The sequence below is a fragment of the Molothrus ater genome, chromosome 16 (assembly GCF_012460135.2).
Source record: "Molothrus ater isolate BHLD 08-10-18 breed brown headed cowbird chromosome 16, BPBGC_Mater_1.1, whole genome shotgun sequence".
Classification (NCBI taxonomy): Eukaryota; Metazoa; Chordata; class Aves; order Passeriformes; family Icteridae; genus Molothrus; species Molothrus ater.
The window spans coordinates 11,072,446-11,194,341 of NC_050493.2; the positions used below are offsets into that span (position 1 = coordinate 11,072,446).

The window sequence follows — 121,896 nt, forward strand, 5'->3', positions numbered from 1 at the left end:
CAGGAGAAGAAATCCTGGTGAAGGGACTTTTCATAAAATATCACAGTGACAAGAAGCTCCAAGGGGGAAGATCTCTGTCTGTGGGCAGCTCCCTCCCACCCCTAAAGCCTATCTGTGGAAGGTGCTGCTCCCCAGGAAGGCAGAAGTGTTGGGAAAGGACATCTAGGGGGGAGAAGGGAGTGGAAGGCAGAGAGGCTGCTCCTGCAGAGCCTCAGGCAGTGACAGGAGGCTCAGCCCTGGCTGTGATGGGGCCTCACCTCTGCTCTGTGCTGCTGTGTCCTTGCTTCACATGGTGCAAGTCACACGGCTGACAGTAAATGGCTCCTCCCTGTCACTGACAGCAGGGGTTGTTTCTGCACAGCTTCTGAACCAGCTTTGAGCTCATTTTCTCTTTCTCAAATAGATTTGAGAACTGAGATTTGAGCTCTGTGCAAGGCTGACAGCTGCAGAGCAGTTGGATCTCCAGGTGTTCCCTCCAGATGTTCTCTCCCACCTTCCCTGATCCTCCCATCACCTCGGTGTGCACACCCTTCAGCCCTACCCACCAGACAGAAGCGGGCTGGAATTCCCTGGCACACACAGGGGGCAGCAGCTGGGCACTGAGCCTGGCACTCCTGGGTGCCCCAGCCCCTGGGGCTGCCCTGCCCTGTGCAGCCACAGCTCCCCTTGGAGAGGCTGCTCCTGCAGTCAGGGGAGGTGCAAACTGCCAGGCTCTCATCAGGAGTACAAGAGAAACAAAATAAAGGGATTAAAGAAATTCATGGATTCATTACCAGCATCACAGTGGTCTGGATGCTTCTGACTTAGGGATTCCCCAGGTTCCCACTACAAAGCCTGCAGGAATCTGGCAACTATCTTCAGCAGAGAGGCAGGTACAGAGCAGCCCTTCCCTGGCGCACACTCCCACAGCAATGGTTTGTGGACTTCCTGAGTCCATGGCTCCATCCACTTCCAATAATAATAATAATAATGCTCATCTGCCCCTTTATAAACAAAAACAGAACTGTTGGGAAGTTATATAGTGTGGGACCATCTTCAGCAAACCAGACTGTAAGCAGCCTTTTTTCCTTCTGTTTGACCCAGGAGTGAGTGCAATTTGATGATGCAGAAGGATGCTGTGGTACCAAGGTATGAGTATGTGGACCCCACCCTTCAGCACACGTGACACTCCCCTGGTCTGAAACTTTGTGGTTGAGATCCTCTACTCTGTCACATGCAGAAAATCAGACTTTCATAATAGAGTTTCTGGTAAGCAGGGAAAATAAATTGGAATTCTAGATCAAGCTTTTTGTTGAAGCACTACCTTATTTCTGGATTTAAATCCCTCCTTATTTTCAGACCTATCCTTGGATGTGGTTCTTCATTTTCTAAAAACTGGGTATTGCTGTGTGCTATTAAGGGAATGTTATGTTCCACTTGAGAGGTGGTAAAGTGAAAATCACATAAATACTCAGGAAGAGCTCCTTGAGATGCTTCAGGACTAAAAGAGCTATGAATTTGCAAGCTCTACTAGCATGATCTCCTTTTATGGCATATGTTTGTATCAAAATATGGTATTTTTACACTCAGATTCCTTCCAGCAGGAATAGAAAGAAGGCATCAGTCCTGTGTATTTAAAATCCAAATGGAGGATGTTACATATAAGAACTGGCATTGGGTAATGAGAGGGAAGTCACCAGTGACTTCTATTGATCCTCAAAGTGTGACCCTGAGCAAGTCCTTGAATCCTCTGTGCCTCAGCCCGTGATGCTCAGGCATGATTAGCATGTGTACTTTATCAGCAAGGTTGTTGTGCAAGTTATTTAATAAGTGCTTGCAAAATGATTTGCGGCATTAGAATGGCAGAGGCTGTGTAATTGCACAGCTCTGCTCTGGTGGATAATTGCAGAGGCTGCAGGGAGCCCATGGCTGCCTCCCTGCTGAATAACCCACGGGCAAATGAGCATTTTAGTGCTGGGAGGAAAATCCAGTTACCCTGGAGCATAAGTGGGGATCCTCTGCCTTTCTGGGCAGTTCATGCTGCCTTGTGTAAAACTTGGGGGTAGAAGTTTGCTGCTGAGTGCTAAGCAGCTTTTCCTAGTGCTGTCTTCTGACTTAAGATATTATTTAAACAGAGAAAAATCTGTCCAAGTCAGCAACAATCTCAAGAGCAGGGAGAAAACACCATACTTTGAGTGTGTCTCCATCAGGATGAAGAGCTTGCCACTGGAGTGTCTCTGTCCCAGAGAAGGAGTGCAGTCCTTGCATGCATTTTGTCAGCCCTGCACTCCTCCCATGTCCAGCTGGAAGGCCAGCCCCTGGATGACTCTCAGCTGTCACATCATACCAAACCCTGCCAAACAACCTGTCCAGCAGTGAGGAAACTGGGCACTGGGTCTCACACAAGAGCCAGGATCCTGCTGTGCTTGCCCCTGCCTTCAGGGCTGGTGCCCTCCCTGCTGTCCTGCCCGTGAGGACACCAGACACAGCCCAGCCAGGGCTTTGGCCTTCTGTCTGTGTCAATAGAACAGCTTTTTTCCAATGTTTGCACTAGAATTCCTGAGCTGCAGCAGTGCAGAGAGGGGCTGGTTCAGCTGTCGCTTTTGCCACTGTTTTTTCTCCTGAGCAGGTGCCTTTACAGAGAGTTCTGGTTTAAACTTCCCAGCTGTGTCAGGAGGCTTTGAAATGCACCAAAAGATATAAAACATTTACTGCTAAAGAACATCTGTAGGACCTGCTCCAAGCACCAGCCTGTGCTGAGATGAATTCCTACTGATTTGGCCTTCTGCCCCACACCATACCAATTTTATCAAAACTTCCACCTCACCTTTAGAATTGTGCTGCTCCTCTGCAGAGCCAGGGCTGTGTGTGTGTCTCACCCCATGTATGCAAACCCTCAACTCAGGGTTAAAAATTAGGATGGGTTCATTTTGTCCCATGTAAAGGTACATGTCCATTAATTTGAAAGTGAGTATAAAATCCATGGATTCAATATAATCTGCTTCATTCCTCAGTAGGGATTTCACTGGGATGGGAGGAATAAAGCTGCTGCCCACCCTTGAACACAAGCTGACTTTGGAGGGGATCTGCTAGTGTTTAAGCTTTAAAATAGCAGAAAGACAAGAAGTTTGGATTGCTATAGCTATCTTACCTGGATTTAGTTTCAGTCCATTTCCTTAAGGAACTACTTGTGAGCATAATTTGAATAAGCAGGCTTTAGTAATAAGCCCAGATGTGCTTATGATAGTAGGTGATGTGTTTCTTTAGTGGGTGTTGATTTATTCTTTGTGTTTTGGGAAAAAAACCTCCTGAAAGAGATTTTTAAACAAATAAGCCCATTTCTTAGGCAGATGCCAATTTAGGTGATAATCTAGAAATAATTGTTCTTTCTACCACTGCAATTTAAAAGAGTTATGGCATGACATTGTGATCTGTGCTTTGGACAATGTTGGCAATTTAAAACAGATATGGCATGACATTGTGAGCTGTGCTTTGGACATACCCAAAATCACTAAAGGCCAGAGGGTTTGTTAAATGGAAAAATCATGGGCAAAACTCTTAATATCTTCCAGAAGGAAAGAAATCTGTGTGAGCACCTCAGATTTCTTCATTCTGAACACAGATCTAATTTTTTAGGCCAACTTAACAAAATGTCTGTCTAGAGAGCTCCAGAAAGAGCAACAAAAGTAAACTATAAATATTCAGCTCTTGATTTCAGATTTTAATAAATTATGAGCCCTGGGAGAAGCATTTTTTCTTTCAAATAACAACTGGCTTGATTCATTTGATAATTTGGTTGTATAGTGCTTGTCACCTTCTATCTGGATACAATCCATAAATCTCTGACAATGCTTAAAGATGAGACATCCTGGAGGAAATTGGGTCCAAGGGTCTAAGGAGGAGCAGCCACTCCTGGTGGAGGCACAGTCTGCATCTCTGTACCTGTGTCTGTGGCTGTAAATAAATCTGCCTGGGAAGGTCTGATGTGACACACGGTGCTGAGGATTACCTGGCCTGTTTAACAATCAGGGAGCGCTCAGGTGCCAGCCCCAGCTGGGGGACGGCAGAGGCTCCCGGGTGTGTCCCTGCAGCTGCCAGCCCGGACAGCGCGCCGAGCTCCGGGGGCACACCTGGGGTGGCACACCTGGGACACCTGGGGCTGGCACACCTGGGGCTGGCACACCTGGGACACCTGGGACACCTGGGGCTGGCACACCTGGGGCTGGCACACCTGGCACACCTGGGGCTGGCACACCTGGGACACCTGGGGCGGGCACACCTGGGACTGGCATGCCTGGGGTGGCACACCTGGGACACCTGGGACTGGCATGCCTGAGGTGGCACACCTGGGACACCTGCAGCTGGCTCACCTGGGGCTGGCACACCTGGGGCTGGGCATACCTGGGGGTGGCACACCTGGGGTGGCACACCTGGGGTGGCACACCTGGGACACCTGGGGCTGGCACACCTGGGACAGCTGGGGCGGGCACACCTGGCACTCTGCCCGCTGTGCCGCTGCCTTGGGTTGCCAGGCTGGATGCGGGGACGCTCTCGGCTCTCAGGGAGGTGAAGCCAGAGCAATTTAAGTTAAGTTGGGAATTTAATTCAAGTTGCACCTCGTTGGTGTCCCCCAGGACACAGCCGTGACCGCGGCCAGTGTGGCACCCCCGGGCCCTCCTGTCCTGCTCCCTCCGGGCCCACAGCGCTCCGGGGGAACCGGCAATAGATCATTATTGCCCCAGTTTAGAAATTGCCTATTGATGTTCGGTGTCAGGGGCGATTCCTGGGTGGGTAAAACACGAGCGAGCGGAGCTGCCCCAGGAACCGGAGCGCCCAGCGGGGAGGAGGGCAGGGAAGGCTGGCAATGCCAGCTGTGCTCACACAACCCACGGGAAGAGATCTGGGAAGGTGAATGGCAGGGCACTGACTGTCCTCTGCTGTCCCCTGCTGCCCGCCGCTGTCCCCTGCCCGTCACTGCTGTCCCCTGCTGTCCCTGCTGTCCCCTGCAGCCCGCTGCTGTCCCCTGCTGTCCCCTGCCCATCACTGCTGTCCCTACTGCCCCTGTGTCCCCTTCCCGCTGCTGCCAGCTCCTGTCTGTCGCTGCTGTCCCCTGCCCGTCGCTCCAGTCCCTCGCTATTGTCCCCTCTGTCCCCTGCCCGAGCCAGCCCCGTGTCCCAGCCCGGTCCCAGCTTCCCCAGCTCCCAGGGATGGCTCCTGTCCCCGAAGGCACACGCTGCCTGTGCCAAGAGTGTTTCTCTGGTGACTTCGAAATTATTTAATGTAACTTCAGTCTAAGCAACATTTCCTCCTTTCTTTAGCTTAGCGCCCACCCACGGGGCAGGGGAAGGGTGGCCGCGCTTCCCCGCAGGCTTCACCGCCTGACCTTCCAGGGAGGGTCAATTATTTTAAGATCTACCCCAAATATATTTAGAAATTCCAACAAATAACTTCTCGTCCAAAATAAACGCTTCCCAGCGCTGCGGGGTTTACCACACCATCACCCCACACTTCAAAGTGAAAACACGAATAACTAACCACAAATGTGACTCTCGCACTCCACTGAACGCATCGGCAAAATTTCACAGGGAACCTTTTCCTTGAATAGAAACCATCAGATTAAATTCTCCCTGCTGCTTTAAGAGGGGGAATTCAATTTACCCGCAAAGATTATTAAACACTAACGCAGCTCTAACTTCGGGAACCTGTTTAAGAGTGTTTGTTTCCAGGAAAGAAAAGCCTTTTGGAGTTAAAATAACGAGTTGTGTAAGGAGTGACTTAGAGAAATACTACAGAGAGAAATCCCGGAGCATCCATCACTGCTCCAGGTTACTGGGGGAGCCATCCAGCCCCTCTCAGCTGTTAATGAGGGAAGGTCAGCGGCTTTTGTGTGGGGCACAGAAGGGATGGGGCTGCACTTCAACACTCGATTGGCATCCTTAGTGCTTGTGAGGGTGGGCAGAGGGAGAGTCCCGCAGGCATCTCCAGCAGCCCCTCGTTCCCTGGCATTTGCAGTTGGGAGCAATCTTAGCACAGGTTCTGGCCCACGCTTATTTTGCATCTTATTTCAAGCTGTTGCTGTCACCCCTCTCGTTCCAGCCGGTGCCGCGGCGCCTTTGGCTCCTCACGCTGGAAATGCGCGGGCAGCGCCTTTTCTATGGGACGATGCCAAATCAGTTTTTCCAAATACCAAATTCCTCTGGGTGTAAGGAGGGTTGCACTCCTACCAGCACACTCCCTCCGGACATGACAGAATAATGGGCTGCTGCCCTTTGGGGGCACACGGGAGGGCTCTGCCCAGCCCAGGGCAGCCCGCACAGCCCGGCTCGGCTCCATCCTCCACCCCGCAGGATGCAGGGGAAGCTGCGGGGCTTTCCCTTCCTATCTCTGTCAGACACCGTGCTCTGTGTGCCCACCTCATCAGACTCCCGGCTCTTGGGGAATTTGCTCTTCGGGCTGATGGGCTGATCCCGAGCTCAGCCCGTGATTAGGAGCACTTTGGTCGGGCACTGCCTCTAAAAGCACAAAGGTTCCCAAATCACCTCGCCTACCTCTGAAAGAGCAAGATGCGGGTTACGAAAAAAATTATCTAAAACTTGGGCTGAAATTCTCACGTTGACACAATTCCAGTGTGTGAAGCTTAAAAAAAAAAAATAAGGCAAACAATTACACAAATATTGCTAAATGCCCCATATAATAATTGAGAATGAGCAACGCCGCAGGAATCCGTGTACCTGAAAGGCCTTTTCTGTCCCCTGCCAGCCCACTTTAGGGACAAATAGTTGGTTGTTGTTCAAATGGGGAGATTAGGGGGAGCTGGCAGAGGCAGGAATGTGGGCTGTTAAGCAGACATCTCCCATCCATCCTGGCTGGAGGCTGGGCCAGCAGCTGCCCTCCCCCCGGCGCCCTTCCCACACAAAATTCACCTTTCCAGCCCCAAAGCTCCCCTCGGACCCGCGGCCTTTACAGAGCTTTAGCTCTGCATTGTTTTCAGCTTCCACCGAGATGGATCGTGCTTTACTCGCTCCTGAGACTGCGTCCCTGTGCCCGCGCTGGGCCTCGTCCTTCTGCTCGCACTGGCAGCATCCCCTCGCTTGATATAAAGGGACTTTTTTTTTTTTTTTTTTTTTTTTGCTAAAATCCTCCTGCAGCAAGGGGGACTCGCACACAACACCTGGCAGGAGCTCCTTGCAGGCTGACTCTGACTGTCAGAAATTCTTGTCAAGGCAAGGCTGCAAAGTGTTAAGCACAGTGTTCTGTCCTTCCCATTCCTGCTGAGCGCTCAGATGTGCTTAAATCCCTCTTGGTGACTCTTGAAGTATGCATGTGCTCAGATACAGAGTATTTGTCATTGTGCACACTAACTGTTTGTGTCAGTGCCATCGCCTGTGGGCAAAACAATGAAATTTCCTTTTCTCCAGAAGCGGGAGCAGAGATGCCCCTCTGTGAGCTCCGGGAGCAGAGATGCCCCTCTGTGAGCTCCTGTCTGTCTGACATCAGAGAAGGATCCGCAGATTTAAGGTGCAACATCCCGAATTCGAATGGAGCACCTTATGGTCCTAACTGGGCTTGGTTTGTTTTTTTTCATTGTGCAGCTTTACAGCTGTGTCTTTCTAATGAAACAAGAAAACCAAATCAGACCCTGAATGACCGATGTCGTGGTAAATGCTTCAGGAGCAGACGTTCCTGGGATAACCAGTGAATGTGTTTCTTCCTGGGAAGAAATAATTTTCAGGGACCTTCATGCTGCAATTTCACATAAAACCTCTGTCTAACACCTGTTCAGGGGAGCAGAATCTGCCCTGAGGTGGGGAGGAGGTCAGGGTGCAGGGAGAGCAGAGGGAGGGGATGGATGAGCTGGCCTGGCTCGACTCAGCTCCTTCTCCTTCTCTCCTTCTCCTTCTCCTTCTCCTTCTCCTTCTCCTTCTCCTTCTCCTTCTCCTTCTCCTTCTCCTTCTCCTTCTCCTTCTCCTTCTCCTTCTCCTTCTCCTTCTCCTTCTCCTTCTCCTTCTCTTCTCCGCTCCTGTTCCTGCTCTGGCTCCTTCTCCTTGTGCAGCCTCCTGGGGCCGGCGGGATTAGCTGGGAGCCGATGCAAACCGCAGCCTGTGGCTTGAGCGCAGGGGAGGAGATTGAAAAGGTGTTCACAATAACGCTGAGTGCTTTGGAAATTGCGGCCATCAGCTCAAATTAGCATTAAATCGCCGCCCTGAGCAGCGCCCGGAGCTCAGAGCGGGGCGGAGAGGTATCTGCATCCAGCTCCCTGCTCCCTGCTCCCTGCATCCAGCATCCAGCTCCTGCCCCAGCATCCAGCTCCCAGAGCCCAGCATCCAGCTCCTTGTCCCCAGCGCCCTGCTCCCTGCTCCCAGCATCCAGCTCCTGCCCCAGCTCCCTGTGCCCAGCTCCAGCTCCCCCCGGAGCCTTCAGCAGCCACAGAGGTCCTGGCTCTGTGCGTGGAACACTCACACCTGCCCCCACTTTCCCACCAAGGTACTAAACGTTCACTTTTTAAATAAATAAATATTGGCCAGCGGGCACTGAGACATGAAGCATCAAGTTCCACAATTCGTAATGTCCATTTATCTTTTAGCATTTTTCAATAGTTACAGCCCCTAAAGCAGAGTGATCTCAGAAATTCCCTAACCCCCAGGGTCAGTGCCCTGCTGAAGTGCAGCCTTGACGAGGAGAGAAGGGTCTGACAGAGGAGTTACATCAGCCCCTCTGTAATCTCTGCACCACTCCCTCTGTCACCCCTACACAGCCCCTCTGTCACCCCTACATCACCCCCTCTGCCATCCTTATATCACTCCCTCTGTCACCCCTACACAGCCCCTCTGTAATCTCTACACCACTCCCTCTGTCACCCCTACATCATCCCTATGTCACCCCTACATCAGCCTCTCTGTCACCCCTATATCACCCCCTCTGTCACCCCTACATTGCCCCCTCTCTCATCCCTACATCAGCCTCTCTGTCACCCCTACATCAGCCTCAAGGTGTGGCTGAACCAAAGCCAGCCCAAGGCCTAGACCTGCATGGGGTCCTGCACTCTCAGTTCTCAGGGATTCCAGCAGTGTGTGTAATTGATTGCAGAATGCTGCTGGATGGGCAGTGAGAGCACACTGTGCCCTCCCCTCGGGGGCTGCAGGGCACCCCAGGCTCCTCTGGAGCCCCCCAAAAAGGGGGTGAGCTCTGCCTGAGCCCAGGGAGGGGCTGTGAGCAGGAGAGGCTGAGCACCCCGGGGGCTGCAGCTCACCTCAGCCCTCCCAGAGATGCTGGGGGAGCTCACCTGGAGGGGACACAGCAATTTCCTGGTGCCCCAGGCCTGCCTGGGAGCAGCAGCACTCAGACCGTGCACTCCAATCTTTTTAGGAGTCAGATCTCCACAGTGGAGGAATGGCTGCTCTCTACAGGGGGAAACAGCCAAAGAGATTAATCTTCTCCGAGGCAAGGAAGCATTCAAATAAAACTCATCACTTAGTGAAATGGCTGCCATTAAAGCAATACCCTCTGAACCTCATGAGAGTGGTTTTGCTTTAAGCACAGCCTGAACTGACAATTAGGAGACCTGTGGCTGATGTAACTGGGACCCCAAGGGGTAACAGAGACCACAGGGAACTCAGTCAAACACAAGAACAGGAATTCCAGGACTGGAATCCCCATGAAACCAAGACAATCCTATTAGACTTCCCTACTTATTTCCCAGTGAATCCATGGCAGTCCTACCACATCATTTTTGGAAGTGGGAATCACTCAGGAGCCTCAGCAAAAGTGCACAGGATTTTTTGCTGTTGGACAAGGAGAAAGCAGAAATCAGCAGTGCTGCCCTGCTGTTCCTTAGTGCCAGGATTGTGCTGACCTGCAGTGCTGACCAGCGGGGCTCTGCACATCCCTCTTCTCCTGGGAGCTACACAGGAAAGGCAGGGAGGGCAAGGATGGAGAGGATCCCTCTGCCTCATAGCACAGCTCCATATGCTGGGACAGGTTGCAGAAAAACATTGAACTTTATTTTACAGCTATAGCTGGAACAAGGTTTAGGAAACAAAAGTAGCTCCACTTTAGAAAATTGGAAAAGTGCCTCCTTGGGAATAGGGCTGCATTAGCAGGGTGTTTTGGCTGATTAAGTGAATTTACATGCAGATTTTGCTGTTTCAACAAAGTAAAAAGAAAAGATTTTTCATCCTTCTTGGCTGTTAATTTTTCCAGAATTTGCCTGCCAGGGTAATTGTTTAGGGTGGTGAGTGATTAAGATCTGTTTTGCAAACAGAACTATAATGAGGTTTTAATATCTGGCATTTCCACAGCAATACCCTCAAATCCCCATAAGATAAAATACAGTCAGGAAGAACAACAGACATCTCCTAGGTTGTCACCAAGAAGTTTCTGGCTTCAGTGCTTTTGTGTGGTTTTCCAAAAAAAAAACCAAAAAATGAAAGGAGATGTAAGATTATAATTATCCATGATGGCAACACAATGCTCATAATGAGAAAACAATGCTCTTGGACTTCTTCCACCCAGGGCAGCACCCGCCTCTTCCTCTCTGCATCCCTCTGAGTAGCTGAATTAAAAGTGAAACATGAGCTGGAGGAGGAGCCACGGTGCCCATGGGCAGGAGGAGCAGCCCCAGCCCAGCTCTGGGCCCGGGCCAGCCCAGGATTTTGGAGGATATTGGGTCATTCTTTGCTCTGACAACAGGAAGCCCCAGACAAGGCATTTCCCATTCTTGTTCCAGATTAAAGGAATGGCCTTTAAAAGAAGGAATGTCCCCCAAAGAAGTGGTTTTAACAAGTGCTCTGTGGCACTCAGCTGAGCACTCCTCCTGAGTCAGAGCAGTGCTGCCCATCAGGGCTTCCTCCTGTTCATGGCACTGACCATGGGAACACCTGCACGGCAAAGCCCCTTTGTCTGGGGCTCCAGCACTGATGGTCCTTACCTGGCACCTTTCCAACAGGACAGTGGAGTTTAGACCCAGCTGCTGCCCAGACCAAGCATTTATATCTCACTGCAGTCACAGAGGAGGGAGAGGAGGGACCATCCCAGCCCTGCTGGGGTCTCACTTCTGAGCTCCCACCACCTCCAGCATGGCTGAAGAGATTTCTGCAATCCTTGATGCCCAGGGAGAGCCTCTACCAACTCTGCCCCTGCTGTCTCTTACTGTCTCCTTTCCCCTTTCTCCCACCTCATCCTCCTCTGCAAACCCCTTTTCTTCCCAAATCCCTCTCCCTGCCTTAACTCTTCTGACACTATGTCTCTAGAATAAGGTCTCATGTTCAATACCACAATTTACAGAGCAGCTGAGACTTCTCCCAGCCATTGTGTCACAGCCTGACCTATGAGAAGATAACTGATGCTTTCACTGCTGCCCATTCCCTCTTCCCCTGTAGACATGGATCCTGGCTGCCTCCAGACTCACTGTCCATTAATCAATGCTTAGCTAAGTCATAAATAATCCCTTTAAACTCTTTTTGCAAGTCTTAGAACTACTCTGTAAACTTTGCTCCAGTGTATCTTGGAAAGAACCTTTAAATGATTCAATTATTGCCTGAATTTTTCATGGCTGCTCTGCAGAGAGGGGACATCCATTGGAACAATCAGCTTTCATTGGCACCAGGTGGGAAATGGGACAAGGAAAAGTTAGATGTTGCCCTCAGGTTCATCAACAGCCTAGAGAGAGGTGCAGTTCCTTGACCCTGGTCCCATGCTGCCCCCAAAACACGTGGCAAGTAGATATCCATCTCTTTAGGAGGATTGCCATGCTGATCTCATCACTGGCATCTCACCCCCTGCTTTTTTATCTCTAATTATGTACTGACACAATTATCCTTCATTACAGAGAGTGCCCTGCTGTGCACACACAGACAGGGAAACAAGCTCTGCACTGCAGCTGGGCCATGCTGGATTCTGTCTGCAGCCAGATTTGCCACCAGCATCCTCTTTAACCATTGAGTGAGACAGAAACCAGTGAGGGAGGTGGGGTTTGTTCTCTGGATAGAGCTGCCCTGGTGTTGTAGTTTACAGTTCATCCACAAAGATACAAATTGTTTTCATTTCTTCTCCCTTTTAGCATTTGCTGCAATATTATCATTAGACATGACAAAAATGCCATCACTAAAGCTTTCTGCTCGGTTCAGGGCACTTTCCCATGTCATCTACCTGTATTTATTTCTCCTTTGCAAGGATATAAATAACAAAATGTGTGACCTGAGGCAATCTGGGTATGGCAACCACTTCTGAAATCACCAGATGGAAATCAATCAGATTCTAACTGCACAGGAGTGAGTAAGGATCCCTGGCCTGACGGCTGCCATGCACTGGGTCACCCATGGGTGAGATTTTGGAGAGGAGAGGGGACTGGAAGGAGGCTGAGGTGAATCCCCACCCTCCCAGTCTGCCCAGACAGCCCAGCCTGGCTGGCCCCAGTGGTGCAGAGCCCCCGGGGCACAGTGAGTGCCTGGCCAGGCTGTCCTGCCAGGCTGCACTCAGCCAGGGGAACTCAGGCAGCTCCCTCCTGCCCACTGTGTCCCCTGGCACCGGCAGCAGGGGGCCAAGGGCTCTGCTTTAGGGGTGCCCAGGGTCTCTTGGGTACCTTCTTGTGCCTCTGGTTACAAACAGCCCAGCCCAAGGCCTTTCACTGGCACCTGGCACCTTCACACACCAGGACATCTGGTGACAGCAGTTTATTTGTCCAAATCAGTCATAGGCCAGTGCTTAAATAACAATATTTGTATTTTGGTTCCTATTTTCTTTCATCTTCACTTTTGGAGCCAACCTGAGAAAGAAAGAAAGTTCCTGGTGTAGTATAAACCTGTTTCAGCAGCTGAGGATGTGAGCTTTATGTCTCATACCAGAAGGGAACTTCTCTGCTGTCAGGAGCTGCCTTTCCCATTTAATTCAGTCCTCCATCCTGCTGCCAAGGGAATGGGTTTCAAATTCCTGAATTTTCTTGGATGAATGGCTAGACCATGCTGGTTTGCAAACTTACTAAAAAAAGGAGGCAGTGCTGTGTTTTCATTTGCTTGTATTGTTTTAAGCAATTTGATATGTTCCACAAATAAAGATATTCTTTGTTTTATTCTTTGCATAACAGTAAAAGAAGTTTGAAGTTCCAGATGAAGCTCCAGAAAATCCATCAGGAATTCCCCAGCCTGGTTTTTTATCTGTGTCACCTCATTGTGAGTGAGGTGCTTTGTGACTGATTCATATTTTGATAGTGCTGCATTTTATGTGCCATTTATCAGGTTTTGGCAGCATCAGAAAAGTTCTAGTGAAACATTTTTGTGGAGGACAGAATGGGAGGAGGACTGAATGGGAGGTGGACAGGAAGATGATTCTCCCCTGACTTGGTGGAGGAAATGAAAGATATCTCCCATAAAATAGAAGTGAATCTGAGTTCACAGGGATGCAATGCAGTCTGCCTGTGGCTCTGCCATGTGCTCTGCTCAGAAACCCCATAAAATCTCTTTTTCTTTCTTTTAGACTGGAGAGAAGCTGTATAATATTTACACCCTTCTTGAGCAGAGCAGAGGAGTGAGTCATCCCACTTATCTCACCAGTGCCTGACAGCAGCCTCTGAGGCCCTGGGCAGCATCCCTGATCCAGAGCAGAGCTCCAAAGGAGCCCAGGGGCAGCCTCTGGAGGAGCAGACCCAATCTGGCTGCTGGGCAGCAGTGACACACACAAGCAATCCTGCTACTGCACAGTCTGTATCACTCTGCACACTTGCTGAATTTGGGGCACACTGGTAGAGATTTGAGGACTCTTCAAGCAGTTTTTGTTTTTAAAGGAACTTTTGGGCGAAGCCCAAACAGCTTTGGCTTGGTGAGTCAATGTTTCTTTCAAGCTTTTCACCCCATTTGCCACTTGATTGGTAGCAAACTGTACTTCAAGGACTTAATATTTTCGTATGATCCTCGATGTTATTCCACCAGATCAGTGTAACATTAGTCACCAGGCAGAGCAGAACCAGCTGGAAAACAGCACAGAAGCCATGTGTTTCTCTTGTTCAGAGTTCAGAGAAACACTCAGACACAGCTCAGCATCCAGCTCTGTCAGTGCACCTTGAATTGATCTTTTGTTCCTAATCCTGCCTTCTCTGGAGATAACGTCCAGTGAAATTGCTCTAACTTTATTTGTGTAGGTCTAATGCTGATCAAAGATCAGGATACCTTCACATACAGAACATTATGAGATAAAGACCAAACTTAGAACCAGAGAGGGTACAGAGCATGCCATGTCTTCTCATAATGAGCTGTGACAGGGAAATGAAATTACTTGTCTAATACTTCTGAATCTGGGGGGACTGAAGAGAGGTTCCAAATAGGTCCCTGTGTTACTTTGCTCAATGAAAGTTACATTATTTTATCATGTTTTCATATTAAGAGATTGGTTTATATCCTTTTGCACACCAAGAGCAACATTTCTAGTTCAGCATTCAGGACCTTTTATCTCCCCTGCCATTCCCTCCACAAATCCATTTCCCACCACTGAGCTGTGTTACCACTGTCCAGCAACCACCTCGATATCTGAGTGTTGTTTCACAGCTGCCTGTGACACAGACTGAGCTGCTCAGGACAGTCCTGCAGCACACATTTAGAGAGTGATTTGCCTAAAACAAGGGAGCAGAGATGGGCTCTGCTCTCTGCTATTGAGCCTTCCCACAAACTCCTGCCAGCCCTTTCACCCTCCTCCACTGCTGAGCTTTGCCTCTCATTTTTTCCCTGGAGCACTGTGGATCCCTACAGCCTCCTCATAAAGCAGCACATTTTGTTCTTCCCCCTGCAAGATGCCTCACAGTTTGGAATCTAGGAGCCCAGGCAAGAGGTAAGGTTGGTTTGGAATGGCCTCACAGTTTGCCACAATGCCAGAGCTAATGGAAGGTTAAACCAAACTGAGAATTAACCAGCACTAAGCAAACTGGAGGTGATGATGGGAGGGGAAGATGAACACTTTGGGGGCTGCCAGATATTTTTTGAGCCACCATCAACCTACAGGCTTTGCTTTCCATTGATTTATCACTTTATTGCTCTTGGTATCAGGATGACAAAGACTCTCTCAAGCCTCTGATAACAAGGGAGACTCTTCCATGGTCTCCCATGCCCTGCACAGCTCACATTGGTGGCTCTGCAGGCTGTGACAGTGTCCTCCTGCATGTGTCCAGAGAGAAATGACAACTGAACATTGCACAGAAACCTTGGTGACATCTCTGAGCATTGTGAGAGGTGTGTGACATCTGGAATGTTAGGGGCTTGCCACTGCAATACTCTGGGCTTTAATTCTGGGTCTATCCAAGCTCCTTGTGCTCCAGGTTTGCCTTTCTATCCCCCCCGGCTGTGCTTGGGCTGCAGTGCAGGACAGAAGCCTTTCTCCTAAGGAGCAGGGTAACCACGCACTGGGGACTGGTTCTCAGGTTCAGGCTGTACCCAGCATCTGCATTTGCTCTGCTGTACCAGTTCTGAGTGTGCCCCTCTCATGGGAAGGGTCACACGTTAAGAAACAGGCTTCCTCTAATTAGCCAAATTCAAACCTTGGAATTGAGTGGCTTTTCCACAATGCATCATTTACATTTAGCCAGGAGCAGAACCCCGGGTCCTTGGAAGCTGCCAAGAAGGTTCTCACCTTCACTCTGGGAAGAGATCAAGTAGACAGTTAATATAAAACTTCCTTTCATCCTTTTATATTTGCTTATTGCCTCTCTCTTTTCAGCCCATTAGGAAATAAGGTCAGCACGACCTCAGAGAGTACCTGTCATGCTGTTTTGCTGTCCCCTACTTCTTTTTGTTCACCAAAAGCCATCCTGATCTTGTCTGAGCTTTGCCTCAGCCCTCACATCTGGAGGGTTCGCATAGTGAGGAGCCAGGAAGACTGCATAAAGAAAAGGCACACTCACAAAACAGGAACGGTTATTCCCCTTTAAATTCTTCCTGTTACTTTATTTTCAGAGAAAAAAGATTTGAAAATTCTCCTACAGAAAGACCCCGGCCACGAGGCAGTGAAGTATTTTCCCAAGTCTCTCCCCAAGCTCTTGTAGAACATTGAGTCCTTCTGCTGTTAGGGCTCCATCTTTCCTGATGCAATCAGTGTTCTTTCAGATAAGTTATCAGTTTGATGCTCCCAAATTCTCACTGCTCCCTAGGCCCTGCAAACTTGGTAATAATGTCCAGTGAAAAGTCTTCCAACCTGCTGAGCTGCTCTCTGGTGTGAGCTGATCACTCCTGCTGCCTCCCTGGTACCGAGTCCTGGCTTGCCAGTAAGTCAGACTCTTCTTTCAGGAGTGCTCCATGTTGGAAGCAGATTTAGTTTCATGATTGTTTCCCATGAAGCCCGGATGACTCTTAGTCCTGGGAAGAAGTAGGTCGTATTAGCGAGGCTAACAGGATTAAGCACAGTTCAGTAGGACACTCAGATGGCCACGGATTTCTGCCCTGATGGCAGCGCATCAGGAGCACCAAACATCCCTAACAAAGGAAAAACTTAAATGCTCCTTCCTTTGGTACATACCTACTTCTACCTTGAATAAAGAACAAAACCGGGCAATCTCACGATGGGATCCGGGGAGCCCTCAGACAAAGGATGTAAAACGACTCCCGTTTTACCCTTGACTTGTCTCTTTCTGCATTACTGCTGGAACCAGCCGGCAGCAGAGCGGGAGCTGGGAGCGCTGCGGGCCGGGCACATCCCCAGTCCCACTGCCAGGCTCCATCATCTCCCAGAGCAGCAGCGATTGCATCCTCGCCACTGCCTCTAGAGGGTAGAGCAATCATGAGTCTGCACAGGGGCAGGCAGGCTGAACTGTGCCATTTCAGGCTCCTAAAAGCTTTAACATTTCCTCGGCAGCCCTGCCCAAAAGCTGCCAGTGAGTGCAGCCAGCCGGCAGCCCTGAGACTGGTGATGCAGCAGTTTCGCAGCGCTGCCAGATCCATCCCGCTCCAAACATATTCATAGCGGGCTCATGGACGTCCCAGGACTGCTTTGGCAGCGATTGTGCGGGATAAATAAAGCTCCCATTGTTGCAGATGACTCTGCTTTCAATTGCAGGGGAATCCAGGCCAGCGGGGACCTCTGCCTGATAAAGGCTCGCCCATTTCGCACATTTGCGCTGCTCTGCTAACGCAGGGCTCAGCTGCAGCGCTGCACTGCACCTTCCCCAGTTTATTTTGGGACAGCTGTTTCCTAGCCATTTGCAGCACTTTTCTAAGCATCTACCCCTCCACTATAATGCTTAATTCTTGTGCCCCCAGCCTCACTGCACTGCCATTTGAACAGGCAGGAGTTTATATATTGCCGACCATAGGTAGGTCTGGCTCTGCACATAAAAACAGAGGGAGTCTTTGCCTCAGAAATCTTTATGGGGAAGAGGGGTTTATATCACGGGATATAAGTCTATAATCGAGGGCTTGTGTGATTTCTGAACTCCTGAGTGGAAGGACAGTGTTCTTTCTATGACATGCCTTGACAGAAAGTCTTTTTGTAGTGGAGTTTGAGCTGTGCATGTTCACTTACAGCAGTCCTGATCATGACCTCTGAACAAATGCCTGAAACTCCTTGGATTTCACTAGCTGTAAATATTCCTTTCATAGAATAAATTAAAAGGGCCTGATGCAGATGTTTGCATTCTACCTTAGCTTTACAACGCATTTATTTGCCCCTCCAGCAATCTACAGAACAATTACTGCTCCTGACTGGTGTACAGCCTGAACAGCACGGAGATCCAGCCTCCTCAGAGAGAAATACCACTCCATCTTCATTTGCTTAACCACCTTCCCCCTAAAACACTTCAGAAACTGCATGCAACTTCCCTGGAACAGAGATTTCTCACTAGTAGGCACCTGAATAATTAGAAGTCTTATTGAAAATTTTATTCCAGCAATCTGCTGTGCCTATAGAGCACGTGTGTTTGAAGCTAATCAGAGCTCAGAAGGCAGTTTAAATAAATCAGCCTGGGGATGGTAATATGATAGCAGCCATGCTTGTTTATAACACAGCCTTCTACATGGTGCAAAGTCTGAGTTTGATTGTTTATAGCAGCAATGAAAAGCCATGCCTCTGCTTTGCCCTTTGATTGCTTGTCTCATCTGAACCACTGAGAGCTGTAAAAAATTCCAACAGCACTATTTTCTGGATGTTTAATCCACTATGCTGCAGCCTGTTGAACAGGAAAAAATAAAAAGTAGTAAAGTTAAGGTAGGCAGTTTTTCAGGAGTCTAAGCTCTCTCCCAGGGGCCAGACTGAGTGTCAAAGCACGTGTCTCTCACAGGAGCACTGGGACAAAGCTCCACAGGGCCCTGCAGGGCTGGCTGGCTGCAGCAGCTCATGGCCTGTGCACAGCCAGCACACACAGCCCAGCTGGGCTCACAGGGAGTGCCATGGGGACTGTGAGAGAGTCGTTTGTTTTCCCACTTCTCTGGATGCCAGACGTCTCAATCTGCTTGCAATTTGGGGAGGGAAAGATCCCCAGGGGAGCAGGAGGGAAAGGAATGGAGGAGGCTGCTTCCTATGCTCTCAGCAAGGCAACCCATTGAGAAACAAGGCAAGACAGACAAGAAACTTGATAAAATGCAATCAATTATGTCTAAGGACTCTACAAAAGGGAGAAATGTTGCTAATAAGCAATGCTCTAGGAACACCAGAAGTGATGAGACATGGTTTCTGCACGCTGTCCCGTGCAGATCAGATTCTCTGAGGTCTGACAGCACAGTTGTGCTCTCCTTGCAGCTTTAACATCCTTGGGGAGGCATGGTGGGATTCTCCCCTGCACAGCACACTATTGGAGTGGCACATGGAGCACTCTGGATGTATTCATTTGGGAGCTAATCTCCTTGCTGCTTTTGGAGAAAATGACAAATGTGTAGGGCACAGCCTGACCCCTCACAGACACGCTGAGGACCAGCACAGAGGGCACTTCCTCGCTGCTGGAAGAGGGTGGCACACCCGACCTTGGTTCCAGGCAATACCAAGTGACACCACATGCCAAACATGGGCTCACCTGTGCTTTTACAAGGCAAACAGGAAGCTTTTCCCTAACAGGTTTCCCATGGCCCTTCTCCAAGCACGCAGAGCGTGCATGGCCAGGGAGGCAGGGAGCCCTTCCCAGCACTCCTGGTTCATCCCACACTACTGAGAACACCCAGGTCACCCAGTGAGAACCCCAGCACATACCCTGGTAGATCTCTGAGTGAACAGATCACTCCTGACTGTGCAAATAAACACCCAAAGGGCAGGGCTGGCTCTGCAGGGAAGGTGTCAGTGTCCCCACAGGTCCCACAGCAGGGTGGGTGACACAGCCCTGCTTTGTGGCTGTTGTAAAGGCTGCATGAAAAGCCTCCTGAGGCTGAACATGACCATGGTTTATGACACGTTGTTTTTCCCTTTGCTGTGCTTCTCCAGCAACGTGGGGTCACCTGAGATTTGCCAGATGCATCCAGGGGTGTGTAACAGCCCCAGAGCCTCCAGTGCACTGAATTAATGGATGGGCTGTGCTGAGCTGCTCCTGCCACAGAACTTGAGGATGTCTCTTGCACAGCATGTTAGCTATGTGAGCTCTGCATTTATTTTGTTATCAGTCTCCTGTAGCTCCTGGGAGGGGGATTGTGCCCACCCATGGCTGTCCTGGGCTCTCCTGCAGGATGAGCATCTGCTGTGTGATCCTCTGCTCTGCTGCTCCAGCCTGTGCTCTCTGTGAAAGACCAGGCTATTCAGAGGACACGCTCTAGTAATTTTAGTGGTTCCCTTTATCAGTTTTCAGCATCCATCTTTAACCTTAATTATATATTTATATTTCTGGTGACTGTAACAAATGCTTTTCCTTCTCTCAGTATCACTGACAGTAAAAGTGTAGATACACAGATGTATTTGCCTCCTTGGTGTACAACAATGACTTTAAATCCATAAAGAAAAATTAGACTTACAACTGCTATTTTGGTGTTGGCTTTTTCATTAAAGTGAGATACGAATCACAGAACTCTTAATTTTCTTTATGCTCCTGCCCAGTCCCCTCTGTTCATGAATTAGCTGGCATTTTTCCTAGCTCACCATCAGTGTGCTGAGATGATGATAAAACTTACAGCAAATTAATCTGGGAGTGGGTGTAGGTACTCTGAATTTGTGAATTTTTAATTCCAGATATATCTCAGAACCATTTTGCCTTTCTGTGACAATATTCCTTTGGGACAAACTGAGATTGCCTACAGGTTACTGCTATCATTTTGTGCTTCTTTCTCTTACTTAACCTATTTTTCTGCTTCCTGGATTCAACCATTAAGCTATCCAGTCCTTCAAAGAATGATTCAAACTTCCTAACAGGGATGTCATTGATATTCAAAGACTTGTATTTCTAAGGAGCAGCTGATCTACAGGGCCTCTGCAATACCTTTATGTATTTATTTATTTCCAGTGCAAGGGTTAAGGAAGTGTCCCAAGCAGCAGAGGCCACACTGGCTCTGCTGGCTGCAAGCCACCACACAAACACCTCCCATTTGTAACATCCCCATTCAAGTGTCTTTTGCACAGTAAAAGCATTTAGCAATGAGGTCACAAGGAGTTTATGTGAGTCACTGTCCGACACAATAAATGTCAAACGTGAGCATCTATTAAACTGCAGGGGGTTTAAAATGTCACCTAAAGTGGTTTTGGGAAAAGAATCCCCATGAGTGCTAAAGTAAAGCAAGGTGACAGGTCTGTATGGGAGGATGTGGTCGACACTCTTCCTGCTCTAACAGCCAGTCTTCCTCCTTTTCACTGACATGAGCCTGTTTCATGTAATTTCCATGGTGAGTTTTCTGTATGCAAACACACAATTACTACAATATGTGTGTAATTGGTTGTTCTGTTAGTTAGTCATGTGGCTAAATCATCTCTCCATAAATAAAGCAGGAAGAATCACACACCATCAATCTAGGAAAACAAATGAAAATAAGATTCTCTCCACAAAGTTTTGTAAAAAGACTTAATTCCCTCAGTCTCAAGAGGAGACAGAGAGCTCTGCCAGCCTTGCTGCTGCTGGGTCTGGTCATCTCCTGCTCCCCTCTGTGCCAGCTGCTGCTCCCAAAGGGATCTTCCAGTCCTGGGCGCTGTCAGATGGGCTCTGGCAGTATTTGCTTGGTGTCAGAAAACCTGAGATTTGTTATTTTTTAATTGATCCACCTCACATTCTGTCTTTTGGAAATGGAAAGAAGTAGATTGAAAAATAACTGTGAAAAACGAGGAAGCTCCTGTGGGCAGGAACAGTCAGAGAGCTGGTGGAGCCAGAACAGGAGGAACAATGGGCCTTTGTCCTTCTCACAGGTTATTGCTATTTTGTTTTCCTTGAAGTCCAAGAAATGACTCCCAAACCAGTCTTGGCTCCCTCCAGCTGCCTCATACGATGTTTTCTGGTGGGAATTTCCAAAGTGCTCTGAAGAGTTAAGCTTTGAAAAGTTTCGGCTTCCTTGACAGTAACAAGATGTTGCAATTTTTTTTTATCAAAAAAGTGATCTTTAACCAAAATAACAGGGAAAGAAAAGTAATGAGCCTGAATTTTGTGTGACAGAGAAAGAGGAGAAGGTGACAGTGGCAGTGCTCAAAGCACGTGTGCTGGCACAGGTGTCCCTGTGGAGCTCCCTGGCAGTGCCCAGCCCCACCAGAGGCAGAGAGCAGACATGACAGACAGACAGACAGACAGATCCCTCCTGGAGCTGCACCCTGGCACAGCCCCTGGGCACTGCCCCTGGGCTGCCCTGCTCTCAGGAGCCCATCCACACCAGGACCTCAGCCTAACCTTGGAGATTCTCTTCCCTTCCGGCCTGGGCTTCCACTCCTGCCTCCTTCCATCTCCACACCAAGATGCAGCTCCCCTTGCTCAGCCACCAGTTCCCAAAGTCACAGCTGCTCCTACAAGCCCTCAGGAGTCAGCTGGAGTCCTTCCAGCTGTGACTCCTCCACGTTTCCTTGCTGTTGTGCTGCTGTGTGTTTCTCCTTCACTCTTCTGTCTCTCCATTGGGGCAGAAGACTGAGGGTGTCCCATGGATTTCCAGACAGCCACTCCTCAAGCTTTTGCCTGGCAGGATTCAAAACTGGCTTATCATCATGCACAAGCTCTCTACAACCAGCCAAAGAGACCAACAATCTACCTGGCCTCTATTCCCTGCCACATTGTCCAGAACCTCTCCATCACTGCCACCATCTGATGCTGAACCAGGCTCCAGCACGCTTGGGCCAGCAGATTAAATCAGCATCTGAGGTTACACCATTTTCAGCCTTGCTCCTCTCCAAGGCAGAGATATTTGATCCCCTGAGGAGCCAGGTCCTAGATTGTCACTGTCAGCCCAATACACTGAAGGAAAATAACTCCAGCCTGGATTTGCCTTAATACAGAATTGCAGCAGCCCCAGTGCTGACTCACAAAAAGTTGTCCTTGTCTTGAGGGCAGTGACACCTGGCAAGAGGATAGGAAAGGTGAGCACAGTGGTGACATCTTTAAACATACTGACCTTGGCAATGTAATATTTCTGGGGCTGTGTGACACTGCTATAAATTATTATTCAGACACAGAGGAAATGAGGACATTGCACTGGAAAAAGTGTCCTGCTCCCTTGAAACCAGTGCTGAGCTGTTGGACTGGGAGATGATCAGTCTCAATCAACTCAGTAGCAAGTTGGAAGAATCTTTGAAAAACAACCTATTTACACACCAAGTTGCTCTCATATTTAGACAGCACTCCCTGTACTATAAGTAATTTTCAGCTCTCAAATTATAGGCTACAGAGAGGAAGAAATCAATTGCAGTGGATTTGCAGGTCTGCAAATGGCCATGTGTGAAGTTATGCACAGGAATATCCCCTTTGGAAAGCTGTGTGAGCCTGAGGGCATCAGGGCTCACCCTCTTCCATCTGTACCTGTGCTGGCTGAGGCATTGTCTGCCTTCCTCAGGTCCTGAGTGGCTGAGTAACCTGTGCAGGACTGCTTCCTACTATTTTAAACCCCTTTAGGCAAGGGGTTCTACCTTTTTCCTGGAAAGGTATGTCCATGATTTAGTACCTAGCACAAATAAGGCATTTTTTATATACTCATTCTAAAGTTTTTGAAAATATTCTTTCTCCTGTCTTACCTTTACTCAAATTCCCAGAATAAATAATAGCTCTTTTTTATTTTGTACCTGTGAAAATATGAAATATTCCATAGAATAACCCATTTCTGAATTAATGTATGCATGTTTTTTTCCTAATTATTGGTTTGTTTTTAATTCTGGTTAAGTATTAGTGCTGTGAATGACTAGTGAAATCTTATAGTGCACTAGCAACACCCAAACAATATTGACTGTGGAATAGCAACTCCTTAAGAAAAAAATTACTGTTGGAGGAGAACATTCAGATCCTCATTTCAGTGAAGATTCTCAGTTCTATATCTCGATTTCTCAGAATAGATAAACACAAGCCTTTACAACCCAGAGAGGTGGTGGCTGGCTACAAGTGCCAAGCACAAACTGGTGCCCTCCACAGCTGGATCAGCTGCTCCATGCAGCTCCCAGTCTGAGCAGGAGTCAATGTTTTACCAGAGAAATAAATCAGAGGGCAAAAAATAAAAGAGGGTGAGAGTGGGAAGGGAGCCTGACAGAACAATACAGAAGTTACAAAATCAGTATCTTATCAGGCTCTCCTGTTGCTAAAGGATAGGAGTGAAGAGCCTCTTCAGGGAGCTCAGCTCTAGTGAGTGGCTGCCCTTTCCAGAGGGCTGCTGGACTCTCACCCCTGCAGTATCAGGAGGTGAAAAAAAAGAAGCTACAACTATGAGAAAAACCATGTCAGGATGGAGTTTTTGGGAGAAAGGGATAGCTAGAGAAGCCAAGTCATATTTGAAACAAAAGGTGTGGTAGCTCAGAGAGATTTCCAGATTTCCATCACAGCATTGCATTCTCTGAAAGATGCATGCAAGGTTACAGCAAAAGCAACTCAGAGCTAAGGAATGTTATCCTGAAGCAGATGAAGTTTCTACTGGCTTGAAAAGCTTGATTTCTATAATCAGACTAAAATAGGATTTCTTGCTGTAGACCAAATCTAAAGCATAATGGTTTTGTAGAGGCATGGAGAAAGTCCACATAGCTCAGCTTCAGTGGCCTTTACAACTTTACCTCTGGTTGTTAACAAAAATTTAGAACAGGGCTTCACTATACCCTGAATCTTATTTCAGGGTAAAAATGGCAAAGTGTCTCAATTCTCCTCTTTGCAGGGACTCTCAGATGAGTTCTCTGCAGCACTCTACCATTTAAAATCTGAAAGGTGATAAAGAAGTGACTAATGCATGAAACTCAGCTGCTGTCAGCAAAAAGCTCTTTGAGAAACCAGACAATGATTGGATCCAAGGAAGTCAGCAATAGCAGACCCTCATAAAGACCCTAGAACAGAGCTTTGTGTAGGAGGTTTCAAAAATACCCATTGCCATATGAACTCACAACAAATCTTAAGAGTCCACCTTGGAGTAATTCAGTTCAGGTAAAAGTTGTTGGCATTTTTACAACAAGGAGCCAGACTGCCTGGACTGCTTCCCACATGCACTGGGGTAGGTCAGTGCCTTAACTTTGTGCTGTGATGGGCTAAATCACCTAGGAATCAACAAATGAGAGCACCAGTTCTTCTTCACTTGCAGCTGTAGTCTTGCCAAGTTTGAAACCCAGCTGATCAGCACTCAAAAATCTTCTCATTCTGATCAAAGGGCAGAAGCAAAAGGTTTGTGTTTGATAGAACTCTCCTGACAAGAACTTCAAATATCCCAGCCTCCTGGGGCTTGGGCTGTGCTGAAAGATGGCTTTTGCTCCTTCAGCTTCTGCTGTGGAGGATCCCTGAGACTGATATCCTTGAAGCTACTCAGAAGTATAAAATCCTATTAATAAATAAGAACCCCTGTCCCTGAGCATTCAGATGACTCTGTGAGTAAATCATTGGCAGAAACATCCAGTTTGATGGTGAGAGTTTATTTGGCCTATGGACCAAACCATGAAAAGCTGTGCTACTGAGCCTTTAGAAGCACCAAACTAGGGCTTTGTAGAAGATTCTGATTGTTAAGCTATTAAAGAAAAGCTTTTTGAAGTATCAATGCACTCTGAGCATTGAGGCAAGAGGTACAATGAGCACCACCAGTCTGCCAAAAACCACCAGAGCAGCCTCCAGAGCAGCCAGGGAAATCAAGTGTCCAAGCAGGTTCCTGCATGCATCATAAGACTCCAGGCAACAGCCTGCACCACTGGCAAAGCTGTGGTCATACAGTGAGCCCTTCCTTGCCAGGCACAGTCAGGAAGAAATTATGAGGACATGAAATTTCCATAAACATATACAGACACCTATACATGTACACATGCTTGCTGGAAAGAGTATAGGAATCACAGGAAAACTGCTTTTTGTTTAATGCAGCAACTGCAGGATCAAGCCAAGAAGTTATTGAAAAGTATCTTGTCCTAAAGATCCCAGAATAAGAAGTGACTTATACTGAAAAAAATATCAATTTGTTTTCTGTGCATAGCAAATCTGAAAAATAAAAGTGGTAATTCTTTTTCCTTCCCTTCTACTGACCACACCATGAGAAGGGTTTCAAATACAATATATCTAAAACTGCTCCAGATATTTCCTCTGACCCTCCCCACAAGTTTTCTCAATAGAATCAAATGGTTTTTTATTGTTAAAACCCAAGCTCAACCAAAATGTAGCCTGAGTGAAAGGCCACTTCACTCCCTCTCCAGTGGCCATAGGAGGGGTTGCCCAGAAAGCAGGGTTGCTGAAACAGTGCAGCCCTGCTCTCAGCTGTGATTTCTCCTAGTCAGGTAACAAACCAGCTTGATTAAATACAATTCATATTCATGGAAAAATATTGAGGACAAATAAAGGTAGCCAGATCCCATGGTTGGCTTTGACTTCACCACGTGGAAATGTTAATTCATGCTTAATTCTTGCTTCCCACACTATTGTCAGTTCTCCTTCTTTGTTCTTGAAAGCCCAACTTCCCAAATTCCTCTGAATGTAAACTGCCACTGACAATAGGAAGAAGTACAATTATGTGATTCCACCAGCAAACAACTCCAGTTTCAGTTCCATTTCAGAATCCCAGTTAAATGAATTCCTCCTATTTTCAAGTCTTCAAATGCAATTGCCTGAAGGAGCTCTCCAGATGTTTATCTCTGTGCTCCAAGCCCTGCTCTCTCTATTACTCTAATTGGTATCTTCCTCCTCTCTGCAACATGCTGCAAAACCCAGGCATTGCTGGGGTGAGAAACTCCTCCTCAAAAAACACATCAGGAGCAGTTTTCTAGGAATTAGTGCTCAGTTCCTGCTCAAATGTCTGTAGCATCTACCTCTGAAAATTACCTTAAGGAGAGGTGGCAAAAAAAAAAATCATTTGTTTCTCTAAGCCTTTATGACAAAAGACTAAAGATACCATTTTTTATTCTGTCCTGGGTTTTTGGCTGCCTTGCACTTTGAGATCTCCAGCTTTGCTGGCTGGCAGATAGCATAGGAAAAACAGGAGGGTGACAGTGGCAATAAGGCTGATATCTGAACAATCAGAGGGCAGGGGGTTCTAATCAAACTACTTCTCCTACTGAACTCTAATTTTTAATAATAGGAGAACTTACTCTGGGTTAAATTCAGCAGTCACATCTTTATCAAAAGCCAAAAGGCTTTTACTTCATGAGTTTCTTGTAGGAATTATGAAGCTTCATAACTCTGATTAAAAAAAAAAAAAGGAAAATACTTTTGTTCATTTTACTGGGAATTTCTGACCTGAAATACAAACTTGAGACTCTGAAGGACACTGCATTGATTCTTGGATCTTCCTGCCCAGAGCTCCCTGCAGGATCAGGGCTCTCATTTCAAAGTGATAGAAAGAGAGTTCTGTCTTCTAGGACCTAGTTTTATTCACTTCAAAGCAAAAGGTGTGCCTTCCCAATCTTATCTTTTAAAAGTTTCTCTCTGTTACCAGTTTCACTTCTTCTATTTTACTCTCTCTAGGGTCTTTTCTCTGCCATTAAAAATGGATCAATTCAGCCAATGCTGTGACACTCATATGAAGTAAAAATGCCAGCTACAGATGTCACTTGCCTTGTTTATTTAGTCATTTTGTGAATGTATGTATATGTGAATGTATGTATAAGATTTTGTGAGGTTTGCTTGTGAAACAGTTTACAAGAATGATCTTCAATACTGGAATCTGATCCATCCATGCAGACTCCACTGACTTCACTGGGTCTGCAGGGGCTGATCAGATTGCAGGATCAGTTCCTACATTTGTACTGAACTCTGCCAGATTGTAAATAACACATTGGAAAAGAAATCAAATCTACCCCTCAGTGTACAACAGATTATTCTAATATGACAGATACAGACTGGATGTAGCCATGGCATCCCCTGGTTATGCTGTCCTTGGCCTGCACTGGTTTGTTAAAGGTGGGCATGAAGTGAAGAGCAGGGTGAAGAGGAAGCAGTCAGAGAGGAGGTCATCATTAATGTGGAGCCTTGACAGTAGGAAGGGATTTGTGAAGGCAGGTTTTTCTTCTGAGGAAGAATGCATAGGAAGAAGATAAGGAAATTGCTGGAGTTAGATGGCAGGGTGAGTCTCAGGCTGGTGCCTGGGCTGCCATCAGCTTCACAGTACACAAAAGGTAAACTCAGCACCCAGGTTGGGATGTGATGTGCAGTCAGGCAAAGGGAGATCATTTCAGGGAGAAGAAATGGCTCAAATTTTAAAACCTCAGATTTTTCAAGGTTTATTTTATATTATTTTTCATTTTAACATAGTAGTTTCCTTGATAATTTGTTTGCCTAGCAGTAGCTGGCAGAAAAAATTGCATTTTATTTAGCAGAGACAGTACCTGCCTATCTCAGTGTCCCTTTCCTGCAGTCAAAGCAGAGAAATACATTTGTGGACACACAGCTAATGCCCCTAGATGGCAAAGCCAACTTAAATGCGTGCTGTGGTCTTCTGGGTCAGCAGTTTGGTTCTTGGCAGAGCAGGTGTCACAGGTGTGACACAGGTGTGACAAAGACAAGAACTGAAGCACCATCTCTTAAGTCTCAGTGTGGTACCTTAACTGGAAAGTTCCTGTTCTTGTTGTGTTCAAGAACTCTCTGGCAAAATGCACAGAAATTCTTTGGTATTCTCAGTTGAATAGAAAAGTGGCCAAATGCCATTACAGGTGACCCTTGCTTTTAATGTCAAAAATCAGGAAAATAAGAAATTAAAATATTTTTAGCAGTAGAGTGATCAATTGCTATGCTAAATGAAGAATTTACCTCATTTTGATGCCACTACTCTGTTGGAGCAGGCGATACAGGGATGGACAGAACATACAAACCATTATTCTTTCTAAAAAGGCCACTAACTCACTTTAATATACACACAGCTCACATTCTGGACTGGTAAAGTACCTTCCATTCCCTTTTTACTTTGGATGTCTATTGCTGTAATACTTGACTTTATACTTTACAGTGTCCAATAAAATATGATGAGAAAAAAGAATCATTGGACTTTTCAAAGATGGTAAACAGAGACTGATCACCACCTACCAGCTTAGGTGTAAACATTCAAGTTTTCAGCAAAACAGTCCTGGTTTTATTGTGAGAATTAAAGTGTATCTGTTCTTTTTTTTAATAGTTATGACATTATATCTCTTGATTGCCTGTGAAAGCCATATAAAAATTTTGGCTTTGCAAAACTACTATGAAATATACTTTAAATAATATAAATCTTGAATTATGGTGTATTCAGTTGTAATGGGTTCACCACCTTTTATTACTAAGGAATAAGGATTTATATCTCTCCTTAAAATATGTTTGTGTGATCAAAGAGAAATCATCAAACCAAAGATCTCTGTATTGAGAACATCCCTGAAAATTATGTATTTTACCCTAGTTTTCTGAGGGAACAAGGCTTAAGTTATTGCACTGTCTTCCTGTCCATCAGTCTCAAAAAAACCACCAACCAGTAAAGGGGCAAAAAACTGAAGTGGGAAATACCTGCATACTTTGTGGAAATTGCTGGCACATTAAAGAACCATGGAATTATTGCAGCTTGGAGCAACTTTCAGAGGTCACTGAGTCCAGCCCTTGCTCAGAGAAAGACTGGGGTTATTCAGAGCCATTTACCACTGGAAAGAAAAGCCATAAAAGACTGAGGTTATTGCAGGATACTGAGTGTTACAAAACGTAGAAAATACATTTACAGGGCATGAAACTCCATCCATCCCACTACTTGTGGAACAAGTTGCTATCGCTAAATCCATACACTGCAGTCAAACAAATAACCTAGTTTTCCCTGCTCAATTTGAACCTTTAACAGCATTTTATGGCTTTTGCCTGTTGGCTTCCTGTCTCATGTGCTGCAGGAGGCTTGATTGTTCTTTCTCCACACTCAGCTTGAAGGTGTTTGCAAGAGCCACTGATCACCTGCGTCAGCTGGAAAGTCTCTGGTTTGCCATTCTGTTGATCTAGAGCATCTGGGAAAATGGATATGATTCTTTGGGTCCCTAAATAGAGGTTCCTTTCACTTTTTCCAAGTACAAAGCAACCCAGGCAGCAAAGGCAATGGGTTAAAGCAGTAGAACAATGGAATGGGGGACTTCTGGCCACCATGAGATAATTCAAACTACTTTTATCGCTGTGGCAGCAAGTGTCTGATTGTGATGTGTCTGATGTGAGATGGAGGAGAAAGACTATGAGAGACCAGAAGAGGCTGCCTGAGTGGGGCACACTCAGTGGCATGAGTGTGTCAGTGCCTGCTGGCACAGAGGCATGTCTGCATTAATGGATATTCATCCACACACATAGCAGAATAAGCTGCACAAGCAGCAACCCCAGTTCTGCTGGTTTAGTGAATCTGTATTAAGGGTGTGTGCTGGTGTAATTGCCTTTCTGTCATTAAATGGCTATACATCTTCTTAATTATAGACACAGCCACCTGCACACATCATGGAGCACCATCCGTGGTGCTGGAAATGAGCTCTGCACTGGCCAGGAGAGGCCATCTCTAGGCTGGAGCCAGGGCAGCAAAGGGAGCCAAGTGGGAAGCAAGGTTTCCTGCAGCAGGGAGGAAACAAGCTGGCAGAAACACGCCTGGTCTGCCAGATTCTGCCACGGGCCACAGGATGGGCTGAGCACCCTCCTCCTTTCCTCCAGTTTTCTGCAGTTCCCTCCCACGGTTTCCCAAGCTGTGGCCATCAGGCCCTGCTGAGGATGGGGCTACCCCAGAGCAGGACAGGATGAACCTCTCTGGCTCTGCCATGGTCAGGATCTCTCCTGGAGGGCAGAGGCACAGGGACACACGGGGCTCTCTCTGGGTCCTGAAGGCTCAGCCTGGTGCACAGACATGGCTTGTGAGTGTTTTAAAAATAAACAGCCCGACTTGAGTTTATTTTTACATTTCAGGGAGGTTGGGGAGCAGGTCAGCCTCACAAAACAAAGCCCATCTCTTCAATGGCATTTTAAAGACGCTAGCACCTCTAACTCCATCTCATTAGGATGAGTAATGTGGAGGGAATGTGGAGAGGCTGCAGCCAGCCCCAGCCCTCCTGACCTGGGCACACACGGGATCCCCTTTGCCTGCTGCCCCTGCCTGGATGGAGGAGATGAAATCCCCTTTGCCTGCTGCCCCATGGCCTGGATGGGGGAGATGAAACCCCCTTTGCCTGCTGCCCCATGCCTGGATGGGGGAGATGAAATCCCCTTTGCCTGCTGCCCCATGCCTGGATGGGGGAGATGAAACCCCCTTTGCCTGCTGCCCCATGGCCTGGATGGGGGAGATGAAATCCCCTTTGCCTGCTGCCCCATGCCTGGATGGGGGAGATGAAACCCCCTTTGCCTGCTGCCCCATGCCTGGATGGGGGAGATGAAACCCCCTTTGCCTGCTGCCCCTGGCCTGGACAGGGGAGATGAAATCCCCTTTGCCTGCTGCCCCATGGCCTGGATGGGGGAGATGAAACCCCCTTTGCCTGCTGCCCCATGGCCTGGATGGGGGAGATGAAATCCCGTGCTCAGGTGCAGCTTCACCAGATGCCCCAGTGCTCTGCAGGGCACCTGGCCAAGAGGGACAGTGCTGGGAGACAGGATAGAGGCCAAACTTTAGAGAAGATTCTGTTATGGGTGTAAGAAATGAAAGGAAGGAGTGCAAAATCAAGGACAAGAATGAAAGGAATGGATACCTAGACTCTAATCACAATATTCCTGCTAATAGTATTTAGTTTTTTTAAGTATCACTAACCCATGTCAGAGATTTGCCCAACTTTCCTGCACAAGGAATTTGCCATCAGAACTAGAGTGGACAGGAGTCACTGGAGGATGTGGTGTGCAGTGCAGAAACAGATTTGTAAGAAAACAGGAGGAATTTCTGGATCAGCTGGATGAGTAAGTGATTTGGAATCAGTGCTGGAATGGAGGCAGTGTGAAGTGCTGGCAGCAGTGACATAGTCAGGTGGTTGTACGAAGGTGACCATCCTTTCCTTCAAAGGACAGAGCCTTTGTGTCCTGTGCTGGAGAGCAGAAAATTTCAGGAGGGAGTGCTAAAGGGCCAGGAACATTCAGCAGACATATTATTCATGTATTTAGGATAAAGTGCTAGCATATGTTGAGATCTGGACTTCACCTTAGGCTCAACAGTTAATAAGATTTCTATTTCCTGCTTAGAAACAATCAAATCACACTGCTACAATCACTGGCTGATGAGGTATAAAATGACTTTTTAATTATTTCATAAATGCATTTAACATTACTATATGCTCAAAACTTATTCCCTCTTAAATATAAATACTTGAATCAATTCTTAATAGAATTTTGCTATTTTTGCACAATATAAATGACACATTTTCATATATCTTTTCAAAACATCTTAAGGTACTTTAGACCTTATTGTAGCTGGACTCTCAAAAGATAAAGTTGACTTAAATTAGGAATACAGAGTCAAGTGCTGGATTTTGATATTTTGCCTTCACAAACTGATGATGCATTGCTCTCACACACAGTTAATGGCAGGAAAATTCCTGCCTCTCTCTTCAATACTACATTTTATGCTTTTCCACAGTAAAGGATTTGTACAGATGAATTTTGCACAATTTTTACTCCCCTAAAACAGGAGGATTTTTGGAACATTATTTCAACAATTTTGGAAAATTATCTACCTTAGAATGAACAGAAGCTCAGAGAAGTATGTTTTTAAGGCTCATGTTAACATCAGCCTACAGTTAATTTTAGGGACTCATTCTTGCCCACAAGCCCAGTGTCCGTGGCTGAAAAATCAGATAATAACCTGTAGCCACCTTCCTGTTGTGACATACTTGTTCATCCTGTATTGGGGATCACTTGGAAGGGAGGATGGAGGGATGAGTTTAAACCTGTGTATGATTTAGGAGGTTGGAATGGAAGTAATTAGGAAAGAGTAATTCTTCTGAGAGGTAATTATAGGGAAAGCCTGGCAGTGGGGAATTCAAAGTTTAGGACATGAGACTAAAGATACGTGCATCAATCTCTGTCTGAACATCTGTCCTAATCTCCCTCTTTTGCTGAGACACTGTAAACCCAGATTTGGCAGATTTGTCATGTTTTTTGCCTGGATCAATACCAACAAATAACTTCCAGATCTGTAATTCACTTTCCTTTAAAAAGCTTTTGAAAATTCAGAGGAACAGGGAAAGTCAGAATATACTTTTTGAGAAGCAAACTATCAAATGAAGTGCTTGTAAAACCTGATCCTCCCACTACTATCCTCATCTTTGCTTATTTTTCCATTTCTAGACCTAGAATTTACTTCTTAAGGCAGGGTTTCACACACTACAGTTGGAAATTAATTTCCTCCCCTGCCCACCCCTCTAGACTCCTGTGCTGCTGAGAAGCCAGACATGTTGAATGTTCCCCTCAGAATGGTTTTGCTTCGCTCATTTTATAAACTAAAAAAAACCAAGTAATTTTAAAAAATTCATTTATCTACTTGCAGGCAGACCAGCACTGTCTGCTTAGGAACATTTTCAGTCCCTTCAGGAGTCCCAGTTGTGCATGTTCTGAGTCCTTCCCTTTGGAGCCTATCCTGTTGCCTGTTTCCCAGGAGCCTGAAGTAAACACTGGACTGTTTAATGGAACTCTGCACTTTCATCCTGAAATGAAGCTGCTTCCTTCATTGCTCTAACCGCAGCCTGGACCGAGCAGATATTATTGATCCACCCGCACCCCTGCTTTCTCCATCCATCCTGGGAAAACAGACAGGTCTCTTCCCTGGGAGCCACTACATCCTCCGGACAAGGCCCATGATAAAACAGCGGCATACAGGCGAGGAACAGTCTTGTTTACAGCAGATTTTTCCCTTCCCACACATGCCACAAACCCGTCCTTTACCCGCCGGCCCATGCCGCACAAGCACTGAGTGCCCGCGGGGGACGGGACGGGCCCACCCTGGCCAGAGCCCCCGGCCCGGCCAGCCCGGCTCCGGCTGCAGCCCCGGGCGGGGCAGGGTCCGCCATGAGCCCCGCACAGCCACACACCCACGGGCCCGGGCGCAAGAGGCAACCGAGCCCACGGGCCCCGCCGGAACCCCGCGGTCCGCGCGAGCCGGCCGGTGTCGGTGCGCGGCCGGTGCGGGGCTCCCTCCGCTCCCCGCCCGGCGAGCACGGGGCGCGACCCCCGCCAGCCAGAGCCGGGGCGAGCAGCGGGGTCTCAGCCCGGGCGCAGCGGCCGCGAAGGGCCCGGCGGGCAGCGCAGAGCGGCGGCCGCAGCGCTCCCCGCGCAGGTGGCGGCGGCGGCCCTGCGGGGAGGCCGCGGCGGCAGCGGCGCCCGGCCCCTGTCCCCGCCCCTCCGGCCTCCTGGGGCGGCGGCGGCGGCCGCGGCGCTTTCCCCTCCCTCTCTCGCTCGCTCCCTCCCTCCCCGGCTGCGGGCTGTTCCCCCTCATGCGGATGTGACATTTCACGGCGTTACCGCAGCCGCCATTTTGAGGCACAGAGCGCTGGCGGCGGCGGAGCGGCAGCAGCGCGCCGGGGCTCGGGCGACGGGGGCGGCCCGCGGGCCGGGAGCGGCGAGCCGGGCGTCGGCCAGCGGCGGTGCCGGGGCGCCGGGGGGGGCGGGAGGGCACGGCAGGGGCCCCGCGGCGCCTCCCCGACTTCGCAGCGCCGCGGACACCTCGCCGGGGGAAGGGGAAGCGCCGGGCGCCGCCGGGCCCTGACTCCGGGTCTCCCGTCCCCCCTCCCGGTCCCCTCCCCTCCGGCCCCCGGGGAAGCCGCCGCCCCCGGCCGGACCCTCCTCCCAGCCCCTTTTCCCCGACCGGGTGCCGCCGCCGAGATTGGGCGAATAGCGAGTAAATACGTGCGCGTCTCGCTGCCTCCGCCGGCGCCCCGCTCCCTACTCGCCGGAGCCCCGCCGCAGCCCCTCGAGCCGGGCGCTCAGTCCCGGCCGCTGCCGAGGCCCCGCCGCTCCTCCGCCCCTTCCCCTCCCGACACAGGCCCGCAGCCCCCCGCGGGAAAGGCCCAGCCCGCCGCCGCCGAGCCCCAGCCCCAGCCCGACATGAACCACCATCAGCAGCAGCAGCAGCACCAGAAGCCCGGGGAGCAGCAGCTGAGCGAGCCCGAGGACATGGAGATGGAAGGTAAAGCCGGCCAGGGCCCGCGCCCTCAACTCCGCGGAGAGTTTCCCCCTCGCTCCTCTGCCCCGCTCCCGGGGCTCCCCCACCGCCGCGTCCCCTCGGGGATCCTGGGCCGCTCTCCGCGGTAAACACGCTCTGCCCGGGCCGCTCCTGCTGGCGCCGGGGCGCGGGGAGCGCTGCTCGGCGGGGCTGCGGGGGGACGCCGGGGAAAGTTGCGGTGCGGGGCCAGGGGGAGACGGCCCGGGGGGCTCCGCAGGAATTCGCACCGCGGGAGGGGGAGGGCGCGGGGGAAGCGCCGCTACAAAAGGAGCCCCGCGGCCCCGGACCCTCGGAGCCTCCCGCCGGGCGTGGGGCGAGCCGGGGGGGGCACGGGGGTCCGGGCAAAGTAGTTGCCGTGATTCCGGGGCAGGGTTTTGCCTGGGGCGGGCGAAGGGGACGCGGCTGTCGCGGGGCTCCCCGGCGGGGCGGGCTGGGGGCTGCAGCCCTGCCCTGCCCGGCCGCTCATTGTATGCAGGCAGCTACGCTGCTCGCCATTTTTAATTAACCCTCCTCCGAGGGTTATTTACAGAACCCGCTGCCGGCCGGGCCTGCGCGGGTCGGCGGGCAGCGCTGGCCATGTGTAGCGCCTGCACAGCCCGCGGCCCGCATCCTGCACCGTCATGCAGTTGCGCTGGTTCCATAAAGGAGGCACTACGTTTGCATGTTCCCTACCCCCGTCCGGTGTAGTCTCCAGTGGTGCCTTTAGCGGGGCCTTTTTTTTATTTTTTTTCTTTCTCTTTTTTGCGTTGTGGTGTTGTTTTTGCACGCCCTCCCCTCCTCTGAACAACACCTTCCATCTGAATTCAACGCTGTAAAATTATTTTGGGCAAACGTACGGCGGGGTTTCGTTCCCAAAGGAAGGACGGCCACAGTGAGCTAGCTACTCGTACCGATTGACTTGGAGGTCAAAATCACCAAGTACCTAAATATCGTTTAGAACGCCTGGCTGCGAAGATGACAATTCTCATTCAGCCTGACATAAATACCCACTAGCACAGGATATTTTGCTTGAAAACGGGACAATCGACTTGGCACATGTACCTTTCTGGTAAATAATAACCACTGAAATTGGGAGGAGTGAAGGTGCTTCAGTGGAAGTTTGTCACAGTGACTGTGAGATTGCATGTCAATTTTAGAAGGTCATTACATAAAGCCTGACTTTTTAAAACATAGATGTCTATTTCATACAATAATGGCTAGAACTTATTTACTATCTAAGTTACTCTTAGGTTCTGTTTTAGTAAAATCTCCAGAGTGATGTTTCTATACAATGAGACAAATAAGTAAAAGGAGTTGATTGAAAATATACCTCTTATTTGTATGCATACAAGTATTAGTGTCTTGTGGGTTACAGTTTCCAGCAGATTGTTTGACAGTCATTAGTAATCTCTATTTTCTCAGTGTCCTTTTTAAGTCCTTTAGAATATTGACTGTATTTAGTGTGTTTATTTTGAATTTTGTGGGCTGGATGCTCTGCCAATCTGGACTCACTGTGACATGCTGGACATTTTATGCAGTTTAAGGATGTTCTGAACTTCTCTGGATTGCGCCCCCTCTGCCACTGGGAATACAGGAGTCCAAAATACATGCAGAAATCACTGATGGTTGTGAAAATCATGCTGAGGACCACTTCCATCGGAGGAAAGAGTCTCTGCACATGTCAACATAGTGACACTAAGAATACATCATTGTCTCAGAAATCTATTTGTAATCTATTAGAACACACAGGGCTGATTCCAACTGATATGACAAACTTGGTAATTTTTGAGACTTTACAGAACTGTCCATTTATATAAAAACAAAGCCAGAAAAGTTTAGCCTGTGGAGGTTTTTTCCCATACTTGATTTTTCTTAGAGAAACATGTTAATTTTACTGGAATGCAGAGATCAGCTTATTGCTAACTTTTAATAAAAGTTGACATCATGGGTATACATTAATTTAATGTGTAAAACAATATTTGTCATCTTAATATATGGGTGTTAGTGTTTTCTTTAGAGATGTTTTCAAGCAGTGAGGAAAATGCTTAATAACATGTAGTTAGCTTAATTTTAACATGCACAGAGCAGTATTGGATGCCATTCTTCAGTGAGTGATCACATTAGATTTAGGAGGCATGTGAAGAATGCACAGTGGAAAATTGCACATCTTGATTTGAAATTACTTGAAGGTTTGCTCAGTCTGTGTACAGCTACACTAGATGAACAATTTTTAAAGAGTGAAATAACAATTTTAGATGTAGTAATTGAAGTGTGGAATTAAACTCTTCAGGGTTGAATCAGATATGGTATTTTGAGTGTTTGCTCTCATGTCCCTATTTTTTTCCTCTCTCCTTTCCCTTATGACTAATTTACTTTTCCTTGATGACCTTATGGACACTCTGTGTAAGTGAAAGTACTACTGGACAGGGCTTTTGGACTTCCCAAGGGATGAGGACATTTGCTTTAGAAAGGAACCTTAATCTCTGCATGAGGGAGGAAAGTAGCAGTGCCAGCCACGGTAAGGGCCAGGTACACGCTCAGCAGCACCAGGGCATGGATGCAGCCTCAGCTGCCTGCAGTGCCGTGTGTCACCTGTCACCCCCCTGTGCATTTAGTCCTGTTACCGTGGGTGTCAGTAATCAGCTTTAGCCTTACTGGGCCTTGGCACTAGTCATATGTGGACAGGGAAACTTTAAATTTCAGAGCTCAGTAGGGGTTGTGCCCCTCTAGCTGAAGGCAGCTACTGCCAAAGCTGAGGGGACACTTGGACAGGCCACAGTGTTTGCTGCTTCTGGCTGTCCCCTCAGGTGACACAGCAGCTGCTGGGCTACTGCACCTCCCTGGGACTATTACAAACAGAAAGTGGGGGGTTAAGATGTAGTTCAGGTTGTTAATTGGGTTCACCTTGCAGTCCCATTTAGTGCTGTGTGAATGTGGTGGGGGCATTGGGGCAGGAAGGAACAAGACGGGAAGCTTGAGGTGGCACAGGTGGTGACAGTTACCTGGCCAAATTCTGTCACTGCTCCTGCATTCTGTGTGCACCACTCATTTATTTTCTGCTGCACAAGAGCATGTGATTCTGGCTGCCTTGGCTGCCTTTGGGCCGAAACAGAGTGGGAGTGTGCAGATGAGCCGTTGGTGCCTGGGTATTAGATAAATTAACAGTTTGGGGTGGTGATTAGTAAATTATCCTGTGGAAATTCTGAAGTTTTTTTGTATGCTAAATAAATTTAGTGGAAGAAATAAATAATAGTTTTTTCTGTACTGTAAGTAGGGTGTGTAGTTTGCTTTATCGTGCGAAGAATTAGTGCTGTAGCGTTGCTAGTGAGTTGCTCTATAAAGTGTAATTGAATCCAAGTCTGATACTTTATATATGCTTCCTCTGTAACATCTTTTCACAAATGCCTGAGCTTCAAAGAACTCTGCTTAATACAAATCTACAGTTACATGTTGCATAGAGTTCTTTCATGAAAAGTCATTTGCAGCTTAATAACTGTAAGTTTGCCTTGTTTATAATTTGAATCTGGTTTTTTGTAGGTTCAGCCTCTGCCCATAGTTCCATAGGTACGTGTGTTTCTCATTAGGGAAGTTTCTTTCCTAAAGTAGCCAGTGCAGGCTTAGCTACACAGTGTCACAGGCAGGGAACATACAGTGACTGGTTGTTCAGGTTGCATTGTTGTGTTCTGTCCTTGTGTCAGCTCTGCAGCCTCTCAGGCAATGCCATCTTTTGAGTTTCCCCTTAGTTTGGGCAATTTAAAATTGAGACTTGAATTGCAGATGAAATAATGCAGCATTTGTACAAAAAAAAAACCCGGGAAAAACCCAACATGTCTGTGTGTATGTGAAAAGTTTAAAATCACACTATTTTGCTGTTTCCATGCAGCTGAAAGTTTGTGCTCCTTGTTCATTCCTGTTTTGCTCATTACTGACAGAATTTGCTAGATTTCAGTCCCACTGTGGAATACTGGTCTCAAATACTTAACTTATTTTTGCCTGACTTCTGAATGCTTGCTTCCCTCTCATATTTTGTCCTCGTTAGTATTCTCAATTCCTGGCAATTTAATGTCATTTGCATACATAATCCAGTGTTCACTTCTTTTCTGCTTGCTTCTATGCCTTCCTCCTGAAGACCTGTATCCCTCTTTTTCCCTGTGTTCCTTTGCTGTCTTCTATGTTGCCTTTAGCCAGGTGGTAATAAAATGAGGCTGTGTATTTGAGAGGAGAAAATGCAGACTAATTTCATTATACAGCTGTAGGTATCTGCTTGTTTATGTGTTCTTCCTGCCCCTTCCCCTCTCCAGCATTTTCCATGAAAGAGATGATGGTCAAGCAAGGAAGTATAAAAATGCTGATGCAGTGGACAACGAGCAAAATTAGGTTAATTCTGGGGTTATACCTAGAGCAGAGAACCAGGCCTGGCCTCTTACTTGCAATAATGATCATGTTTGGTAGCTCTGGAAACAGCTTGCTTGGCCTTAGGAGAAGATGTGCATTGATCATTCTCAAGTAGCCACTTCATGCCAACCAGGAGAACAGCCTTGGTGGCTTCTGGAGAGTGCAGGCTACGTCTGGAGTTCCTTCTGTGCATCCTCCATAAATCTCCACTGTGGATTCTCAGTAAGTTGTCAGATTTAGTAAATTCTCTGGGAAGAAGTGGAAATAGTGGAATAGTGGAAAATGTGTGCAAGCTCCAGAGGGAAGTGCAGATCCCACACTCCTCAGGATGAGCTGTGTATCTCAGACTTCCTTACAGCACTCCAGTTGTTCATGCTGTGGACTGAATTCAGAAGTGGTGAAAACTGCTCCCTGTTGTTCCTAGGGAGTTAAACAAAGTAAAGTAGCAAGCTGTCAAGTTGTGTGAGGAGGAGCAATAACAGCCCAAGCTACTTTAAAAAAGCAGGTGAAGATAGTTGTTTAAAACTAACTGAATCAGTTTCATTGCTGCAAAGTAATTTATCACAAGAAAATCTAAACAGTGCATCCAGCTTGTAGCAGTTAAACCAGTTTAGCCAGTACATCTTGCATGACATCATCTGATATTTGGGGTAAGGGTGAAAATGAACTGGTTTAAAGCTTGTGAAGCATCCAATTCTTCTTGAATGATAATAAATTTAAAATAGGGCATTGTTTGCTTTAGTTTGTGCTTTGAGGTGGCTCAGATCAGTTGCTTTAGTTTGACTTTGTATCTTGGGGCTGTAGGGCTCAGGGCTGTTGATTGTGAGGGAGTAAAATACTGGGTGGCTTCCAATACAAGTTATTAGTAATCCATAGCAAGTATGCTTTTCCCCCTGAAATACATATGTGTATTAATATATTCAAAATCTGCTGCATACTGATTTGACATTACCAGCAACAAGATTAACAGTTCTTAAAAAGTGTTCTGACAAATAGAAGGGGGGCTGGAGATGGGCTATCTTATTTGTCAAGTTATTAAATATATAGTGTTGTTTTCTGAAACATTTCCATTGGTCATTCTAATTGCTGCAGTGGTTATAGCATTTTAATTTCATATAGTAGCAAAATGAGTGAAAGTGCACCTAATCAGTGGCAATGGCTGTAGCACAATCTGTGCATACTGTTGCAGGCTTAAACTGCAACATTTTAACATTTCTGCTAATCCATTTATTTTTCATCTTGCCTTGCTGATTGTAGTAAAACTATTTCTATAAGTTTAGAAACATTGAATAGGGTTTACGTGACTTTCTGGCAAAATGAAGAATGGTCAGCTTGGAAATAGTGTCCTATTCTGACTTTGATTTGCCTAGATTCTCTAGAAGGCTGAGATTTTCTCCACTAGAAATAATTAGGCTTCTGGAAATTAGTAGATGGATTTTGAAAATACTGTGCTAACTATTTCCAGTTTGGGGAAGACACTGTTACTGTAGTGTCTAAGAGTCTTGGGTATTTTCTTCAGAACTAAAAAATACATTTGAAAACTGTTTTATATTGGACTTGATATAATCTAGAATATCACCATTTGATTGCCCAGTGTAACAGCATGGCCATATTTGTTAGGCAAAATCTATTAAAAATATGGAGATTAAGTGATAAATTTTGAGAAAATTTAAATTCCATGCTGTAATCAATACAGCATAGCTCAGTTAGTGTTTTTAGCTGCTGTTTGGCAGCTGTTTGAAACATGACCAAAATAAGTCATTCCTGACCCATATAATAGTGAGGATTTAAACAAAACCATCATGCTCTGTAGCATCAAATGTCTTAGGAGAACAGGATGTTCACTGTCTGCAAACCTGAGTTCTCCCTGACTGCAGCTGTAAAGTGAGCTCCAGAGCGATGCCACTCAGAGAAGGTGTGCCAGGAGCATCCTACTTAACTTGGGGAAGGAAAAACACTGTTCCCTCAGCCTGTTCTTGCATATGTGCTGCTGTGTGGGTCTAGACAGTCCTTCCAGGTCCTCTGCAGCAGAACCAGCCCCTCAGCTGGCACTCCAAAGCATACTGCAAGCCAGAGGAAGATGATGTGGATAGTGAGCTGGGATGTTGTATGAGGACAAAGTTCAAAATAGAATTTTTTTTTAGCAGTACTGCAGTATTTTGAGCTGAGGAGAGGTGATGAGTTTTTTTAATATACTCACATCTCTTTGATATGAAACATAAAATTGCTGGGAAACAGAACCTGGAGCTTTATATGTTGTGTGTTAAGTGATTTAATGCATTCCAGTAGAACATGATTTAAATGCAGAAATCTGTGAAAATTATTAAGGTCACTTTTCATAATTTCCCTTTTCCTAGTGTAAATAGCAAAGGGTGTGTAGGAGTATCATTGGTGTTCACTGAGCTCTAATCTTGATCATCTGATGATTTCACAGGTTCAATGTAAGGATGTTTTTAAGAATATGGCATCTCCAGCTGTGCATGTGTGTTTTGGTAAAGGTCTAAGGACAGTTCTGGTTTAGGGTTCTAATTGTGATGTTACTCTAATACAACAATTGGATTAATTTCTGCCACGTTTAAAACAAGGAATGGTTGTGTATTCCCACAACAGAGATTTTCCTCCTTGTGCATTTCAGTGAGTTTTCTGATATTCCTGATATTGTTCAGCAGAACTTTGGAGATTTTGATTAAATGTGAGAGTACATTAAAACTTGGTGAGGGTTTTAAACTCCAAATACAGCTTAGGAGGTTAATTTTCTTTCTGATAAATAGATCAGACATTAGTGGTGTAAATTGGTTTCATAAAATGCCTAGACAGTGAATTAAAAATGTACAGATGTTACATCTCTCTTTAGTAGATAAGGTAATAAATTATATTATTTATTTTAATATATAACATTTAAGAAGGGAGAAATTACATTTTTAAGTAGAGAAACAGACTTCTCAATATATAGCCAACCCATTGTTGTGGGAGGAAGCCACCCTGTCCAGGCACTGGGGCAGCTGTGCCACCCCCTCTTGCTGCTGCTGTGTGCAGCTGAGCCCTCATCCCTCAGCGAGGAGGAGGAGGAGGAGGACTTTTGGGGAGGTGCTTTGAACTTGCCCATGTTCTGCTGTTCTCCCACCGTGCTGGACATGGTTGTGGCAGTGACAGAGGCTGGTTTACCAGCAATGTTGTGTTCCAGTGTGCAGGGATTGGGGTCTAAAGGTGCCCCCCCCTGTGCCTGGCATCTTTGTTTCCTTTCATTGCTGTTTTGCCCATCAGCTGGGATAAGGGACCATTATAAATTCAGTCCTACCAGGCTGCCTCAGCCCCCTGTATGGCTGTGCTCTTCAGCAGTATGCTGGTTTGGACTGTAACCTGTTGCATTTTTTAGTCTTGACAGTCTCTGCTGGAAAAGAATGAAGAGATTAAGAAATGTTTGGGGAGTGAACATTTATTTTTTATTATTTCTTTCCTTCCCCTCCCATCTAAAAATGCATATTATCTTAGTCAAGGTGGAATTCTGAATCCTGGTACAGGGCCAGGTACAGGTGATTTCTGCTTCATTGGTTTTTTCAAGACCAGAGATCACTTCATTTGGAGTTGGGGCAGAACTTGGATTCTCCCTTCCTGCTCACAAATCCAGACAGTTCCCTTGATGCAGCTGCCTCTTTGCTGCCTCTTTGCTCTTTGTGAAATGTGTCTCAGTTACTTATCACCAGATATTTCTGGTAACTGCAATCAGGTAACAATTTTTTAGGCACAAGTTTTCCTTCAGACCATATCTTAATTTTTCCAGTTAGATAAATGATTAATTTGCTTCTTAATTCAGCTTCAGATGGAGCTGACTGGACACTCACATGCTGCTGTGTGGGGATACATGGTTCAGGTCCTAAGACAGTGTCAGGTGTACTTGTTGTAAAAGGAAATTTGCATAAGCAGAGTTTGTGTGAACCTTTTATTGTTCATTAAATCAAGCTAAGGATTAGTTAGATTTCCTTCTCCCTTGGCAATAGCAAGGAACTGACCTCTTCTAAAGAATTTTTCACCTGGTTAGTGTTAGTTGCTTAATAATATCAAGGGGTGAACCTAATTCTAGAGGACAGGAGAAACTATTAGAAGTTGAACACAGAGATAACTCGAATGTGTCTGTATATGGTAGGAGTGAAATAGTGGGTCACAAGGCACATGCAAACCCTCCCTGCTAATAGCAATTAGAGTGGTGGTGTTTCAGTTTTCATCTGCTTTCCTCTCCTTCTCATTCTTCCTGTGTGGCTTTCACCTCCTCTATTTCAGTCTGACTGCTACAAATACTTCTTGCACTCTGCATCAAAAAACCAGTCCCCTTGAAAACGAATATAACACTTTGTAGTATTTCTGTCATTCCACAAAGGTAACCATAAGCTTAAGTGTTTGGTTTTTTCTTTTTTTTTTCCTTCTTCTTCCTAAAAGTGTCCTTATGGCTGAGGATTTAAAAATAAGCAACAGTAAAATCAACCATAAATCTGCCAGAACTAAAAACTGACTTATTTCTTTAAAAGTAGTTAGTTCTGAAAGCTTAACCACAGAATTTTATAATTGTTTTTTTCCTTCAAATATACTGCTTCAGTTCCATGTTGATTTTAAAGTATTTCCTTATCCTCAGCAGATTTGTCTTGTTTTTTCAACTTACTTTGTTCATCAGGCTTATGCTTTGACCTAATGCTGTGCCCTGGAGTGTATTACCCAAAGCAGGAGAGAGGGTGGTGTGGGAAGGATGTGATCCTGACTGGAAAGGATTCTTGTGGCTTCCTCTGAAGGAGGGAAAGCTGTGCAGCTCCTTTGCTTATCAGCAGAGCTCTGCTGGGGAAACCCTCTTGATTTTGATAATAGCACAGATTAATGGGAAAGTAATTAGAAAGTTTCACAAGAATGGATCTCGTTGTTGATGAGCCATGGCTGCTGTGTCCCCTGTGCTGAGATCAGGACTCAGAGCCAGGAGCTCTCCAGTCCCTGCAGCTGAGCAGGAGCTGAGCTGGCTCTGGGGCACGTTGGAGGTGGGACTGTGGCATTGCCACTGCAGAAGGGTGTGTGTAACCTCAGCATCTGTCTTCAGGCTTTTCAACTCGGGATAAAACCATTCAGCTTTATTGGTCAGTGACCTCTCTTGCTGGATTAAGAAAACATTCCAACTAATTCTAAAAGACCTTTGAGCATCCTGCAGTTACAATGAACTGAGTGCAGTGAGAGCCCATGCCTCAAGTGGTTCCCTCAGTATGTTTATCTGTTTGTTGTCTTTCAGTTCATACATACCCCAGCAGTGTTTGTGTAAATCTGTATTTCAACTAATAATTAAGATGAATAAAAATTTAGATACTTTATGCCACATTTGAGGAACAAAACTCAGGTCAATTCCAAGAGTAGTATGTGATTGCTTGAAGTGAAGCTTACTCAAGATCTGAACATGAGCCATGGGAGCCTTACTTATCCAAATGTGTAAACACGTGATTTTGCTGCTGAAGTTGTACCAGTAGCACTGAATTCAACACAGACTGCATCTTGAAGGCCCATTTTGTTCAAGATTATTATTATTATTATTATTATTATTATTATTATTATTATTATTATTATTATTATTATTATTATTATTATTATTATTATTATTGTCACCTGGCTTTTATTTAAATTAGTCCAGCAGAAGCCCACTTAGCAGGTGTGTGTGCTCGACCTCTGTGGAGCCAGAGGCACCAAACATCTCCCCCATCCAAGGAGTCTCTTGGCTGGTGCAGTGTCAGGTGGCTGTGCAGCAGTCCAGCTGAGAATAATGCCTGCAAGAAAGAGGATCTTAACCCAAAATTGAGCACCCAAAAGCTGCACAGAAGGTCCTTGATTTTGGTCTGGGCACCAGACTTGATGATATCAGATGACTTCTACATGCTGCTGAGAGCCAGGGGAAGAGTTGTGTCTAATTCACTTCAGTGTTGCTGCAGAGAAGAGGTTGTCTTCTAGAGCAGGGTTTTTGACTCTGTGCTTCCCTTTTGCCTCCTTGCTCATAATGAGTTGAATGAAGAGATCTGAATTTAAAATAACTTCCTTATTTTGTGTTTATTTTTAACCTAGCTCAGTTCACTGGTCTGCTTTATTGTTTGGCCCCACAGACAAGTGGGTCAACTGTACTGAGGAGGCAGGAGGATGAGAAGCCATTAATGGCTTCTAGAATTTGTTTTTAAAACATACCCAAGACCCTTTATTAGACACCTGGGCCTGTCTCCCCCCAAAAATGCATTGCAGGGCTGTAGCAAAGTTCCAAAGGTATAAAATCCAAGTTTACAGAGCTCTTGGTGCAGACACATGGTTTTACCATTATAAAAATTGAATGTTGTTCAGATGCAAACCACTTCTGGGGATGAAGTTGTTCCTCTTACAGGTCTGCTTCTGCATGTCTTCATTTCGTTTACTTATTTTTTTCTTTTCTTCCCACAAGGGTATTCCTTGTGCCTTAGTATAGTTTCTTGCATTTTCCAGCTTGGAGATACATCAGAAGGGTCTTCAGTTTTTTCACCTGTATAAAGTACTTTACTATTTTCTGATTCAAGTACACATTAAAAAGTCAAACAGTTACCCAATTAATATTATAAATTTAAATAATAATTTAAATTAAATAATGACCTAAATGTATTTGTGAGGGTTTTAGTCTCCTGTCCAAGTTGTCCTTTTGTGTGGAATGAAAATTTTCAGCTTGCATTCAGACCTGTATTTGGTGTTTACTGCAGCTGTTTGATCAGCCAAGGTTTCTGGCCAGTGTAATGGTACTAATTTAAACAGGAGACACTGATTTCTGGAAGATGGTTGGATAATAAAGGTTTTTAGCAGGTGTGTTAGAAGCAGAGAGTTTCAGAGTTAACCTGCTTCCTGATCTGGAAAGTTTGCAGAAGAAGATGCGTGAAATTTCTGTCATTTTGAATTCAGCTTAAAGTGTGCCTATTGCTATTAGCATCACATTCACAGGTTAGACCTAAGAGGGTAAAAGTGGCTTAGAAGTGATGAGCTTAATGCTAGACAGGGTCTAGTTAGCATAGCTGGAGCAAAATGTTGGCAGAGATTACCTGGGCTAATGCTAATTTTTGATCTCTCGTTTTTAATATACCTTGAAATGCACATTAACCACCTCAGATGCATAGTTTATTAAATCAAAGGATGGGTGTACAATAGAAGTATTTAAAATTTTGGCAGCATACAGTTTTGTAAATAGATATCTGTGTTTTCTGGAGTAAGAATTTTTTTAGGTAAGTGGAGTTGTTGAGCAATTATGGTTGATTTCTACCCTAAATATGGACTGCTACCTTCTGTGAGAAGCTAGTTAAACCCTTGGTATTGGAAGGCCCACTGCTGGTAGTGGGTTGATTTCTACATCTTGCTCAGAGATTTGGGGGGTGGTTATTCATTTGATAACTTGTTTCTGCAGAGGGGATGCACTGCAGCCCAGAGCAGTCTCGTTCCTGACAGCACTCCCTTCCTGGGGAGCCATGTTCCAGCTGGGGACCCCTTGGGATGACAGGACACTGCTCTGTGCCCCTGTGCTTCCCAGGGCAGGGTGCACCAAAGGTACTGGAAGGGCTGCCTTGGCAGGAGAAGCTTTGAAAATGTGTAACTGCTTCCAAAAGAAAAGCTGTGCCCACCTCCTGCTCCAGCTCAGGAGGACACCTGGAGAAGGGGGCAGCTGGGAAGAGCTGCCTTGTTCTTGGCTGCAGCCTTGTCCAGGTGCTCCTTGGGCCTGAGCAGAGGAGAGGCTGCAGGGGTACCTGCTCCTCTTTCCTGCTGCCACAGAGAAAGAAGATGGTGTGTTAGCTGCCTGCCAGGCAGGGAGTGCTGCCAGCACTCAGCTCACATGGAATTTTTAGTGGTATATGTTCACATCAGAAGTTCAGCTTATATTCATAAGATAGCTGAAGATAGCTGTATACTTGGCTGTGTTGAGTGGCCTTGAATTTTCTGGGAGCTGGAATGCTTTCCTCACCACACTGTTTTTCTTTCCCATGTTGATTCACTCACCAAGATCTGTAACTGTAAGTCCTGTAGTGGTTAAATGTATGCAGCTGCCTCCTTGATCTGCAGGGAAATTTCTACTGTCTCTGTAATCTTCAGCAGTAGCAAAACCTATTTTAAGATCCTGTTTTAATGGTAGTCCAGCACCTGAATATACCTGAATAATTTGATTTATGGCCTCCCCAGATTGCTTAATCACTTTCTGTGTTGTAAGATTTGGGAGAAAATACAAATTGCTGTAGACATGCCACTTGTAGTGGTGAGAAATACCTTCTCCTTTCCACAGACTTCTACCAGCTCTTTGAGATGTGTTCTTTCAAGCAATGATAAATACAAGGATTGGAGTTAAGTTGTTGGAGCTATATTGAAGTGCATGTTACCATTTTAAAGAGTTTATGGAGCACCAGTGAGATAGCAGGAGCCAGCAGTGGCAGGAGCAGCTGTTATGTGCACATCATGTACCTGCCATCCCTGTGCATCATGGACCTGCTCATCCTCTGTATTTCTGAACAAAAGTCAAAAACTGAAAACCCTTAATGCCCTAGAACTCCTGCTTTTCTTTCTGTTTCCCCCTGAAGATAAAGCATCATGAAGGTTTTGGACCTGTGTAAGCACAGATTCTGATTGTTGGATATTGAGAAACTGTATTGCTGGCACTTGGATTGCTGATCCTGTTCAAAATCTGGCCAGATCAAGTACATTAGTGTATGAAATAAAATGTAGGGTCATTTCTTTGATCTCAGATAAAATATTTATGTAAATCAAGTATTACAAATTCTATAAATAATACCAATACTGCTGTTTCTGATTTAGTCCTCACAGAACAGAAAGTGTGAAAGCTGTATCTTGTTGAGCCAATCTGATTGCATAGTTGTTAAAAATGATAACAAAAATCTCATAGAAACTCTGCAAGTCCAGCAGACTTTTTTCCTAAAAAAAAAGTCATAATTGTCCCTGGAAGAGCAGTTGTAACATGCAGTTAATGCAGTGCAGGCAGTGCTGCTGTGTAGCAGGAGTTTGTCACCTCAGCTGCAGGGGAGTGCCAGGATTCTCATGGAGTGCTTGGGACCAGTGTCTTACTTTGTCTGCATGTGTGCAAATGATGCATTTTTGGTAGATGTGGAATAATCCTTCCTCTTCCCCAGTAGCTGGAGCTCAGCATTCAGGTGGGAGTTCCCTGTACAGCTCAGCAGGGTGAGTTCAGAGCAGTGCCTGAGAAGGAAGCTTGCAGGGATTGGGAGTGTGCTCAGACTTCAGGGCTGCTGGATTGTATTTAGGCAGAGGGAATAAGCACTATTGGCACTGAAATCCTTACATTTGTAGCCTTTCTGTTTGCTTGAGAAATTCGTTGAGTTGATTGCTAATAGGATTTGTAGAAAATAATGAAAATACTCTTCCCTCCAATTGCAACCCCAAATTTGGCTGTGAACACTTGCATGTGTTAGGTATGATGGCAATAGCAAAAGTTAAAACCAGATACCTCTAAGTTAATTGAAAAGTGTTTATCTTTGTTCTGGGGACATTTATTCTGTGTTAGTACTTTGAAGTAAATATTTTAATTTTCAAAGAAGAGAGAGTGGCATTTGCAGTGTTTTGAACACTGAAGAGCACCTTTTTATCTTGCATTGTGCAGCCCAGCCATAGTGGATGTGGTATTTCCCTGTGTGTGCAGCCTGGTCCTTGGGCTGCATTTCCTCTCTCCTGCAATTCAGCTGCAAGTGGCTTAAATCCCAGGGCCCTGCCTTGAGAAGATGGGGAGATCCTACAGCTTGACAGAAGTTTTCTGATAAAATCCCAGGGATCTCTAGCATCCCACAGATTATCATCTAGATGTTTAGTGAAATACCTTGTTTACCCAGATTGTCCAAGTCAAAGTGAGCCAGAGATGTACTCACACTGTCCCCTTGTCTGTGTTTCTTTTTGGTCTTGTGGAGTTTCTTTGATCTTAAAGCTTGTTGAAAATGCATTAATAATAAAACATCCACTGGGACATTAAATTACCTGAGCTTGGCCATATGAATGAACAGTGTATGTTTATTTTAACATTTTTATGGTCAAAGGTTGTAATGGGGGGGAAAAGGTACATCTGCTAGGTAAAAATCTAGACAATTGTGTTGTGTCTGATGGGGTTTGTGAACAAGCTTAAACAGGTAAAGACTCTCCTGTTACATGTGCACAGATAAATTTCCTGTTGTGTAGCTTTGCTGTTTGAAGTGTGCCAGTGTTGTGTTACCACCCAGATAAACCCAGCACTGCCACTTGTAGCCACCTGGCTGCTGTAGGTAAAATAACTCAATATTCTTTGAAAAGGTTGGTTTGGTTCCTTTGCTGGTCTGAGAGCTGTGTCCCAGAGAGCAGCTTCTCCCCCCTGATAACCTCCAGCAAAATAACCACTAAAGTAACCATTCTCTTTTCAGTCCCTGTCAATTTTAAAATAGGAGAAGATAAAATAGTCTTTTATATCTCTTCTTATTCTTTATTGCAAAGGCACAGTGTGTCTCTTCCTTTCTTTCAGAGAAAAAGTTTCCCCCTCCGGAAGGGATAACAGTTGCAGTTAAATTATTACTGTCTCAGTAATTCTTAAATCCTGCTCTAATTCTGATTTTGACCAGTAACATCTGGAGCTTATTTGAGGTTTGGGTCAGACCTGACTGCAGTGGCATTTAAATTGGAGCTCTCTGCTTCAGTTCAGTTAGTTTATTGAATAAAAAAATTAGTCACTTTTCAGTGGAAAAACTTGCAAATAATGCACATTAATTGCAGATACTTTTTTTTGTATGTAATTCTGTTTCTTCAGCATGATCTCTTAAATCAAGTCCTCTCTTCTTCTGAAAGAGGAACATCCTTATGGCTTCTTAATTGAATTTTTTTGGTGAAAAAGGTCTGGAGATAAGGAAGTGCCAGGAATTACATACTAGACAGTTTGTGGTGTACCTCTGTGTTTGGGTTTATTTTTCTCTTCTCCCCTGTGATCCACTGCCATGCATTATCCCATGCTTACCTCCCTTCAAGGAAAACTATTAGCAGTTTTAAAGTCGTGGAAAAGTAGTCCAGGAAAATGAGGGGCAATGAGGATCCAGTACCGGGGAAGACTGACCAATAAAATCTACTTTTGTATGCTCCAAAGGTACACTCCAAATAGTGAGAGCATTTGTGGGGTGAGAGTCGTGGCAGGAAATGTGAATGGAGCAGAAGAAGTGTGAGTAGTGAGGGTTTCCATCCCAGCTGTGTGTGAGGTTGTAGTGGCTGATGATGACACACACCACAAAACACTGCATTATTAAGAGAGAAAAATACAGCATGTGGAGTAAACTTGAGGGACTTTGTGTTGTCCTGAGACAAAGGAAGAATCATTCATCATCAACAGAATAAGGAATTTGAGATACAGCTTAGTTCAGTGATGGTGTTTATACCAGCTTCTAGCCAGAGGCAAAGCAGGAAGGCAGTAATTAATTTTGGAAGTCCTCAAAGTTTGCTTCAGATGAGTGACACCAGCAGTGGAGTGAAAATAGAAGTAGTTGGGAAGATTTGCCAGGAAGAATAGGGTATTGAGATTGGGAATGTGTTTCTGGAAACAAAGTGTAAGAAAGATGTAATTCACTGAGTGACACGCAGTAGCCAACTCTCCTAAAATGTGTTTTCAAGTCTGTTTTGTTGCCTTTATATTCTAAGAATAGTTGACCAGAAAGCTATTGAAATACTGTCTGAGGATTTGGCTCATGAAACAAAAAATGAATGTAATATGTAGTAAGAAAGTAAATATGCAACAAACATGTGAACAGTGAAATACAATTTCCTCTTCAGAATGTATTTCTGATGAAAAATGTGCTAATTATAATTGCTGCCACATGTGAAGTAACTCGGTTTTCCAAAGAAAAAGGAGAATTTTGACCAACTTGTTTTGTGTCCCTTTACAAGGGAAAAGTAATTAGAGTGATTATTTGGGATGGTGACACATCAGGACATTACTGTGAGCACTGAAATATCCAAGAGCCACACCATATGCAATAAACTCTGTCAGAAGCATCATTATCCCTCCACTCCTGCCATTTAGTAGCTCGTTAAAATGAAATAAAAATAAAATTACATAGGTGTGAGGTCTTCCTTCTTGAAGGCATCTCTCAAATTTCTGTTTCTGAAATAGTTGTTTGCATAAACCATGTAGTTTTGAAGTTTGCAGCTGCAGATGTTACTGTATGAGGTACAGGGTTCAAAAAGCTCTGTCTGTGATGAGGTTCTAAAAAATTGCTGGTTTAGAGGTGCTCCAGTGTATATCAGTAGGTTTTTCTTTTTCTTATTTGTATTACAAGTTGCTCAGGTTTGGAGATGTGAATTTGGCTGTTCACAGCTCATGTGCCTGTGCCGTACACAGCAGTTTCTTTGCCTCGTGGATTTCAGTGTGTTTGTGTTAGGATTTGGAAAAGCAAGTTAGCCTCAAAATCTGTATATGGCTGGGTCTGTGTGCTGTTTTCTCTAGAATACAGAGTATTACTTCATTCCTGATTGTGATTGCTTAACTAATAGGCCTGGGGAAGCAGGGACTTGGTTCTGAGGTCCCATGGCAGCCTGTTTGGCACCAGAACAGCTGGTTGGCTATTTAACACTGAATAGTTAAACAGGAAAAGCTTTCTCAGTCACTTAAAAGTTTCCTTTTGTTTTCAGTAAGAAAAGAATGCGACTTAAAATTGCTGACAAAGAAAAAGTGATAAAATTGTCAGTGGAGTGCTTAACTGAGGATTATAAAGTTCCTGTTCTGCATTCTTTTAAGAATTCCATGGTAAATAGTGGAGACTGACACCCGAGATTCCATACAAAACAGTTTTTCAGCTGTGTTATTTCTTTGAAGAAAGTTGTTCTCCATGTAGGCAATACTAAATAATTAACACTGTTTAGTGCTAATTTTGGTGTCTGCTAACATTTAGATGTTTTCAGTACAGTAACTTTCATCTTCAAAGCAGTGAAGTGAAGCTGATCTTCAGAACATTTTACAACAATAATCAGCTCTTTCTTAGAGCCTAAGTAATAATTTTCTTCCATTAACACTTGGGGGTAGAAAGGTTGCTGTCAGAATGGAAAGGGAAAATAAAGGTTAAATCTTAGTTAAAATGAACGCTGAAGAAAGTGTAAACTGCTTTGGGATTTAATGGTTCTGTGTTAAAGACTGAGGAAAACTCTTGAATCAGTGCTCTGTTAAGGCTTCTAAAATTATTTTAATGATTGCTAGTGTTCATGCTACTAAGTAGAAGAAAGCAGCCACCTGGCAGATAATTCAGTAGATTAAGGCTGGCCAGAAATTTAATAGTTGAGGTTTCTTGGGAGTGTCTAGACCCCAAAAATCTTCATGGAGACTCCAGTCAAAACAGGGACACTGTTGGAGGGAAGGGGATTTCCAAATGGGAGCAGAATGGGGTAAAGCACCCCACAGTCTCTGCTCCCTGGGGCACTGAGTCTCTGCTCCCTGCCTTTTCGTGTTCAAGGCAGGGACATCACCAAATCTCCCATCCCAGCTGGGCACCCCTTCCATGCACAGTCATTCTGTGCTTGTCCTCTTTGGTCAGGGAAGCTTTTGTAGGATGTGGCACAGCACTAACAGGCGAGGCTGGAAAATTGAGCTTGTTAAGGAGCAATCTCAAAAGCTCCTGGGAAACATGGCTTTTAGGAATTTGGGAAACTAGGGGAGAATAAGAACTCTGAGATCTATGTCTTAGAGAACAAGAAAGCAACTGCTTTTCCACATCATCCCATTTGAAAAAAGGAACATTTTTTGTTTTGCTTATTTTGCAGTTAATTTTAGATGAGAGCGTAATTACTTCTTGTTAATTACATCGAAAACAAATGTTACATTTAACCTAAAGTGTAGATTTTTTTTTTGTAGTAGGAATCTCTTAAAGTCATGGTTTACTATTATATTTGAAATGTATCTGTTAGTAAACACAGTAAAAAGGAATTGCAGTGGAAAAGAATGATTTTGTCAGCAGTGCTCCCTGTAAGGCTGGCAGGAAGCAGTAAATGTTCCTGTGTTACCAGGCTGTGCACGTGTGCGTGTGTATTGGTTCACATAAAGGACTTAACAAAGCCACCTCAAACCTCAGGCCTTGAATGGTTTAATTGTTGTTGTCGTTTTCCCCACGGTTAATCTACACTTGTAAAAGCGACCCTGATGTGAGGTTAGGATTTATCAGCACCGGGCACCCCACACTAATTGGTTCAGCTCTGCACTTCACTGCCGAGGTGCTTCTTCAGCTGCTGGGAGCAGTTCCCTGCTCAAACCAGGAGGAAACACACCCGGTGTGTGGGGCTGATGCTGCTCCCAGCCCCACACTGCCTGCATGCTTCTCCACAACTGGGAATGGTTTTCCTGGAGTGGACAAGTATGACTTGGGCCTGCTCTTTGTTCTGAATGAAAAGTGCCAGACACTTTGGCAATAGGCATTTCTTTTCTACAGTAAAGTTTTATGGATTCTGCAAAACTGTTCTCAGTCAAGAATTTTGGGGGTTTTTAATACTTCAGGCTAGCAACAGTTTTTTATATGATTGTTCTAAAGTTCCTTATGGAAAGGCTGAATATTTGCATAAGATTAGCCCTCCTGGATTGAGCAAAAATTGTTTAACCTGGTGTGTTGAGGTGTGTGAGTGGCAGATGCTGATGTTAACCATGAGTGCAGGGGAGGGATGGTGAGTTCCCTTCTCTGCTCTGCACACCCCGAGGCTGTCTGAGCCTGGCCACACTGCCTCTGTACCTTTTCACTGCTCCTCATAGAATCTTCTTCCATTCACTGCATTGCCTTTGGAAGTGAACTGGGAATAATAAAAGCTTTGTGTAAGTTCACTGTGCTGCTGCATTTTGAGCGCTGAGTGCAGCCTGGTTAACAGCTTGCTTCCCTCCTCCATCTTGAAAAGATATAGGAGAAGTAAAGAAGTTTCAACAAGGAAAATAAAGATGGTACAAGGTATCAAGTGGCTGTTTAGAGGTATTATCTGAGTAGACTAGGAAGGGTCCTGGATAACTGAGGAAAGATGTGCTAAAAGTCTGGAGAGTAGATTTTGTTTCTTTAAACTTGCATTCTGGTAATTTAGTACAAAGTCCCTTGTGTATTCCAAGGAGTAGAAAATCCCATATCCTCCTCATTAAGAAGCCAAACCAGCACACGTGACAGTCTTGATTTACAGTTCTTCTGTATAAACAATACCTTTCTGGTTCCATATTGCATTTCAGATTGCTCAGTGCACTGTGCTAAGTAGAGCCTGTAGAAGCCACCACCTCAAGGAAAACATAAAAGGTACTGTGCTACTGAGATCTTCCAGTTGTGCTTCCCCTGGGCAGTGTACACACGTCCAGTGGCATGGCAGAGATCACCACTCCTTGTCTCCTCAGGGACACAGTGTTTGCATTTTTCTGGATTAGCCAGATGAACTTTGGAGATGCTTTGGCCAGGGATTTCAGGCTGCTTTGCTGTAACAGCCACCTCTGAAACATGTTCCATAGTTACACTCACAAGAAAGTACTCCTTTGAGGATATTTGATGCTGACTCCTTTACTATGCAGCAAAGAAGCCTGGATTTAAGCTTGTTTGTGTTGTCAGGTAAGAAGGAAATATGATTAACTGTGCTTGCCTGCTTTTTCACACTTTTATATAGTTTTAAATGTTATTTTCCTGAATCTGATTTATTTGCCTTTCCCTCTTCTCAGCAAAGCCTGTCTAGAACTACCAGCTACCTGCAACCACTGAGTCAGATTCCACGAGCCTGGAATACCTTAAGTATCTATCCATTTCTCTGCACAGCTGGGAGCATAAGGAAGAAGAGGGAAAACAAGATCAGTGTTAGCATATCTCCAGTAATAAAGGGAGACCTTTAAAAGCATTACTGAAAATAGCAGGAAGAAGTGCTGGAGGTGTTAGATCCCTAAATGGGAGGGATTTGGGCACATTGCACAGTTCCTGTGGCTTGCAGTGATCTTTTCTGTTAAGAGATAAATTAAAAGATGGGACTAAAGTAGGTGATTTATATTTTCTGCTCCTAGTGCCTATAAAATTAATTCCAGTGCAAATCCATATTGTTATCCAGTGTTCTTCTCTACTAGGAAATTCATTTGGCTTTTTAACTCCAACATGGACAGATCAACTGTGTTTCAACAGTTAAAAAATCACATCACTATTAGGAAAATACATTCGAGCTACCTTCCTGTGCTACTGCTAGTGTGAGCAAAACTCAGCATGCTCCAAGGCTGAGTTCAGGAGTGAGCAGTGCAATTAGCATTTGCTGCAAGGATGAATCTGGTCTCAAAACAGAGTTACAGAATCTGAATTGTGGTGAATAATATTTTGACTCTGTAGCAAAGTTACTGCGCAGAAGCAGTGTACCTTCGGAGCTGGTTTGGGCAAGTGGTGTGTGTGATCATACCCATGTAAGGCAATGTTTTGTGCTACTGGTAAATGTGCAAAACCTTTTTGCTGCTCAAGCATATGGTGTGTGTTCAGTTATTGTATTTAATTAAATAGATGTACCCCAAGATTCTCTGAGACTGTGGGTTGCACTCTTCTGAAATGATACAGAAGTGAGTTCTGAAAAATTTTTGTATCTGAGTGATAGAAATTGTGCTGGTCCAGGTGGTGTGCTTTTCTGGACTTCCACGAGGAGAGGGAGGTGCTAATGGGAGCACAATCACTAATTAAATAATGTGCTTATATTATTATCCAAATGTACTCATTTTAATTGCTTTTTAATTGTCTGTCTTTAACACACCAAGAACATGTCCACAGCACTGTAGCATGCTGGGTATAGTGTCACACAAATGTAAATACTCTGTGGCCCTTGGACTGCCCTGCCTCCAGCTGAGGCTGCATCCTTTTCTTCCCTCTTTCAGAACTTCTTTTTTCTGTGAGTAGTTTTGCAGCCTCTCTAGTGGTGCCACAGATGGCAGCCTTTGTTGTTGCAGTAGAGAAGGCTATTACTTAGAGCAGTAAAACACGAGGAGGGGTGTGATACTGGAAAAACACATTGTTCAGGGTGTGTTCGGTGGGTTGGGACCGAGTGCCCGAGCCGCAGCAGAGATGTAATCACACTGCCATCTCTGGAATGTGCAGAGACAAGACCTGACGAGTTGGAGAAGCTGCTTCTGTAGCCTTGCTGCTCTAGATACAGCCAGGAGAAGGTAGTGCAAGTCCAGGAGCTGCTGCCATAATAGGTCATGACACTTCTGATGTTTCGGCCTTTACTGATCATGGAAGAAAATAATTTATCTTGTCAACTGTTCTAGTTAGTGTTTTTTGAGTATTACAGGGTAGCCAGAAGCAGTCTTCCTGCCTTTCTTCCTGATCTGATAGTTTTCTAGAAGCACAGCCTAAGCTAAAAAAGCTCTTCAGACTAAGAAAAGGAACTGTGAAAGATTTTTCAGCAGGCCTTCTCTTGCCCTGATGACTGCCAAGAGGTTGTGACACTGTACACTGCATAAAGCCAGGATAATAAGACAGGCAGGTTGGTATCTTCTGCTAAATAATTTCACTGTACTGAAGAAAAGCTCATGCTAGTGCTGCTGTCTACCCCAGTTATTAAACACCTGGGACTTAAAAAGCTTTTGAAAGGTCCTTTGAAATGTGAAGGCTGCCTATACACACTCTTCACCAAGAGCATCAAGTTGTAATTTTGTTGGATAATTATGGGTGTGTTGTTAGTGTCCAAACTGAACTCTGGTTCATGCAGTCTTTCATCTGACACTGAATGAATTCATAAAGCAAAGGGTTAAGCTAATGAAAGCAGGTAATTTAGTCACTCTTGGTATCAGTAAATTTTTGGGATGACTTCTTCAATGGCAGCTTAAAGTCCACTGAGAAGTTGTATTGATAATACCTTAAATGCTTTTAATATGTCAGTAGGATGTTAATCACATTTTTAAGGCATTTTAAGAGTTTTGTTTTGTAAAGTGCCATCAGACTGCTTCTGTCTTTGAAGATTAGCAGATAAATAAGTTGCTGCTGCAAACTGCTTAGTTATAGAGCAGGTTCTACATAGGCTATTTGTTCTCAGCTGGTTTTCTGTCCACAAAGTTACATTGTACCTCCCATTTATTTTCCCATGAAGATAACTGTATCAGTGGGGTGAAGCTTCTGATACTCTTTACCTTACAGACTGGTATTGTTCATGCGTGTTGTTCAGTGTTCAGGGGCTTCTTAGAATGTAACTGCTTTGTTTTATCGAAGAATAGAATAATCATGTACTCTATTAATACAGTTTTGTTCCCATCCATTAGTTACATTGGCACAGTTAGAAACCAGTCTGGCCATCCTGTGCTTTGTCAAAATGTCCTCTTTGGCCAGGCAGAGCCAGTGATGGGAATGCAAGGCAGCAGCAGCATAATGATTGATCAGTGTGATAATAAGTGGTGGCTGCAGTGTTGTTACTGTCTGTCTAGTCATTGCTACATATTCTGTGGGCATGGCAGAGATGAGGCTGCTTCCAGGAAGTTGTCCCATCCCAGTTCTTCATTTGCTGTCTTGTGTAACATCATCTTCTGTGGGAGACTTGCAATTCCCGGTCAATAATGCAATAATTACTTGTTTCAGATGACAATTAGAGAGCAAGAGACTTGCGTATAATACTGCTTCATTTTTGTTTTGGTTTGTTTTTTTTTAAGATGTAATGTTGACTGCTTGCTCTTTAGTAAATAAATATCTTTTCTCCTTTCTTTCTAAATGTAATAGAGCAAATTTTGAAAGGATTGAAGATCTTTAAACCTCATTTCCCTAGCTAGAAGTCCCCTTGCTTCCTATGCCCCTTATACCTCTTTCCCTTAGTCTGTAAGCTTGGCTCTGCCTCCTGATACTTCTCTAGAAGCTTTTCCCCCTGAAGACTTAGTCATTGTCCTTCATAACTTTCTTGTTGAGGTACATACATTCCTAGGTACACCTTTTGACTGGATCAAGTAATGAACCATGAAAAAAGAAAAATTATAAATGAAACCAAAGCAAATTTTCCCCAGCTTTGCTAATGGGAGAATTAACTTTTAACTAAGACAAATGATAAATAATATTTACAAGTAATGGAAACATCCACGACAGCAGTTATCTACATCTTGATCCATAAGATCATGGGGGTTTCTGTACTTCCCTTTTCCCTTCTCCCATTCTTCTGGCCAAACTAATCTCAGTCTCTGTTCCTGTTTGATACATTTGAAGTGTTTCAGGTAAATTGCTTTATTTTTGGATGCCTTTTGAAAGGCAGCCACAGTACAGAAATTGCTTGATTCCTCTTCAGATTTTTTGTTATAGCAACCTAGGAGTGTGTTGTAAAAATGAAACTGTATGGAATGCTTTTCATTTAATTCCTTTTCTCTTGAGTCCCTTTGTGCAATAAGTGCTGTTTGTATTCTAACTGCAGGTAGGGATTAGAGGCCAAATAGTCTCTCTTACTTTGGAAAAGCCGAGTTCTTTCAGAGCAAGTGAGGGGAAATTTTTGCACAGAACACTTCTAGTAGTTCAGAGATTGACTTCTGTAAATGAATTCCATTCAGATCATGGAGCTGGGAGCTTGTTTGGCTTATTTTGGTATGTGTGATTGTTTTGGTTTTAGTTTTTGGCCTGGGTATTAGGTTTTTTGTTTGGTTGGTTTTTGATTGTTCTTTTTAAACCCTGCCCTACCCTCCTGGGAGCCACTCTATTCATCTGGCTTTCAGAGCAGTGGTTTCCAGACTTTGGGAGAAACAAGCTGCTGGAGCTCAGAAGTTTTCCTGTGAGCTGTTAGAGCCACATGGAAACCAGTTCCAGAGGAGTGCCTGCAGCCCCTTCCAGCATGGCCTGGGCAGTCTGTGTCCAGAGTGCTGAAGTAACCTCTTGGCATTGTTACTTCCAGCTCAGGGCAGGTATATGTTCATCATCTTTTTCATATTTTTCAAACTTTCTTATTTGCTCTGAAAAAGCAATTTTCTTGCTTTCTGGTTGAGTCTCTTTAGTGTCTTTTTTGCACCACCACAGTTCGGTAACTGCTTTGGAAAGCTTGGCATTTACTGCTTGCTTTAGAAATTTTTCAATTATGTATTTTGATATGCTGCCCAATAGCTACAATAGCAAGGATCAATTTGGTGATTGAAGAGGTGATATTTATTATAGCACTTGAAAACACAGAATGTTTATTCATTATTATTTCTAGCAGTGATGATTTCTTAATTTTTTTTTTACTTGTGTGCTATTATCCATGTTAGGCTGGTATTTTAAACTAAGCACTGAAGTAAACTTTTAGATATTGATTTATTTAAAATACTGCTACATTTTAAAATAATAATTGTTAAAAAACTTTTGAAGAGATTATGGTTTGTTCCACAGTAGATGTTGTAGTTAGTGCAGAGGACCATGGCTTTGCTGGGCTGCCCTGAAGGGGTGTAACAGCTTTGGGTCCTGACACTGAGATGCAAAGCTAGACCTGGGCTCTGTGTTGAGCATGCAATGGATATCCTTGATGCTGATGTAGGTTGACTGTTACAGCATAGATTTTGCTCATTTGCATTCTCTGACTTTATTCTTATCTCCGGCCACCTGATATTTTTGCTCAGTAAGTTCTTGTCCCAGTGTTTATGGCAGCTTCACTCATCCACTGGAATTCACACACACCCCCCCCACCCCCTTTATCATATCTGTATATAGGGTTGTATTTGTATTTGAAAAGAAAAATGCTCTTTTAAAACTTTCATGAAGACTTTGATTCTGGAATGTCTATTTAGTCCAGCAGAAGAGGAGAAAGTTGTGTTGTTTTCTGCTTTCCCTCACTAAAAGCAAGACCCTGGATGTGAAAGTTCATGGTATTCTCCAAGCTGCTGCCAGCAGTGAATGACTGACTCCCTTCAGGCTGCTGAGGATGCCCTTGGTACAGCTCCCTGCTCATTTTGGGGTTGCTGTGGCACTGCTGCATGGGGAGCTGTGCAGGCTGTGTGCAGGGACTGTGAAAGCCCTCAGTGCCAGCGATTTCCAGCGTGAGGCGGATGTGTGTGATAACTGTAACCAAGTTTTTAGTATCACTATTACTCCTTCGCTGTGGTCTCCTTAACCTCAAAAGGAAACAAATGTTTCATAACCTGCTGCCCAGACTGCTTCAGTTTCTCCTCTGTGGCTGCCAGCTCCAGAAGCTAATGACAAACATTATGGATAAGCTTTCAGACTTTGACTATGGCTGTGATGTGAGTCATGACTGAAAGCTTAGTGAAGCTATAGCTTGCTGTGATCCTTGTTCAATAGAGGCAGTTCCTGCTGTAGTGGAATTGCTGTGCTTGTGCAGTCATTCTGTAGCTTTTGGCCACATGTGACTGCAAACACGTGTTTGTGCTGAGCTGTGTCCTGCAGCTTAGGGACAGAGCACTCTGCTCTGCTCCTCTACTAGAACTGCATTTAAGTTATGCCAGAAGCCACATGAACTTGACAAAATTTTTTTCCACTTTCTCATCAGTGGGAAAAAAATATGGCAAACTGAGATTCCTTCCTTGTAGATTTGAATTGTTGGGAACAGTAGAACAACAGAGCAATGTATCTTACTGTGACACTTGAGTTCATATTATTGAACAGGCTGAATCCATCAGAAAAGCTTTTTTTTGAATACAGAGGTCATTTTAAAAATCAGTGCTGCTGTTTTAATTCTGATTGCTTAATAGTGTGAGTATTTATATATGATGATACTGATCTCATAGTCCATAACAAGCAGATTTTTTTTTCATATATATACTTTCTGTAGGGTCTGTCATTATATGGCAAGTTTATAGATGGGTTTTTTCCTTCTCTATCCCTCTTTCCCCTGCAGCAATTGCCACAACCATTTTGCTTTCAGGTTTTCATCTCAGCACTTCAGTGGCAGACTTAGTCAATGGGGGATGAGGAGTGTGCACCTGCAGAGTCACATATATAATCCAGTAATTTTTTGTGTAAGATGACTGACACTTCTTATCAGCTTCCCAAACTGTGGCATCACGCTCCAGTTTTGTTCCAGTTGCGCTTCTCAATGTTTAGACTTAGTTACTGAAATATCATGAATGCTGAAATAAGTGAAAGCTCTTTTTTGTGCACTAACTCACTAATATCTGAAATGTCTCTTCTTGGAAGTTGTCTTAGCCTCCAAACTCAGAGATCCCCTGTAAACTCTTTGTATTTTTCATTTGTAACACAGTGCCATGGGCAGAGAGAAAAAGGTATGTGATGTTAAATGTTTCAGAAGAAATTGTCATCACTATTTTTCATGTTGCCTTGCATTCCTTTTTGTAACAAAAGAATATCTACAGAGGTTCATGTGTTGCATTTTGAGGAGGTGAAAAATAAATGCTTACGAAACAGTCTTAGTGTCTACAAATTTGCTATTGAAAGCTGTATTCATTGAACATTGCAGTAATGTATTTAAAGAGTTAAAAACATTTCCTATTCCTAAAGTCACTTTGTTGTGATGCTTCCTTAATTGATGTGGTTTATGTTAACTTTCAGTTGATTCATAGACTGCATCTCAAATATATTCCAGGGCTGTCATTAAAACTGGGAATTCTGATATGGGAATGGACAGATGACATGACTGGAGTGATGTTGACACACTGGTTTAAGCTGCATTAAAGACAGCAGTGTATTAGGTAGTATGTTTGGTAGGAAGGTTTTCCTGGCCAGTGTGGACAGGTATTTTTTCTTTTTCTTAATCCTGTAATGTATAATTTGAATAAGTCTTTGGCATTGCCTCTGCTTGAGGCAAAGGAAAACATGTTTCTTAATTAAACCTTGGTATGATTTTACAGTTCTTTCTTATGAGCTCTTAAGGACAAGAGAGAAAAACACAAATTACAGGTTTTCAATGCTCTACTAGAAAATATATTTTGTTATACTGCTTGCTAGTACATCTGTTGAAGAGGGGTTGTGTTTTGTTTGTATAAAGGATTACTTCACTTTTATTAGCAGTTAAAACATTTCCTTTGTTCACAGTAGCCAGAAACATTGATTGGTGTTATCTGGTTTCCATATCTGAAAGCTGTATCACAAACTTTGTGTCCATCCATGTCAGAAGAAGCAGCAGGGGCATTCATCATGGTTCATTTGTCTTATCACTAAACAGTATCTCAGAAGCTGTCTCTGTTTAAGTTGATTGCTGTTGCGATGATCTCTAACTCCTCATACTTTCAGATAATTTAGAGCAGTATCTCATAGAAAGCTTTTTATTTTCTTAATTAAGATCAGTTCTTCCCCATGAAACATGGTGTCAATACTTAAACTCCCTGTTTAAAGATAATATCGGATATGCTTTTAGTGAAGAACAAAACTATTCCTAAGGTGTTGGCTTCAGTTTGTTTCCAGATACTAAGTTGCACTGATGATAACTTTAGGAAGAAAAATAATTTTAAAAAAAGTTAGTATTAATTTAGTGTAAACAATTGTTGCATTTTGAGAACATGCTGTATGTTTCTAGAATGCAGTGACCCAGAGGACAGCTTTCTGTTTAGACCAGCACATGCTGTTAAAAGGTTCAAAAAGCAGGGGGGAAGGCAGGATGTTGAAATGAAATTGGAGATCTTTCCTTCTCACTCTTGATTTTTGTCATTTTTCCCGCTCTTAAGTTGCAGGAGTTCAAACCTGTCCCCCCATCATTTTGTTGTAGTAAATCTTTAACTTGTTGTTGTGCTGCAGCATTGCCAGTGCCAATTGCTGCTGAGGGGGCCCCTGAGGCTCTGCCACACCCGAGCCAATCTTCTGCTAACCTTCTCCTTACAAAGTCAAAACTTCAAGTCATACTTGATTTTGCTTTTGTTCTAAAGCTGAGAATTTAGCAAAGTGCATGTGTTAGTGCTGCAGTGTGTGTTTCCCAGTACCCTTTTCACTGGTACCTCAGTGAGATCTGCTGCACCCTACGAAGTGTCCAGAAGCCGTGGGTGAGCACTGAGTTGTGATCTAGCATAGCTCTAATCCAGGAGTAAGTCTCTAACCTGAGCTGTTTCTGTGGTGCTGAGGGCAGAGGTTACTACTTGTGCAGATTTACTGGGAGAGTAAACAATCAGAATAGAAGTGCTGGGTGTGAAAGTATCTTCCTGTGTGCTGTGAATTGGAGTGAGGCTGCAGAAGCATGGTGTGTGCTCTGAGGAGAGGGAGCGCTCCAGAGCTCCTGCTGCGCTTATCCCGTGCCTTGTCCTGCCTTTGGTGGGAGCTCGCTGGCTTTTCAAGGACTCAGATACGATCACACAGCGATTCCTGTCGTCGCTTGTGTTTGTTTTGCCCAGGAGAAACTCAGCTGCAGTCTGGTAGAAGGCAAGTGTCCGGGCTGGCTGGCAGTTCTTGCAAGCAGCCGGCACCCCGGCCCGTGGCACCCGGTCTATGGGCATCCATCCATCCATCCCTGCGTGCCCGTGAGGAGCACGGAGCCGCCCGGGAGCTCGGCAGGGCCGCTGGCCAGGCCGGCTCTGTCCAGGGTGCTGACGGGCGAGGGCACGGCCGGGCTGCTGTGCTGCAGCTGGGATCGTGCTGTGTCCCTTGGGAGCGCTTTCCATCCTGTGGCACAGGTTGCCTGCATCCCCAGCAGTGCACATCGTCAGTAACTTGTGTCACTGATTGATATTGTGTGGAGCTTTTAGGTACAAAACTGCTCCTGGCTACACGAATCAGTGACCTTGGGGCTTTTGAGCAGTAGTGGAATATATAAGTTAATAGCATGACTTGTACAGCAATGAGAAACTCAGCAGACCTTTTAAATTAGAGTGTCTTTTAAGTAGTGCTTGTCCTTGAGATGGTTGCAAGGGCTTATAGGTTTTACAGTTTGATGATACAAGGCAGTTTAGTTTATCCAAGAACATACCCACTTTGCTGGAGTCATGCTCTCCACTGGCTTTTGGTGTGGAAGCAATGGAAGGAGGTGTTGCTCAGTTGTTGGAGGAATCAGGAATGTGCTTGTTCAATCAAGGCAATGCAACTTGGAAATAGTGGGGTTCCAGTTCATCAAGTTGTCTCATATCTCTTGGTTTAGTGGCATTTACATATGTAATGGTCACTGGAGCAAAACATAATGGCAGTGTTGGCTGGAAACTGGAAAATGTTATGTCTAAAATGTTCCTTAATCCTAAAAGATTTCCTTTGCAATTTTTACCCAAGATTTAAATCTTACAGTTACATTTGATTAGAGATTGAGGTTTTTTCTTAAAAACCAGCAACACTGAAGAAGTCTTAAAGCAACTTGTTAGTTTAGAAAGTCTGCTATTAGAAACTTGAACTTGTGTAAAAATTTCTTGCATTCTAAGAATGCAAGAGAAAGTAAATAGAAAGTTCTTATTTAATGAGACTTGATTATGAGATACTGATTGCAAGGCAATCTGGAAACTTAACGTTTATGTTCTTTGTGTCTGTATTCCACATTAACGTGGACTTTTTTCTGCATCCATAAATATTCACCTATCTGGGGATTTTTTTTAGACACATACCAGTAGAACTTTTGAGCAATAATTTAAATAAATACTGATCTGTACAAGTGTGCACTATTCATCTGTCTCATAAACACTACCTGAGACAAAAAAGTTAATTTCTGATTATTAATTACATATTTAATTTTTACATACTTTTTTTTTCTGTCTTAGCTGGAGATACAGATGATCCTCCAAGAATTACTCAAAATCCTGTCATTAATGGGAATGTAGCGATGGCTGACGGACATAACAACACTGAGGAAGACATGGAAGATGGTAAGTTAATATTTGATAAACATGTGGTTTATTTGGCTTCTTTAATTGTATGATTTTGAGGAGAAAATAGTCCATCTCTTACCTGTGTCCTGTGATCTGCAGCTCATTAAAAAAAATGAATCCCTCTGTAGTTATGGCTGCTGGTTTTCTGTGTAGGCATCCTTTTGGCATAGCTGTACAATAAGATTAGACTTCTGAAGGCTTGGGATTTTTTTCTTGTACTTTCTAGGTACTCATTTAGAAATTGCTGAAAGTGCTACTGTCCATTGTTATGTTTTGTGATACAGCCCTTTAAAGGTGCTGCAGTTGGGCTTTGCTGTAATTTTATCAGTTATGCAATTCCTTCAGGGTGTTTAGAATCCTTATCTGTCCTGCTCTCTTGTCAGGTGGCAGCTGTGATCTGGTTTTGTCTTTGTGTGGTAAGTCAGTGGTAACTATTCTGTTGATGAACATCTTTTGTTCTCAGTTCTGACACCTAATTTTACTTGCAAAAGCAAAAGAAAAATTATGTATTAATGTCCTGTTAATAAAAGGGACATGTGTTTTTGAAGTCTTTTTCTTGGTCCATTAAATGAAAGTAAGGGTGTACAGTTTGTTGCAGAGGATCAAATAACTATAACTCTGGGTATATTTAAACAAAGGTAACAAGTTTCTAAATCTGTTCTGTTTAGTGAGGAAATGTGCAGTGATATTTCTTTTCTTGGGAAAGGATATGGACAGGGACTGCTCATTTTGAAGAATGAAGTAAAATTGAGTTGGGAGAAGGGAAACATCATATGAGTGGGATTTGTTCCATATTTTGTGCTGTCTTGTGAGAGTGCATTTAGGACTAAGCTTAAACTTTTAGTTAGATTTGTGCAAAAATGTTGGGTGATTTTTTTGCAGAAAAATCAGAGTTTGAGGTTAAAGGTCAAAAAAGTGCTTACTTTAATGTGTTCAAGGAATGTAGAATACTATAGAAAATAGTGATGTTCCATGAAGAGAATAGGGTTTAAATTCAGAACAAAAGCATATCATGGTTGAATCACCTCTGTATCATTGGCAAAGATAAAGTTTTCAATAACCAGAGTCTTGCTATTAAAGAAAAATGTGCTTAGCCTATGAATTTTATTTGTGGGATTACCTAATCTCATTCAGAGGGTTTTGATTTATTGCTCAGAGTCTTTTCTTATCAAAAGCTGTTATAAAAGATGTTAAATGTCTGTTAGGCCCTGGTATTTAGAGGGTGGCAAGAGAAGGCCACATGGGTTGACACCAACTGGCTAGAACAGATCTGTTTGAGCTCTGTTCTTGGTAGGGATGTTTATACATATAAAGCCTGATAGTGTTTGCTGTTGATACAATCAGTACATAAAACATTGGTGAATTAGAAAAATAATTTGTCCATTGGTTGGTCTGTATATACTTGTACAAATTAGCCAAAATAGGGACTTAAACTGCAGGAATAGCTGATGAAAGCCAGGCTGTGTCAGGGCTGGCAAGTAATCAGATATTCACCTCTTCATTCAGAAGAGTGTGGACCCATTAGTCAAAAAACTGCTGTGAACCTGTTTGTATCAATTCCCAACTGTTTGACTCCTCTCAGAACTGGGCATTGAAGGTGTTGCACTAGGGAGAAAAAGTATCTGAAGGCGTTTGACAGAAGGTTTGTGAAAGCTTCTTGTGCCTTTAAGGACTTCCAGCATGGTCAGGAGCTTGGACCCACTCTGCAGTGGGACACCCTTCAGGCTGCAAGTGTGATTGTTAAGCAATCCTCTTAATAGTTCCTCATTATATTTGAATAAGGAGTGTCTGGCTACATGTTGGTGCTGCTACAGCTGTGCATTGACACACATAGAGAAGAGTGTTATTGCAAAATGTTAGAGTTGCAAAAACATTCCTGAAGACTTGCATAATGTAAGTGGATGGTGCCTCTTTTCCAAGTCTTGTAAATCAGATTAATTGCTTGCTGTTGCATTATTTACACATCAGTGCAATTGTTCTCTTGCTGTTTGTGCTCTTGCTAACCTGGTTTGCAGTATGATGTGCATGGGTAATGGACAGCTCAGAGATTACAAAGACAGGGAAAATGGGAGATATAGGCTTCTCTGATAAACATGCAGTTTTCCTTTGCTGTTACTCATAGCAAGGGGCATCAATCTTAGCTGATACAGAATGCACGAGGAGAATTTAGATACCTCTTCAGCAAAATTAATGAATTTAATGGTTCCTGTGAGAGAGATGAACAGCAAAATGAAAGGTTGATGTGGCCAGCTGGATCATAGAAATTGGCTTTTTGGTGATTTTCTGAGTTCAAGAAACTTTTGAGCTGGTTTTGTTCTTCCAGCTTAGCACATAAAGAAATGACTGATAAGATTGGGAAAAAAAAAAGTGCAGCTCTCATCCCCTTTGCTAGGCAACAGGCTGCAGGCATTGTGAGGCACAGGGAATGGGAGCAGCAGTGGACCTGCAGCAGGACTTTCAGATAAGGCTGTGTTCTCTCAAGGCTGAGACCAGTACCTGTTGCTGCTCTGTGTGAAGTCTTAGCAATTAAAAAAAAACAGCAGAAGGACTGTGCTGTGCTTTGTATGGAGAAGGACTTAAATGAACCAGACTTTAAAAGCTGGAATAGCAGCCTCTGCAAATAAAGCAAAAGATATTAAAAACAAGGCTCTGATCAAAACTTGTTTGCAAGTGCATCAGTATTCAAAGCAACATATAGAGTAAATTCTCTTAGAAGTTAAAGTTCAAACAGAAGGTCCCTAGCTGAACATAAACTCACAGCTTTGCCATTGCCTCCTGAAGTCTCATTTCTGTGAGGAATTGCAGAGGCAAGAAGGCTTTCAGAAGCATCAGTCTTAGCCATATGCTGGTATTGCATGCTGTATTTGGATCATTATTAAAATATTCATAGAATATTCAGCCAGTTTCTCCATTAATAATTCAGGTTCAGAATATTTTAATAACTCCAGTGCATTTTCAAGGTAGCAACATTTACTAAGAGAATAAAGAAATCTGCTTTTCCCCAAAATATCAACATTTAAATATGTGTTTCAGCTTTAAAATGGATCCTATTCAGTATTTGGATCCCTGATTTGAAGGATCTTTCTTCTGTGAAGATGTTGAATGTGACATTCATCACATCAATGAAAAAAATGTTTTCCACATAGCAAAGACAGTCCATTGCACGTAATTTGTCCAAGTATTTTCAGCTGGATCAGTCCTTTTGACCCTGTGTTCAATTTCTGGGATTTAGAAAAGTCTCACTTGCCAGTCACTACTAAATTATCCTGCTGCCAGTTTCAGACTTTAACTGGCATCTGGAGGACATGTTCATGATAGCAAAAAAAGGCTTTATTGGTGTACTCAAAATAATTTTCACATTTGCTATGTAAACTTCTTTTTCTAATAAAATTCATCCTTTAATCCATTATACTTCCTAAGAAAAAATAGGCTTACTGACAGGAAAGGAAGGTTGTTATTTTTAAAATAACTTCTATTTTAGGGTTGACCTGTGTTACAAGGCTGCATTTTTATGGAGCAGTTACTAGTGCTTGCTCAAATATTTTACAGAGAAGAGTTCCCATTCCCTGGTGAGCTCTCATGCACAGGCTTTCCTGAAAAGAAATCAAGAAATACAGGCAAACTTTCTCTGAAGCATCTGCAGATGCTGCGTGGGCTGCATTTTTTAGCTGACACTGTAGCAGCACTGCTGCATCCTTGTGCTGAAGTGCTTTGAAAGCTGCATCAAAGGAGGCAGAAAGCAAACTTGGCTCGTTTTTTGGAAGCTCAAACTGAGCCCAGAAGCACTGATATCATGATTGTGAGTAGAGAGGTGGCCTCAAGTTGGTTTGAGATACGCGTGTGATACAAGACTGATTTTAAATTGTTAAGTGTGTTACAGATTTGTTTCATCCTGGCTGCAAATCAAGTTAGAGCTCCTCTGTCTGCAGCCTGTCAGGTTCTTAGGTGTAGAAGATCAGCTCTTCACTCTGTCAACGGGCAGTGAGTAGTGAAACTGGGAAGAGAGCATTTTATAAGTAGGTGACAGACTGTAGTTAGCTGCACTTCCAGGCAGGGAAAAAGGAGAAAGTAATCCTCTGAACTCTGGTGTTACTGAGGAAGCTGACAGCACAGGGCAACACGAAGGTCTTTGCAGGAGTGGAGGGGACAGGAAGCAGATTTGGGCTGTACTACCTCCAAGAGGTAATTGGAGTGCTTGGGGCTGTCAGGCCATACACAAAAAAATATTGTGTGTTGTAGTTCAGGAGTAGGACAACTGCTTGAAAACTGCTTCACAAGGGAGAAAAATGAAATCTGTCATAGCTCCCTGGCAGTTGTGGCTAAAACTTGGTAATTTTCTGTATGAAATGTATAATCTTTACCCTGTTGCAATCAAGAGTGTTCCATTTTTAAATTAAGGTAGCAATCAGGACTCACCTGTGTTTTGGAAAAATGATTCAGCACCGTGTCTGGTGCTGTGCCAAGCTGAGTAAACCACTGCTCTCCCTGTATGGCAGGGACACCTTTGTTGTACTCTGTGCCTTGTCACTGCTCACACTCTGACTTCTGCCTCAGTGGTGTTGTCCCTCAGTGCTGTTTGATTTCAGTGTCACTGCATGTGTGACACGCGTGTGGTTGTGCATCCCCTGTGGGTGCAGGAGAGCAGAAGGGTGACCATGGGTGCTGCCTGCTGCCCTGTGCTCATCCAAGCTCCTTAGAGCCAGGAGGATTCCCTGTTACACCAGTGTCAGACTGGAACCATGGGACTGTCTTGTGCATCCCTGGCCTGTCAAGTTATTGGGATAAGTTGCAGGTTTTTCCTCTGAGTGCAATATGAGGCTTGTCACAGTAAAGAGAGCCTGGCCTTGTGCCTTGCTGAAGCTGTCACAGTCTCCAGCACCCTGTTATAGCTGTGTACTACAGAAGCAGAACAGATTGTGGTAGGTGAAGAACTGGGTATGTGGGAAGAAGGCAAAATTACTTTAATTGTGTGTGTCAAAATAAGCTCTTTGAAAAAAAATAGTCTCATTTGATATAGTGCTAGACCACTACAAATCTCTAAAGTCTTTGCGTAGCACAAAGAAACAGGACCCTACACTTGAGCTGATTTTCAGCAAACTGATAGGATTTTACAGAAATCCAACAACCATCCTCTGGCATTCATCTGTTTTAAAATCTACTATTGCAAGCCAAAAGCAACTAAATGGTGACATGATATCACAACAGGGCATTTGAACAGATTGTGAAACTCCATTGTGCATATGGGTTCACGCAGAGAAGTGACTTAAACTGGGCTGTAGAGATGCTACACAACAAGAAGAGTTAGAGTGGGCTGTGATTTAGTTGTAGAGCATTTGATGTCTCTGTCTTACTGCACCTGCTGCTTTAGAAGAAGCTGGAGTGGTAACAAATCCTTAAGAAGCATTTAAGGAAATAGTGTACAAAAGGAATGTGTCTTGCAGTGCCATGTTTGCCTGAATGGAGTTGCAGTGTTTTTCAAAATGAAAAAATTGAGATGTCAGTAATTAAGTCCTGTGGGATGGGGATGTTTTTGTTGCTGCCAATATTCCACTACATGAAACATGCTCATGTTACATGCTGTTGGTCATTTTGGAGTGAAGAAGGTGAGGTGTTTGAAGCAATGGTGTGTGTGTGTGTGTTACAGATACAAGTTGGCGATCAGAAGCAACATTTCAGTTTACAGTGGAACGCTTCAACAGGTTGAGTGAGTCAGTGCTCAGCCCTCCGTGCTTCGTTCGGAATTTGCCATGGAAGATCATGGTGATGCCTCGGCTCTACCCGGACAGACCACACCAGAAGAGTGTAGGATTCTTCCTTCAGTGCAATGCTGAGTCTGATTCCACGTAAGAGCCTTTTAATTATTGTACAGGGTTAATCTATTGCAAGAAACACAAACAAACCCTTGCTTTCTGCAAGAGGAGAGAATTGCAAGGGTTTGAGTGCCCTTTACCCCCCACCTTTCTAAATCTCAAAGCATAAGAATAATCCCCTCTTTAGCATGAACTAAAATCAGCTTGTGTGACTAGAAGTTTGTGGAAGAATTTAGAGATATGCTTGCTGAAGGAGAAGCCCTTGACTGACAGTTTTCTTGGCATGGAAAAAGTTCTGGGTTTATTTCTAATGAAAATGGAGCTTCTCGAACCATGCCAAGCTATAAATGCTGCCCAGTGAAGCGTGTGAGCAGGTAACTGCTACAGTGCAGGCAGAGCAGGGCATGAGTGCTCTCCTTAAGTGGAGTCCACCACTCATCCAGAAAGATCTGAACATGTGTGTGTTCTTAGGGTCCTGCATGCTAATCAGCATTGACTACCTTTGATCACTTTTGTAAATAATAGAAAAAATTTAAAAGATAACTGCAAATTTCTGGAGCATTCCTGTAGCTTATCCAGGAACAGTGCAGACCCCTCAGGTGTCCTTTCCAATATGGTCAATCCATTCTGGCCCTGAATCTCACAAAGCTGGTTGTTTACTCTGAATAATAAATTCCACTTCTTCATCATTTTTAGAATTTAGAGGTGAGTGCTGAGGGCAGAATGTAAAGAAAAAGCTAACAAGTCACAGGACAAGCATTTACAGAAAAAGAAGTACCAACCAACGTGCAGCTGGTGGAGCTGAGCAAGCAGTGCTCAGTGGTGTTGCTCACTGCTGCATGAGGCAGTGACAGGACCTGGTCTGAGCTGTGTCCACACTGACTGCCTTGCACAAGTGGTGGTTTTGAACACCAGTGGTCATGAAGAAGTGCTGCTGGGACAATTAGTATTGGGGAGTTTATCTTGTGGGAGGGAGGGTGGAAGCTCCCCATCCTTTGCTTCGCAAAGGCTGAGACCTCCCACTCTGTGGACACCAAGAGCACTTGGAGCTGCCCATCCCTGTGCAGTGAGGCAGATCAGAACTAACTCACCTGGGGGAGCCCCCAGCTTTTTAAACAACCTGCAGGCCACTGACACACTTCCTTGTCAACACTGTTGCCATAAGAAAATCTCCATTCCAGGTTCATAATTGTGGCTTCAGAAAGCCCCAGAGGTTCATGCCCTCGATAACAATTAACATCTAATAAGGAAAAAAAATCAGATGTGTGAAAGTAATGTACCAAAAATCCCTAACAAAAAAAATTATGTAATGGCTATAAAAAGCTTGGTTTTGAAAGAGTTTCAAGTGTTTCTTCTGTATTTATAGGTCATGGTCCTGTCATGCACAAGCAGTTCTCAAGATAATAAACTACAAGGATGATGAAAAATCATTCAGTCGTCGTATTAGTCACTTGTTCTTTCATAAGGAGAATGACTGGGGCTTTTCTAACTTCATGGCCTGGAGTGTAAGTAACTGGACATATATTATATTAATCTATTGCTAGGTAGGAGCAGTTTTGTACCTGTCCTGCATACTGAGATGCTGATAGCAAAGGTTTTTTTTTCCTCAAGCTGTTGTTTTTTTTCTATCATTGCTGTAGATTTCTTTTCAATTTCTTACTCTGTTAATTTGATTTTTTTTGAGTGCTTTTACTTATGTTGTAATTTAAATATTCCCTCATTACTATTTTCTGCCTGAGTGCTTGTGTTTTGTTATCACTAAGTGATAGTCACTGACATTCTGAAGCAACATAAATTTGCGTGCATTTCCATGTGTTCTTTGTGTATATATACATGTATATTTAATGCCCTAATAATACTACTAAGGTTTCTTTTGAATTGTGAGAGCTTTTTAAGCATTTGCAGAAGTTTTGGAATATTGTCCAGAAGAAGTAGAATATTTGATTACCAACTCTTACATCATCGAAAAACCAAAAAACTACTGCAAAATCTTAGAAGGCAGGAACAAGTTTCCTTCATTGAGACACTAAAAAAGAATGAAAATCTAATAAGCTGAAAAGCAACTGCTTTGATGTTCTTCAGTTTTTCTTTTTCAGTTTATTACTACTGATAACTCAGGCTTGGAAATGAGAAAGTGATGTCTAACAGGATGCTTCACTGCAGTCATGTTGCATGTTCCACTTTTCATGTTCCTGTGTCATTGGTGTTTTACAGGAAGTTACTGATCCTGAAAAAGGCTTTATAGAAGAGGACAAAGTTACTTTTGAAGTCTATGTTCAAGCAGATGCTCCACACGGAGTAGCGTAAGTATCTTTGATTAAAAACAAAGCAGTGTTAAAAATTCTTAATTCTAATATTTTTATGTTGCTTGTGATCATTCAAGTATTCTGTGTTATTGTCATTTGTAGCTCCCATCAGACATCCTCACTTTGTCACTACTTTTTGATGAATTCTTACATGGCAATTTTTTCATAGTCACATAGAGATTTTGTATAGCTTAAATTTCTGTTTGCATCAGTCAGCAAAATGCTGTGGAGCCTCAACTTCTGTGTGAGTTGGTTTGTGGTTGAGCACCTCTGCAGTTGTGGCCTGAGCATTTGTGGTGTGGGAGCTGATGGGGTTTCATGTGCAGCCAAGTGCTGGCTAGCTTGCCTTGGTTTACAGTTGTAAAACTGCTTCATCTCAGTTGTTCTCCTTCATGGCACTTGTAAACAATGGGGTTGTACAGAAGTGTAGACTTGCTCTTGAAAGTACAGCTCTGAGCTCCAGGACACTCACAGGACATCATATTTCTGCCATATAGAACATATTTTTAAAAAAGAGGTAATAAAATCACTAAGCATCTAATTGCAAGCCTGTTGTTACTGGCAGGCAGTAGTGGAGTTTATTTGAACCTTAAGTAGCAGTGGAGAGTAGCTGATACCTACCAGCAGCACCACCTTAGAACAAACACTCTTTATTGCTGGAATACAGAACTTCCTTGTTTTTAACCACAAACTATTTTCTAGGTGGGATTCAAAGAAGCACACAGGATATGTTGGCTTAAAGAACCAGGGAGCAACTTGTTACATGAACAGTTTGTTACAGACCTTATTTTTCACAAATCAGCTACGAAAGGTAAGCAGTACATGAAAGAACATGAGATTATAACACTGGCTGTTTTAATTAGCATTTCTAAATGCTTCAAAACAGACCTGTGTGATCCTTTTGCCTCCTTTATCCTTTCAGAGGAGTTGTGACTTATATGGTGATGCATGTCTTACTGCAGGCAGAGTACAGGAAGCTCCTTTTTGTAGTTGGTGGAACACAAGCTTTTGTTTTCTGTGGAAGCAGGCAGAGCACCTGAAGAAGACCTGAGCTTAGGGGGTGTTTCTGTATTCTGTATTAGATGTTAATATTGCTAGGAATTGCTGGGGGCAGGGGAAGCAGTTTAATCTTGCAGATAAAAGATGGAAGCAATTTCCCTTTTCTGAAATAGTTAAAATAGGGAATTATGACTTCTCAGCACAAAGATGCACATTTGCTCCATCTTGAAATTGCTATTATGCAGCAGAATTTTTTTGTTGTTATGGTTGCCATCTGTAGTGATAGAAGACATTGTATTTTCAGTAGTTTAAACAATATAATTATATATTTACTTTAGTAGAGTTTTTTGTTTACTGTAGATGCTATTTCTTTGCTGGAAAGAACTTCTTTAAATACCTTTTTAATAAATATCTCATCTAAAGCCAGGATAAAATACACTAGATAAAGTATCATTTTAAAACAGTGCAGTACCCTTACTGGGATTAAAAACAGAAGTGATGGCTAGATATTGGAGGTGGCTATTTAGAAGAGGGGATGTACTTGGAGAAAAAACAACTTGTCATTATTCAGTGTATTGGAGTTTCCTATTGATCCTAATTCATCCTTCTGTGCATTTCTGCACTTACTGTCTGTCTCTTAGTGCAGATGAACTGTTCTAACTTGGACTTTCTTTTATGTAGACTAGTTGCAGTTCAGTTAAGCTTTCTTTTCTCTTTTTGATGTACCTGCTTTCCACTGTTTGTAATTTCCCACCATCTTACTTTTTGTATCCCTGTGGTAAGTGTCCCAGTTGGTATTTCTTTTTTCTCTTTGTAATGCTGTTTACTCTGAAGCACTGTGAAAAAATAACACTTCAAACTCGAATAGAATGTAACTGAGATCTTCCTAATGCCAGGGACAACAGATAAATACTTGACTTGTTTTACATGATGCACCTGTTCCTTTTTTGCAGGAGGTAGAATTTACTCATTCAGTTTATCATTCATTATAGTGCCTGTTCTTTTTGCTCAGCACTCGGTGTTTGTGTATTTTACTCTTTTGGATAACTCACTTTGCTCTTAAGAGAAAAAAGTGGTATTGTAATAGCTCCATCTAATGCAGTTGAGTAGTTTGTTCAAGACTGTCTTGTAGTCACTAAATCAGTATGTACCATGAAGTAGTGAAGAAGAAATTCTTTTTGTAATACAGGTTGATATCAACTGAACTATTCTTACCAGGCATTCCCCTGCACTTCTTCCCCAGCCCCAAAATAAAAGCAACTTTTAGCATCTCTTAGTATGTGGCTAGTGACCATGTGAGAAAACTTAATTTATAGAGTTAGTAGCTGCATCTTCCTTTATGGAAGTGTTCCTGGACATCAGCTGGAATGTTCAATTCCTTGCTCATTCCTCAGGCTTTCAGAGCCCCTCCAAACAGAACCGGTGAGAGTGTCAGTTTTAGACAGCTTTAGCACTTATCTGCCATTGGTGCAGATCAGGAAGAAGCAGTTGTTGCCTTGTCTGAAAAAAGTATTTTTTTTACATTTTTGTTTTCACTTTGACCAAACTTGTTCTTCTTAAACCAAAGTAAAATAAAACAAAACGCGCAGTATCCTTGGTTTGCTTTTCACCATTTCCATAATTTCAGTGAATCCTCCTTCCTTGGAAGAAACAATGATTTCTGTTGCTGTTACTTCAGCTTTGTTCACAGAGAAGCTGCTGTCAGGAGCAGAGCTGGGGAAGCAATGAACAATAGCAAAGGCAGGCACGTACCTGTGGCAAGTCAGGCCCTGGGGAAGCGTGGGTGAGGATGATGGAGAGGTCCTTTCTTCTCTGCTCTGCTTCCACATGGCACATGGGAGGCTCTGCTTGGAAATGAGACCTCCCTTTTAACCAACAAGAGGTGGCTTCAGTGGCAGGGAATAAAGAAAGGAACTTTGACATTAGAGCACATTGTTATTTGTTGTTTGGGAGTGATAAATGTGTGTTTTATCACAGTCCAGTAGGCAAGGGGCAGGGGTGACTTCCCAGAGGGCCCAGGTCTGACCCTGGGCTCTGTTACCTTTTGGAACTTTCTGCTGCTTCCCTTGTAAAAGTCCCTACAATTCATGAGAACATTACAGAATGTTTATATAAATACATTAAAATAATAAATGCTTGTCCATTTCTCCCTGACCTGGTTCTACTCAAGTTATCCAATATATTTTACCTAACCTTAGAATTCCATGCACAGTATTTTTTTCCCTTCTTTAAGTAATTCCTGTTTTTAAGCAATGTGTTCAAAGTTACCTGTAGCATTCTATTATTATATAAATATCTAAAATTTTTCTCATATCTCTCAATATGCCTGTGCATGTCCCTATCCCTCTTTAATGTTCATTTCCTGAGGGAACTTCTCAGGTGTTAAATAAGAGACCCTGCTCTTTTACATGGATCAGAATGCCTCACTCCTTTATCATGAGGTCAAGCTTTCAGAATCTGGGAGGGTAAGGCAAAAAATAAGGTTTGAAGAGGATAATATTTAAAAAGTGGTAGTGTGGAGAAACACTTAAACTTAGAGAAATGAGCTCCAATATTACCTAAATACAGAAGCAGAATAAAGAGCCAAGAAAGGCTGTGTTAAATGTCTGCTTTGTCATAACACATGTAGAATTTCCAAAGAAATAAAACTGGTGTTTTTATTCAATGACAGCTGGAATATAGTAATTATAAGTAAATTGTAAATTATTATTTGAGTGTTACTTGAGAGATATAGGAAGGGAATTAATTGTCCAGATGGTATATGAGAAAAGCATTTTAAAAAATGGGAACTAAAAGCAAAGAACTTGATTAATTATCAAGGTATTCTGAACTCCAATTTATGCATTTTTGAAGGAAGAGTCAATCACAAGATTGATTTTTAGCCCGATGTAGTTTAGCATATTAGTATTTATTTTTTGAATATATCAACACTGCCTATATTTGCATTTTTTCATGACTTGATTTTCATGCCTTGTTTCTATTTGTTTAACCATAGCAAGTATCTATATATTTGTTTTTTAAAAAAGCATTTATAAGATGTTCAAAAAAGTTAATAGGGGGTGATGATAAAATTTTGGAAGATCTGAGACTTGGTCATTCAACTACTTCTGTTCCTACCTTTAGCTAGTGACACCCACTCTTTAAAAGGTTCATAAACCAGGTGCAGGAAGAGGTTTAAAGTTGAGTCTTCAAGGTGCTGACTTGTTCTGGTGTTGGTATTTTAAAACAAGAAATAACTTTTGCTTGTGAAATTGAAGCTGTAAGTCTAATCTAGTGATATTTGGGTTTGCCCAGATCGACCTGGTTAACTGGGATTCTGCATTGGGAGGATAAAAGTAAAGCAATTGGGAATTATTGACTTTATTAGCTTATTTGGATAGTTCTTAGATTGAATGTTCTGATTTTAGGAAGGAAATTTTCATAATCAGGGTGGTCCAGCTTTACATTAGGGTGTGTGGAGAGGTGGTGGGATCTCCATTCCTGGGGATGCTCAGAGCTTAACTGGATCTGATCCTGAGCAGCTGCACCCCAGTCTGAACTTGGCACCTGTAGGCAGAAACAGAGATCAGAACCTACAGAGTTCTCTTCCAGACTGCATCACTAGAAGCTCTTGAAGCAGTGCCTAACACACTGAAGGTTTATTGAGTTTCAACAGTTAAAACCTGTTGCCAGTGATAAAATTGAAGGTGCAATTTTCTTCAATTTATAAAATTCATAAAAGAAATTTAAACAAATCTCAAAGTGGAGCAAAAGAAAACTTTTTTTTTTGCTGTCATTAGGGTGAGGTTGGGCTATTGTTCTTTAAATTACCCTAGCAAAGACTTCTGTTGCCTGTCCTTTAGAAGAAAGTTGATAAATTTTGAATTTTTATGATTCCTTTTAATATGTGTAAGTACTACTAACAGTGTAGCTCACAACTGAGGAGAAATAAAATTTGGAAGTTACTTGTGTTCATGATTCTGTTTAGATCATCTCTATTAATTGGTACCTTCTGAAAATTAAATTAAAAATCTTGAAGCTAGTCATGTGAATTATCATATTAGTTTGCAATTGCATAATTAACCATTGTTTTTTCTGTCAGAAGGGATTTGCCTTCTTAATGAAATTGTTTCTCTTATTACATCTTACTGTAGACATTCTGATGGTATTCTTTATTCTTTGAAGTATTTCTGTTGCTGTACTTTTGGAAAATGTAGTGGATCCTCAGAACTGGAATAGAAAGCTGACCTGCCAACATTTTAGGCACTTCTTTTGTCATTTTCTTTCTTATTTTGTCTTTTGCCACACACTTGTATTGTTTTTGTGTCAGTGTTTCCTTACCCTGGTGCCTGTCCCGTGTGGTTCCCATCCCTGTGCCCTGAGCTGTCCTGCAGCAGTGCCTGCCCAGAGTTCCCAGCTGCCTGTGGGCACTGCTGCCCTTGCTGTGTGTGGGGAGCTGGGGCCCAGGGTCAGCCAGATGTGCTGCCCACCTCAGGAGCTCAGGGTCAGCCAGATGTGCTGCCCACCTCAGGAGCTCAGGGTCAGCCAGATGTGCTGCCCACCTCAGGAGCCCAGGGTCAGCCAGATGTGCTGCCCACCTCAGGAGCTCTGGCTAATGCACCCAGGTCCAGTTCAGCACTTCACTCACAGAAATGGATCATTCCCTGGTGTTTCACAGGCAGAAATTCAGATGGCAATTTTTTTTTTTGTTTTAACAGGTTATTTTCTCATATGCTGCTTAATATTGGAGTCTTTTTTAGTTTCATTTGTTGCCTAATCTCCTTCCAGGGCTGTCTGTTCCTTTTTATATTTACGCTTCTCAAATGAACATCTCCCTTTTGTTTGCTCTTCCTTTCCCCTAGATGTATTGCTGTACACTTTTTAAAAAGTAAATCTCATCTCAGTGACTATTGAACTCTCCTAATCCTTGTTTGGTGTATTTGTGTAATTTCTTTGTTCCAAATCCTTCCCAGATCAGTATAATCAGTGAATTGAATTGTTAAGCTGTTTATTTGCTGGACAGAAATGACATTAAGTAGATGAATGAATGAATGAATCAGGGACTCTCAGAGCTTCCTCTGGCATCTTTCTCCATGTGGACCCTTTCTGGTTTTGTTCACTTGTTGCTCTTTATGGTTTCATGTGGTTGCTTTTTCACAAAACCAGTTATTTTCAAGTCTGTGGTATTGACTGCTATATCTGGTCCTAGTGTGATGATTGCAGAGACATACTGGGCATGAGAAGGTCTTTGAAGGTGTTAAATGCTTTAGTGCATTTACTGTTCTAGGCTGGAATAAGGGAGCTACTTAGATAAAATAACTATGAATGGAATCTGTTGCTCACATTTTTCTAACCACTGTGCTCTAAGAAGAGTTGTTCCAGACAATTAATGTTTTTACACTACAGTACAAGATTTTTTTCAGACTTTTTTGAAGTGTTGATTAAATTGAGTTCTATGAAGGAAGTCACTGAAGAGGAAAGAATGCATTAAACAGGATGAGCAATAAACTTTTCTGATACTAATTGAACTAAATGCTTTTTCAGGCTGTGTACATGATGCCCACAGAAGGAGATGATTCATCCAAAAGTGTTCCTTTAGCATTGCAAAGAGTGTTTTATGAGCTGCAACATAGTGACAAACCAGTTGGAACTAAAAAGCTAACAAAATCATTTGGGTAAGTTTCAGAAATTTGGACTATTTATTGAACTTGGACTTCATAAAGCTTTTCTTGAAAAAGATACTGTTTTAATAAGGTTACTTTTCAAGGGGTGCAGAGAAGTGTTAATGTAACATGGTGTTAATTGTTAACTTTCTGTAGTTTACTTGCATAGGTCTTTATTTGTAGCCAGTACTAAGACAGCTGGTCCAAAAGTCAGATTTTTTGGGAAGGGGAATGGTACAGCAACAGAGCTGCTAAAAGCAGAGTTATCATTTACCTGAACATTGTATGATGCATTTGACTTAAGTAAAATTGAAAGAAAATAGTCATTGAAACATTGCAGTTCATGTATTGTTAATGTCTTTAAAAAATGGAATCTGTTTTAGATATAGTGCAATAGCAGTAATTTGCATGTCCATGCTGTTGAACATTGATGGCTGCTGTAACATTTTCCTACAATGTACTGAAGACACAAGTTAGGACAGAAAGATTAACTTTAGTATAATGTTTGCAAGTCTTCTCTTTGCATATCTTGTAAGTGTGGAGTAGGATTTTATTAAAATCCATTCTAAAACACTTTATTTTGTATTACTTTGTCTCACTGTATTTATAGGCTAGTCTTGTAGTAATACTGACAAGCACTGTTTAATTTCAAAACACATTAGGAACCCATCTTATTTCAAAGCACACTTTGTATCATCTTTTCATACAGTTGTTCATCCTGCATCTGCTGCTACAACCTGTAGTTGTGCTCTGTCCCAAAACAACCTCTTTGCAACCTTGACTCTTCCCCTTTAGGGGAATCTTAAAAGGAAATCAGTAGCCTCAGTGTTGTCTGTTTATCTGGTCATAAACTCTTCCTACTAGCACGCTGTATATTTGGTGTATCAGTGCTCCTGCTGTCCTGTAACAGGACAGGACTTGGTGATAAAGTAAATATTTCATCTCCAGTTAAGATCCCAACTGTGTCATATTCAGTGGCTTGAAGAGGCCTCTCCCAAGGGTGTTGCAGGTGCTTAATTTTGTATCCAACAGCAGGGTTTAACAAGTGTGTTCATGCCTGCTTTTGTTCTTGGAAAAGAATTTTAGAATGTGTTTGAAGATTTAGGTTTCCCTCTTCTACCCTCATTGAATCAGAGAGGGGTTTTTGGCCTTGTGAGCCCTAGGTGCTCAGGTACTACTTTCTAATGAGTGTGAATTTCTAGGTTTGACTTCTTTAAGTAGAAAATGATGCCATGTCTGAAGGTGCCCTTCTTTATCCTAATTTTAGTGTGTGACCTTTTTCTTTGGTTTGTCCTATGAGCTGGCTAGTGTTTAAAGCCTAGAGAGTCAGGGCATTATTTTCTATTCTTAATTATCTGACAGGCCACTTGATTCAGCTTGTTTAATGTGGACCCCACACAGTTGTTGGCACACTTTGGAGATGAGTTTGCTGCCATGTGACAGTGGGGGTGAGTCAGTGAGAAGAGAGTAGGAGGGAGGATAAAGTCAGCCCTGCTCCTCATCACCCTGCTGCTGCTTCCAGGGGCAGGGTGGAGCATCTCACTGAACCTGGAGCCCTACAGTCAGCACAGTTTACTTTATACAGCTGGGAGTGGTGACTGCTGCAAAAAAAGTTGTCAGAGACTTAGAATTTAAAAAGCTTTCTTGAGTTGAAATTACATTCTCACAGGTGTATTTAATGCTGGAACTAGAAACACTTTGTGCTTCTTGTTTTATTGAAGGCAGGAGTGCTGAACACCCTCAGTGCAGTGTGCCATGCTGGCTGTGAGGCATTTAGATCCTGCTGCCCTCACCCCTGCTTTCACAGCCTGTGTTTGCACATGGACAGCTCAGAAAGCTGAATGCCTCCTTGGAGTTACTGCATGCCCAGGATTAACTGTTTAGATGAGCACAAAGGAGCCAGTCTTTCCTATAAATCCATTTGCTTCCTTTCCTGTGCTGAAATAATCCCTGAACACCACTTGACTGCACCTGAAGGGCCCTCAGAAGAGAGGCAGCTGGAAACCTGCTGTGGAAACTGATGGCGTTGAATTGCTCCCAAACTTTTATTTAAGAGATTTTTTGGCATGAACTGAGGCTGGGTTGTAGACTGGAAAGGCCACAGCCTGGCTGTGGCCTTGTCACCCCGAGCCTTTGCTGTCCCTGCCCCAGTCCCACCAGGAGAAGTGGGCTGGGCTCAGAACAGCTGCCAAAATCTCCCACAAGTTCACTGCCCCTTCTTCCTACACAGTTAGAGAACCTGTGCATCAGCCAGTCCTAAATCTCAGTCTGTACAGCTTGCTGTGTTTTACATTCTTGATCTGCAAATTGAGGTGGTTTTTTTCCCTAATTAGTAATTTTTTATTTATTTGCCTTACAAAGGTGGGAAACTTTAGACAGCTTCATGCAACATGATGTCCAGGAATTATGTCGAGTGGTATGTTTATACTATTTCTTGCTGGTCTGTGATTTATACATTTCTCTTGATATTCTGTATGTGTGTGTGTGTGTGTATATATATATATATGTAATATAGTTTAGGAACTATCAGAGTTAATAGTGGCCCTGATTAATTTAAATTAGGTCTCAAAGGCAGAGTTTTTGCCTTGGTTTCTCTTTAAGGATGGGATTACTTGTGGCCTTTTGTGGGTGAGGAATTTTTAAAGAGTAGTGAAGCTTGAAAGCTGCTGGAACATGTGCTAGTGGTACTCTTATAGCCATGGAGAGAAGTGCAGTTTTTGAAGATGAAATGCATTGTTACATCTGTGGGGGTTTCCAGACTCAAAGGAATGGAGTAGCTGGAGTAGCCCTCAGTTTAGGGGAAGGAGGAGGATTTAAAGGGCTAGAAAGGAGATGCCAGTACAAATGGACTAACATTTCATTTCTGTCCAAGTGACTTAGCCTCTAATCAGTTAAGTAGTCACGTGTGTGTGATGAATAAATTTAAAAACTGCAAGTTTATCTTGTGTGAAAACTGATTTTTCTTTCAGCTGCTTGATAATGTGGAAAATAAAATGAAAGGCACATGTGTAGAAGGCACTATCCCTAAATTGTTCAGAGGGAAGATGGTGGTATGTATTTTATACCTTTCTCAAAAATAATTTAAATTAGTTCTTGTTACTTTTGTAAAGCTGAACCTCTGTGTTGTTTTGGTTTTGTTTGCAGTCTTATATCCAATGCAAGCACGTAGACTATCGATCTGAACGAATAGAAGATTATTATGACATCCAGCTAAGTATAAAGGGAAAGAAAAACAGTAAGTGATACATTGTGATATGCACCCATCCAATACTTCAGCATGTTGGACAAATTCAGTGCCTCTTGTTTTCAAATGGGTTTGTTGGTACATAGTGATTGGAAATCTGTGCTTTAGGACACCTTATAGAAAACATTTTCAATGCAGAGAATGTTTCTGCCTGCATTACATTTCTTTTTTTTCCTTATTCCCTTTCCTTTCCCTGCTTCTTTCTCCCTCATTCTCTCACTGGTGTCTTTTCATAAAACTCTTAAGAACTTCAGGAGTTTTCTGGTGTCATAAGACTGTGCCATGGTGATCACAGTGGTATTGTCACAGTAGTTATAATTTACATATAATAATGAACTTGGATAAAATAGATTCTTATTTAGACCTGGCCATAGTAATAAGAAAAAAAAAGACTTAACTACTCATAACAGGGGTCCCTTGTCATCTCTTTACTGAGCAACTGGGCATGGGAAAGGATGTGTAAGAGTCCAGCAAACAGAGACATTGGCTTGATGCTTGTGAAGTGAGGAGTTGTGGCAGACAGCTGTAGCTGTGTGATTTTAAAATCTGCTGGAATTCTTAGATATGCCTTTGCAATATGGTGCATTTCTTGATATTCTTAAATAATATAAAATTATACTTAAAATAAGGACAGAAATGTTCAAACACAAACTCCCCTGTACTGATATTTTGTTTGATTTATATACTGTAGGCTAGAGTAAATTTACATTTTTTCCTTCTTCTGTACAATTCCTCAATCTTTTTTCATTCAGTTTTTGAGTCCTTCATTGACTACGTTGCAGTGGAGCAGTTGGATGGTGATAACAAGTATGATGCAGGAGAACATGGCTTGCAGGTATTATTTTTTTTGACCAGGTTTTAAATCCTATTTCTTTATCTTTGATAAAATAACAATGTTGCAAAACCCATTCTAGATTTTATCAACTGATTTTGGTGGTGTTTCTTCTTAGACAAGCTTTTTATACAACTCCTCTTATTTGGTGTTAGGTTTCTTAAAATGGAGCTCAGATTTTATAGCAATTTAATTTGTAGTGAGTTTTATAGGTCCAAGTCTTCCATTGCTAGAATGGTTTACTTTTCCACTAATCTCAAGACTGAGAAGTTCTTCCTCTATGAGTAGTTTGTTTTTCCATGTGTCAAGTAAAAAAGCAGCATAGGTCTAAAAGTAACTTTGGAGAGCTCATGTTTGTATTCTCAGCAAGAAAACCAAGTGAACCCATGGAAATTAAACATTTATGTGTGTGCACGTGTTTCTGAGCTCTTCAGTTGCACTTTGCTGCACCCACTGGAGTAAACTGAAGTCCTTTATAAATAATGTTTTACTAAAACTTATTTCTGCAGTTTTGACATACCAGGTTCTGTCAGTAATGTTCTATATATTCTTTAGCTGTTCTTAGGAAGGTATAGCACAGTAGCCAAATCCTTGTTGGCAGGATGCAATGAACATGAAATTCTTAATTGATCAAAATTGAGCTTTTGCCTCCATATTCTCCCAATTTTATTTATGCAGGTAACTTGCTCTTAATGCAGTGAGGTGTCCACATATCCTTGTATGAGTGGTCTAAATTTAATTTGATTTTTTGTGTTACTGGAGTAGTTCATGTGAAGGTTGGTGCAGCATTAGGATACTCAAATTGCACCCAAATTTTGAACCATTCTGGTGCATTTTGTGTTGTCAAGTCTATAAAAGTCCATATGAAGAATGTCTGCAACAAACAATATTTTGAGTTGCTAAAAATCCTACAATTTCAACCCTCCATTTCCTTTAAAATGTCTAGGAGGCAGAGAAAGGTGTGAAGTTCCTAACACTGCCACCAGTATTACACCTACAGCTCATGAGGTTTATGTATGATCCTCAGACTGACCAAAACATCAAGATAAATGATAGGTAAGTGGGTTGGTTGGTTTAGTGTGTGGGTTGGGGTTTTTTGGAGAATTTAGACCTGTGAATGTATTTTAGCAAAAAATAGCTTCCCAAAATCCTGCTTTTGACTAAGCTCTGAGGCAGGCATGTGCAGTCACACACAGTAGAGGCCCCCTAAAGGTGCACAGGTTGAACTTTGAAGTTCAGAATGACAGATTGAATGTTTAGTAATCCATAGTGATTGTTTTGACCATGAACAGGTGCCTGCATCTTTTAATGGCTTGTGTAGCTCCTTTGTGCAGTGTGTGGCTAGGCTGCCACCAGAGTAAGCAGGATGAATAAGGAGTTACCTGCTTGCCCTCCCTCTGTTTCCATGGATGGATGGAGAGCCATTTGCCCCCTCACTGTAGGCAGAGGCTGATAATTTCTCCAGGAGATACATGGTTGGTTGTAAACTAAATGTTTATTGCAATTATCTCATTCTCACCAAGGTGAGATATTTCAGAGTAATGTTCCAGTCCAGTGGTACCTGTGCTAGGGAAGCTCATCTGTCTGCTAGAAAATAACAGATTTTAAAGCTTTTGCCTTGACACAGTGTATATGGAATATTCCAAACCAGCCCTAATTCAGTTGAAGTGCTCTTGCCCTTGTTACTGCGGGCATGCTTTCCTGAGCTGCTTGAAAAGTTTATTTTATTCTATATTTAAACAGTATCAATTCTGCCACTGTATGCAGCATGTCCTGGTTAGAAGTGGCATTGTAACAGTAACATGTTCAATTTTTGTTCTTTGCTTTAGGAATACACATAGTGTTCCATAATAGTGCCTAAGAATGTGTGTCTATCTTAACTACAAATACAATTGTCTCCATTCTTTTTGAAACTAGGTTTGAATTTCCTGAACAGTTGCCACTAGATGAATTTTTGCAAAAAACAGATCCTAAAGATCCTGCAAATTACATTCTCCATGCAGTTCTAGTACACAGTGGAGATAACCATGGTGGACATTATGTTGTTTACTTAAATCCAAAGGGTGATGGCAAAGTGAGTATTGAAAAGCATCTAAAAGTATTTGTGTGTTGTAAATGCATACTTGCAGTTTTTATAATGGGCAAATCTTCAGAATTTTCTTTCCCTAAAAGAAGAGTGCATGCACACTTAGCTTTTAACAGAAGACTTTTTAACTGAGGAAATCCCTTCTCTTGTATGTGTTGAAGTTCTGCAATCAGATTTTATCCAGCATTTTTTTGAGACTGACTTTGCTAAAGCAAATATGAGCATTTCCAGTGTTTCTGTGACTCAGAAGTTCAGCATGTTTGTGTATGTCCCACTGTTCCAGGTTTAGGTGACTTGATTGGATTGGACATTTATAGGTCAGGTGCCTCTTCCGTGGAGTTGACTGGTTTTGTGTGTACATGATTGTTCACAGTAAGAGTAGAAGTCAGATTTTACTGTGGATTTGTTGCTATTTATAATTGATTCTTAATTGGCTTTATTGTTTTAATTTGAAATTTGATGTATATTGCTCTAAATGTACAAAGAATTACTGGTTGTCTTCTGCATCTCTGCTTTTTATTTCATTTTACAACAGATAAAGTCAATTTTCTCTATCCTACAGAAATATTAGATATTTGAAGTCTTAAGAAATAATTGGAATAATTATTGTGCTTTTGGTTCTCACTGTAAAATGTTCAGTAAAGGTTTGGTATTTATGGACTTCCTTATGCTGAGCACAAGTAGCAGGTAGCAGAAATTATACTGAACTAGATTTCCTTTTAAAAGTCACGCCGCTCGAAGGTAATTTTAGTTACTTCAAAGAGCTGAAAGACATGCCAGAAATAGGATTAATTTATCATTCAGGAGCATATTTTTACGTGTAAAATCACCTTTCTGTAAAACTTGCTCCCTAGTGGTGTAAATTCGATGACGACGTCGTGTCGAGGTGCACGAAGGAGGAGGCGATCGAGCACAACTACGGCGGGCACGACGACGACCTGTCCGTGCGGCACTGCACCAACGCCTACATGCTGGTCTACATCAGGGAGTCCAAGCTCAGTACGTGTCCTCTCTGTGCTCCAAGGGCACTGGCAGGCAGGCAGGGCTGCTTTACCTCTGAATTGTTGGCTGTGGTCCTGCACAACAGGGCTGCCTTATTTACAGTGGGAAGGTAGCGATCCCGCAGGATCAGCCTGCCGTTCTCTCACTTGGGGAGAGTGTGTGCTGCTCTGGGTCACCTTTTAGCTCAGTAAAGCACCTGCAAAGAGCTTCAACCTTGGCTGCTTTATGGGATGGAAGACTTAGTGAACTGACTTGGGTAATGGAATGTTGCCACATTTCTCTTCACAGAGAAAAGCAAGGGCACAGTTCTTCCCAAGGATTTCTGAGATTCACATTCTCTGAACCACAATTCTTATCACTTGCTGTGCCTGTGTTGTGCCAAAGTAGAATGCACTATGGAGATTTTTTATCCAAAGTGAGGATGTTTTGTTTCCGTGGCCTATCAGGGCCAGCTGTGTGTGTGTGTGTTGGGACTGTCAGGTGACAGTCACGAGATTCAGTGCAGTGTGAGCAGTTGTGTGCAGAGTGAGTGCTTGGCAGATTCAGTTTAGATGAAACGTATATAGTATAGTATAATAAAATAATTAATTAGCCTTCTGATGATGGAGTCAGATGCATCATTCTCTCCCCTTTGTTGGAGTTGCCTTTGATTTACAATATGGAATTAAATCAAATTGAATGTAAACGTGTAGATACATAGATGCTTTAAAAAGGGGAGTAGTGGCAAATATTTTTTTAATTCTGAACTGAATATTTCATTCAAAAGTCTATGATACATATTTCATGGGAGTAGTGCACTTTGGTTTGTTGTAGAAGTGCTTCTTTTGCCAAAGTATGATTATATCAAACCATATTTTTAAGTAAAAGATGAAGGAAAGTTGGTTTTGACTTCAAATCAGAGGGAAGTCAAGTGTGTATGAAGAAGAAACTGTTTGATGTAGATCTTGAAATAACATCATAAAATCTGCTTTATAGGTGAAGTGTTGCAGCCTGTAACCGACCATGATATTCCTCAACAACTTGTAGAAAGGCTACAAGAAGAGAAGAGGATAGAAGCTCAGAAGAGGAAGGAGAGGCAGGAAGCTCACCTCTATATGCAAGTGCAGGTCAGCTTTTGAAACAGATTAAGTTACAGCTACTTTACCATGAAAATTTAGAATATTGAACCACCCTGGAGGCAAACCTTGATTTTCTTTTTTTTTCTTTTTTTTTTCTTTTTAATTTTTCTTCTGAAGTAGCGTTTGAAGAGAAATTATAATTTTAGTGCTTTTAGATATATTTACATATGCAACAAATTGTAATAAAACACACAGTACTGTATGTTATAAACATTTCTGTTTTCTTTAGAATTTATTGTGCTTGTGAGTAAATATAGTAAGTTCAGGTGAAAGGGAGAAAGACCAGGTTATTTCAAATGGCTGCCCTGCCACTGCACTTTTATCTCCTTCAGGAATTATTTTCTAAAATTAGAATGTATCTAGCCATAGGCTGCAGGTCTGGACTATTGCCAAATGGAGCTCATCAAGTAGAAGCAGGAGGAGAGAGTGTTTATATTTGCAATTATCTTTTTGGAAAAGCCAGATGGACAAGATTGTTATGAATTGCCTTAAGAAACCCTGTTTATGGCTCTTTCCAGAGTCCATCTGGCACAGGGAAATAGAACCCATTTTCCATGTGCCTCCATGTTTCCTTGCCTGTTCTCTCTGGTGTTGATAAGCAGAGATACTGGTCAAGCCCAGCTTGTTCTGCCCTGCATTTGCACTGAGTTTGCAGTGGGGCACTGGCAGCATTGCACTGTTTGTGCTTCTGTTACCAAAGAGTGCAGGGGAGCTGTGGGAAGTACAGGGAGAGGGTTCAGTGGCCTCCTTGCATTCACCAGTCACAGAATTATGTAGCCTTTTTATTTTCTCCAAGTGTCAAGATTGTTAGAGCACATTCCAAGACTTGAGATCTAAGCACGACTGGTTTTTAATTGCTTGGGATTTGTAAGAATTAATGTATTTTAATTACTTGCACTGATGAGATTATCAATCACGATTTTTTAATTTCATTGTAATCTGTGTTCTTGCAAATTTGTTCCCTGAGAACATGAATTGTGATAGCACTGTGCCAGAGGGCCAGGGAGGTTGCATAGTAAAGCATCCTGAGAAGGTATTACGTGGGCTAATCTGAAAAGTAACCTTTAAATGTCATTTTTCAGATAGTGGCAGAGGATCAGTTCTGTGGTCACCAAGGCAATGATATGTATGATGAAGAAAAAGTGAAATACACTGTTTTCAAAGTATTAAAAAACTCCACACTTACAGAATTTGTTCAAAACCTCTCTCAAACAATGGTGAGTTTTCTGTAGCTGAATACCTGCATGTATTTATTTTGTTACATTATGGTTGTGTTCTAGCTCTTACCTTCTCCACATATTGACAGCAATCATAATTTAGAACTTTTAAACCAAAATATCTGTTTGAGTTTTATGAAAACATCTTAGCCTATTTTTCTCTTGTTTTGATTTAGTTTCCTGTCACAATTTTTATTTTTTTAGGGATTTCCCCAGGATCAAATCAGATTATGGCCAATGCAAGCTAGAAGTAATGGAACAAAAAGACCTGCAATGTTAGATAATGAAGCAGATGGCAATAAAACGGTAAGCAGTCACTGAGAGATGATAGTACTTCTTACATCTCCTGAGATTCTTAGTTCTCTTGAAGAATATCTAACTTTGAGACATAAGATTTTTCAGGCTTTTAATTTAAAATTCATTTCAGTGTATCTGGTGAAGTTTGATACTTGGGGAAGACTTGGTGTTTAGTGGATTAGTTTGGATAGGAAGCAGGAATGTTGTTGGTGCATATTTTTTCTGCTGTGGAAAAAAAGGTGTAATCATGATTTCTTACACTAGATTAAAACAGAAATTTCCCTTTGACAAAAGGGGCAAACCCTCTGGATTTAAGGAATTCTATTGCTTAAAATGTAAAATGTGTCTAAATACCACAGGATGGTTTCACCTTCCTTTTATTCTAAAATTGAGTCATGTCCTTGCCATTATAAAGACAGCTGTAGGTAAACTTGTGAAAGATAAAGAAGTGGGTTCATTTTAAGTAAAACCTACTGTTACTGCTTCATCGAAGTTTTTGGTGGTTTTATATCTGTATTTGTTTGTCTTAATAAATTTCATAAACTTCCTTTAACACAACTTAAAAAAAAAGCCTCTCCCATTTGTACAATGTCATAAAGTTCTTGAATCTGATTAAAATGCTGATACCAGGTTGTATTAGGTTCTTCAGAGACTTTTTTTCCTTCTCTCTTTCTACATAGATGATTGAGCTCAGTGACAATGAGAATCCATGGACAATATTTTTGGAAACAGTAGATCCAGAGATGGCTGCTACTGGAGCAACATTACCCAAATTTGATAAAGATCGTAAGCATATGGGCTAAACATTTCTAAAATACAAAATGCTTTTATATTGGGTGTATCTCCAAAAACACTGTGCACTCCTTTTTTTCAACAATGTCATTGATGTATCCATCAAACTACTACAGGACTGAAATTAGTTTGTCTCATGCAGTTTTTCCTTCATTTCTCTTGAAGTGGAAGGCATGCTTTGCATGTTTTTAAACTCACTGAATAATTTTCTCTCTATATTTTAAGGGCACTGATAATAAAGACACATATTTGTTCTTGTGTAAATAAAAACATCTAGGTGATCTCCTTCCCCCTCCCCAAGCCTTACTTAAAATTAAATCTTGTTTTTTACTTTGTAGATGATGTAATGTTGTTTTTGAAGATGTATGATCCGAAAACTCGGAGTTTGAATTATTGTGGACATATCTACACCCCTATATCCTGTAAAATACGTGAGTTCTGAATTTCAATTTCATTCTGATCATTGAAGTTTTAAAAGTAGATTGACACATACTTTGCCTTTCATAATAATTCCATCATTGAAACCAAAGTTACATCAGAGAAGCAAATCCTTATTTTTTCCCCATGTGGTGTCAGTGACATTTTCTGCAGGTCTGAGCCTCAAAACCCCACAGGTGGTCAGTTCATTGTTGCTCTACTCACCAGGTGTTACAGCTGTTTCAGACCTGTTGTAAAGCTTTGGGATGTGATATTTCCCTCCCAACAGCTTTTCATGCAACTCTTTTACAGCCTTTCACTATGGCAGCCTGAGCAGCTGCTCAGCCTGAATTGTGTGTGAGCCTGGATTTTCATATGGGTCCATTTAAGGAATTCAGCAAATACCCACTGACTAAAAATATTTTTGTTTTTTGTTTTGAATGTCTCATTTGTTAACCTATACATATTTTTAATTCTATATTTTAGCTAGTTTTTTGGGGGTTTTTAAAAGATACTAAAGCTTTTTTCTGGGGATGGAGCAGTGTTATTTAATCTCTTGGATTTTCAGTGAACTCGCACATATTTTTGTTGTTCAGATGAAGTGGAAAGGAACCATAAATGTGTGTCTGGTTGAATGTCAACAAGGGAAGCTTAAGGAAGGCTCTTTCTTAGGCATCTTTACCACCTACCCAGGGTAAAGAAAGGGATTCTCTCCTTTCTGTGGTTGGTCTCACTAGCAATTAGTGCTACACATTTCACATTCCTTCTTTTTTCTCCAACAGGTGACTTGCTTCCAGTTATGTGTGAGAGGGCAGGATTTCCACAAGAAACTAACCTTATCCTCTATGAGGTTTGGATTGATAGACTTTTTGTAACTTTTTTGTCTTTTGCATGCTGTAAAGAAAAAAAAATAATTTTAAAAAGTTGCTCGTAACAGTGGTAATTTATAAATTATCAGTACTGTAATCTGTAACTTTGAAGTCTAGAGTGCTGCAAAGAGTAGCAGCAGAGAGTTAACTTAAAAACAGATTTTATATTAAACAGAAAGAAGTGTAAAGCTTTAAAACCAAAAACTGTCTCCATGAGAGTCCTACATGAGCAGCTTTGTTGTGCTAGACTTGTGTTGCTGAGTTAGAAGAGCTGATGCTGCTGACATTATTGGCCATTGTGTTTTCAGTGCCCACCTTAGTGAGGTTGAGAAAATGTTGCATCTTCTCCTTCCTTTCCCAAGCCAAAGCCAGCAAACAAAGTCCTGTCTGCTAGGCTGTTTCTGCCCAAAGCAGTGAATCTTCATAACTGCCACATTTATTGAGTGCTGATGATGCAGCTCTTGCCAAGGCCAAGTCCTTGCTGGAGTAAGAACAAGGAATTTGGTTTTTGCTGCAATTTCTGGTAGCAGCCCTGCTGCTCTCTCTGGTGGTTCCAGGGCAGCACACACAGAGCTATCCTAAAAGGCAAAGCTGTACTTGTTCTGGGCAGGCCAGGGTTACAGTGCCATTCCAGTTTGTTTGCACAGGTGCTTTTATCCCTGGGTCAGCCCAGAGCTCAGCCTGCAAGTATAAATATGTAATATGCATTTAGGTATTTAATAATACATGCATTGGATTTGAAGAGATACACATCTATCCATTTGTTTCAGTTAAAAGAATGTACAGGTTACCTTAGCTGATGATTTCTTCACTATGGTGACTTATTTGTGACATTTATTTTTGTCTTTTATTTTGTGATCAATAATTTTTGTTCTTTGTTGCAGGAAGTTAAACCCAATTTAACAGAAAGGATTCAAGACTATGATGTATCTCTTGATAAAGCTCTCGATGAACTCATGGATGGTGACATCATAGTGTTTCAGAAGTATGTATTGTAAGGGGGCACCTTATTGCAATTTTATCACCTGGCTCACTTTGAAAGCTGAACTTCCTTTAAGCTTCTTTATCAAGAGCTAAGTATTACATTCCAATAGTAGATGTGTTCTCTGCAGTTCTCATTTGTTTATTCAAAGGGGAAATGAGCAAATATCAGTCCTGTTTGAGTATCATGTGCCACATTACTTAAGGAAAAAGTGTCCTCCTAGTTTAGAAAACCAATAACGTAAAATAGTTCATAATATTACCAGAGTGTGTTCAGCAATGCATCTGATTTGTGCAGCTTTGTACTGGAGCCACTGTAACACAGATACTGAAGAGCCTTCCAGCATTTCAGATACCATGGCCACTGGACAAGGCTCTTGGAGCTCTTTCAGCCCAGAACTACACTGAACTGCTTTCCCTTTTTGCCTCTCCCCTGTGCTCACAGTCAGGTCCTTACTGGTCTGCAGTGATGAGATGCTCCTAGTTTGCCTGAGGTGCCACTCATAGGTGTACTGGTGCTTCAGCTGGAGATTTCTCCAAGGCAAAAGGGGAGCTCCTGCATCTTGTATCCAATGAAGGGATCTTTCATAAGCTTGGCAGGGCTATAAATCAGCATTTCTATGCTCTCACTCCTGATGGTCACACCCAACTGTGTTGCTCTGTTTCTCTCCATGGGCTGACAGTGGGTGGAAGCCAGCTAGTCTATCTTCAGCACTCTTACCCCAGATTATGTGAGATGAATGTATTTCTCATGTCATGCCTTGGAACTCGCAGTCCCAGTTGACCCAGTTGGTGTTATGCACCCTTGGCTGGCTGCTGACTCCTGGGTAAGTGCACAGCTTGTACCCTGGTGCTATTTCTCTGCAGAGAAGTTGGGGTACCAGTCAGGAGTGACCCAAACCAGCCCCTGTGCCCACTGTTCTGCCTCTCTGTGCCAAGGAATGCCGTCCATCTGTCCTCTGTGCAAAGCGATCGATACAGGGGTTCATGGAAAGCTGTGCAGCATTAGTACAGACACACAGGGATGTGCCAGGGTGGGAGGGAGGGCCAGCTCCTGCTGCAGTGGTGCTGTGAACCCCCAGGAGCCCAGCAGAGCAGGCAAGGGCTGCAGCACACAGCCACGGCGGGCTCTGGGTCACTGCTGACTGCACCAGTCCTACTGTGTGCCAGTGGTGGCTCTTGCAGAAGGTTTCTAAACTTCATCTCTGTATCTCTTCACTGTTGCTGACTCACTGTAGAACATATTTTTAAAGCTCCAACTGCCTGTGTGTGTAACAATGGGATGTGTAATGGTATCACCATTTGTTTGCTCTTGTAGGGATGACCCAGAAAATGATAACAGCGAGCTCCCCACAGCTAAGGAATACTTCCGAGACCTCTATCACCGTGTGGATGTCATTTTCTGTGACAAAACCATCCCCAATGACCCAGGCTTTGTTGTTACTTTATCCAATAGGATGAATTACTTTCAGGCATGTCTCCTGTTTCTCTTTTGTTTCCCTGTTTGGAAAGGAATTTTTGCACTAGCTCACAAATGCATTATACATACTTTTAGAAAAGTTCTTAAACTGCCTGTGTTTTTTGCATTGTGTAGATTTCATTTTAGATGAAAAATTTAAGGAAGACACTAAGGCTTGTGGGGAAAAATACTATAAACCCCCCAGTTTTATTAATAATGAGTTATTTTGATAATTGGATTCTTTCTTTGTAGACCATTCTGCTTTATCAGGGAAATTACAGTCTCATGAAATAATGACTGTATGAGTGTAGAGCAATGTCATAACTGTGTGAAACAATTCAGAACTTACCAAAAATTTATTTTCAGGTTGCAAAGACAGTCGCTCAGAGACTTAACACGGATCCAATGCTATTACAATTTTTCAAGTCCCAAGGGTAAGACAAATTCCTTAGTATTCTTTGTCTAAGCTGCTCCTCAAAAATTAGCCTTTTCCAGGTCATTAACTAATTCTGTACCAGTAAGATGTTACCTTTCTGGCAAGCACAGCAGGTTGCTTTGACAGTTGAAGTATTGCAATGTCTGTCTCTAGAGCCTCAAAGAATTGCATGTTTTAGAAGAGTTCTAGTAAATGTCATTTTAAAAATCATTAATTACTTCAAAGCCTGGTGCTGTGGGATAAATTGCTAAGCTAATTCAAGTGCTGTTTCAGTGAATGCAGATTTCTAGAGTGGAGGAGAGCAGAAACAAATGCACATAAAAGCATTATTTTTGCTGATTTTGCAAGTTCAAATGCAGGAGTTACTTCACTGAATTCTCCTCCCTCAAAGTCTGCAAATGAGGTTTTATGAAGATGACAACAATCTAACAAGTTCTCAGGTGCTCAAAGGGATATTTCTGGTTAAAGTGGTGGTTTTACACATGTTTATGTAAAACTAGTCTTGAATCTGTATAAAACTAGAGCAGAAAGTAGTGTATTATAGCTCTGTGTATGTGCTTCAGGAATAATGCACACACAAAACTTACAGCTCTCTGTATTCATGCAAGTGTAAATGCTCTTTAGTTACCTGAGGCTATCTCCCTTCATCATCAGTGAGAATTTGAGTAGCTCTTTGTAGTTTGCAGTGCTGTGGTCACTGTGGAATTTGCTGTGTCATATGGCTCCACAAATTAACCTTTCACAATCTAAAGCATGTGCTGCTATGCCAGTAATTTCAGAGGAATGTGGGTCTGCCAGCCTGCAGCACTGACATCAGTGAGCTTGTAAACATCCAGGAGAGTTAACACACACCCTGAATGGTTTTCTGTTCCCACAGCCCAGCTGTGTTTAAAAATCACTAAAGTTCTGGGTGTTGTGCTGCTTAGGCTGTGTTAGCAATTATGTGAAACTGAAAGCCAGTAATAAAAATGTTCTTGGTGCTTCAATTTGCTGAGCAGTAATGGATTTTGAAGAGATGGATTTTAAGAACATGTTTTCTTTCTTTCTGTAGTTATAGGGATGGCCCTGGTAATCCTCTTAGACATAATTATGAAGGTACTTTAAGAGATCTTCTGCAGTTCTTCAAGCCTAGGCAACCGAAAAAACTCTACTATCAACAGGTAAGAGTCTTTTCTTTTTATTGGGGTGAGTTATGAAAAATAATTCTGCCCTATTCAAAGTATGCCTAAAGTGTTTTTCTTTTATTTCTTTAGCTCAAAATGAAGATAACTGATTTTGAAAACAGAAGAAGTTTTAAATGCATATGGCTAAATAGCCAGTTTAGGGAAGAGGTGAGTGAAGCCATTACACACTTGCTGTTATTTCTGTGTCAGAGCTGTTATGGCTGTGGATATGGGTCTCCCCCTGAATAACCCCTGAGAATTAGAACAAAGCTGTATATGATGTAAAAAAACCTAATGAAAACAACAGCAAAAAAAAACCCCAAAGAGCACAAAAAAAAAAGTAAAAAAAAAAAAAAAAAAAAAAATCACCTTCCTTAACAGAAATGTTGAAGATGACATAGGTGTTGACTTCAGTTATCTTTTCAAGATGGGTGGTTAAGGGGAACAATCCAATGTGTTCTGTGCTTTAATGTGGTTGTTTACTTTTTCAGCTTTTCTAATGATGTTTGTGTTTCAAATTCCACAGGAAATAACAGTATATCCAGATAAGCATGGGTGTGTGCGGGACCTGTTAGAAGAATGTAAAAAAGTTGTAGAACTCTCTGAAAAAGGTTCAGGGAAATTAAGGTAAAGCTGGAAGACTCTGATTTCTTCTATGTCAACGTGTAGATTTTATGCAGCAAAGTGTCTGTAGAATTTAAAATACTGTAGATACCATTATTAACAGATGAAGTGTAATATTGTGTTAAAATCTTCCAGATTGTCACTGTTAAGAGTTCTTCTTAACTATAAATATAATTTTACACAGCTATTTATTTTGTATTTAATAAATTCATCCTTGAGTTTCATCAATTGCATTTTTTAGTCACGACTTATTAATTGTTTCAAATCCAAGCATTTCATGCTATTCACTTCTCAGGAGTTACAGGGGTTAAAAGTGAGGTCATTTAAAGAGGATATATAAAATAATCTCCACTAGAAACCTATATTTTGTAATGGCACATCCTAGCTTTTTGCCATGAGCCAGAAATAATTTACCCTCTTATGACTTTACTGCTTAATTTTTACTAAAGATTGAATTTAGAATTTTATAAATACAATAGCAGCATCAGTGTACATTCTACACTAATCTCTCCTAAGATTTGAGAAAGAAATGTCGCATTGAATTTTTTAAATTCACTTTTAAAAAATACTTTTCTGTTTATCTTTAAGGCTGCTAGAAATTGTAAGTTACAAAATAATTGGTGTCCATCAGGAGGATGAGCTGTTAGAGTGTTTGTCACCTGCAACAAGTCGAACGTTTCGAATAGAGGTAAGTTGTGCTTGTCTTAGAGAAGCTTTAAAACCTGACTTGGAGAGAGCAAACTCTTTCAACTGGTAATTTTCTTTTTCTTCAAATACTGTGATGTTTGTATTAAGATTACATGATAATATATATATATATTTTAAGATAATGCTTTTAAAAAGATCGTCCTTTGTTCCATCTGTTTCCCTATAATGGTTTCATTATTTCATTTTTACAAATGTTTTTATAACAATACGTGAAGACTTTGCAAGAGCCTGTCCAAAGGACATTTAATGTCTTGGCAGTAATTCCAAGGTTTGTTTGAGAGTTAATGATAGAAGTGTTTATGCTTAGAACCCACTTTTGTGCTGTAATATTCTAGAAGGTTTTGTTTCCATTTCTGTTACACTTGAGGTTCTTGAAGCAAATTTGATACTTAACATGTGATTTGTTTTTTCTAAACATCTCATCATTTAGATCTACTAACTTGCTTCAAAGATCAGAAATGAAAAAAAAAGTTTCCAGTGTAAACTGTAATGAGGAGCTGGCAAGAGGCCTGTGTTACTGTCAGCTAGTTCTGCACTGATAGAAGATTTCTTGTCAAAAAAGCCATTCAGGGAAGCCAGGAGAATATTTCCTGAGTAGGGGAAGCTGAAGTGCTGTCATGCCAGGGATGAGGGACTCTGGTAAAAGACTGTCAAACAACATGGCTCTTTTAATTGTTTTTGAATAGAATTGTTTGAAATCAGTAACAGTACATCAATAATGCTTTCAGTTTCTTAATAACTAGAAAAATAACTTCAAGCATTAGTTTCTTTTTGTGCAAGTTTAGCTAATTGGAGTCACAATTCTCTGTCTGGATCTAGGAAATTCCTCTGGACCAGGTAGATATAGATAAAGAAAATGAGATGCTAATCACAGTGGCACATTTCCACAAAGAGGTTTTCGGGACATTTGGAATTCCATTCTTGCTGAGGATACACCAGGTGCAGTATCCCTCCCTTTTTCTTCTGTGGGATTATACTGATGATGTTTCCTATAAATACTGTTGAAGAAATGCATTAGTGTATGAAGTGAGTAGGAAAATACAAAGGTTCTGCCCAATCTGTGCCTTTTTATGGCTCAGTCATTTCCCAGCTCAGTTCCTTTGCATATCCAGGTTGTTCAGTGTTTCAGGGAGCCTGTGAACACCTAGAAAGCTGTCACTTGGCAGCAGCTGCCATCCCCTGCCCCCTGCAGAATCCCCCAACAAAGCAGAACCCTATTTCCAACAGCACTTGAGTGTCTGCAGTGCAGAGTTGTTGGCAAAAGTGGCCCTGCCATGGTTGCTCTCACTGAGGGTTATGGAAAATGGGGTTGCTTTCTCCATCACTTTCTGAGATGACTTTGCATTTCATCCCTTCTGTAATTTGATGTGCTTTATCTTCTAGGGCTGAAAGCTGGTACAAGAACAAAAGCTAATTTTGAAAGCTTAATTTAAATTCTCAAGTTTTTCCTGTGGTGTTGCTCCAGCTGAATGTCACCCTGATTCTCTTAATATCAAAGTGTATTTCTGGGAGCAGTTACCATTTCCTTCTAAGCTTTTTCTGGTTCATGTGTGTTACTTTGTATGAAAATTATGTACTTTAAAAATTCGGAATGAGAACTGTGTCCATATTTCTCTATCTCTAAAATTATAATTTTACTAATTTCCATATTTTTGATCAAAGAGTAACACTTGTTTGATGATTTTTGGTGAAAACCATTTGTTCTGCATTTCCTTGTTCCAACAGTTAATATATTTTATTCATCTTTAAGCTGGCAGTATCTGTCACTTTTTTGGGCACTTTACATAGACAGGGAGCAGAAACATGTAAAAAGTAGCAACAAGTTTAGCAAGAATATGGAGGTTTTTTTACAAATTCCTATTTTGCTGCTAATTTTCTGATTTTGCTACTTTACTTTAACCTGACTTGCACATAGCAGTGGCAGTGCCTGACCAATTTATGGGGCAGTTTGCATAATGATAGATCAATAAACTTAAAGTTTCTGAATGTAGAGCAAGTTGCCTGCTGTTGTTCCATATTGTAGAGAATGATGTTGACACTTGTGTAATTTTGTAAATAGCAGAGGCATTGAGGCAATCTATTTCAATGAAGTTTAAACAGGCGATACTAACAGCTTCCTTTCTTTTTCCTAGATTTTTTTGACATTAAAAATCTTGTTGTAATTATTAGGGTGAACACTTCAGAGAGGTTATGAAGCGGATTCAAACAATGCTGGACATACAAGAAAAAGAATTTGAGAAGGTAATTTCAAACTGGGAGAGTTTTTATTGCTGACTGTAAACCCGAAATGAGTTCATTGTAGTAGGTTGGAACACCCCAGACTTGGGATAAGTGTAGATTTTGTGGGATAGAACAGCTGCTTGACTGAAATAATGCTTTTTCTAGGACTAATTAGTTAGAATGGGTAGGATCAGTATTTCTGTACTGCATCAAGAGAAATATTCTGCAAAACAAAGTAACCCAGAAAAGTGTAGCTGGTGTGGGACCTTTAGAAGCCACCCCCAGATCACATTCCTGTTCAGAGCAGAACGTGACTCAGTCAGGTTGTGCAGGGCTTTTTAGTTGCAATTTGCAAACTCCCAAGGGTGGGAATTCTGCCCTGTTCTGGACACTGTGTTTTAGAGTATTCCACTATCACTGGGAAGCCTTTGCTTTCCTTGCAAAGGAAATGCAAATAATCAGAATGTTTCATTTTGCAACTTGTGGAGGTCACCTCTGTGCAGTTTTTTGAGAAGAGCCTGCTCCTGCACCATCCTCCAGGTGGTGGAAAACTGTAGATAGCCTGTCAGCCTTTTCTTCTCTGGGCTGAGCAGAAGCCATTTCCCAGAGGTTCCTGAATGCCAGGTTCCTCCCAGTCCTCTCACAGCCTCACTGGACTGTTGCTGCACTTGCTGCAGTTTGTTGCCCTGTCTTTTTTCCCTGGAGGGCTTGAACCTGGACACAGTATTCCAGGATGTGGGTTCATGATTTCCTGAGCATTTATTTTGTCCCATTATCCAGGTTGTTGATGAGGGTTTTAACCAGGATTGGCCTTTTTCAATTCCTGAAGCTGAAAGTTATAAATTGAAGTTACAAATTTTCTACTTATAACCAGCTGCAAGTTAGACTGTGAACTTAGGCTTGAAGACTTAATTTTAGTGTCATATCCTACCACTTGGTTTTTGAGTATTTTTTTTCTTTGCATAGTTTAAATTTGCCATTGTAATGATGGGCCGACACCAGTATCTCAATGAAGATGAGTATGAAGTGAACTTGAAAGATTTTGAGTCCCAACCTGGTAAGTTGTCAAACAACCTCACTTTTCTTTTGGCCTGCTGAAGCTGCTCTGCCACTTGTTATAATGTGTTCATCCTTAACTCAGGATGCAGGAAGAGTTTGTTCTTTTAGCATGATATACATGAGATGTAGTGACCAAGCAAGTATTTATATACACCAGTGTGCACACTGAGCAGTGTTACATGAATGTGTTAGTCCACGAAAATGTATTTTATAGGCATATAGATAAATAATCTGTTTCCTTTTGAGTTCAGAGATTGCATGTGCATCACCAAATGGGTCCAGTGTCAGTATAACACACTTTACAGCATCAGTTGCACCTTGTCTTTATTGTTCATCTGCCCCCTTGCATATTTGATTCTTGTTTATTCTTCGTATCCTCAGTGAATCTGAAGATTCTAACAAGAACATTAAATATGTCAATTAGATGCTGTTTAGATTTTTTTTCCATAAGAAATGAGTCACCAAGGTACAAATTCAGCTCCATTCTAAATTTGTCTCTGGATTGGCTGTCATCTAGTTTACTTGACTGACATTTAAACCTCTGTTTTCTTAGATATTTACATATGGGAGAAACCAGGTTAATCCTTCAGGTGTTCCACCACAGAAGTGTTTTCATAGCCATAGCATGGGTTGGGCTGGGAGGTGCCTTAAAGATCATCCCATTCCAGCCTGCTGCCAGATGCCACACACCAGACCAGTCACACAGGGCCCCATCAAACCTGGCCTTGGACACTTCCAGGGCTGGGACAGCTGCAGCTCCTCTGGGCAACCTGCAGCAGTGCTTCTAAATCCAAATCTCTCCTGTTCCTCTTTGGAGAGTTCTATTTGGGAATGGCACCTTTGCATCCACAATCAGGGATCCATTGAAACCCTTGAATTCACTGGGGTTTCTTCTGCCAGCTTAGCTGAGTGTTCCTCTCTGTGAGTTGCACTGACTCTCTGCAGTTCTGTTTTTCTGACAATTAGGAATTCTGATTTTTTATTGGCAGGTTTTCTAGGGTTGAGCTTTCTCCATTTTTCCCCAGCTGTGCTCTGGTTTGGTGTAACAGCTGTAAAGAAATCCTGTAACTGTCCATTTATTTCAAAACCTGCAGAGAGTTAGACGTGTGTTATTACTTGCAGGAGCCTAGCAAACAGTCCTTTTGTTGTGTGGGTAGCACAGGCAGGCTTTGGCTTCCAGAGCTGAGTGTCTGCAGCTGCACAAGTCACCCCAGAGCCCAGGACTGTGTCACAGTCACCTCTGGGCACTGCTGGTGGAGGCTCTCTGGATGGTCAGCTTGGAGGTGGGCATTTCTCCACAGACAGACAAACTCTGCTGTGGTCAGAGCAGGCAGAGTCCTGATTTTATGCTGGGAGTCATCCCTCATGGGTCAGGGAGGGAAAGGCAATAGTCTGGAATGAGCTGCTGGCCTTGGTGAGCAAGGCAGAGCCAGTGGTGCCAAAACAGCTTGAAAAACCAACCAGTGACCAGGTCAGAGGCACAGAATGTGGGGAAGGGAGAACTTGAACTGTTTGTAGGAATTGTAAGGAATGTGAGAGCAAAAGGTTTTATTTGAGAGTTCATGGAATTCACCCCTGTGAGAAAATATTGCTTTGATAGAATTAATTTCTACAAATGCCAGCTTTTAGCACACACTGGACTGATGGAACCAAAGCTGGGGCACTGCACAGTTTGATTGGTGTAGCTGATGTCAGTAGTGTCCCTCTGCTGTTGCCAAGGTACACCAAGTATAGCTGTGACTGTGCTGGCACCAGCCATGTAGGATCTCATTTCTTTCTTCAGAAACATTCAAATTCTCCCACTAAGATTGGCAGTTCTCTTTTAATTTGATATTGACCATTATGTCAAACAAGAAAAAAAAAACCAAAATAATTTTGATTGAAGAAAATATATCACAAAATGCAGATGCAGGCAACCAACAAGGTCACGTGTTTTATGCTTTAGTGGTTGCAGCTGATGGCTTTGAATGTAGAATGTACTTTCCTTGCTGGGGGCCTCTTTAGTTTCTGCCTTTATCATTTCACTTCAAAGAATATTGGATGCTCTGCATTGAGAACATCTTAAAAGAAAATTTCTCCCATTTGCAAGAAGTATGTGGACTGTGGTTTTTCATTAAAATTAGCAGTAGAATAAATAATATTGGGTTGAACAAATGAAAAAAAAAAATCTGTATATTTTCTTTACAATCTAAGTGACTAGGGTTTTTTCTTAGAAAATAAAGAGGAGGGGCAGTTTCATGATTTCTTAATTAGCATTATTTGCATTTTACATGAATTAAACAGATATTTCCACTAAAACCGGATGATAGGGATAGCAGAGATTATGGCAAATACTGTTGGTTGTCATGTTGGCTGTCAAATACTGTTTCAATGGCAGATCCTCCCTGTTTGAAACAGGCTCAGCACTTTGGTGAGAGCTGGTACTGTGATGTGCCTCTGGCCATAACAGTGCTTATCTTGCTTTAGCACAGCCTTCACTGCTGTGAAGTCCTGTAGGTGGCTGAAGAAGACAAAAAGCAGGTACCTGCTGCAGAAGGAGCTGTGAATGTGCTGCTGGAAGGAAAACCCTGCCCCTCTGGCTGTGCACTCCTCTGCCCTCCCTGTGATGCCCAGCGCACTGTGGGCAGGGCACACAGGACTAGGTTGTGTAATGGAAACATTTTTCCAATTTAGTCTTAAAACTTCATTATTTTTTTCTCTTTTCTTTTCTAGGCAACATGTCTCATCCAAGGCCATGGCTAGGGCTTGACCATTTCAATAAAGCCCCAAAGAGAAGTCGCTACACTTACCTTGAAAAAGCTATTAAAATCCATAACTGACTTACTTAACCAGATTGTCAAGGCAAGGGACAAAAATAAGTGTGTGTGTGCACCTTTTTAACAACTGTAGAACTTTGGTACACGTGCACTATATCTGAAGTCTTCAGCAAGAGGATTTGCTGCTGATGTTAATTTTATTTTGTTGAGGCTGTTCAGTTTGGCTTCTCTGTATCTATTGACTGCCCTTTTTGAGCAAAATGAAGGTGTTTTTATAAAAGCTTGGATGCCAATGAGAGTTATTTTATGGTAAACGTAATGCAAGGCAATTGTCAGCATAATGAGGGAAGAGTTTAGTAGAACAGTTGACATTGGCAAAATTATTTGTCTGTAGTACGTTTATAGATGGCATAAGCTGACTGGCTGCCCTTCCCATGTGGTGTTCACCATCACTGCAGCTAGTAAGTCTTATGTTTAGACTCACATCAGATTTATTTCCTTCAGTTATACTTTAAATGACATTTTTGTGCATTTGTAAATGCAAAAGAAAAACTCACATCATCAATAAATAGCAATCTCTACTTTATTGTGTACATTGTTGGCACTTATTCGGGATTTTTGTCTCCTCCAGCTTCATAGAATCTTTTTTAATAAACTAGTTTTCATTTAATTTAGTCAATACTGTGCATCCCGTTTTACCAAGTGGATGCCCCGAGTCCTAAAAAGAGATATTTGGGTCTTTTTATGAAATTTCCAACCACTGAGAAATACCGTTGTGATTGATTATGCCATCTCCTGGCAAATAGAATGACACTCAAAAGTTGGCAAAAGCAAGTGAAAAGATTATAAATATCATTAATTTAGTTACCATGGGAAGAGATGGGGAAAACACAAGAACTAGCCTTTTAGCACAGAGGGCATGCTCACTAGTGTTTAGTAAGCTGTTGACTTTGTATAAAAAAGGAGGAAAAAAAACGAAAAAAGAAGAAAAAAAAAACTGAAAAAAGCAATTGTATATTTAATGAATGAACATGTACAATTTAACACTTGGAGGTTAATTTTATTGGGTGAGTCTGCAAGTGAATTTCACTGATGTTGATATTCATTGTGTGTAGTTTTATTTCAGTCCCCAGACTGCTTCCTTTTCTTTGGAGCTAATGCCAGCCGCGTGTCTAGTTTTGAGTGCAGTAAAGATAGAATCAGCAATTCACACTTAATTTTACATTCTTTTCCAGTATTTTATTTTGTTTCTGTAGCCGCAGTGTACAACTCCTCTTCCTGTATATTGCCTTTTTTTGCTGGAAAATGTTGTATGTTGAATAAAATTTTCTATAAAATTTTTTTTGATGAGTGATGACATGGACATTGAAGAAGATTTCTCCTCTCCTTGGAAATAGAGTTTTGGGAAACGTTTTCATTAATGAGATTTTGCTAAAGGTGTGGTTTTCTTTTTCCTTAAGTGTTGACAATTGTATAATTCTCATTTGTTGTTTTGGGGAAACTTTGTGGGGGTTTCTGTTTAATAGTTTTGGGGTTTGGAGGTTTTTGTGGGGTTTGGTTTTTTTATATCCTAACTAGTCACATTTGAGCTTAACAAATAAAAGGTTTTCCAGGAAAGGAGCCATGTACAAAAAAGACAAATGGAAAAATTATTTTACTAGTTTGTTTGTAAAGCTTGTAGTAGAGTCTTTGTGGTAGACTGGACTCTGCCTGCCTGTAAAAAATTTTGTGGTCCAGATTCTCAAGTCTAATATTATAAATGGTGTAAAGTGAAATCTGGAGTCTCTAAAGGTAAGGTCACTTCATAGAGTAATAGATTCCCTCTGTAACGTGTTCCCTGTATTCATAACCAAAACAGAAGGTGCAAGTTCTAGGAATGTTTGATTCTTGTTTTAGTTTGTTTCTTGCAGTGCTTTTAACTGTCTCTTATTTCCAGTCAAGGCAAACTAGTTGTTTACTTTTGTTTTGCTGTCTGTGTGTGTAGGTTAGCATAGAGGGAAGTGCTTATCTGGCATGCCTTAAGTGAGAAAGCTTTCCTTTGCTTTGCATTTCCACAGGCTGGTGACAACTGCACCATCCCAGGGCTGTTTTTACTGGTACCTGGATTGTCTCTGCAGGCTTTCAGTAAATGTCAGGATTGGTTTCCAAACTGTTCCTGTGAATCAGAGGCTCTGGTCAGCAGTAGTAAGCCCTAATTCTATTCAGCATTGTTTAGACTGAGAGGAAATTGAGCTTGTATCTGAATGTCACTAAGTTTTCACATTCATTTATGGGATGGTGGCAGTTTTTAGGGACTATCTTAAGAAACGCAATCCTTCCTGTTTCAGAAGAAAAAGCCGCTAACAGTAGATTTTGGGTGCCTTTTGGGTTTTAGATGACTGGATTTTATGTGCTTCAGTATTTGTGCTATTCCTACACTAGTTTGGTGATGTCCATACTTTGAGGCATTCCGTATGCAGTTTTCAATTACTGAAGGATTTTCTGGAAAAAAAAAATGTTTTGGAGCACAAGTAACTTGTTACTGAAATGTGGAAATACCTATGAAGAGGAGGACAGGAGGGTTTCTCAGGTGCAGTATGTTTGTTTAGTTCATTGAAAAAAAATTACAAGAATACATTCTTCAAAATTGCCATGCTTTCCATTTCTATTTTATATTTTGGAATTATCTGGATAATAGACAGTGAATGCATTAAATTAAGGTAATGGTAATATAAGCATTAAGCAATAAGGATGTAATTTCATGGTACACAGCATCAGCGCAACATGTTAACAGCCCATCCAAATTCTCCCTAGCAAAACAGAGCGTGGTTCCTGTAGATTTACATAGTGCCTTTTATCCTAAAGGAGTCCAAAGCATTCTGTGCAATCTGAGCAGATCACACCAGTGAGAGTTGCTGACCAGAGAGTGCCAGCCAGCCCCAGCCCCTTCACCCGCCCAGGCTGGCCCAGGCTGGCCCAGGCACCCGGGCAGGACGAGCAGAGCGAGCGCCTCCCGCACCCCGGATCTACCTCAGCTGCTGCCCTCCAGCTCCTCCAGGATCCCCGTGCCAGCGGCGTCCCCACCCGTGCCAGCGTCCCCACCCGGCCCCGGAGCGCGGGGCTGCGCTGGCGGCAGCGCCCATCGGAGCCACGCCGGGGGGTTGCTGTGTGAAATCCTCTGTGAGCAATCGTTTTCTGTAGGAACTGTACATATTGTAAATAAAATAGCCCGGGGTAAGCACTGCTTTGGTGTCTCGGCTCTTCGTTTTGGACAGGAGTGGGAGTTACAGCTCTTGGGTCGCTCAGAACTCAGGGAGATTTTGGTTAGATTGAGTAGATGAAGTTTACAAAATTCAGCTCAATTGTGTGTTAGGAGTGGCATTAATAATGTAAGGTGTGCTGGCCAGAAGGTGTTGTCATTCCATTGCAAGAGTTCTATTGTCATTTTATTGCAGAGGTTCCATATTGCTGGCGTTTCATACCTCTGTGATGTTTCTTGTAGGCAGCTCTGGGCACTGCCTCTTCTTCTCACAGTACCCAACTGACTCCAGTTCCCCTCAACCCACCAATCCACTCTTTTATAACACTCTTCTTATTGGCTACAGCTGTGGCCTGTTAAAGTCAGGCCTCCTAATCTTTAATAATTAACCCAGCTGCAACTCTTTAGCAGGTAAAATTACTTTCTATACTACCTTTATTTACTTATATTCTATGCCCCTACAAGAAGGTAAATTCTGACTTGTACTTCAGCTCCCACATTTTGAGCCTTCATTTTTCCTGAAGCATTTTGGTACTGAGGTGCAGAGTGTCACTGTTTGGTGTGAGAGCAGCAAGTGTCATTGATTGTTGGCTGTTAAACTTGCCTGGTCTTTGGGATCAGAAAAAGGGGGAAATGTTCACATGTGATATGTTCTAATCTGGCTCCAAATCTGTGTTCTATTTAATTTCTGTCCCAGGTGATGTTGAAGTTAGCTGTATACCAAGCACAGCAGGAAATTAAATTTGCTATGCTGGAAGCTTTTATTTTTTATTAAATAGTTGTGTAAAACTATTGTACTTATAAATAGTGGTGTAAAAATGTCCTGGCTACTTCTGTTAAATACCTCTTGCACATCTCAAGTCATATATTTATGTAATTTCTTTGCTGTATATATCTACGTGTGGATTTGGGGTTTGCACCTTTCCTGATTATGTCACTGACTTGGTGCATTATTTACCACTAATTAACAGCAACACTTGTGGTTTCACAGCCACATTTTAAAATAGAGAAAAATCTTAACATCCTAAAAAAATGTGTGAATTGGTAAAACCTGTTGTGCTGCCATCTGTGTGCCTTCCATCCTTGAGGGTTTGTGTTCCATCAGGTCACAGCAGGTTGGGTGGCTGGGGGGGGCAGTCCCTGACCTTGCTACAGAGGAGGGAAATCTGTGGCAGCTGCTCTGGGGATGGCTGGGTGTTGAAGGGGCTGTGGAATGTTGGCTCTGGGTTTCATGTAGGGCTGGGAAAATGTTGTTAAACAGTTTTTACATGTATTGATTATGGTTTTTCACCTCTCACTGTCTGAAGTCTGGGGTTTCTGTGGTCTAAAGGCTGCAGTGGTGCAGGTGTTGAAATAAAAATCGTGCATATGCCCATCCTAGCTTAACTGAGCTGGGATCAGCTCAGTAGGGGCAGTTTGTGGTGCAGACTGTGACAGATGGCTTAGGGTCGCAGGACTGGTGGCAGTGCGTTCCTGAGGCTCTTTTCTAACAGCTGCTTTCAACCCCAGTGTCCAAAGCCAGGACTTGCCTTTGCTGTGTCACTGTGCCAGCCGCCGGAGGAGCTGCTGGGGGCTCTGACCTGACTCGGTGTTCCTGCTCCTTTCCCGGTGTCCCTGCCCTTGTCCTTGACCCTGTCCCGGTGTCTCTGTCCCGGTGTCCCTGTCCTGGTGTCCCTGTTCCTGTCCCGGTGTCCCTGTCCCAGTGTCCCTGTCCCGGTGTCCCTGTCCCGGTGTCCCTGACCCTGTCCCAGTGTCCCTGTCCCGGTGTCCCGCGGGCGGAGCGCGCAGTGCGCCCCGTGCCCGGCAGGGGGCGATGGCGGGCGGTGCCCCGGGACGGCGGCCACGGCCAGTGAGTGACGGGACAGGGACCCTGCACAGGGACAGGGACACTGCACAGAGACCCTGCACAGGGACACTGCACAGGGACAGGGGCACTGCACAGGGACAGGGGCAGTGCACAGGGACACTGCACAGGGACAGGGACACTGCACAGAGACCCTGCACAGGGACACTGCACAGGGACAGGGGCAGTGCACAGGGACACTGCACAGGGAGAGCGACACTGCACAGGGACAGCGACCCTGCACAGGGACAGGGACACTGCACAGGGACAGCGGCACTGCACAGGGACAGGGGCACTGCACAGGGACAGGGACACTGCACAGGGACAGGGACACTGCACAGGGACAGGGGCACTGCACAGGGACCCTGCGCAGGGACAGGGGCACTGCACAGGGACCCTGCGCAGGGACAGGGACACTGCACAGGGACAGGGGCACTGCACAGGGACACTGCAGAGGGACACTGCACAGGGACACTGTGCAGGGACAGGGACACTGCACAGAGACACTGCACAGGGACAGGGGCAGTGCACAGGGACAGGGACCCTGCACAGGGACAGGGGCACTGCACAGGGACAGGGACCCTGCACAGGGACCCTGCACAGGGACAGGGACACTGGCCATTGCAGGGACACTGGTCACACCAGGGACAGGGCACTGATCACAGCACGGGGAGCGTGGTCACACACCTGCACAGTTTGGATTAGGATCTCTTTAAGCTCTTTCCGTAGTGCAGGGTTGGGGAGCAGCCCCGGTGCTGCTGCCCCGCATGCCCCTGCCCTCAGCAATCCACGTGCCAATGTGAAAGCACTGATGATGTTATAACATGGAAATGCACGAATTTCTTCTCTTCCTCTGTTTATTTTTCCAGCCAGCAATAAGCTGCAGCAGCTGCTGCTGCTGTCAGTGGTGAGAAGGGTCTGGGCACCTCCTGGGCATTGTAATTGCAGGTATTTGATTGCACAAGGTAAGTGACTGTGAAGTTCTGTGTGAAGGTGAAGTCTAATAAATCCTGCTTTGGGAGATGATGCACTGCAGTGAGAAGGCTGAGAGGTAAAATAAAGACCTTGTGTTGTGATGACTTTTTTCAAGCTGTGCTTGCTGATTTTTCTTCTTTGTGTGTTTGCCTTTTGCATTGTACCTTGTTAATGTGAAGGGGGTGTCCCAGTGACCTGCATCTCTGCTCTGGGTGCAACAGGGCATGGCAGCAATGCACACAGCAGATTTGCCAGTCTTGTGAACAATAACAGGTTTATTTTCTTACCTCATACATAACAGAGTAAAGACAATCTCATAACTTAGTGTTTTGTTAATAAATAATCAGCTACACTGTACCACCCACAGCCCTGCAGGGGTAGATCCTGCAGGGAGAAGAGCAGAGAGAAATGAAATCCCAGCCAGTCAGTTCCAGTGCAGAGAAGGTAAAAGCTTCTCTGAAACATCCATGTCCAAACCTTGGGTAGTGGTGGGCTGGGAGGTCCAGAGGAGTCTGTGTCCCAGCTGGGTGGGAGATTTGAGAGGATCTGAAGAACTCACCAGCTGGAAACTTCACAGCACAGGGCAGCGAATCAAACAGAGCATAAATTAAATGATAGTGCAAATTAGTCTTGAAGTGTTTTTTTGTTTTATAGCCAGTCCAACCATATGGTGCTAAACTGGAGTTTACCAGGTGGGTTCACCAGCAAGGGAGCTGCAGAACCTAAGCATAGTCCTGGGAGTTTCCTAGCAGTAGTTTTATGTGCAGAATCTTATGCCATTAGGAAATAGAGGCTTTACAGCATCTGGTTGCATAAAGTTTGTTTCTATAGTCTTTTGTATCTATAAATGTGAAATTGGCAGTATGGGCAGTAATGATCTGCATCCTTGAAGATCTTGATGAAGAGAGGGACGAAGCAGCATCCGAAGCAGCACCTGGAGCCAAAGGGGAGATGGACATGCACAGAATGATTTCTGCCTTCCCTTTCCTGCTGGCCACAGCTGTGATTTCCCCCTGCCTTGTTCTGTCTGCCTTTTCACTGTGTGAATCCCCTTCTTTCCCAAGTCTATTAAGGTTTAAAATATCTTCCAAAAAATTTATCTTCGCTTCTGACGTAGTCATGAGTCTGTTCCTGAGCCTGATTCTAAATTACAGTTGGGAAGGAGACAGTGTTGTACTAATTTCTGCTTGTTTTATGAAAAGTGAAACATACTGGGATAAATTTAGCAAGTTTGCATCCCCTGTAGCCATGATCACTGTATCTAGAAAGGACAGGATGGCTTCTCATCAAGTGGAGAAGGGCAAACTGTCTGTATAGGCACTAACTAGAACTTTGATTTTTAATTACTCATTTTTAACCTTCTGCTGTGCTGAATCTGCACAGTGACCGTGAAAACTTACCCAACCATGCACAGGCTGGTGCACAGGAGGTAGGACAGCTTGCCCAGTCTGTAGGTGACCTGGGTGGTGATGTGCTGGCGGCAGGAAGGACAGATTGTGGATGTTGGTTTGCTGGAGAAGATCCCTGCCACGATGATGGGAGGCTGGGGCACCAAATAAACTGAGTTCAGGAGGAGAGGAGAAGCAGCCAAATTAGAAGCACAGGAAATATTTTGCAAGTTAAAAAGCCTAAATTCAGAGAATGTGGGTTCTTAACGTGGCATGCATGTTATTATTGTTGATTTCAGGTGTATTTCTAAGAACCACTGTGCTGTTTTTGTGTGTCCCCACCACCCTCTGTGGATGTACTCTGACTCTGAGGGTTTGTCTTCTGATATTTAAAATGAAATGAAAATCCTTGTTCTCCCTGAAGAAGAGATTTGAAGGAGGTTGGGGAACTTTCTGGATCAGCTTTTCAGTAGTTATGAGAAAGTCATCAAAGCAGTTACTCTTACACCTACAAAACAGCTGTAGGTGTTTGTAGCTACAGCTGCTGGTGCTGTTCTCACTTAGTCTCTAGCTCATGTTTTTGCAGTCTAGACTTGACTGTCATATTCCCTGAGGGGCACACCCCTTGCAGATACACGAAGGATGTTTTTTTCAGAAATGTTTTCAGTAAAAAAATACCATTTTAAGGATCCTAAGTCATGTTTAGGGTACAACTTCACACTGTAGCCTGAGGCAAAATGTGAGGAGTGGGAAGGTATCTGTTAGATAGATAGGATAGAGCATGTCTGAGTCAAGTGCCTTCTGGTTTTAGGGATATTTAAAAATGTGTCTCCTTTCCTCCGGCATGAGGTGTTACTGACTGTTCTTGAAAGCCTCTCCTCAGCAAATCCTTTGAGCTTCTCCACTTCATAAAGGTGACTAGAACAGGAACATTGGCCTTAAAATTATTTGTTCTGAAAGCCCTGGCTTCTGGCCTTTTTGGTTTGGTTTGTTTTTGGGGTTTTTGGGTACTTGTGTAGATTGGCTAATGCTGGACAATCAAGTCTGAATTCCTTGTATTATTATCCTTAGCTCATCTTTTGACATTTCTGTGGAAATTTTCCAGCTTATGAGGTTGTGGTTGTGTCAGCAAAGTCCCGCCCTGTGTGTGGATGTTCAAACCAAGCCCATTTCCCTCCTGCTGTCCTGCCCTGTCAGAGCACAGCCCTGGCCTTACCGGGCTCCTCCACGATGGTGGTTTCTCGGTAGGAGTAAGGTGGGGGAGAAGGATACTCATAGCTCCCTGTGCAAAGAAAAACAGGGCGACATGTGTAAGGAACAGCAGCTTCTGGCTCCCAAAAACCCATGGGGTGAGACAAGAGGGGCCTGCAGGGAGTGCCAAGTCCAGCACAGGGGGAAGCAGCCACAGAAGAGCTGCAGTGGCTGCTGGCCTCACTTTTATAAAAGCTGAGAAACCAAATAATTTCTTATGAAAGGCAGCAACTCCATCATTGCAGCATAACACTGTCATGATACTCAATCTTAATTTAAGGATTCCACTGATAAAGGACCCACAGCCTACCTTCTAGTGGTAGAATTACCACTTCTACCTTCAGTGGTAATTACCCTTATTTAGTGTTTAGAGCCTTTTTACTAGTTCAAACTTTATCAGCTTTCAACAAAGATATTTCCTCACACTCTGTTCTAGAAAGAAAAAAAATGTTAAAATATCTTTTTCCTTTTGCTTTGGGAGAAGGGAAGCTGGTGACTAAGACACCTCAAGCTTTTTCAGTTCTTTTGCTAATCTTTCAAATTAAGAATGCAATCAGCCTACCTGAGGTGAAATAAATGACTGTATTAAAAAAATACATTCATGAATACATTCAAAATAAATCTAAGTAAAAATCTTTACAGCCAGCTGGCGTGGATGTGGTACCAAACAGGGCTGCTCTGGGACAGGAGGACAAAATCTGAGAGAAATCTTGGTTGGTCAAGCCTGGACAGCATTGGAGAAACTCTGACCCCAAGGCAGAGCAGCCCTAAATCCAGCCTGTGCTCAAACCTTTCACAAAGGATGTGGGTGCAACCAGGGAATGAATGAGCCCACAGGGATACAATGGAATATAAAACCAGGATTTTCCAGAGTGGGATAAAATATAGTGGCAAAGGCGAAAAAAACGTTAGCAATATTTTCTTGAGTGGCTTGCCAGAAGTGGTAGAGATTTGCAATGGCATTTGGAGTTTGTGGTGGTTGGCTGGTGTTTAGCTTTTGGTTTTGAGGAGTTTTCTGTTTGTTTTTTTTGTTTAGTTTTTAGGGGGTGTTATTTGTAGGGAAAAAATTGTAAAAAAAAATAAAACTGAAATAATTTCCTTCTGATTTAAAAAAAGAATGTGCTTAGTACAGGTGAGCTCCCACTTGCTGTGTGTTAGTGGAGGATCTGCAGTCAGGGCTGGGTGTGGGCACTGCCTGTGCCTTGCCTGAGTGGCTCCAAGTGAGACTCCTTCTCCAGAGCCTCTTGCAAGCTCTGCTGAGCTTAGAAAAAGGCCAGAGAGATCTTTGAGGACAAAAATATTTACAGAGAGAGCTGATCCAAATGAAATGTCTGAAAATTAGTCAGGTTTAGAGGCCCACGGCTGACACATCCAGCATTATTGGTTACTGCCTCATCTCCCATTTGGATTTTTTCTCCAGCTCTGTCCAGTAAATGACAATTTCCTCAGCAGCAGGAAGGTAACAAAGGTACAATCACTGAGGATGGGGAGTGTTGTGAGGTGCTTGTGTGGGTGTGAGAGCAGTGCCTGGGGTTCAGAAGGAAAAGCCCACCCAGGAGAGCAGCAGCTCCTGGCACCTCCTGCAGCCCTGGAGCTGAAATATCCCAGGGCATCCCCCTGCATCCCCCTGGGCAGGGGCTCTTCATCCCTGTAGGAGCCTGGGGAGGGCAGCTTGGCCAGCAGGGACAGTAGGGAAAAGGCCAGAACTCTAAAACTAGATGACAATTGAAGCAGGACATAGCCCATCCACATACAGAGTGTGCTGGCTGAACACTTGCACGTTAGGAATATGAAATTATTGTAGCAATACAGCTGCAATAAAGCACATGGTTTTAAAAAAATATTAACTGAACCAACAAAAATATTTATTGCCATTAGTTGGAACTGTTGGTGCTGAAAATTTTGAACTTTAAAGGCACAGGAACATTTTAATGATGTTCCTATTAGGAGACCCTATCCCCACCCGAGGGTTTATACGTTGGACCAGACACATCCTAAACCCATCACATCCTGGCAAGGCTGGGCCCCAGATGTGCTCGGTGATGAGCTGGAATGTAGGGGGATACAGTAGGGGTAAATGAAGGTGGTATAGAATGTAATAATCTTATCCCCTAAAGAGTTGCAGCTGAACCAATTACTAAAGATTAGGAGCAGGCCTGATGTTAACAGGCCACAGCTGTAGCCAATAAGAAGAGTGTTGTAAAAGAGTGGATTGGTGGGAACTGGAGCCAGTTGGGTGCTGTGAGGATGAGGAAGAGTCAATGCCCAGCGGAGCTGCCTATGAGAAGCATCACTGAGGTATGAAACTCCAGCAATATGGAACCCTTGCAATGTAATGACAACAGAACCCTTGCAATGTAATGCCAACTCTGGAAACCAACCCCAGGGAGCCCCCGGGATGCCCTCCCAGCCCCGCTCACCGTCCTGGCCCAGCGGCGGCGCCGAGGGCTCCGGGTACCGCTCGGGGTGCGGCTCGTACATCACCACGGGCACCTGCGGCCGCTGCTTCTCCGCCGCCATCCCCGCGGACTACCTGCCAGAGAAGGGCAAAAGAAAACCTTCCCTGAGGCCCACCTGCCAGAGAAGGGCAAAAGAAAACCTTCCCTGAGGCCCACCTGCCAGAGAAGGGCAAAAGAAAACCTTCCCTGCCTGATTCTCCCTGTCCTGGGTTTGCCAGCGCTCCTGTAGCTCCTGCTTCTCACACTCGGAGGGTGCTCAGAGGGGAATTAGCAGTTCTCACACTGGTTTTTGCAGGACGGAGAGCAGTCAGCTCCTGTAACACTTCGTGATGAGGAAGGTGGAAGGCAGAAAATACCATCTTAATAAAAGAAATACCAGCATTTCTTTGTGCTGGGAAGCTAAAGATGTTTCCCCAGAAAACACTATTCAAAGTTCACTCGGGACTGAAAGAGTTACTTGTGCAGAAAAGAAGCTTTTTTTTTCAGGTAATCAAAAAAAGGGAAGAGCACACTTGGAGCCCCTGTGAAAAACCTTCACGTGTGATTAAGTCAGTGCAATCAGCGGCAATTTGGATCCGTCTTTCTTCGGGTTGTTGTGCAAACTTATCAGCGTTGTTATCGTGACCAGTTTTGTCCTGTGAAACTATTGTCTCATCGGTAGGTGACAGGCTTTTGTTGGGAAACATCCTTATTATGGGTGACTGCGCTGCCTGAGGCTCTGAGCAGGATGAAACCACAAAATGTGTGTTTTGCAGGTGTTAGCAGGAGCTGATCCTCGCAATAAATGCGGGCGGGAGGAAGAGGACAGGGACAGAGATGTGTGTTTGTATCCCTGCCAGCGGAAAGGCGGTAATTATTCCTAGCTGCCCCTTCAAGCAGTATTAACTGGTTGATTTCCTACTAATCAATATTTACTGGAAGAGTCCTTTGCAGAAAAAAGGGACAGCCTTTTTGCACAAGTCAGTGAGTGTTCTGGGGGAAAAGGGAAGTTTTGGGGAGAAAAAGGAGCACAGATTCACAAACTGCCCGAATGTGTGAGATCAAAGAAAAGCAGCAGAGGAATGGCTGGGCAAGGCAGGATGGTCCCAACAGGTCTGTTTGCAAGGGGTGTTGGAGGGGCAGGACAAAACAGGGAGGATCAGTAGTGCTGAGTTAAAGCATCAGCCCCTCAGGGAGAAGAAAAAAAGCACAAAAAGGGATTTGAAAATATCACCAGGGAAGATGTGCCCTAATTTTCACAAATCTGAATGAATTGCAGGTGATATGAAAAGTGGTAGCAGCATGAATCACCGAGGGAATAGGTAGGATGGTGTGGAGAAAAAATCAGAAATAAAGCATTGGCCATGATAAGGCCAAAGATACCAAAGGAAATTGTAAATACATGGACTGGAGAGGATGGCTGGACAAAGGTGCATCTCATTATAATTGTTACAAAGGAGCTAAACCAGGGCGTTGGGAATGGCAGAGGTGTTAACAGGCCATTGATGGAGTTTCATGAGGATCCCACCGAGAAGAAAAAAGGTGAGTCAAGAGAATTTGGGTAGGATGAAGCGGTGAGAAGCAAGGGAGAAGAGAAGGAGTTTGTCAGCAGCGATAGATAATGAATGTTACATTATCCGGTGTTGGCCAAGAGCTGCTCCCCTGGGACAGGGATTAGTGGGGAAAATTACAGGGAGTCTCCAAGTTTTTGTCTTATTCCTATCTTGGTGCACTAAATACTGGGTGGTGTCCATTTGGGTGACACTTCTGCAGAATTCCTCTCGCTGCGAAACAGGAAAAAGAGGGAAGAGCTTTTGAATTGCATCCAGTGCCTGTGAGCCCAGGCAGGAGCCTGCAGGAGGCAGGGGTAGGAGGCAGTAATGACGGCTCACACGGTGAGAGCCTGGCAAGCACAACTCGGAGCAATCGCGGCTCCACCCGGCAGGGATGGGACAACATCACCGGGGGAATGTGCAGGACACGAGGTGCAAAAGGAGTCGGCAGCAGAGCGGGGAATCCTGGGGGTGCCGGGTTTGTTGTGGATCTGTTGGCGCTGCCGAGCACAGGGACAGGGGCTGAGGCTGATAAAGCCCTGGATTCGCTCCTTTCGCTGCCTTGTTCCGCCTGCAGCTGGGAGGGCTCAGATAGCACCAGGGGCTCGGGTACCCTCTGGGCCTGAATGCTGAGCGTCCAGAGGTCAGGAAAGGCATTTTTAGGGTTGTTTATGCAGCTCTGCAGACCCTTTGATCTGCCATAGAAGCGCTCACTCACAGCTCTTGGCCCCAGCCGTGCACAAAGTGCCCGAGAGCCCCTTCAGGGCTGTGACTCCCAGACCTGCAGCTGTTGTTGCCATAAATTAGAGAAAGGGATTTCCCTCTTTTTCAGATGTTGGAGAGGAAGATACGGGAGAGAGCAGTGTGAGTAGCCCCAGAAAAAAGCTCATAAGGGGAAATACCAGGTAGCAATTCCTGAAGAGCAGGAAAATGCCCTCTAAACTGGCCTGCAGTGACAGCCAGGAGGGTCACAGTGGACGGCTCAGGGTGATGTGAGCTCCCTCTCTGCAGTCACCCTGAGCAAACAGAGCAAGGGCAGAGCCCCTGGGGCTCTCCTGGGGTGGGCCTGGGTTTGTCCAACAGATTGACTCAAACTCCTGCAAACTGCTCGATTTGCAGGCAGAACTGCACAGTCCAGGGGCACTCAAAGAGTTCCCTATGTTCTCACAAGTTTTAGTCTTGTCTCTACACATGGATATAAACTGGTTTGCACGGGGAAATGAAGCTGACTTTAAGTCCTGTGGAAATCAGTATTTAAAACAAGAAGTAACTCACAGCCTGAGGGATGTGCACAAAGAGCCAGCTCGGAGCAAGCAAGAACCGATCCCTCCTCTCTGTTCAGGAAGGAGAGACCCCAGGGAAGGATGGGCGGGCAGTTTCCATCACCTTCCTCTGATTTGCTCCAGGATCTCGTGTGGGGTGTGGGGAGCAGCCTGGTGCAGGCAGGCGAGGCTGATGAGCTGTGAAATTCCAGGTCTCAGCCCCACTCTGCCTCCACCGCAGCTCTGCAGTCCCCCCTGAATGCCCCTGCTGGCTCAATGACCCCGCCCGGGGTTCACTCAAACTCATCTCTGCTTGGAAGGGGGTTTCATTTGAAAACCAAAGTTCCCTGCAGTACTCATCCTTCTTCCAGGGTCATACCTGGCTGGCAAGGATGGCATCTCAGCCAGCAGTGGCTTTATCAGAAGGGTTTGATCTCCATTCCAGCTTCATCTGCTGTCAGTGTGGGATTTGGTGTTCAGTGAGGGTTCAGTGTTCAGAGACAGAAAAAAGGGAGCATGGAATTTGGGAGGAAACTCTAAGATTCGGGTGTTTGAAGGATATAGGGTCCTACATTCAAAAGTTTGGTATTTTGGAAGATTAGCATTAAAAGATTATAGTAAATGATCTCCACATTTCTTGGATGTGTGGAGGAATAGCAGTTTTCTCCAGAGGCCTGTTGGCTTCCAGGACACTGGCCCAAAGGCTTTCAGTTTGCTGAGTGTGTTCTGGTTCTCCTGCCATCACTAGTTTAATGTTTTCCTGGGCATTTAGCCCTTCCAGCTGTGTTTATGAGGCAATTTAAATTTCTGCTATTTTGAAGCATGGCCATAAAATGCCATTGCTGGCATGCAATTGCATTCAGGCCTTGAACAATATCAAGAGCCTGTTTCACCTGATTGAAGCAGATAATTCCAGTTTTTGGCTAGCAATGAAACACTGAATTCCTCAGTGGAGAGATCTTTTCCCTTTAGTCCAGAGTTGGTCATTTCAGGTAACATTCACAATGTGCTGAGGGTTTTCAGATGTTCAAAAAAGAATAGTTCCAGCTCTAATACAGACAAACATAATTGGGGAGCAGGACTCAGGTATTTGCCTATTTTCCTTCTTAAATAGAAGCTAAAAGAGAGGACTGCTGGCAGCAAATGAGAATTTGGACTTTAGAAAGCATTCATTGTATCTGGAGTAGACAAGCTTTTCAAGGAGATGAACACTCTGCCAATTCCCCATTCTTTACTCATGAAATTAATTTTTTAATATTACATTTATTCTGGCTTTTAAGCCTGAATCAGGTTACCAGCCTCTTCAAATGGAGAGGATGTAGCTGAGGGGGACTGACTGAATATGCACCATATTTCCTGGTGCAAACCCTTCACCTGCTTCCCTGTCCTTGTCTGCTGACTGCCTTGGCTCTCTCCCTGCTATGTGCACTCCCAGGGCTCTGCAAAGGCAGGCACTGCCTGGGTTTTCCAGTCCTGTCCCACATCAGATGTTTGTGTTAGGTTAGTCCCTCATGAAGGGAGCCCTGGTCTATAATTCAGCACATTTACTGCTCCTGTTGCTCTCTCCTTAAAGCAATTCAAACCACTGTAAACTTTCACAAGCCTTCTAGTCTGGAATTATTAATAGTAGTTTCTTGCTGTGTGCTTTTGTGCCAGCATCATGCTTTTACAGAAAACCTTCTCCCCTCGAGCCTGCCCAGAGAACATTCCTGTCCCTCACAGGAATGAGCAAGGTTTGAGTCCTTTTCATTTCTGTACAGTGAATTCATCCTTCTTGTCCATGAGTGATTGGTGACCTCTGTCCTCAGCCCATGGAATGGCATGAATGTCATCTTGTATTTAATGGAAAAGTTGTCTGCAGAATAACCCAGCAGCACTTATTTCCTTTTCCCAGCCACCTCACGCTGGTCGTTTGTATTTAAGTTGTCATTAACCAGCAGCAGGTCCTTCTCCTCCAATGTCATTCTGTACTAATGAACTCCCAGCTTGCAGCTGAAATTTGGGGTAGTTTTTTAAGTGGGCTGCTTTGTTGCATTATAATGCACACAAATACTGCCCCAGCAGGTCTCTGACTTTTCTTATTCTGTGTTATAGATTTTCTGCTTCCATAATTTGTTTCTCAAGTCATACATTTTATTAGCCACTCCTGTATTTCTGCCAAGGTTATTAATTAAAATACTGAATAAGATCCATCACTGCTTCCTGTGCTAACCTTTGATGCCAGCCAGGTTTATCTATTAAACCTTGTTCCTTAGTTTACTGTTTGAAGTATAATCCCTTGTTCCTTTGAGATGACCAACTTCATTCACATTTAAAGGGCACTTGCTGTGAAGGGTGAGCACAGCTGAGCTCTGGGATTGCATTAGAACTGGTCCCTCCCTAATTACCATTCCAAAAATAGAGTAATAACCACCAAAGGGAAGTATTGTCCAGTGGTTTGTGCATTAACCTGGACTGGAGAAAAAAAATGGGCTCAGTTCCTGTTCTGCCACAGTGACGTTTAACAGTTAATTAATCCTGGTATTCCTTAGCTCTGTTGGAGACAGAAGTGCTGTTTTGGGGAGATACTACATCAATTCTGCTGTGACATGGTCACATTTGGTTATGCCTTAAAGCTGGACCCAACAGAAGATGGGAAATGCTGAGTTTAGATTCAGCCTTTGTCCTCTAAGAACACGATTTTGTCTTTCACGTTCCCTTTTAGCTTTCAAAGTTGAGGGCAGCCTCACACAGTTGTTTCCAGCACTTCATCATTACTTTAAAACTTGATGTTTGCCAACTTTTAATTTAATTCCTTTATAGATGAACATTCCCTTACCAGCAGCATTGACTCATGGGCAGCCAGCATTTCATTTACACCCTTTTAAAAATAATGTCCATAACTTGTCCTTCAAATGAAAGCTGATAGAGCAGCCCAAGTCATGTGTCCTACAGCATCTGGAGCTGGTTTAGCAACTCTTACAAAGTTATTATGAATAAATCCACTTAAAGCAAGCAGGTGTGTGCCCTGCTTTTAGGTGTGAGCTAAGATCTTTCCTATGGTGCATTAGTTTGAATTTCTATCCTTATTACTGCTCATTTCCACCTTCTCAGAAAAGCTCCTTTTCCTCCCTTCCATCTCTGATCTGTTCTAGGAGAAGGAGACAATATCCTGAGAAAAATCTTTGCCTCCAGATTTTAGGAACAAGAGATTGTAGATTTTCAGAGCTTGCCAATTTAATCAGGAGAAGTGAACAGTGTCAAGGGAGAGCCAGAGGTGCCGCAGTGCCCAGCTCAGGGTCTGCCCCAGCCCTGTCCCTCCCCTCCTCTGCCTCCCCAGGAGCAAGCACAGGATGATCCCAGCCCATCTGACAGCTCTTACCTTTCTGCAGCTCTGGCAAACCCAGGGAGAGGAAAGCTTCAGAAGGGGCTCACTCCAGCCATGTCTGTGCCTGGCTGTGCGTGGGGACAGAGCCACAGCAGGGCAGGGACATGGCCCCACTGTGCTGTGGCAGCCAGCCCTGCACAGGCTGTAATTAGCCCAGTTTGTCACTGCCCCAGCCTCTGCTCACACCTGCTCTGTCACACAAGGAATGCTGTGGGACTGGCTTCCACCAGAGGTTGTTTTTGTTGGTTTGTTTTATTCCCAATATCCCAGAAATTTCCCTTTGTGCTAAGCTGAAGGAGATGCTGAGAAGCAGCACAGAAATAACTTGAGGGAATGGGAGAGAAAAGTGTGTGTCCCACCCAAGTGTGTACATCTCTATGAGAAAAGAAGGATGAAAAACCACAGGTACAGGTGGATCTGGGGCTCTGGTATTTTATTACTGAGATCAGTGATCACTTTAAATTTCTGACCAATTAAGTGTGCTTAGATCAGCAAGGATCTCTGGGCAGGCTGGTAAATATTGATATTTTAGCTGGGATCTTCTTGGTAACCAGGTCTGTGGCTGAACTGGGTTTTTGTTAAATAGATGCTTTGTGGTAGGTTGCCAGATGCCCACCCAGATGCTCTTGTTCTCTCTTCAACAGTGAAAATAAGATGGAAAGGTTCTTCAGTGAAAATAAGATAGAAATGCTCTTCAGGTGAGATGAAGTCACATACCAATCCCCATCCCAGGCAAAGCAGACTTGACTTGAGGAAAACTAATTGAATTTATTACCAGTTAAAATATATTTGAAAGGCAAGAAACAGAGACGAAACCATCTCCCTCAGATGCCTCACATCTGGCACCTCCAAGTATAAAGTGGCCTGTGACCCTCTCAGTAAGAATTGTTTTTATTCATCTGAACCTCCTGCAGAACTGTTTTACACAAGATCTTCCTCCACAGCAGGAGCCCATCCCCAGAGCTCCCTGCAAGGATGGAGCAGGATGCCCTCGGTTTGTCTGGCAGACTCACATCTCCAGCACAGAACATGCTGCTGGCTCAGCTCCTGGGTAAAATCCTGTTTAAGAAAGGGCTGCAGCAGTGCAGGCAGCCCCTGAGCTTGGAAAGTCAGGATTGCACAATAATTAGCAAAATAGAATTTTATATTTCCCAGTACAGCTGGGAAACTGCCATGGGAACAGGAGGAAGAGAGGGAACTGCTGTGGACTCCAAGTTTCATGTCCCTTTTGTCACCACAACTTGGACACTCTGGAAACAGATTTTTTGTTGTTGTTGTGGATGTTTTGGTGGGTTTGGATGCTGTTGATGGTGACAGCACATCACCTGCCTCTCCCCAGACACGAAGGACAGGTACTGAGCACTTACTCAGATTTGCTTCCCTGCCAAAGAGGAGACTCAGCACTCAGTGCACAGCACACATCATCAGAGCAGCTGCAGACTCACCTCCCAAGAGTCACATCTCCAGGCTAAACCAAAAATATGAAAGCATGGCTGACAGTAGCTGTGGCTGATCCCATTTCTGCCTTTCAGATCTTTGCTCTTTCATAGGTTTCTTATGTGATACTGGGCAAGTTATTCACTCCTCTGTGTTGTCTTCATAGAAAGAAAAATAATAGACTGATTGTAATAAATCAGTTTCAGTAGAAGTGTTAAGATGCTGCTTTATTGAAACTCAAACACTTTGTGGAGAGGCTTTATTTTGACAATATTTTCTTAGGAAAGTCACTGCATGTTCATACTACAATTTCTTAAAGAGGTGCTTTAAGGTCTAGGGAAAACAGGAAGGAAAAAAAAAGGGAGAAGTGTCAAAATAGTAATATCTGTAGAGAAAAAATGGATTTAAGAAGAGTCCTTTTATATATTTATTTATCAGGAAATCAGTGTGGGGGAAAGGGGCCATTTCTTAGGGGTTG

The 121,896-nt window shown here is 43.2% G+C and overlaps 2 protein-coding genes across 2 annotated transcripts; one reads left to right on the forward strand and one right to left on the reverse strand.

Annotated features, from left to right (window-relative positions):
* Positions 1-34,041: 34,041 nt before the first annotated feature.
* Positions 34,042-104,007, forward strand: USP7 (ubiquitin specific peptidase 7). The gene is made up of 31 exons (XM_036392357.2): positions 34,042-34,541; positions 64,522-64,626; positions 70,274-70,472; positions 71,806-71,944; positions 72,654-72,742; positions 73,448-73,556; positions 79,268-79,398; positions 81,748-81,802; positions 82,356-82,436; positions 82,531-82,621; positions 83,383-83,465; positions 84,409-84,518; positions 85,380-85,536; positions 86,403-86,547; positions 87,526-87,656; positions 88,751-88,885; positions 89,090-89,191; positions 89,863-89,968; positions 90,313-90,405; positions 91,174-91,241; positions 92,145-92,245; positions 93,560-93,713; positions 94,067-94,134; positions 95,188-95,296; positions 95,390-95,467; positions 95,826-95,926; positions 96,512-96,611; positions 97,451-97,570; positions 98,801-98,872; positions 99,818-99,908; positions 102,623-104,007. Exons 1-31 carry the CDS (start codon positions 34,460-34,462, stop codon positions 102,727-102,729), a joined length of 3,312 nt encoding a protein of 1,103 aa, XP_036248250.1. The 5' UTR covers positions 34,042-34,459; the 3' UTR covers positions 102,730-104,007.
* A 5,540-nt stretch (positions 104,008-109,547) lies between these two features.
* On the reverse strand, positions 109,548-113,881 carry LITAFD (LITAF domain containing). Its single transcript, XM_036392366.1, has 4 exons — positions 113,782-113,881; positions 111,327-111,392; positions 110,123-110,282; positions 109,548-109,656 (listed from the first exon to the last, which is right to left on the reverse strand). The coding sequence occupies exons 1-4, from the start codon at positions 113,879-113,881 to the stop codon at positions 109,548-109,550; spliced, it is 435 nt and encodes a 144-aa protein (XP_036248259.1).
* Positions 113,882-121,896: the final 8,015 nt, after the last annotated feature.

Excerpts from the sequence above, each read along its gene's own strand:
- USP7 (XM_036392357.2), top strand. The coding sequence starts at position 34,460 with ATGAACCACCATCAGCAGCAGCAGCAGCACCAGAAGCCCGGGGAGCAG. Across the intron at positions 86,548-87,525 it reads CATCAGGGAGTCCAAGCTCA|GTGAAGTGTTGCAGCCTGTA; the intron begins GTACGTGTCCTC and ends TCTGCTTTATAG. Across the intron at positions 87,657-88,750 it reads ACCTCTATATGCAAGTGCAG|ATAGTGGCAGAGGATCAGTT; the intron begins GTCAGCTTTTGA and ends GTCATTTTTCAG.
- LITAFD (XM_036392366.1), bottom strand. The coding sequence starts at position 113,881 with ATGGCGGCGGAGAAGCAGCGGCCGCAGGTGCCCGTGGTGATGTACGAG. Across the intron at positions 110,283-111,326 it reads CACCATCGTGGAGGAGCCCG|TTTATTTGGTGCCCCAGCCT; the intron begins GTAAGGCCAGGG and ends TCCTGAACTCAG. Across the intron at positions 109,657-110,122 it reads ACCAGCCTGTGCATGGTTGG|GTGCTGCTTCGGATGCTGCT; the intron begins GTAAGTTTTCAC and ends CTTTGGCTCCAG.